General features: G+C 41.9%; 15 protein-coding genes and 2 pseudogenes across 21 annotated transcripts; 7 read left to right on the forward strand and 10 right to left on the reverse strand.

The window, feature by feature from the left end:
• The first annotated feature begins 12,760 nt into the window (after positions 1 to 12,760).
• Positions 12,761 to 18,752, forward strand: LOC4348992 (probable N-acetyl-gamma-glutamyl-phosphate reductase, chloroplastic). The gene is made up of 14 exons (XM_066304573.1): positions 12,761 to 12,856; positions 13,634 to 13,771; positions 13,983 to 14,090; positions 14,319 to 14,405; positions 14,539 to 14,589; positions 14,686 to 14,757; positions 14,951 to 15,070; positions 15,323 to 15,383; positions 15,496 to 15,576; positions 15,788 to 15,867; positions 15,993 to 16,082; positions 16,247 to 16,375; positions 16,472 to 16,591; positions 18,564 to 18,752. The coding sequence occupies exons 1-13, from the start codon at positions 12,761 to 12,763 to the stop codon at positions 16,577 to 16,579; spliced, it is 1,221 nt and encodes a 406-aa protein (XP_066160670.1). The 3' UTR covers positions 16,580 to 16,591; positions 18,564 to 18,752.
• Positions 18,753 to 24,137: 5,385 nt separating this feature from the next.
• Positions 24,138 to 30,017, forward strand: LOC4348993 (ABC transporter G family member 11). Its single transcript, XM_015758089.3, has 10 exons — positions 24,138 to 24,898; positions 26,287 to 26,576; positions 26,969 to 27,140; positions 27,236 to 27,358; positions 27,460 to 27,588; positions 27,689 to 27,883; positions 28,012 to 28,098; positions 28,191 to 28,463; positions 28,675 to 28,782; positions 29,397 to 30,017. Exons 1-10 carry the CDS (start codon positions 24,452 to 24,454, stop codon positions 29,742 to 29,744), a joined length of 2,172 nt encoding a protein of 723 aa, XP_015613575.1. The 5' UTR covers positions 24,138 to 24,451; the 3' UTR covers positions 29,745 to 30,017.
• A 3,920-nt stretch (positions 30,018 to 33,937) lies between these two features.
• LOC4348994 (E3 ubiquitin-protein ligase HAKAI homolog) lies at positions 33,938 to 37,436 on the forward strand. The gene is made up of 3 exons (XM_015758095.3): positions 33,938 to 34,360; positions 35,333 to 35,391; positions 36,199 to 37,436. The coding sequence occupies exons 1-3, from the start codon at positions 33,998 to 34,000 to the stop codon at positions 37,283 to 37,285; spliced, it is 1,509 nt and encodes a 502-aa protein (XP_015613581.1). The 5' UTR covers positions 33,938 to 33,997; the 3' UTR covers positions 37,286 to 37,436.
• Positions 37,437 to 37,695: 259 nt separating this feature from the next.
• LOC4348995 (katanin p80 WD40 repeat-containing subunit B1 homolog KTN80.4) lies at positions 37,696 to 45,071 on the reverse strand. Of its 3 annotated transcripts, none has more exons than XR_010737025.1 (18): positions 44,783 to 45,071; positions 42,738 to 42,868; positions 42,467 to 42,584; positions 42,112 to 42,338; positions 41,862 to 41,964; positions 41,582 to 41,652; positions 40,916 to 40,939; positions 40,708 to 40,782; positions 40,474 to 40,617; positions 40,280 to 40,403; positions 39,225 to 40,163; positions 39,087 to 39,148; positions 38,862 to 38,987; positions 38,706 to 38,769; positions 38,510 to 38,625; positions 38,324 to 38,440; positions 38,147 to 38,215; positions 37,696 to 38,039 (listed from the first exon to the last, which is right to left on the reverse strand). XR_010737025.1 is itself a non-coding variant. In XM_015758090.3 (18 exons), the coding sequence occupies exons 1-18, from the start codon at positions 44,808 to 44,810 to the stop codon at positions 37,961 to 37,963; spliced, it is 2,628 nt and encodes an 875-aa protein (XP_015613576.1). In that variant the 5' UTR covers positions 44,811 to 45,071; the 3' UTR covers positions 37,696 to 37,960. The 3 variants fall into 3 exon arrangements, 2 of the variants coding, with proteins under 2 accessions (XP_015613576.1, XP_066160862.1); XM_015758090.3 differs by having other exon boundaries at positions 38,706 to 38,780; XM_066304765.1 differs by having other exon boundaries at positions 38,706 to 38,780; positions 42,698 to 42,868.
• Positions 45,072 to 46,648: 1,577 nt separating this feature from the next.
• Positions 46,649 to 50,968, forward strand: LOC9268531 (uncharacterized). Of its 3 annotated transcripts, none has more exons than XM_026020989.2 (8): positions 46,649 to 46,805; positions 47,431 to 47,764; positions 47,861 to 47,922; positions 48,696 to 48,876; positions 49,030 to 49,149; positions 49,892 to 50,022; positions 50,248 to 50,466; positions 50,552 to 50,968. In XM_026020989.2, exons 1-5 carry the CDS (start codon positions 46,765 to 46,767, stop codon positions 49,081 to 49,083), a joined length of 672 nt encoding a protein of 223 aa, XP_025876774.1. In that variant the 5' UTR covers positions 46,649 to 46,764; the 3' UTR covers positions 49,084 to 49,149; positions 49,892 to 50,022; positions 50,248 to 50,466; positions 50,552 to 50,968. The 3 variants fall into 3 exon arrangements, with proteins under 3 accessions (XP_025876774.1, XP_025876775.1, XP_025876772.1); XM_026020990.2 differs by having other exon boundaries at positions 48,696 to 48,709; positions 48,945 to 49,149; XM_026020987.2 differs by having other exon boundaries at positions 47,431 to 47,922.
• A 1,705-nt stretch (positions 50,969 to 52,673) lies between these two features.
• Positions 52,674 to 58,648, forward strand: LOC4348996 (KH domain-containing protein At4g18375). Its single transcript, XM_015758101.3, has 8 exons — positions 52,674 to 52,838; positions 54,759 to 55,395; positions 55,812 to 56,234; positions 56,327 to 56,572; positions 56,682 to 57,347; positions 57,786 to 57,841; positions 57,925 to 58,018; positions 58,117 to 58,648. The coding sequence occupies exons 2-8, from the start codon at positions 54,772 to 54,774 to the stop codon at positions 58,294 to 58,296; spliced, it is 2,289 nt and encodes a 762-aa protein (XP_015613587.1). The 5' UTR covers positions 52,674 to 52,838; positions 54,759 to 54,771; the 3' UTR covers positions 58,297 to 58,648.
• A 1,705-nt stretch (positions 58,649 to 60,353) lies between these two features.
• LOC4348997 (protein Rf1, mitochondrial-like) lies at positions 60,354 to 61,088 on the reverse strand (annotated as a pseudogene).
• A 1,505-nt stretch (positions 61,089 to 62,593) lies between these two features.
• LOC112936679 (protein Rf1, mitochondrial) lies at positions 62,594 to 64,251 on the reverse strand. Its single transcript, XM_026020991.2, has one exon. The coding sequence runs from the start codon at positions 64,046 to 64,048 to the stop codon at positions 62,663 to 62,665; it is 1,386 nt and encodes a 461-aa protein (XP_025876776.1). The 5' UTR covers positions 64,049 to 64,251; the 3' UTR covers positions 62,594 to 62,662.
• Positions 64,252 to 71,353: 7,102 nt separating this feature from the next.
• On the reverse strand, positions 71,354 to 75,025 carry LOC4348998 (protein Rf1, mitochondrial-like; annotated as a pseudogene).
• A 1,697-nt stretch (positions 75,026 to 76,722) lies between these two features.
• LOC4348999 (vacuolar-sorting protein BRO1) lies at positions 76,723 to 82,186 on the reverse strand. Its single transcript, XM_015758103.3, has 8 exons — positions 81,391 to 82,186; positions 79,861 to 80,811; positions 79,608 to 79,697; positions 79,449 to 79,517; positions 78,539 to 78,679; positions 78,213 to 78,261; positions 77,657 to 77,760; positions 76,723 to 77,541 (listed from the first exon to the last, which is right to left on the reverse strand). The coding sequence occupies exons 1-8, from the start codon at positions 82,060 to 82,062 to the stop codon at positions 76,966 to 76,968; spliced, it is 2,652 nt and encodes an 883-aa protein (XP_015613589.1). The 5' UTR covers positions 82,063 to 82,186; the 3' UTR covers positions 76,723 to 76,965.
• A 2,085-nt stretch (positions 82,187 to 84,271) lies between these two features.
• Positions 84,272 to 87,553, reverse strand: LOC9266167 (protein Rf1, mitochondrial). 3 transcript variants are annotated; one of them, XR_010736977.1, is made up of 5 exons: positions 86,361 to 87,553; positions 85,812 to 85,840; positions 85,632 to 85,690; positions 85,435 to 85,552; positions 84,272 to 84,629 (listed from the first exon to the last, which is right to left on the reverse strand). XR_010736977.1 is itself a non-coding variant. In XM_066304701.1 (2 exons), exons 1-2 carry the CDS (start codon positions 87,468 to 87,470, stop codon positions 85,808 to 85,810), a joined length of 1,143 nt encoding a protein of 380 aa, XP_066160798.1. In that variant the 5' UTR covers positions 87,471 to 87,553; the 3' UTR covers positions 85,662 to 85,807. The 3 variants fall into 3 exon arrangements, 1 of the variants encoding a protein (XP_066160798.1); XR_010736978.1 differs by lacking the exon at positions 85,812 to 85,840; XM_066304701.1 differs by lacking the exons at positions 84,272 to 84,629; positions 85,435 to 85,552 and having other exon boundaries at positions 85,662 to 85,840.
• Positions 87,554 to 88,241: 688 nt separating this feature from the next.
• LOC112936585 (uncharacterized) lies at positions 88,242 to 90,412 on the forward strand. Its single transcript, XM_066304574.1, has 2 exons — positions 88,242 to 88,392; positions 89,232 to 90,412. Exons 1-2 carry the CDS (start codon positions 88,242 to 88,244, stop codon positions 90,167 to 90,169), a joined length of 1,089 nt encoding a protein of 362 aa, XP_066160671.1. The 3' UTR covers positions 90,170 to 90,412.
• A 677-nt stretch (positions 90,413 to 91,089) lies between these two features.
• On the reverse strand, positions 91,090 to 96,318 carry LOC4349000 (nucleolar complex protein 2 homolog). Its single transcript, NM_001423072.1, has 12 exons — positions 96,200 to 96,318; positions 95,987 to 96,111; positions 94,449 to 94,520; positions 93,843 to 94,352; positions 93,421 to 93,735; positions 93,271 to 93,327; positions 92,769 to 93,095; positions 92,483 to 92,689; positions 92,319 to 92,405; positions 92,139 to 92,233; positions 91,786 to 91,920; positions 91,090 to 91,700 (listed from the first exon to the last, which is right to left on the reverse strand). The coding sequence occupies exons 1-12, from the start codon at positions 96,219 to 96,221 to the stop codon at positions 91,379 to 91,381; spliced, it is 2,274 nt and encodes a 757-aa protein (NP_001410001.1). The 5' UTR covers positions 96,222 to 96,318; the 3' UTR covers positions 91,090 to 91,378.
• Positions 96,319 to 96,765: 447 nt separating this feature from the next.
• LOC9270457 (DNA-directed RNA polymerase I subunit 2) lies at positions 96,766 to 108,489 on the reverse strand. Its single transcript, XM_015758826.2, has 27 exons — positions 108,193 to 108,489; positions 107,734 to 107,807; positions 107,501 to 107,620; positions 106,624 to 106,700; positions 106,295 to 106,358; positions 106,116 to 106,186; positions 105,915 to 105,992; positions 105,779 to 105,824; positions 105,184 to 105,364; positions 105,045 to 105,097; positions 104,886 to 104,959; positions 104,676 to 104,793; positions 103,824 to 103,908; positions 102,496 to 102,608; positions 101,482 to 101,609; positions 101,327 to 101,406; positions 100,996 to 101,237; positions 100,742 to 100,906; positions 100,502 to 100,666; positions 100,305 to 100,379; positions 99,812 to 99,915; positions 99,654 to 99,729; positions 98,908 to 99,030; positions 98,655 to 98,798; positions 98,129 to 98,341; positions 97,724 to 97,957; positions 96,766 to 97,520 (listed from the first exon to the last, which is right to left on the reverse strand). The coding sequence occupies exons 1-27, from the start codon at positions 108,368 to 108,370 to the stop codon at positions 97,077 to 97,079; spliced, it is 3,525 nt and encodes a 1,174-aa protein (XP_015614312.1). The 5' UTR covers positions 108,371 to 108,489; the 3' UTR covers positions 96,766 to 97,076.
• Positions 108,490 to 110,135: 1,646 nt separating this feature from the next.
• Positions 110,136 to 113,179, forward strand: LOC4349002 (uncharacterized). The gene is made up of 3 exons (XM_015758828.3): positions 110,136 to 110,371; positions 110,484 to 110,689; positions 112,764 to 113,179. Exons 1-3 carry the CDS (start codon positions 110,279 to 110,281, stop codon positions 113,014 to 113,016), a joined length of 552 nt encoding a protein of 183 aa, XP_015614314.1. The 5' UTR covers positions 110,136 to 110,278; the 3' UTR covers positions 113,017 to 113,179.
• A 624-nt stretch (positions 113,180 to 113,803) lies between these two features.
• Positions 113,804 to 115,299, reverse strand: LOC4349003 (dof zinc finger protein DOF3.1). The gene is made up of 2 exons (XM_015758829.3): positions 114,813 to 115,299; positions 113,804 to 114,734 (listed from the first exon to the last, which is right to left on the reverse strand). The coding sequence occupies exons 1-2, from the start codon at positions 114,912 to 114,914 to the stop codon at positions 114,093 to 114,095; spliced, it is 744 nt and encodes a 247-aa protein (XP_015614315.1). The 5' UTR covers positions 114,915 to 115,299; the 3' UTR covers positions 113,804 to 114,092.
• Positions 115,300 to 122,122: 6,823 nt separating this feature from the next.
• LOC107275973 (uncharacterized) lies at positions 122,123 to 123,227 on the reverse strand. Its single transcript, XM_026021011.2, has 2 exons — positions 122,983 to 123,227; positions 122,123 to 122,897 (listed from the first exon to the last, which is right to left on the reverse strand). The coding sequence occupies exons 1-2, from the start codon at positions 123,157 to 123,159 to the stop codon at positions 122,289 to 122,291; spliced, it is 786 nt and encodes a 261-aa protein (XP_025876796.1). The 5' UTR covers positions 123,160 to 123,227; the 3' UTR covers positions 122,123 to 122,288.
• Between the last annotated feature and the right edge of the window lie 2,609 nt (positions 123,228 to 125,836).

The raw sequence follows: 125,836 nt of genomic DNA on the forward strand, positions 1-125,836 counted from the left end.
GATACAAGCATAACCGTGCGAATTTAGACAATGTTTTGCTTTTATAGATGACAATGAGAAGATGTGGATTTTAATTAAAACAATAGGACATCCATTTTTGTGCATCTTTAAGATAGTAATTTGTTAATAACCGATTATTCCATTTAACCATTTCATTGCGTGTTCATGAGCATCTATTTTTATTTTATGAAATCTGTACATCATTCTAGCATGAGTTGGCTTTCTTAAATCCAAGTACTTCAGCAAAATCAGGCACAAACTAGATACAACCGTAACCATGTGACATGAGTTGGTCGATGTAAGTTGCCACCTGGCCATGGTCCACATAATTAGCTTGAACATATAAGTTTTGTTACTCTTCATTTAAAGGTCCAAAACTATTAGCTGTCTCAACCATAATTCTGATAGAATTTTTTTTGGTTGGATGGTTTAGGTTGGGGCATGCATGAGTCCCTCAATTAGTTGGCAGTACACTGGCCCTATTCTAAGCTTACCTAGCTGGAACTTGAATCTTGTCCAAAAGAAAGCACAAGAAAGTATTGTCTTGTGGGTAGAATTGGAATTCTTTTTTCTGTGGAAGTCAAGTGGAACCTGGCCCACCCATTAATTTGATCATTCCAACTATGAGAGATGATGTGATATTGGACAAGGGTATCTTCATTGGGGAACACTTGTTTCATTTTCTTTGAGAAAGGCATTTGATCCTGAATTCCTCCTAGCCTACATTTGCAAAGTGTAGCAGAGATGCTGCCATCCACAATAAATATAGTGGTGGTAGTGTATTGTAGCATCTTTGTTTGCATGCTCTGCGTATTTGGTTATTGTTTTCCGCCGTGTTTAGTTCCAAAGTTTTTCTTCAAACTTCTAACTTTTTCATCACATCAAAATTTTTCTACACACACAAACTTTCACCTTTTCCATCACATTGTTCCGATTTCAACCAAACTTTCAATTTTGGTGTGAACTAAACACAGCCTTCATCTCACTGCCTATTTTGTGTGTGCCTTTCTGGCATTCCTTTTCTGTGAGAGCTTGCTTGGAGAATGATTTAAATAGTGTCTGCCATTAGTCCAATATATAGAACAATAATCCAATCACCAATGTGATGTGTGTACTTAGGGTTACACATATAAGCCACTAAAGCAGCATCTTGATAATACTAGCTAGTTTCTAGTTTTGTAGCTGCATATATAGCACGATGGTGCAATAAATATAGTGCATATCCATTTTTATTATGATGGAAAGATATAAACCATAAGGGCATGTTTGGTTCGACGTATCAGCTTGTCGTGGGTCACGCAGTCCAATGACGTCCTAGACGAGGCAATCCACCAAAATCACATCATATGAAGTGATGGAAAAAAAAATTGCGAGGTTTTAGCACGAACAACAGACGATACAAACCCATGACACAAATCAAACATGATTGTTAGGGGATCGAATGAACCTAGCATAGACCGGTTTCATCAAACCAGACAACATCTAAATTTCTTTCTTGTAAAACATGCAAGACATGGATAACCGTAGTTCTCTTTTGTCAAATACCGATGCCTACAATTGATTATTTGTATGGGCTTCATTTTCATATTAATTTTATAAGCTTCATGGATTTATTTATGACATCCCTCTATTCGTCATATGTTAAAAGAGTGTGTTACTGGGTGTGGTGTCACTACTGAAGAACTGATCTTTACTCGGATGCAAAAAAAAAATACATTTATCCTGGTTCGAATAGGAACCAGAACTAAAGATCATTTCTAGCCACGGTTCAATAGTTGTCAAGCCCCAACGATCTTTAGTCCTAATTGGTGTTACCAATCCAGACTAAATATACTTTCACGGTCAGATGTGTGCAGTAGGTGGGATGATAATGCATGTGAGGGCCGAGGTGAGAGATCTTGAGTCCGAATCCCACATCCCACATATTTTTTTACTTGGTATGCATCTTTAGTCCCGATTATTTCAACCGGAAAATCCCTTTCTCCAGTAATGTGTGTGTGTTAGGTACATGTGCATAGGTGTGTAGTGTAGGTCTTCCTCATAACCGAACAAACTAACAGTTCGCAATAATCGGTTTCATCCAACGGTTAATTACTCAATTTTCCAACATATCCTTACATTTCTATTTCAGTTATGTACAAATTAACTCATGCAAATCTGTGGAATTTGCATTTTTTTTCCATTGCAATCCCCTCCCAATTCAGTTTCAAATCTGTGGAATTCACATTGTGCCTAACTCTGCTTCTAGAACTCTTGCTAAGCTCGAGCTTAGCTACCATCCAATTCCAATTACTGTCCAGCATCCACAACAATTGACCTGTCGTTTGAATCATCTTCGAATTCCGTGCCACTTGACAGCGAGCATCCGATGCTAAGCTAGCTTAAAGATAAATTCTACTACTACTCCTCGATAAAAAGAATTAGCTTACACGGCTAATGCACCTCTGGTTAGGCAGCTGATTAAGCTAAGCTCTGAGAGTGACATGTTTTACAGTGACGTGGCACTGAGTGATCCCCATCCTAATCCGGATTATGCGAAGAATAGACCATGGCCGCCCCCCGTGATCCTGTCCATGTCATCACAGCTATGCACTGACAGTGGATCACTAATTATTTGCTTTTTTAAAAAAAAATTGTGGGGATTGGTTTAGTTTAATTTTCCGCCATTCCACAGGGGTTGGTGGAATATTTAAAAAGGATACTTGTTTGTGGGAAATCCGTATGAAGTCGACTTGGATATATGTTTGGTACATAGCTTTAGATCCAAGATTTTTTTAGAGCTATGTTATTTAACTCATGAAATATATGGATCTAGATATATGATTATATTGATAGCATTTCAATGAAATATTTTGTTCATATTTTATAAAAACACAGAATTTTAAACTAATAGTATAATTTAATTTTCTAGTAAGAATATAAAATATGTAGAGTTGTGCCAAATAGGTTTGGGCCAGGCGATTTTGGTTGAGAGAGTGCGCGCTTTGTAATTTTAGTGGATTTGGATTGTTTCCATGTAGTAAGGTTGTGGTTTTTAATGATTGTGTGTTTTCTTTTCGTGTGTGAAATGGTTGGTGTCTTTTTTAAAAAGTGGCGAAAATTTCTAGCGTACATACGAAGAGATGATGGGATTACAAGAGGAGGGGCAATGGAGAGGCCGAAAGTGACCACACTAAGAAATCTGAGAAGAAATGACTAATGAGACTGATGGCTTTAGTCATTTCATTAATGAAACGTAGGTGATAATTATTGATATCTTGGCACGCAATTGACTGCCCCTCATCTTGGTAACTACTGTCTCCGTCCCAAAATAAGTGCAGCTGTGGATATCCGTGCCCAACATTTGACCGTCCGTCTTATTTAAAAATTTTGTAAAAAAATTGAAAATATTTAGTCACACATAAAGTACTATTCATGTTTTATCATCTAATAGCAATAAAAATACTAATCATAAAAAATTTTCAAATAAGACGAACGATCAAACGTTGAACGTGAATAGTGCAAAACTGCACTTATTTTGGGACGGAGGGAGTAGTCCATTTCTTCACAATATCAATTGTTAGAGTTTAGTTCATGAGAATATGAAGTATAATCTTTTTAATTAGATCTAGGTAGTCGTCTAAAATTTTAATTATTCCTCCTTGTTTGTGCTCTGGTTTGATCTCATATTGCTAAATCTTGCATCATATACGACTAACATGAACTGTCACTTACACACAATTAATAACATAGGAATTAAATCGATTGTTAGCAATGGACAAGTAAGGCTGAAAGTAACGTAACATAACCATTTGACACACTCCACGACTCCCATATATAACAGGACATCTCTTCCCTTTTCATCGTCGTGTTTTCTCGTAACTACATTAAATAGAGGATAAGAATTATCGTTGTTGTACACTGTGCCAATATTCAAAACGTACCCAATGGTCGAAAGCTCCGAACTCCAAAACAAATATAGGAATCTTAGTCTTAAAAGAAAAACATAAAGATGCATGGTGCTGAAGTTATAAGTACATAGCTTTCACCCACTAAGAATTAAAATCAAATCCTAGTGCAAACAAATATTACACATATACGAGTATATTTTCAACAAAAATTCAACAAAGTCAATGGTAAATTGTTGCCTTCGCCCCTTTGAGAGTGCATTAGATAACACATGTATTCATGGGATATAAGCGTAATGTGTTTGTGTACCGATGTATAAATCTACGTGTGCGCGTCTTTCGTGTAATAAAAGAATACGACATCGCATGTTTGGAACCGCAACTCGATGCCGTGAGAGCATGCTTCGATCGGTGTTAATATTACAACGTCTTCAGACACGCGTAGCACGGCTGCACATTCGAGCCATATGTATCACCAGTTTAGCCATGCATCCGGCCGGCATCCGAGGCCAATGGAAGCAGAGGAGGAATTGAAGAAAGGGACAGTGGGCAGTGTGCATCGCTACTTCCCTAGCTTTAGCATGCTATGAATTGTGATGTGTGTGGCCATCGTTATCGTTATCAGGATCTAATTAGCTAGCTATTCCCTCTGTCTCGTATTATAAGGGCACCTGTAGTCCTGGTTCGATTAGTATTGTCGAGCAAAATTTTGATTCGTCGGCGGCAATGTGTGACATCGATCGTGGGACCCACGTATAAAAAGAATCTCTAATCACATGCGTCCATCCCTCTCTTATGCAGCCAACCAACGGCTACAGATCATCTTTTCATCGCTGAGTTCGACTCTTCTTCTTTGGTCGATTTTTTGCTCTGAAACATCTAAATCAAGTCACTGTGTAGTGTGTTGTATTCAATTTTTTCAAACATGGTTCGGTTTTACTTATACACGGGAGATGCTCTAAGTCGTTTTGATTTTTTTCCTAGTCAAATTTCTTTAATTTTGACCAAATTTATAGAAAAATAAAGTAGTATTTTCAACACCAAATAAACATATTATCAAAATATATTTAATGTTAGATTTAAGTTTAACTAGGAAAAAATCAAACGACTTATAATATGAAACGGAGGGAGTAGCACACAAGATGACTTCACTGGACTATTTGAAACAGATTATTTGTGTCACGCTCCAAACAATATATATTTTTTACAAACTTTTTCTTAGTAAATTATTTAGACAACTTTTTATGCTATTTATTAAGTTTATTTTCAAAATAATTAATTTATCCATAAGTCAAATACATAACCTACGTACAACAACAGTGCACTCAATAATTTGTTTCAAAGCTATTTGTTAGATGAGGCAGGAACGAAGGTTAGGTTGGTGTCATGTGTGGATTCGGTTAGTGATGACTGATGAGAGGGATAGTATTTAGTGCCATGTCATTAGCTTTGCCAACTTTGCACGTCCCTCGGGGACATGGCAAGGCACAGTAGAAGTGTGATTTCTGTGGATGCATGGATTTCAAGGGGTTGCATAAATTTTCTTGTGTATTTAGTTTTTTTTTCCTCTCGTGGGGAAGACGTGTTTGGTTTGCAGCCAAGGAGTGAAATGCGTTGTCGGTCGATTTTTTTCTATGTTATTAGTTTTGTGGTAGTGGAAAACAATATGATAGACATGTTTTGTTTGAAAAAAATGCAGTGGTCTTTTCTATGATGTGTGGACTAGGTTAGGAAGAATTTGGCACACCGGTGGCAATGAAATATTTTATTAAACAAGTAGAATTTGCTTATGAGAATTACATTAATTGTGGGAGACATTCTTTTAAAAAAATGGAATTGGCCATGAACCCTATGGTAGGCTAAAAGAAGGAAAACAGACACGTCCAAGTCAGTCCTAGGACATCAACCTATGGATGCCAAAGTTAAACAACCTCCCCACTGCTATATGCAGCTTGCCTATTCCCATGTACTCCAAAGTTTTAATATTATTCTCAAGTACTACAAAGTTTGCATATTAAAGTTAACAAAATAAGCTAGTATGCCATCCTTGACCTTTTGGTAGGAACTAAACAAACGCTCCTACAGCTGTTATGCTCCTTATCCCCTATCCTACCCATACAGTCAAAATCAATCTAGATATTTTTAAGAGAAAGCCAAGTACTAGATATCTAGACAAAATTAGTCACCTTTGACCTTTTGAACTTGCCTGATCCACTCAAGCTGCCTAGTTGTTAATTTGGCAATACCCTACCTTTGTCGGTTACAAACATTTCATGTTTACGATCATATTCAGTCAAAAATATAAAATTTAGCACTCAATTTTACATCAAATAAATTTATAAAACCTAATAAGTTTGTGACGTTACTAGTATTTTTCTAAGCATATCTATTTATAGTTTTTTAAACTAAGTGTCTAAAAAATTATTGATTATTAGTACTATAAAATTATATCTGAATCTTATCATAAACGTTAAATATTTTTGACCGAAAAGATTACCACTACCCCTTAATATTGTTAGGCATTCCATGAGATGAGTTTCTATCTTTTAACATGGTTCACTGAAATGTGAATCATTTGGTCGTAGGGTTCATATACTAGCCACCTAAGGGCATGTTCAGATCCCCTATCAAAATTTTACACCCTGTCACATCAAATATTTAGACACATGAGTAAAGTATTAAATACAAACGAAAAAAATAACTAATTATATAGATTGCGTGTAAATTGCGAGATGAATTTTTTAAGCCTAATTGCACCATGATTTGATAATATGGTGCTACAGTAAACATTTGATAATGATGAATTAATTAAGCTTAATAATTTCATATCGCGGTTTACAGTCGGATTCTGTAATTTGTTTCATGATTAGACTATGTTTAATACTTCAAATGTGTGTCCGTATATCTGATGTGACACGCCAAAACTTTACACCCCTAGATCTAAACACAACCTAAAGTTTAGATAGGATCGGTTTCCCGTTCCATGGGCAGTACTGCCCATACTGTGCAGCCGGCCGGCACAGCTAACCTATCCAGCTGCCTGAATCACCTGGTCAAAAATCATCAACTGCTTGTTATTGTTAGCTGGGAGTCTGGGACAGCTTCTGCTTCTCCCTTTCCATGTATCTAGTGTGCCATGCTTGCAAGTAATTGTAAATATGCAAATTGCAATATATGCAGTGTGTGTGTTGATCTTGATCTAGCTGACCTTTTCTTTGTCAAACCCGCAGCAATAGCTAGCTAGCCCATGTGATTGGTCCTGACTAATTAGTCAGCTCACAGTAATTAACACGGTTGGTTGATTGATTAATCGGTTTATTAATTTGTGTTAACACGTTTGCTGACCTGTGTTGTGTGACTGACCTAGCTAAGCCTTGCACATGTGATGTGTTGATCACTTCTAGGCTCTAGCTAGCTACCCATTCCTGTGTTGTAGCACATTGGTTTTTGGTAGTTTATTAGTACTTTGATTAGGTTGGTTGATGAGTTGATTTGGGCTTTGTGATGAAGGATGGGTTATGACTGATTAAGCTGGCTGAATGCTTTTAGGAGTTCAGGTTTAGAACTGTTCAAAGATTGATTTGGGGGTTTCTTTTTTTCTTTTTGTTTAAGAAAAGAGGACTCAAGTTGTTCAAAGATATGAGAGGGCATGTGCAATTGGGGAAGCATTCCTATGGTTTCTATTTTCTTTGAAATTTGGATGTCCTGTAGAGAAGAATTGAAATCTTCTATTGCTTGGAACATTTCTGTTCCATTATCAGGTAAGCACACGGTAATTTTATCACTAGCCATGGTAACCGTGTAAATAAGTAATGAGGTCTGAAAATTGGGAGTGTATCTTTCCTACATTGATGTAGTAATTGTGTACGATTTCCTACACAACAAATGGTTAAGGCACCGTTTGATTCAGCTTATTGACTGAGCTACTTCCTACTCCTACTTGCTAAATTGTCGTAAGCATATTTCTCCGCCTGTTAATTGATTTTGTCCTTTATAAAACTTTATGTATTTAAGTTTCTTAAAAAAAATCAAATAAATCTTTTATGCTAGTGATCTGCCATATTTTCAAGACACCTATCACTCTATCAGCTCAGCCTACCAGCTGAATCCAAATATGCTTAAATCCTTCTGCAAATAGAGGGGTGTATTCTGGTAAAAACACATTTGTGTTCGTTCGTCTTAACAACTTTTAATAGTTCAGATTCATAACTATAACTATAAATGCTTATATCTTATGACAGAGAGAGTGTATATTAGTATATCACTACTTGTTACAAATTATACATGCCATGTGTGTATTAGTCATATTATATTTTTCATAGTACTTCATTATTTGCATATCTGCACATGAAGTTGACTAAAACAAGACATGTTATATATTTATGGGTCCCTATATTTATTTATATATGTAAGATCCCTAGAAGTACTGTGTCGGCACAATGCTGATAACAAGAGACCATCCATGCAGCTTGAGCATGAACATGAGCAATTGACCCATACAGAAATTAGAAATAGAGAAAAGGAAGCGGCAATTATTTAGGAAAATAAAAGGGGAATAATTGAAGGTTTGGAAATTGTGATGCGGGCCTTTCTGGGACTGGCCCATCTCGTGGAGGGAGCTCTCCCTTACATTGTGCATTTGAGCCCAACTATTCTATTCCGGCCCAGAATATTTTCCCACCTCTAAAAAAACGATTTTGGACAAATTTTCTCCTCTAATTGCTAAATGTAAATAGATTATAATTGCATTATAACTTGTATGTAACTATAATATAATTTATGTGTAACTTTTACATAATTTTAAACCATTGGATTTATTTCAAGATTCGTGCAAGTTGGGAAGAAAAAAAATTATAGCGTACGTACAATTAAGGAGATTCGGTCTCACAACCTGCTTCGTGAAAATGGAGTGTTACAGTCGGATTTTTTTTCAAAGTTACATACAAATTTTTTTTCAAAGTTACATACAAATTATATTACCGTTACATGCAAGTTATAATATAATTATACTATATTTATAAGAAATTTTGTCTGTCAAATGTATATAGCTATAAAAAAGGGTGAATTGGATTTGTGTGATTGCAAATGTACATATTCAGATAAATGTCATTACAATTCGTCTATTCGTAGCTAAACCACTGAAATTTTACAAAATTGGGGATCGTGTCACTGCTGTCACATCATCCATCTCCTTCCTTTTTCGTCTTCTTCTTTATCTCTTCATCTTTTTCCTCCTTGTGGGAAAAATGGTGACGGAGCTCGCCATTGTCTGATAATCTCGCCACTGCCATCAGAAAAAACAGGAGGACAAATATGGCGATGGAGCACACCTCCGTCTCCTAGACAGGACGAGATTGTTGTCGCCAGAAAAATCACAAGGAGGAAAACAAATTGACGATGGAGCACTCCGCCGTCTGAGACCTCATCACCGCCACAACGAGCTTGCCATCATCGTCGCCACCTGGGGCCACGGAGGAGGTGGTACACTCTAGGGTGGTGCGGGCTTGCCGGGGGTAGATAGAGGAGGAAGAGGATGAGGACGAGCATCTCGCTGCACCAAGCAAAGAGGAGAGGTGAGGGAAGAAGACGAGAGAGAATGTAGAAAATGGAAAATAAAGGATATGGGTGGAAAATGTGGCGTCACTAGCACAGTTTTGATTTTATAAAATTTCAGTGGCACGACTACAAATATAAACGAATTATTATGACATCTATTTGAATAATCACATTTACAATGGGATCCAATTTACAATGGGGTAGATAGAAAAGGGAAAGTCACTGGCTCGATCTAGGCCGTCGGTTTTGATCGATCGGACGGTGAAGAACTGCGTCTCCTCCGACGCTTCACTCCTCTCCTCGCTTCGCCGGCGGCAGCTTCCCGTGCGCCGTGCCCGCCGGCGCCGCCAGCCACCCTCGCCTCGCCGACGGCGCGATGGGATGTTAGAGACCCACTCAACAATATAATTTCAGAAATAGCAGTGCCAAATCCAACACAGGGAACAACCAAGTCTGTTACAATAGTGGAGTGGTTTTGAGGTGGAAGATGGAAGGATACAAGGGCTAGAAGGTTCTAGTAGCTTCTAGACTAGTAGAGAAGAAGGGAGATAGAGGAGAGATCGACAAAGAGACCAGCCAGCCTCTAGGTCGCCGCCGCCGCTATTCGCCGCCTTGGTCAAATGAATCTGTTCGATCGATCTCCTGTAAGCTGCTGCTGCTCATATATTTTTCAGCTTGGGCTTGCTTGGGCTTCTTGGCAATGGGCTGACCAACCCGTGGTGTAGCCAGCGGCCCATGTGCAGCCCACCCGAGTCCCTGACAATCCCCTCTTCTTGAAATTTGGCTTGTCCCCAAGCCGATGAAGAAAACCTCCTGGATCCCATGGTACCTGTAGCTCTTGTATTTCCTTGGAATTGCTCACCTGTAGCTTGATAACTTGCTCTGTATTTGTCTGTCTTGTACTGAATGTCTCACATTGCAGCAATTGTTCTTTCTTGATATCACCTAGTAACAAGTGGCGTATTGGGCACCCCTCTTTTATGACCACCAATAATTTAACAGACCAATAATCCCTGTTTGCAATTGATGCATATATCATCTCTGAATCTGTCCCGATATCAATGGAAAACCTTGCTGCAGCACTACCATCACTAGGATTGTTCTCACAGAAATCAAAAATGGAATCATAACCACATGTCTTGACCTTCCTGTTCTGATTCTCAGCAGCACCTCTAGCAATAATCCCAGAAATCCTTCTGACCCCAAAATGTATCCCCGCTGGACAGTTAAACAACTGACCATTGTATAATATGTTTGTTGGGTTCTGTAGCCAGCTCTCAACATGATTAAGTGTCATGCGCATGGACTTACAAATTTTGTAAGTTCTTCCCTTAGCTATATCATTTAACCCTTCTTGAGCCTCCAACCAACAAGCTCCATATATATTTTGAGTAGAAGATGGAACTGACAGAAATGTTGTTGTCATTGTAGCAGCAGGAATGATCAAGTAGTTGCAGCTTATTGTACTTAGGCCATATAACATTCCCTCTGTAACTTTTTCCTCACCACCCACATAATGGAACTGTTCCAAGTTAAATATTGCCACCAATGTATCCTTATGAGCTCGATTAGATTTTTCATGATTTAAATCTCCTTTAGGTGCACAATATAGTGCAACAGAAGGTGTTTGGTCTCTTATGCAATTTGCACTGCAAAAATCATATCCCATCAAATGTGCAAAAACTGGTGCAGGCCATGGGACTTGCTCACCCCACATCACGCCTCCGTTATATTGACTTGGTTGTGGGTCAGGCCACGGTTTCAGCTCTACTTCCGTCAACCATGTGTTTACCAACAGCCAAAGTATTATGGTTCCAATTTGATTTGGTGGTGGCCATGGTGGCATGAAATAAAATATTATCCCCAAATAATTGCCCGCAGCCCAGGGCACATACCACTCCTTCCATCTTCTAACCACTCCACCTGAGCAAGGAGGTGGCCATGGGTTTCTCTTGGGATGACTCATCAACAGCTTCTTGTAGCCCTTGGAGCATTTGGTCGAACACCTGTTGAGCGCCACCCATTTTAGGCAGAAATTGGAGTTTAGCTTTTGTGCCATGACTAGTGTGGCCTTTCCCGAGGATGCTATTCCTTCTGGCGCGCCAAGCAATAGTGAGTACGCAACCCCAGCCTGGACAGTACCGGTGTTGACGTTGGGGCCCAACATCAAATGGCTTGGGTGCATCACCTTGGGAAGGTGAGTGGTGTCAGTGCAAGTTGCTTTCTCGTCAACCATCAACTCCATGGACTGACTTGATATCGGAACGACCTTGAACACACCCATCCTACTTTGGAACGCAATCACACCTCTATCAGTGACACCGTTGACATCGGGGCCGAACAACAAACACTTGGTGTGCGTCTCCTTGGAACAAACACGGGGGTCAATGATGGTGGTGCCGGTTGCGCCATCGGTGGCTACCAACTCTTTGGAGTCCACGGCAGTGTTGGAACATGTAACCACCGCAGCCACGGTGAAATCAGGCTCGACGTCGAGGCTTGAGCATTTTGTCAAACACATGATAGGCGTCAACTCGGGAAGGTCCTTGCTAATGATGAAGGGCATGCGATCCTTCCCCTCACCATCCCCAACCTCCAGGATGATCGTCGGAGTAGCCCCCTCGTCGTCGTAGATGGATCTCGCTATTGTGCTCGGGCTGCTGCCATTGGAGCACTCCATCGAACAGGTGGTGGGCGTCACCTTGGACTGCTCATCCTCAACAAAAAACTGAAGGTCTTCAGCTTTCTTCTATTCTTGGGGCATCCACGAGTCTATTGCTGCCTTGAGAGACAGGAAATCTGCTCTCCTTCTTTGGTCTGCCTCCTCCCGCCTTCGCTCGCACTCCTCGAGCATCCTCAAAAAGCATGTCAAACTTGTCCTCACTTCCCATGGCAGCTTGCTTGATGAGCTTCGTGGGGATTGGCTCTGATACCAAATTGTTAGAGACCCACTCAACAATATAATTTCAGAAATAGCAGTGCCAAATCCAACACAGGGAACAACCAAGTCTGTTACAATAGTGGAGTGGTTTTGAGGTGGAAGATGGAAGGATACAAGGGCTAGAAGGTTCTAGTAGCTTCTAGACTAGTAGAGAAGAAGGGAGATAGAGGAGAGATCGACAAAGAGGCCAGCCAGCCTCTAGGTCGCCGCCGCTGCTGTTCGCCGCCTTGGCCAAATGAATCTGTTCGATCGATCTCCTGTAAGCTGCTGCTGCTCATATATCTTTTAGCTTGGGCTTGCTTGGGCTTCTTGGCGATGGGCTGACCAACCCGTGGTGTAGCCAGCGGCCCATGTGCAGCCCACCCGAGTCCCTGACATGGGACAGCGGCCGTTATGTCTCCGCGGCTCACGCCGGACCTGCATGGGGTGGTCGACGGCGCTCGGTGGCGGCGCCGCGGCTCCGGCCCCCAAGGTGGTGGTGACGATGCTCTTTCTTTCTTCTTTCTTGGTTTCTTTGTCCCCGCGAGACCCCTCCATGGGTGTCCCTCGAGATGGTGATCTCATGGTTGTCTATGTGGAGCTTTACCTCTTTCTTCTTCTTCTTTTTTGTTTCCTGTTCGGGGATCGTGGAGCATCTACCTAATTGGCTAACCAGGCTATTAGCGTGTATAATGGGGTTGAGTTGATTCGTTGAATTGATTGCTCTTAGTGCGATTGTGCGAATTTGAAATGTAATATGACAGCTGAAACGAAAAGGAAGAATAGAATCGAGATTTTAGCAATGCTGATTAATTTCTTAGGCAGTGTGTGGTTACAACTTACAAGCAGTGCTGAATTTGCCGAGGTGTGGATTCTTACGAACGTTGGTGTTTGGCATTCTACACGATTAGATTGATGTATCAGTAATTTGGTTTTTACATGTTGCTATATTTTGATATAAACTTGGTTGAACTTGAAGAAGTTTGACTTAGTAATCTGCCACCACCACTGCATCTTGCATCTGGTTGGTCATAAAGAGTCATCCTTGTTCCAACTTATACGTGCCATTTCTTCATTACATATGTTTTAATTATAATCAAATGAGTTTTTTTTCCTGTCATTCTGTAGAAGGGAGTCTGTGGGCTTAATTTGAAGTCATGCAGTGGTTTCATGCTCAAAACGACTCCAAAGGTGATATGTTTTTCATCCCATTTTTCAAAATAATAAGTGTAGTGCCCTGAATACTAATACAAATGGTTCTGCAATGTAGGTCGGATGCCCTTCGCTCCGTGTGAGGGCATCTGTCTCTTCACCACAGAAACTATACTCTTCTAAGACAACACAAGTTAAATCAGGGGAGGAGGTGCAGATTGCGGTTCTAGGGGCCAGTGGTTATACTGGAGCTGAGGTAGTTCCATTTTATCGTGTTATTTCCAATTGCGTTTGTTGTTGTTATCTTATACAAGTGGGTTCCTTTCAACGAATGTACTTGTAATTCTGTTCTTATGTTTCTTCTATCCGGCTCCGCATTTATTTTCTATGACTATATCCTATATGGAGATCTTCGACTTCTTTTTTGTTTCTGTTTGTTAATTATTGAAGTACGCTTGCATTGACAGATTGTTCGGCTTCTGGCAAACCACCCTCAGTTTCATATCAAAGTGATGACCGCAGATAGAAAAGCTAGCGAACAGTTCGGATCTGTATTTCCTCATTTGATAACGCAGGTAAGATTTTTTCTTGATCCATGCTCCTTGGTACCCGAGATTGCCTACACTTGTTTCTTCAAAAAATTAAAAGGAAGAAATGACCTGAGTTTTTTTTATCCTTGGCACATCAAGAATCGGTTGAACCTTTTGGTAGTACATTTATTTTTATTAGAATTTCTGGGCCATATTGTAGTCATTTTGCTGATCAAAATTGTAAGACTCTGCTGGTTATCTTTTGATATGCAGGACCTCCCAAATTTAGTTGCAATAAAAGATGCAGATTTTTCAAATGTTGATGCGGTTTTTTGTTGCTTGCCACATGGAACAACCCAGGTTGTCTATTATTGCCATGCCCTTCTCTGAAATTCTTCCTACCAATTCCTGAATCATTTAGAGGTCACAATTACACTATTCTGCATATTGGAGGAATTTTTAAAGCGATACCTGCTTGCAATATTTTTATCAGGAAATTATTAAAGGTTTACCGAAGCAACTGAAGATTGTTGATCTTTCTGCGGTATGCTTCACAAGGCTAACAGTTTATTTGCATAGATATTGTCTTTCATGCTATCTAATATCCATTCTTACTACGTCTAATTGACCATCTTTACAGGATTTCCGTTTGCGTGATATCAATGAGTACGCTGAGTGGTATGGTCATGCACATAGGGCACCAGAACTTCAGGTTTTCCTGGCTACCTGTCCCTACATACTTGTTTAGTTATTGGTGTTGGTTATGCACTTCTACTATTTATAAGATCTTTAGTTCTCAGCGTTGTTTATGAGCATTTGCTTTTAGTAAGATCTTAAGTTATGTATCATTAAATTATGTTTGTTTATGAACTCATACTCTGTGGCTTGCTTCTCTGTTTATTCAGCAAGAGGCTGTGTATGGTTTAACTGAAGTTCTTCGAGATGAAATAAGAAATGCACGACTTGTTGCAAATCCAGGATGTTATCCCACATCTATTCAGCTTCCTCTTGTTCCTCTGATAAAGGTGATGAGGGAAGATTAACAGAAGTTATTAGTCATATATGGTTCTCTGATTTCTAATGAAACCAACAAAATATAATCACATTGAGTGTACAAAACTAACCAATTTTGGTAGCATATAAAGGATAGTTGCCATAGTGTAAAGTTTGTTGGCCATGCTCCTCTAAACCCTTAACTCTATGCAAAATTTTAAAATGTTATCAGTTGAATTTACATGGCATTGATGTATCTTTTACCATTTGTTTTTACCATGCAGGCAAAACTGATCAAGCTGAGCAACATTATCATTGATGCAAAATCTGGGGTTTGTGGAGCAGGCATGTAACTTGAGATACTGACGTACTGTACTACTATGGCTACAAATTTAGTGGTTGTATATCTGCCATGATTACTAGTCAATCTTTCTCTCTAATGCATGCATTTGTGTAGGACGTGGAGCGAAGGAGGCGAATCTTTACACTGAGATAGCTGAAGGCATCCATGCTTATGGAATAAAAGGCCACCGTCATGGTAACCCTTGTTTTGCCATTTTCCAAAAAGCTGGAATCAACATCAGTGTTGTAGTTACTGTGTTATAGCTCTTTAACGAAATTGTTTATTCTCCCTTGGACAAACAAATAGTCGATAAAGTGGTTACAGAATGTTTACTTATATCTGGCTATCTGCCCTCCAAGTGCTTTTAAACTGGCCCTACTGACACATTGCAATAAAACCGTGTTAGCTCCCGAGATTGAACAAGGACTTTCAGAGGCTGCTAAATCTAAAGTCACTATCAGTTTTACTCCAAATCTGATCTGTATGGTAAGCACTTACTTTCTCATTTTTGTTGACTTAATAACTCCAGGTTCTGCAGTTTTGTACTGTATTGAACGCACCTGGAGTGTGTGCATTAGTTAAATCAAATTCTTCATATTTACGTTGAACAGAAACGTGGAATGCAATCTACCATGTTTGTTGAAATGGCACCTGGAGTGACTGCCGGTGATTTGTACCAGCATCTCAAGTCTACTTATGAGGTTTGTTTGTCTGACCAGTGGCTAAATTATCTGTCTGACTATTTGAATACAGACGTTTTCTACTGAAATGAATTCATCAAAATGTTTTGAGATTATGTAATGTTGTGAGTGAGAGCATCTCCTCTTGTTAGCATCACAATTTTATCTACCTGTATCTTCCCCAGGGCGAAGAGTTTGTCAAGCTTTTACATGGCAGCACTGTTCCTCACACGCGCCATGTCGTGGGATCAAATTACTGCTTCATGAATGTCTTCGAGGACAGGATTCCTGGAAGGGCCATCATCATCTCTGTTGTATGCGTCTTCAACCATCTTTATGCCCATTGTCAAACTAGTTTCTTCAGACTTAAAGATGCGAAATTCTTATTTTCTTGTTCTTCAACTCCACAGATAGATAATCTTGTGAAGGGAGCGTCTGGTCAGGCTGTCCAGAACCTCAATCTGATGATGGGCCTGCCTGAGAACAGAGGGCTGCAATATCAGCCCCTATTTCCATGATCCTTTGCATCGGTACGTTTCCATTTCATATGAAATTCTGTCAAGATGGTGCTTCTGAGTTCATTGAGCCATGTTATCATCGGAGTGTGAAAAAACCAAGCTTGCTCAAATGCATTGCTCAGTTTGTGCTGTTGTTTTTGTAGAGATTAGCTACAGTTGGCAGTTCAGTAGTGAGAGCATTAGCTGAGTGGCTTTCTGCCATGGAAAATCCTAAGGCTATATACCATGTGCTCTCGTGTTGTCATCAGATCAAATAAAATTCAATAAAGCAAGGCCTTTGTTTGTCATTTTTACACCTCAACAAAACTTTCTTTTTTGAAAGTAACCTCAGCAAAATATGCATTTGTACACATAGCCCTTGCTTAATTGGCAAAGCAGAACAACTACATCAATCTCACTTGTACATGGCTCCTACCCAAATATGTCGGCCTGAGCATTTACTTATCAACCATAATCTGACTTAATTTCCTCAGTCTATAAATATATCTTTTTTTAACGAACCGGTACTTAGACCACACCAATTTCATTGAATAAAGTAGGAGAAAACTATAAAAAGGGAGTTTTACAAAGGAAAAGGAAAATTGAGGCAAAGTTTGTCTAAAAATATAAGAGATTTATATTCACACTCTCCAACCATCTCTTGTCTAATAAAGGGTATCATAGTCTTTACTTTTGATCCTTAATTTGTCAAAAAAAAACTATAACCTTTTATATTTGTGGATAGAGAGAGTATATCATACTTGAATCTAGCTTGGTTAATTAATCCAAAATTACATCGAAACATAACACTAACCCTTTTGTCCTAATTACTCCAACATCCAATCGATCTCTTCCTCTGATATGAGTGATATCATCTCATCTGATGTACTATCCGCCCAATGAAATGATCAACGTGTGATCAAGGAGGGAGAGGGACATATAAAAGGCATTACTACGTACCTAGATAGCGAGTGTGGCAGCACATCAAATGTACGGATGAGATCTGAGCCGTTCGATGATGAGAACGGACGGCCGGATGGCGCCTGTCCGCGGTCCACCCCCACACACGCCTCGCCTGCTGGCAGTTGGAGTGGCATCCTTGTGCCATTGCTGTGTTTTTGCATGCATGGTCCTCTGCTCCCTTCTAGGTTCTAGCTACTCAAATTTAATTTGTTTGGTCCCTGATGGTGTCTGTCCATTTTGTGCAACATTGACCATTACCATTTTCCTAGTTAACTATGTTTAGTGAAAAAAAATGTTTGAGAAAATAGTACAAGAGTTTTTTAGATGTTTTGTGATGGACACAATGGTATTCATCACAATTGTGTCCATCACAAAACATCTAAAAAACAATGGTATTATGTTGATGTGATGAGCTTAGTTTCTTTGTCATCATTAGTACCTAAAAGTTCTTCAAGTCCTTATGAGGAATCGATGTCGTAAATTCTAGGTATATACTCTACTCGCTAAAAAAACAGAGACCAACGATTAAATTGGTTATTTTTGCTAACTTTTTTTTTACTTTTTGAGGATAAACCTAAAGCCAAATTATACAATCAGGTTATGTTGGATACAATCCTCATCAAGAAAAAAAACCTAAGAAAAATTGGGAGGCACCGACAATAAGTCGTAACACATTTCTTGGAGCAACACTCCTTTGCTATATATGCCACCATATTCGCTGACCGACGAACGACCTCACTCTTGTGACCTGATTTTGCTAACTTTCTAGCAAGAACACTCACATATGTATAATCGTGATATCAGAATTTGAATCCTGCTAACTATGGCACCACATCAAAGTTTTTCTTTTTTCTTGAGAGAGAGGGCACATATCAAAGTTACTTTCCCTATACATGTGCTTCCCACATTAATTAATACCTTAAGACTAATGTTGACTACTAACAATAATCATCAACATTTCCCGCCATTTTTTCTCATCATCCCTCTCTGTAAAACAACAGTAATTAACTGAGCTCCACTTCTGTGTCCTGTGGTTTTGCAGTACTTGCAGTGTGGCAGCCATGGATACTACCCCTGCAGCATCACAACTACTACTACACCATTGCAGCTACCTGTCAGAACTCATGCATGTGAAATACCTTATGAGAGTTTACTATCTCATCTAGAAGGTTTTTTTTTACTTGTAAACATGCTTGCATTAAATTGGTTTTTTATGAAGAGCACTTAATTACATTAACTTCCAGAGTTAATTGGACACTAGCTACTGTGTAGATCAGAACACAGAAACTGCAGGGTACTTGATGTGCAAATATCTCACTCATACACAATGTAGTAGGGGCCAAAGTAAGGCCCTGTTTAGATGGGACTAAAACTTTTAAGTCCCTATCACATCGGATGTTTGAAAATTAATTATAAATATTAAACGTAGACTATTAATAAAACCCATCCATAATCTTGGACTAATTTGCGAGACGAATCTAATGAGCCTAATTAATCCATGATTAGCCTATGTGATGCTACAGTAAACATTCTCTAATTATAGATTAATTAGGCTTAAAAAATTTGTCTCGTGAATTAGCTTTTATTTATGTAATTAGTTTTGTAAGTAGTCTATATTTAATACTCTAAATTAGTGTCTAAAGACAGGGACTAAAGTTAAGTCCCTGGATGTAAACACCACCTAAGAGTATTACATGATCCAGGTGTAGGGGACACAGTATATATGTAGGCCAGTGCCACAGGGTGTATATATTTATTTACTCCATCTATCCCCAAATGCAAGCATTTCTAAAGTTTTGCACATATATTGAGAAAAATAGATGGCAATGATTGAGAGAAGATTGTAATTGGCCGAGAGGAAAAATATAATAAGAAGGTAAATGAAAAATAGTTATGATTGATTAAGATGTTAGGATAAGTGAAGAAATGGCTTCTTTTAAGATAAATCTTATGCAATAGAAATAGCTTTATCTTGGAACATCAGAATAGAGTGAATAGGTCATGCAGTAACAGTAAACAGTAGTACTTAGTTCAGAATTGCTGGTCACTATTTTGCTGTAATATATTGGCCATTGGGTAGATTTAATTCCCATGTCAGGATAGAGTTGGGTGGGTTTGTTATTACATTGTACTTTTTTGCCGGAATTGTTACAGTGTACTGCAAAAGTGCAAGCTCGAATTAATCTAAGGATCTGTTCAGCAGTCAACCAATCAAGGGAAAATCAATTAATTTACAATGCAATGCAAATGTTTATAGTTGGTTTGTCGTCAGATTTGCTTTGAGATTTGTGTGTATGGCACGGAGTTCAATAAAACATAATAAGAGTATGAGATTATGAGAAGTATAATTGGATCGCTGGTAATTAATCGACTACACTGAAAGAGAAAGTAGAAACAAACATGCTAGATGTTCCCTGGATCAATATCAAGTTAATTAAGAGAAACACTGTTCTGAATCTGGGATCCACACGGGACCTCGAACGCGTGCATATACTCCTTCACAACCACCAGCATTTCTTCCATTAAAGAGATGAAAAATATCTGAAAAAAAATAACATGGAATCCAAGTATATGCAACCTCACCAGCATAATGAAAGGATGGGCTATAAATTATACTGGCGACAATACTACCTGATCTGATACATTCCTCCTACAAACATGTCATTTTCCTAGAAATAATTAAACATATATAACTATCTATATTATATTTTAATTGCTAATTGAATAAATGAGAGTTCAGAAAACTATTATCTTGATGAGAATCCAGAAGACTGGCTAGGTTTCCTACATATATATCCATTAATCCATGCATATATACACATGCACAGTAAACAGCAGTCCCAGCTGCAGCTAGCAGCAGAACAGCACTAAAAAATGAGTAAATGCATGCTGCCTACCAACATCCACCTGCCACAGCTTCAATGCAGTTAAGTTTGAGTGATCAGGGCCCGGGCTTGGGCTGCACTGCATTTTTTTGCATGAGAGATTCATCCTGAATCTGCATGCATCTAGCTATTCCTACTTTCCTAGTGACTACCAATTGCCATGCTATAGCTGTTGCTTCTTCTTCCCAGTGGTAGTAAAGTACTATACCCCCTCCCAAAATATAAGAACGTTAAGATATTTTTGGAGGCTATATAGAAACGTTATACTAGGAAATGTTTTTATATTTTGGAGCGGAGAGAGTAGAAGATTAGATTATCACAAACTCTTGTTTCCTCCTTTGGTTCACACATTACCACAAGAGCACTCTACATGTAGGGTGTGTTTAGGCTGTGTTTAGATCCAAAGTTTGGATCCAAACTTCAGTCTTTTTCCATCACATCAACCTGTCATACACACACAACTTTTTAGTCACATCATCTCCAATTTCAACCAAAATCCAAACTTTGCGCTGAACTAAACACAGCCTTAGTTCACGCTAAAATTGGAAGTTTGGTTAAAATTAGAACGATGTGACGGGAAAATTGGAAGTTTGTGTATGTAGGAAAGTTTTGATGTGATGGAAAAATTGAAAGTTCGAATAAAAAGTTTGGAACTAAACTCGGCCGTTCATACACTCTTTACTTAACTAATTGAAATGTTTTTTTTGTCTTCTTGGATATACATCTTTCTAGTGATTATAAATCCTAAAAGTAAGGTCTAATCTTCAGTCGGTTTAATGCAAATACAATATGTGTTTTGCTTTATTGAATCATATATTTTTATAGAAGAGGAAAACAATATTGTTGAATTTTAATAAAAATCATCTACACGGGGACAATTTGAGACACGGTTTTTTAAGTACAGAAGCTAGGGCCCATATAATAAGAGAGCTTTAGCTACCAATTAATTGTTGGGAGTGCCATCTTGGTATAGAACTTACATGTTAGTACATTGTTAGCAACTGATGCATGCATTTCGTAATTGGAACCAATAATGAGATCAAGGAGTAACACTTTTGTGTGAGGCATGTTTGGCCTTAGCCCAACATGTCACATGTTTAATTAATTCCATGCTACTCTTAATTACTCCCTCTAGTTCTATATTAATTGACGTTTTGGACAAGATTGAGATTAAATTTTTATAACTTTGACCATCAATAACTTTAAAAATATTTAGTTTAAAGAAACTAGAAAAACATATATATATTTGTCTTTCAAAACACTATAATAAAAGTAAACATGCATTTATTTATTGTATATATTATAATAAAAAATAAGAACAAAGGTATATCTTGTAGAGCATGTCATTGTCCAAAACGTCAATTAAAATAAAACCGGAGGGAGTAGAGATTTGCGGGCTAAATTCAACGGATTTAACTTTTACTCCTAGAAGCCAGTTAATGATGTTTTGCATGTCACTTTTACCTTTGGACCAGAGATCATGCAAATTTGGTGCAAGACAAATATGAAATTTGATCATTGATGTGCCAACCAATTCCAATGTTGTGCCACACCAGTTTTCACGTGCGATGGTTAAATCGTTCAAGGAATCTTATAATCAAGGCAAAGTATTCAACTATTCATTATCCAAACAAGGACCCTCTTTGTCCAACAATTTTGGTAAAAGGGAATGTATCAATTAAATTTGTAACCGAACGTCTATGCTTTTGTGTTCTGGAAAGTTATTTTCCTCCCGAGATATCCAACATATCTAACCCAGCGTAGGTTACACACTAGGATTTTAGAGAACACAAGGACTTCACGAGGAAAAAAATTCCTATACTCCGAACACGATATACTCTATCCAGTTAAAAATATTTTATGATTAGAACAAAATTCAGTTAAACTTTTAATGACACTTCAACCATCAATAATTTATTAAAAACAAAATAAATGATATATGTAGATTTTGCCTCGAAAAATTACTACTACTATCATATATATCACAAGCTCACTAGATTTTATAAAGAGAAAATTTCTTATGTGCACATGAGTTTTCACTTAATCCCTTCTATACCTCTGAATTTTATCTCATCCTGTTTTCAAATTTACGATCAAGTAACTATATTATGTTTGTTTTTTTAAAAATAAATCATTTTTTTGTTAAGGGCTGTCTTTTTCAATCAACTTGCACACAAGTACACTAACAGACAAGGGTAATATGGATATTTTTACAAAAATCTAATGGTTTAACTATCGACTCACGGAATAGACATGGAGGGGATCAAAATAAATAAAAACTCAAGGCTATATAGGGGATGAGGCTAAATTTAGGGGCACATAAGGGAATTGGCGAAAATTCGTGGACATAAGGAATTTTATATTTTATAAAACTTATTGTAATATATTATTTTTTTTAGAATTTTAAAAGCTTAACTGAATCTTGACCTAAACATTAAATATTTATCTCATTCTAATCGATGTTAACAATTTCTCAACTTTTGCTATAAAATCTTAATCGCACGTAAATGATAGGCACCATTGCACTAGGTGTAAAATAAAAACCTTATCCTCTACTCCCTCGGCCCCAAAATAAGTTTATTTTCACCCATCTCATATATAATAATAGTAATAATAATAATAATAATAATAATAATAATAATAATAATAATAATAATAATAATAATAATAATATAATACCCCCACCTTATCAAATCTCAATGCAATTATTTCTCTCTTTATCCACCCCCAATGCATTTATCCACTGCTTTCAGAAACTTTGATTTAATGATAGCTAAAAATAAACTTATTTTAGGATAATTAAAAACACGAATATCAGGGAAGGACCTATTATCAAATAATTAGAAGGGGTGAGGCTTCGAACCCAGGTCGTCTAGCCCACACCACCTTGTGGAGCTAGCTGGAAAACCCTGGGCATTTCTCTTATTTTAGGATAACTGAAAATAAACCATAAATGATATTATTCTGAAAGAGGGAATACTCTCTTTTGCAAATGAAAAAAAAAAACTATAACAAGAAACCATGGTCGGGATAGCATTTGTGCAGCAGAAAGAACCTAAACCGTGTGTGGCTGCATTGCATGCATGATAGTGATGAGATACCATATGGCTGTTCACAACCCAACAACTTGCAATCCAGTGCATGCATTACATGGCCAAGAATCCAGCGGTTGAGCCACTGACATGTATATTCCACTTTCGTTATGACCCGCATGTCAGTGGCTCAATTGCACATACAGCTAAGTCAGAGAATTTCCTTCATCTCTACCAATCTATTCTCTCTCTTTGGCCTGGTTTAGTCCCAAAACATCATATCGAATCTTTGAAGACATGCATGTAGCATTAAATATATAATAAAAAAAACTAATTGCATAGTTAGGCGGAAATCACGAGACGAATCTTTTGAGCCTAATAAGTCCATTATTAGCCGTAAGTGCTACAGTAACCCACATACGCTAATGACGGATTAATTAAGCTCAAAAGATTCGTCTTGCGATTTTCAGGCAAGTTATGAAATTAGTTTTTTCATTCGTGTCCGAAAACCCCTACCGATATCCAGTCAAACATCCGATGTGACACCCAAACATTTCTTTTCTTGAATTAAACATGCCCTTTCTCTTGTGCTTGCATTGCATATGCATATGCACAATGCATTGCTTCTAGATCACACCAAACAGCTACTAGCCCCCCCTTATGACATGCCATTCATCTCCATTGCATGCTTGCATATTGCATGCATGCTGCTGCTGCTTCTACTCCTCCAACTCTCTAGAGCTAGCTACCTTGACCCTAGGTCAAACCCCTACACCCCTCATTACTTCTGCACCTGATCTCCTTCTCTCTCTAGCTTCTCTCCCTAGATTTTCTCTCTCTAACCTGCTCCTCCATTACTGGCCTTTATATCCACCACCTCCTCCTCTTCTCCTCCCTCATAGGTGGTGTTTGCTTAGCTAGCTAGCTAGCTCCATCACTAGCTCTCGCATCGCATGCCACGGTGAGCCGGTGTCGCCGGCGTCGTACGGACGTAGCAAGCGAGAGAGGGAGAGATGAAGAAGCAGGGAGGAGGAGGAGGAGTAGCGGCGGCGGCGGTGGCGGCGGCGGGGATGGTGAAGGCGGAGCTGGAGGACGTGGGGATCAAGGCGGCGGGAGGGGCGGTGGCGGCGCTGAGCCCGCTGAGCGAGACGCTGTGGCGGGAGAAGGCGGCGGCGGAGTTCCTCGGCGACGTGTCGGCGCGCCTGGCGTGGCGCGACCTCACCGTCACCGTCGTGCTCGGCGGCGGCGGCGGCGGCGGCGGAGGAGGGACGACGCAGGACGTGCTCCAGGGGCTCACGGGGCACGCCGAGCCGGGCACCATCACGGCGCTCATGGGCCCCTCCGGCTCCGGCAAGTCCACCCTGCTCGACGCCCTCGCCGGCCGCCTCGCCGCCAACGCCTTCCTCGACGGCACCGTCCTCCTCAACGGCCGCAAGGCCAACCTCTCCTTCGGCGCCGCGGTACGCACGCACACCTCGCCGCCGGCGACCCGTCGCCACTGTGCTGAACTGCTGACCGCAACGCTAAGTTAATCAGTTATTAGTAGTAGTACAATAGTACTAAATACTAGTAAATACTAATCAGCTTTGCTTTTATATGGGATTGGATTCTGCTTCAGAAAATGGTTTTCTGGATTAAAAGCTGCACATTAAACTAAAGAAGTACTCCCTCCGTTTCACGATGTAAATCATTCTGTCATTTCGCACATTCATATTGATATTAATGAATCTAAACATATATATTTAGATTCATTAACATCAATATTAATATGGGAAAAGTTAGAATGATTTACATTGTGAAACGGAGGAAGTAGTTCATTTCTTGAAGTATAACTGCACACAGGGAGAATACTTGTAGTACAAAAGAAAAAAAAAACATGGAATATGTGTGTGTTCTTTTTGCAGTACTTCATTTTCTTGAAGAAGATTTATTTTTTTTTGTGTGTGTTTGATTAGAATGTGTATTGTATATTTTTTTTCCTTTCTGTTGCTTTCATTACTTGGGTCTTTATCTGAATCACCTGAACAACCGATTTCAGAATGAGAAAGAAATGGGTCATTTTTTTGTTGTTGCCACGTGCCATTTCTTGGAACCTTGCTGCTTTCTGGCTTCTGCATGTGTTTGGACAGACTGCCTCTCTGCAGATGTAATTTACTGCATTAATAACTCCCTTTCATGGATATAGATCACCCATTTCTGGCCAAGATTAATTGGGGGATCTGGCTCAATCAATTAACTAGTTTCTGCTTGTTAATTTTTAGATAGGAAAAAAAAAAGCTCTTTCAGGTATGTGTTTGGTAATGGAGTTAACACTCATTCAGTCATCTAGCTTGTTGGCAAGGAAAACTAGGAACTTCCCCAGCAGATGGGATGTGGTTTACCAGTTTTTTCAGAAACTATGCTCATCAAAAACTCATGATCTGTTGACAATCCTGATTATTTGTTGTACATGTAGCGTGTGTCACCATGTTGTCCAAAATCATTTCTTTATGACTTAACAGGAGCTTTTTTAAAAGAAAAAACATAGTCCAAAAGAAGGTTGTTGCTGATATTTTTCATGACTTGTGCAGTTGTGCTTCATTTGTTTCTGTCAAAACTGTCAACCTAATATGTAGGAAGTAGTTTAACTTCTGTACCAATCAATAACTATAAAGTATTATCAAGGAAAAAAAGAGCAAAATTTCTGTATGTAAAAAGTTCTACCTTGTCAAAAATGATAAGGTGATACCTGAAGTTATGTGCATATATTATCTTACTTCGTCTGATGCAGTAATAATCTCAAGGTAACAAAAGAAGTTACCTCCAGGCTCCAGCTTACTGAAAGTTTCAGTAAAATATGTAATTTCAGGCCTATGTGACCCAAGATGACAACTTGATCGGCACATTGACGGTGAGGGAGACCATCTCATACTCGGCGCGGCTTCGCCTTCCCGACAAGATGCCCATGGAAGAGAAGCGCGCCCTTGTCGAGGGCACAATCGTCGAGATGGGGCTGCAGGACTGCGCCGACACGGTGGTCGGCAATTGGCACCTGAGGGGAATCAGTGGTGGTGAGAAGAGGAGGGTCAGCATTGCCCTTGAGATACTGATGAGGCCCAGGCTGCTCTTCCTGGATGAACCAACCAGTGGCCTTGACAGGTAGGTACTGCTATTATATTTATGGCAAATCATTTGTTATTACATTAATTAATGGATCATGCAAGCATGCCGGGTCGGCCAAAGGCTGGCCGACCAATTTCATTAAGATTGGGAGAAAATAAAGTAAACATTTAGTTACATCCAGGCCCAGCATGATAGCAATCTAGCTATCTAGCAAGCATGATAGCAATCTAGCTGAACTTGAGATGTGGAGATTTGATTTGCACAGCTCTCTACCTTGCTTTGCTTTCAACCAGTAGTGTTTATCAAACTCATTCCTGGTATAACTATCAGAAGGTTACTATGCCTTGTCATTTGTCAAGTGATTGTAATTGTTACAGTAGCAATTATCTGTCTAAGTAACTGATGTGCAGATGATTAATCTGTTGCAGTGCTTCAGCGTTCTTCGTGACACAGACACTGCGTGGGCTAGCGAGGGATGGCAGGACAGTGATAGCATCGATCCATCAGCCGAGCAGCGAGGTTTTCGAGCTTTTCGACCGCTTGTATCTCCTTTCAGGAGGCAAAACTGTTTACTTTGGGCTGGCCTCTGAAGCTTGTCAGGTATGTCAGTTTTCACAAACTCTATTAAGTTGCTTCTGCAATGCTAATATCTATATGGGTTCCCTGAATCATGTACTGTTCTTTGCATTTTGCAGTTCTTTGCCCAAGCCGGCTTCCCTTGCCCACCGCTGCGCAATCCATCGGATCATTTCCTCAGATGCATAAACGCAGACTTCGACAAGGTGAAGGCCACTCTGAAAGGATCAATGAAGAGAAGAGTAAGTTTCAGGATTCAGTCAGTCTCCTCCTAGTACCTACAACTGGCACTCTTACCTGTGCATGCCTTGACTGAAATTGTGCTCACATTTTGCATACATAGTTTGAAAGATCCGATGACCCACTTGATCGGATTATGACTTCGGAGGCCATCAGAAGGCTGATCACCTACTACAAGAACTCACAGTACTACTTTGCTGCGCAGCAGAAAGTCAATGAGATGGCACGGGTTGTAAGTAACTAGATTACTACAGCAACTTCCCCAAACATTCAACCACAGCTAGACCATTGTAATGCAAGCTAAGAGGACTCACATGGTATTTTTGTTGCAGAAAGGGACAGTGCTGGATGCAGGAGGGAGCCAGGCTAGCTTTTGGATGCAGGCTTTCACACTCACGAAGCGATCGTTCATCAACATGTCGCGGGACTTCGGGTACTACTGGCTGAGGCTTATCATCTACATTGTTGTGACAGTCTGCATCGGGACAATCTACCTCAATGTTGGCACCAGATACAGCTCAATTCTGGTAAAAATTTCCTTCTTCAGTTGTCACTTCTATTTGGATGCAAACTTACACTGAAAAGTATCTAGCTACCCTGAACTGAATACTTGATGTTAAGCTTGGTGATCTGATAAAACTGTGAAAACAATTAGGCAAGAGGTGCATGTGCTTCTTTCGTCTTCGGCTTTGTCACGTTCATGTCGATTGGAGGATTCCCGTCTTTTGTGGAAGACATGAAGGTTTGTGTCACCACTGAATCAACAAATGGGTTAGAAAAGTTCTTCAGATTACAGCAAACCATGCTCACAGAATCTTTTTTATGCTCTTTCAGGTGTTTCAGAGAGAGAGGCTCAATGGGCACTATGGCGTGCTGGCATTCGTGATAAGCAACACGATCTCGGCAATGCCATTCTTGATCTTGATCACCTTCATCTCCGGGACAATGTGCTACTTCATGGTGCGCCTCCACCCGGGCTTCACGCACTACCTCTTCTTCGTCCTCTGCCTCTACGCAAGCGTCACCGTCGTCGAGAGCTTGATGATGGCCATTGCCAGTGTCATCCCCAACTTCCTCATGGGCATCATCATCGGTGCAGGAATTCAGGTGAATTAATTACCATCCATCACAACAACTTGATCCTGTCCATCTTTATCAGGCACTGTTTGGAGTCCTGCAACGCATACAAACTGGGATTAAATTTTGACACTGTACTTGGAACTGCACAACATAATGTTGATGTTTGTTAATATTCTCTCATGATCATGACATGCAACAACATTTATTGAAGAGAAAAATATCTTTTGGAAATGGACAGGGGATATTCATGCTGGTTTCAGGATACTTCAGGCTTCCCCATGACATCCCAAAGCCATTCTGGAGGTATCCCATGTCATACATCAGCTTCCACTACTGGGCATTGCAGGTAAAAATTTCAACTTTTTTTACAGCTCATAAACTGAAGCAACCAGTGAACTCAAATCAGGGTTTAAAACAACAAATCAGGAAAATTTAAACCCAAGACCAAAAAATCAAAATCAAAATTTTGTCCATGTGTTACTGCTGTTACTTCTGTTGTCACAAGTACATGTATAGAACATGACATGAGAAACAACGAATTTGAGAAATTTGAAGCAAAAATGGGCCAATTTCAATCTTGACAGGTTTCGTCGATATTTTCCATAATTTTTGTCAATCTCTTAAACTGGTTATACCTCTGTTGTCAGTTTTCACTAGTATATGTAATACTAGAACATAAAACAACTATTGATAATTATACATGAGGAACAATAAATTCGGAAAAACTACCAGCAAAAAAGCGGTAAATTTGAATTTTGATGGGTTTGATCGATATTTTTCATAATTTTTGTCAATCTCTTAAACTGCTTATTATACATCTGTTATCAGCTTTCACCACCACATGTAATAGAACATAAAACAACTATGGAGAATTACACACGAGTAGCAACAAATTCAAGCAAAAAATGTGCAGATTCGAATGTTTGACTGGTTTTTTTTTTCCATCTGACATTGTTGCAGGGTCAGTACCAGAACGACCTGAAGGGCCTGGTGTTCGACAACCAGGACGACGAGCTCCCCAAGATCCCCGGCGAGTACATCCTGGAGAACGTGTTCCAGATCGACGTGAGCCGATCCAAGTGGCTGGACCTCGCCGTGCTCTTCAGCATGATCTTCATCTACCGCCTCCTCTTCTTCGCCATGATCAAGGTCAGCGAGGACGTCACCCCGTGGGTGCGCGGCTACGTCGCGCGGCGCCGGGTGCAGGGCAAGGGCGCCCGCGGCCGCGGGGCGGACCTCTCCGCCGCGCGCTCGCCGTCGCTCCGCGCCTACGTCGTCGACGCCGCCGACGACCTGCCGCCGGCCTGACCACCCGTGAGACAGACACGGCTTCTGAAAACTCTGAAACTCTGAACTCCTCAACTGAACAAGTGGAGACAGAGGAAGAAAAAGAGAGAGAGGGAGAGGCTAAAACTGAACTAAAAAAAAAAGAACCTGAATATCTGATATGATAATTGTGTGTTATAGTAGTAGCAATGCTTAATTAATCGATCAAGCTGTGTTGTTGTATTGTATTGATAATTACTAATATCAAGGTGTATATCAGCAGCTGAATGCAAGTTTAGCTAGTGCTTAGTTTCAGGTCTCTGTCTTATCTCTGATCTTGCTGCAGTTAGTAGTAACAACTTATTCAAGTTGGAAATTTGATGGTTCCATTTTGTTTGGATGGCATCTTGCAGCAGTGGGTTTGTCCAAAATGGAGCTACAGCTGCTACAGATTGGCAATGATGCATATGGCAGCAAGGTACTGAAGATTTTCACAAGGATCTTGTCAGGACAGTATGCAGTTTGGTTGTGCAAGAGAAAAACATCCAAGAAAGGACATATGATATTTATGAGTATTGAAGAGCAAACTGTTCGCTACTTGCTTGTACCATGATCCATCATTTAATCTAAACACATTGCAAGATGGTGTGGCCTGTTAAAGAAGCAATTTTGCAATGTTGATAAGTAATTAATGACAAGCTGTTTTATCATGTGAGGAGAGTTTATTTGTATGCAGACAAGAGCAACAAACTGTATATATGCTAGTAGTACTTGATATTTCCATGATCCATGATTAGTCTGAACATCACAAGATCCTGTGGCCTGTTAAGAAGCAGTTCACCAATGCTTATCAGTAATGGCAAGCTATTCTATCTTGTCAGGAGAGTATACAGTATGCAGTTTGGAGTTTGGACAAGAACAAACTGTATATATGCTACTTGCGAGTTCCATGACCCATGATTAGTCTGAACATAACAAGATCCTGTGGCCTGTCAAGAAGCGGTTTGGCGATGTTCATCAGTAATGACAAGCTGTTCTATCTTCAGGGCTTTGTTACTGTAACTGTTTGAAAAAGCAAAGATACTGTTGTAACATAAATTGGTGATAATGGGTTGATCCCCATCCATCTTTTCTCTGTGACCTCAATGAAATATTGCAATGGATAGGGCCGGGTTTAGTTCCAAACTTTTTCTTCAATCTTCCAATTTTTCCATCACATCAAAACTTTTCTACACACAAACTTCCAACTTTTCCGTCACATCGTTCCAATTTCAACCAAACTTATAATTTTGACATGAACTAAACACACCCTAGGTGTGGTGGCAGCAGCAGCATGAGCTGAGACGATGCTAGCTGCAGATCACATGTATAGAAGTTAATGCAGTGAGCAGTTGCAATAACAAACACAAATGAAACCATTGTGCAACAGCAGCAACTGGGCACAAGATGTCATACGGTTTGATGAAAGGATAGAAAGCACAGGAACCTGTCATATCTTTGTGAACAGTGGTACAGGAAATATCCTGGCAAAAGTGGATAGTAGTAGTAATCTTGTGCAGGAAATATCTTGGCAAAAGTAGATGGAAATCTTGATGGCATGATGCCACCATGAGCCAGCCCCATGACTGAAGAGATCCAATAAATTAAAAGAGAAACCCAGGATGGTAGTACACCAGTACTCCCTCCTATCATAAATACATTTATTTGTTGAGAACAAAATTTCGTCAAACTTCAAAAATTCCGACCACCAATTCCACATTGAAGCAAGTATATAAAATCTAATACTCCCTCCATCCTAAAATACAGTAACATAGTACTAGATTAGATACCGCCTAACTCCCTGTCCAGATTCGTAGTGTTAGGTGATGTGTGTGTTAGTTTTATAATATTACGATCGTACTTTTCAAGGCAAATAAAGTATACCATTTTATTTGTTTGGAATTTTAAAAGTTTAACTGAGTCTTGTTCTAAACGTCAAATATTTACGACTAGAGCAAGCAGCTGCTTGCGCTTAAATCTTGTGCTTGCTGCATTCAGAGGGGAAGACATGTGAGACAGGTGAGGCTCCCTTCTCAGCACGGCATAGCATGCTGGTTAATCCAATGACATGAAGCGTCTGAAGTTGGTGTGCAATTACAACCCTTTACTGGCACAGTGACTGAATCTTGCCAACTTAGCCAGCTGAAATTCTAGTAGATCATGGGGTTTGTGTGAATTGTCTGGTTATGGGCGAATACATGCGTGGCATAAAGTGGCAATGTGGCATGAGGAATATTTTCTAACTTGCTTTTGGAAGCCTGCTAGTATGTTCAACTAAATTACCAATGTCCTTGCATGTTTTTTCTACAGAGGTTAGGATAGAATTCAGAGATCAGACAGGAATATAATAGAAGATGTGATTGGAAATGAAGTGTTCATCTTTTTTTGAGAACTAATGAAATGGTCATCAGCTCATGTTCTTCTCTTCTTCTCATCTCATCTACAGAGAGAACAGAAGGGGATGTGAGGACTGAAGTACTACTGAACAGGCATCAAATTGTTGGAAACTTGGATGTATTCATTTATTCATTCATTGATTGCACGTCCAAATTCACAACAGAAAATGCCAAATTGCATCATTACTATGAACACGGCAAACTGCAAATTGTTGAAAAAAACTTAATGAGAAAGGACAAGGCATACCCTTACCTAATAGTAGTACTCCATGGCATTCATCAATCAAAGCACTAAATTTGGGGACAAAGTCTGAAATATATCTACAGTAAAAACTCCATCTTGATCTCCTCAATGACAGATAAATATATTTTGAAACGGATATTCCAAGAACATTTACAGATGCTACCATCTAACGACAGGAATCGGATGGGTTTGAATGAATTCAGTTGCAGTGGTTGAAGTTGTAAGGATGCCATCGTGAGTTGTCCGGCCATTGCCGGCAGCAGAGACAGCAGTGCAGGCTTGCAGCAAATTGGGGGATGACCTCTCTACATGATCTCCTAGGGTATAATGTGTACGGCATGAGAAGTGGAAATTTTTACCCTGGAAGTTTTTGACGGGATACCGACAGCCGGGTCGTGCCTGGGCTGCACCCTCGGCACGGTGGGCTGGCCCAGCATGGCCCGATCAAATAAAAAAAATATAGAGATGCAAAATAGACTTAAATAGTCGTCTAAGGCAAGGCCCAAGACAAGAGGTATACAAAATAGACTTATTTTCCAGCCATTTAAACACACCCCACAGAGTTGAGGGACCAAAAATAGACTTTTTCTCTGAGGAAGCACGATGGACCATCGTGCCTTCGGGCCGGCCCGTCACGGCCCGAGTAGTATTGGGCCGTGTATGCCGCCGGTGGGGTGGCACGACACGGCCTAGTGTGTCGGTCGAGCCGTGCCGGCCCGACAAGCCTCAGCCCAGGCATGACCGGGCCTGGGCCATGCCATGCTGGGCAGCCCAGATGGCCATCTATACTCTCATGTCATGGAAAAGAAATGGCTGTCTTTTTTTTATGAAGAGGTTGGTACATGTACTTTCACTGTTAGAAAACTAACCCTGTTAAGTTTCCTATGACAATCCCAAATCTTTTTTTATTAATTTTATATACTCCCTTTATTCCACAATTAGTTCATATTTCCCTCCCATTTGTTCCAAAATAGGTGCATTTTGAGTAATTATTACACCAAAGTTTATGCAATTAGGAATAATTGCATTGGAAATAAATAAAATGAAAAATAATCACATAATATTTGATAAAGTAGGAGTATTCTAATTTTTGTTTTGGTTTGTATTGGTAATGAACTTATTTTAGGACAAATGGATTAGTTCAGGGTAACCAAAGTCCAATGATTTTAGTTCCAAACAAAATAAAATATATACATATTTAAGTCAATTGTGTCCGACACCCCTATTTTCAACTACAATTACGACTCTAACCCTATTTTTTTTATAAAAAAATAGGCATGTTTGGTACGGCTCCAACTCTAGCTTCAACTCTTATGGAGCTAAAGCCCAGCCAAACAGTTTCAACTCCACCTAAAATATGAGTTGAGCTGAGTTTAGATTGCTCAACAACTCCACTATAGATCCAACTTCTAGAGCTAAAGAGTTGGAGCTCTGCCAAACAAGCCCAAAATGGTTAAATTTTGCCGAAAGCCTTTTTTACATTCTAGCAGGCCAAAGTGCAGCCCAAAAGGCCCAAACTCGGCAACGAAAGGCCCCAACGAAAGGAGGAAGCAAGCAAACAAACAAAATCCCCCACCCAACTGGAGAGAAGAGAAGCGGCAAGAAACCCTAGCGACATGCTCCAGATTCGCCTCAGCAAGATCGGCTCGTCGGACTCCGGCGCCGCCGCGTCCGGCGCGGCGGCCGGGGCCGGCGGCGGGGTCGGAGGCGGCGGCGTAGGCGGCGCCGGCGCCGGCGCCGGCGGGGGCCCGCCGAAGTCGGCCTCGGCGGCCGCGGGCGGGGCCCCGGAGTCCGTTACGGTCGCGTGCCCCGACCACCTGGTGATTGCCGACCTCGCCGTGGCAAAGAGCCTCGGCGCCGTCACGACCTCCGCCGTCGCGGCCGCCCGCACCATCGGCCGCCGCTCCCGCCGCCCCCTCGGCGAGCGCGTCCACATCTGCTGCCGCTGCGAGTTCCCCATCGCCCTCTACGGCCGCCTCGTATGCACCTATAGTAAAACCCTAGCTCCTCCTCATTTTTCCTCATTTTCTATGTGCTTGCCTTTTGCTAGCTGTGCTGTGGTTTGAGGGGAAAAAAGTTTTAGTTCATCGCAAGAAGTTTAAAGTATATATATATATATATATATATATATATATATATATATATATATATATATATATATATATATATATATATATATATATATATATATATATATATATATATATATATATAGAGAGAGAGAGAGAAAGAGAGAGAGAGAGAGAGAGAGAGAGAGAGAGAGAGAGGTTTTATTAACCACATGGCGATGCTATCTGATTACCCATTTACCCATCATTCAGGAAGCAGCACTAATTATTGGGTAGAAGACCATTTGGGAGTGGTTCGATACAGTTGGGGCGACATGCAGTCCGGTCAAAGTCATTTTAGATGAATGCTGTGCTTTTTGTTCTGCTACAATACTAATATGGTAGGAGTAGCACTTGGTTAGAGGACTCTACATAGTTTGCATGTCAAATATAGATAATATGCTGAATTCTTGATGCTGTGGGAGTCATTGCTAAATCTAGTTATGACCTTATTTCCATAGTGACAGGGTCTTTCATATTTTTTAATATTCGGAGCTTTTGGATTTATTTGTATTGGCGATTTTGTGCTAACAGTGATACTTTTGAAAGCTTGTCTGATTCTAGCTTTGGCAAGGACATAAGCAAGTGAAACAGACTTATTGTGTGCAAAGTATTTGTATTTGATAACCATCTGTATCTAGGATTGTCATGATAGTTTCAGTGTTATATATTTGTCTCTGTAGGCTTGAAGCTAATATATATGATTTTCCTGTTGCCCGTATTACTAGCCTGCTATAGAGTATAGACATGACCATTAACTTTATATAGTTCTTTTGTTACTATATGTTTGGTGAACCCTACGATAGTGTTATGACATCTCTTTTTTTTTCCTATTTATTTCAGATTCCTTGTGAACATGCTTTCTGTTTAGCCTGTGCTAGAAGTGATTCCAGCTGCTATCTGTAAGCATTCTCCTGAACTTTCTGGAACTTGATCTTGTTAGTTTATTGACTTATTCTCAGTAGGATAACATGCAGTAACAAAGTGATCTTTCTGTATGGAATGAAGTTTCTCGTATGATCTCTGAGAATTCCTGATTGATGTGTTAATTTCCTTCAGTTGTTAAGTTTTCTACCAAAATGAGTTTCAACTGAGTAGATCATAAGATATACTCCCTCCGTTTCAGGTTATAAGATGTTTTGACTTTGCTCAAAGTCAAACTGCTTCAAGTTTAACTAAGTTTGTAGAAAAAATAATAACATTTTCAACCAAGACAAATTTATTATGAAAATATATTCAATTATTGATTTAATGAAACTAATTTAGTATTATAAATATTACTATATTTGTCTATAAATTTAGTCAAATTTAAAGCAGTTTGACTTTGACCAAAGTCAAAACGTCTTATAACCTGAAACGGAGGGAGTATTATAGTATGCATGAATTTCAAATGGTTTGGTACTACTAATAAACTATGGCTTGTTTGCATTCTGTTATTGCTTTCATGGGATGTGTTAATCTTTTACATCAATAGCTATGGACACTGGGTAAGCAGTGATACACTTCATGTTGCTGTCTGCCTTGGAATGCTACTTTTTGTGTCTCTTCGCCAATCAAATGTTGCACATGCTCATAAGATTTTTCAAGAAATATTGCACTAAAAGTGAGAAATCTTACTAGCTAGCATTGTTATCTTCTAGTATTTTGTTACAGATCAACTTGGTTTGGCGCCTGCCACTTTTAAACTTTTGTTAACCTATTTTTTTCAGTTGTGATGAGCGCATTCAGAAGATTCAAACTGTGAAAATGATGGAAGGGATTTTTATCTGTGCTGCACCTATGTGTCTCAAGTCTTTCCTTAAGAGATCTGAATTTGATTCTCATATACCTGAAGTTCATGCCAACCTCCTGCACAATACTCCAGAGAGGGAAGAACGTAATGAGCCAGATGCTCCTAACATTTCCCGTGCTTCTGGGGGTGATCAAAGACAATCTCAGATGCCTGAAATGTCTACTGCACGTGCTCCTCCTCGGACTGGTGTTTCACCCTCTTCAAGTTCTCATGTGCAAGATCGTGATGACCGATCTCGCTACCACCATTCCAGAGACCAGACCCCACAGAGGCCCCCTATGCTATCAAGACCACCATCATTCCATGGTCGTCACTCTTATCCACCAGGGGATACTCCAAGTGAGAACAACCCGCCTCAAGGATTTGATCGGCCCTACAACTGGGCTCATGAAAATGCACCTGGGGCGACTCCAGTCCGCCAAGAATCAGAGCATGGTAGTCAAGACAAACAGCAAATGATGCCTAATGCGCCTTTCATGTTTCCTCCAATGCCTCATCAGCCAAACTTCATGATGCCCATGAATATGAATCAGCCATTAATGTCCAACACATCATTCAATTATCCTCTCCAACAAGATGGAAATCCACAGTTCTTCAGTGCCCCTTTCCAGATGCAACTACCAGATGTTGGACTGGATCAAGGCTCAGCCTCGGGGGTCCAACCTACGCCACCTGGTCCTTTAAGCTTCCCTGAGGGGCTTCAGCGTCCATGGGGCATGGGATTGATGGGCAACCCATTTCAGTCGATGCCACTTGGACAGGGAATGCCTGAAGGTGCAGGTGAACCTCAGGGAGGTGGCGGAATGGTTTTCCTGCAAGGTGGTTTCGGAGTCATGCCTGATGGCTCAATGAATTCAGGCATACCAGGTAGGGATCTTTCTGGCCAAGGTGACCGGGGTGTTCTAGCGCAGATGCCCATGCCGATGCAAATGCAGATGTCACTTCCCCCACCTCCCCCTACACAGCCCCCTTCAGCTGGACAGCAAACTTTTAGCAGAACTTGATGATTATTTATGTACGGTAATTTAATTGTTGCTGTCAAAATTGGATTGTACTTATCGAGAAAACGGTGGTCTCATCATTCTGCGTTGCTGATGAGAAATGTGTTGTGCCATGAACGATCATATCCCTAATGAAATTCCTATTGAGATCGAAGTTTTCATGATGTTTGTGTGATTGTTACTCTGGATGATTTAATGCCATTGTACAGTTGGTGTAATCTTTACATGTTGAAACGTCAGAATTCATTAACCTATTAAAACGTTTTTGGACTTTATCTCATTTCCCATTTCCTGGAGATGCTATAGCAGCAGTGGACTTCTCTCTCTCTCTCTCTCTCTCTCTCTAATAGCTCATTACACTTACAATCAACTAAATAGTGCTCGCAAGGTGGTAAGGAGCAATATCTGACGACTGATGGGAAAAGAAAAACTATATTTGGTACCTGCTTTGTTGCAGTACTGTTGCCCTGTAATTATATAACTCTGAACTTGCAGAGATTTTTGAATTTTTGTTGACTAGTATTTGATTGCAAACCGGATGGTACAAGAATTTGCTGTACATTTGCCAAGGATGACCTGTATGTTTCCTATCTATATCTTTCTCTATAGCTGTCTATCTGTTCCAAGGAAAAAAGATGAGTATTTGGGCGAAATATCGCCGTATGGCTATCATATCATCTATCTGCTTGTCAGCTGAAAGATATCCTGAAGAAAGAGGCTTAGCTCCTGTGCAGATCTTCCAACCTCGCCTTGCCGCCTATAGAACAGGATGCACAAATGAATCGATTTTTAGTTCTTTGAATCGCCAATGAGACTTTCAGAATCTCAAAGCAATGCCTTTTTGAAGCTAAACCAAGAATTTACCGTGTCAGGGCAAAGAGAACGCTGTGAACTTTTATCAGCTCTAGAAAGCACAAATTGCACCGATTGAGCCTAGCAAAGTAGCAACAAATTCACATGTGTGAATTGAACCATTGTAATGTACATGAAGCCTCAGCAATGTATTTAGATGCAATGAAAATGAGAGGCAAGAAAGGTTACCTCTGTTCTGCCTCAATGTCTACACCAACTGGTGGAGTAGATGACACAGCTGAAGATATTGTAGAACCAAAGCTTTTCACAAGCTTAAGGATCATCTCCAAGGCAACTTTCAGGTGCCTGCAATAGGAGATGTCAATGCATACTTACTAAGAGAAATGCTACAAGAATATATTCAAGGAAAAGTACCTGTCATAGCTGCTTTTTTCAAGAACACTGGAGGCAAGAGGTAAGACACAAGTACAAATATCTAGTGTGATAGAATTATCATTCTCCATCAGAACACTAATTATATCGGCGGTAACCTGTAAAAGTGGTAGAACTCATCAGACATTATAATGGATGGAACTTCAACAGAACAGGATGGTAATTAAGAAGTACACACATCAAGATCCTGAATCCTGCGTGTAGCATCAATAGATCCCTTTACATCGTTATTGTGCCAACACCTGTAAACCACCTACACATAACACATTGAGATTACCGTTACTCGAGGTATCTCAAAATAGCAGATGCTATAGATGACCATACTCGTTATAACCTCTAGTTTTGTTAGCCGAGACTTCACTGCATGAATGAATTCTTGATGGTTTTCCATCAGATCAGCAATATCATCTTCATCACCAGCTGATGCACTCTGTTCTCTAGCAACCGAAGAGCGCCTCCTCTGCAGAAACAATAAGGTAGGGCATAACATGGATTTGGTACCAACATAAGAATAAATACATCGTGAATGACATAATCTGGAAATTTGGAGTATGCATACCAAGTTATGTAGTGTTGGTGCATACTGATTTCTCTCATAACTTGCAGACAAATTGGAAGGCCCTGTCCTCCCAACAAAGAGCAAGGTAAGTTGAAGGGAAACAAAGAGAAATAATAACATATCGGTTTGAACACTTACCATGTTCAACAGCGTGTTTTTCACTTGAATCCGTTGAATGTCTCAATCCAAACATTGTTCTTCTGTTGATGTATGAAGTCTCTGGATTCCTTCCAACAGTCAAATTTGGTTTTACAAAAGAAGATGCATTATACCAGTCACCACCTTCATTAGACTTGACACTTTCAGTAATGGCTGACCCAGACAAGTTAATGTCTCCAGCACCTGAAGTTTCTTTAATATATTTACATTTTGAACTAATGGGCTCTGAATGAAATATGTCCTGTTGCATACTTTCAGTTTCAGGAGCCTTTCTTCTGAAGTCACGATCCATATTAACTGTCAAAGCAGTCTCTGGGGTTTCTTTATGTGTAATAATATCACCGGCTTTTCTTCTACGGCCATTTTGTACACCCATATTTGAGCTCCTTGAATCAATCACACACACCAATTTATCATCTTCTCCACAATCCACAGCCAGACCACCTCGTTCTATGTCTTGAGGCTCGACAATTGTTAAATCAGTAGTGAGAACTTTACTGAGATTGGGACCAGAATCCACTTTAGGGATATGCCTAGGGACAACAACAGGGATGAACGACGATCCTTCACTACTATATGCAGATATTTTGGACCTGGATCTATTTGTGGGAGCAACCGATGGTACTGAGTTACGATGGAATGCTCTAGCACCTATAGAGAGATCCACTTTGGAGCGAATTCTTGGAGTTGTTATAGGCACAGCATAATCTGTCTGCCTCTTCTGGTCATCAGAGAACTTTGGGTTCAATCTAACCCTAGGAGAAACAACTGGTAGAGAATCAGATCTTGTGAGCCGAATATTGCTTGTTATAGGTTCTTTTGGTAGTTTCTTTGTCACTGCAGAAGAAGCTGGAACAGGAACTTCTTTTGAAGCAGACATTGAGAGTTTAAGCAAAGTATCGGAAGATGCTTCCTTGGCTGCGGTTTCGAGAAATAGCAAAATATACATAGTTTTAGGGTGAAGAATCATAACTCAAGGATAATGGATGAAGAAAAATTATATTGATGTTATACGCCAAATGATAATTGTTTACCTGGGCTTCTGGAAACTGATAACCTTCCCAACACTGATGATATGCTATTATCAGCCTGTATTGACCTATTTACGCTTTCATTCAAATGTGCTTCAGCAATGCTAACAGCATACGGTTCAATTTTCTGAAATTTGGGATAAGTAACATATCAGAACTGCCCAATTGGTAACAAAGTAAATAGTGTAGAACCATACCATCAAGTCCACGACCCATATTCCAGCACAACTTTGGTTATATGAGCAACCAAGAAGTTTTCCCTCATGAACAATTAGATCCCCTAATGTGGACCAGCCAACATCAACCACATCATGGCATATGATGGGTTCCCAGGAAAGAACCTACAGGTAAAAAAAATAAATAAATAAAATCTGTTGTGAGGTCATTTTCCAAAGCTTCAGAGGATATCGACAGTCCAACAGAGCAGTTACCTTCAAACTTTCATGTAATCCGCAAAAAAGTGATTTACCATCTTTGTTGAATGTCATAGACCGAACTACACTAGCCTGAAAATTAAGAGTACATGCAGATAAGATAAGTATTGATTATTTCATTTACATCGAGAACTTTGTAGACAGAAAGCACTGCCATCCATTTGAGTAGAAAAATATAGATAGAATGGATTAAGGATCAACGTACTGGCACAAAGTATTCCCGGCTATTCTGCAAGAAACAGAATATATTAGTTACATCCACGAAACAAGAAGATAAGGAGCGGAGATTGAAATAACTCATGGTATAGCTCAAGGTACAATCAATCTTTTCTTTAAGGATGGGTATGTATTATCTAACTGACAAAACATTAGGGTCCAAAGGTACAAATTAAGGAACGTGGGTAAAAACTTGAACTGACATATCGTTTTGCATAAATGAATATTAAATTATATAAGCTCTTGAAAGCTATTTGCAGAGAGAGAATTTCAGGTATGATTATATCATTTGGTTTGACATGCTGGATGCCTGAATCACTGGTCAGATTGATATCTTACCATTTAGTGACTCCAAATATGCACAGAAGTACTGCTTAATGTTGACTTGCTGTGTTCTTTTATCCCCTTTTAAAGGACCAGGTTTAGGCAGAATTACCATAAACTTAAATAGATTACTGGAACTTGGTTTTAATTGAATCTCTTTGAAGCCAAGAACATGATGACATGTATCTAACACTTACATGAGACCCTCATATATAGGAGATAGTATGACAGAGCGCTACATAGCGATGGTATTTATAGATCTAAATTGGCTCAAACTCTGAACATTAACTTGAATTGCTTTAAGATATACAACAATTAATATATTCAATACCTCAGGTCCAGAAGAACCAATCAACTCAAAAGTTTCAAGGTCCCAAAACTTAACTGTCTTATCAGCTGAACCTGCAAATATTTTTGAAACAAGAAAGCAATGTATAGGCTGTCAAGTCTAGATGACACAAATAAGCATCAGTCAACAATGATCCATGCCAGAAATAATAATATTCATAATAGCATAATTTTGGAGGAAAACATGTCATCAAACTGCCAGCTAGTACACTACAGTGAATGCATCTACTACAAGTGTTATAATAAAGGATCATCTATCTAACCTGTAGCCAATAAGAACTCATGGGGGTGAAAATCTAAGCAGTTAATTGGGCCTTCATGATTCCTAAAGTCATGCAAGAGCTTTCCAGCTGTCAAATCCCAGATCTAGCAAGATGATCAGAAAACAATTTCAGTGACCCGAGAGATACATATGACAGCTTAATGGTTCGAATAATCAGCATAGCATGTTATTTCTTTTCCAGTGCTGTGATTGTGTTTGCCTTGTATTAATAGACATATTCAGAATTGTACCTTTACAGAGTTATCAGATCCACCAGAGACAATCCACCGGCCATCAGGAGTGAATCTAAGCACATCAATCCGCCGTGTGTGACCTTTATATGTGTGAATGCATCCCTTTTTCCGCATATCCCATATTTTCATGTTAGTGTCTGAAGACCCAGAAGCGAAGAATTCTCCAAAAGGATGGAAATCAAGGGACGCACAACTCGATCTATGTCCAGTAAAAGTACGAACGACTGAGCAAAAAAAAATTAACAAAGTTATAGTTGTGTGATACAACTACAGTTTATACTTCGGTTTAAATGCAGCGAAGTGTTTCTTTAAATGAATAATGCAGCAAATTGTTATCCATATTAGTTCGTACCTTTTGCTTCATCTACATCCCATATCTTTATTGTCCCACTTGATGCTCCAGCACCTATCATAGCTTCAGATGAGTCAAAGCTCACTGACTCAACTGGACTCGTAAGGCCTGACAGGCTCTGCAATTCATAGTGACATTAACTTGTAAGAAGAGATGTAACTTTCAAACTGACTAATAAAGACCCCATAAAACTGAGTAACAAAGACAAGGAAGAAAAAAAAGAAGTATTACACATGAACGATTGACCTTTCAGAGGCCAGTGGAATATTACCAAGATGGAACTGGGTTTCCCTATGGCCCAAAGATTGACCTTTTGGTCCTCCCCACCAGTGATGAGGATTCTTGATGTCTTCCTCCCAAACTTGACACAGTTGACATCGGAAGCATGCGCAACAAACTCCTCTGGCCATTGTCAAGGAAACATGGTTGGCTGTTGTAGATTACCATTTGGCATTTGGGCAATTTTCAGTGTTGCTTCAGAAAATCACTTTTTTGGAAGGGTATTTCAAAATATACATTTCAACAAGGTAACGCAATTTACTGACATAACAATGCTTTTCGGGTTAAACCATGTTCATTTCAGTGAATGTATTATCCATGATATCTCACCATCTAAATTCTTAAAGAAAAGAGCTACACATAATAAATATTTGAAGATTTTGTATTGATTAATTCATCCATCCAATTTTTTCTCATGGTAAGTGTCAGCATCTGACCCTAGTGTGATCCTATTTGCAGCAGAAACTATCCAAGCAGAAGATAATACAGGAGTCAATTTTTGTAAGATGACAACTCAATGCTCTAACTAATATTTATTTTTGAAATAAAACTTCACTAATAATAGTCTTTATTCTCTCGAACTAAAACAAACGAAGACCCCCACCGCGGTCGGAGTTGGCGACGTCGATGTTGGGGCGGTGCGGGGAGGCGGCGGATCCGGAGTCCCCAAGTCCGGATCCGGCCATCCTCGCCTGAATCTCGGCGCGAGGCGGCTAGGGGCGGCGGTGGCGCCTCGGCGGCGCTGTCGCGGCTCGGCGACGGTGGCAGCTCGGCGGCGGTGGCGGCTCCGGTTGCGTGGCGGCGGTGCCGGCCTGGACGCGGATGCGGATGCCGTCGAGGTGCATGGCGGCGGCGTGCGGCCGAACCGTGCGGCGGCGGCGGCGGCGGTTGGGAGCGGCGGCGGAAGCTGGTCAACACCCTGCCGCCTCCCCCGCCCCCGCCTCTGCCTTCGCTGCCGCCGGGCCCTATGGCGTGGCTAGGCCTCGACGGTCGGGCAGCTGGGCTGCCGCGGTGCCCTTAGCGGCCAGTAGCGGCGCGGCACGGCTAGGTGGGGCAAGGAGGCCGGACAAAGGGGGCGCCGGCGGGTGGCACCGGAGCCGGAGCGGCAGCGTTTCTGGCATTGGTGCAGGCCCAGATGGCAATGCAAAGGGAGTTGGCGGCGGTTGGTCGTTTTCCTCGTTGTCGATCGGCACCCTCGCCCTTCCTAGAGCTCCTCCCCTTCTTTGTGGGGAGTTTCTAAGCTGGATTGAGGCGGCAGCTTGTCAGTGGGGGAAGCTCAGGCTGCTGAAGCAATGCCACCTAGTCCCAGGTTCTCCTTCGGCCAGATCTGGCGAGGAGGCCGGTGGGTGGTTGAACGGAGGGGTCCTGGGTCAGCTCTCAGGGATGGTGGTTCGATGAAGTCGGCCGACGGAGGGGCGTCAGTTCGGGTGTGGCGGAAGCCATGTGCCGCCGATGTTCAGATGGTGGATTCGGATTGGGTAACGGACTTCCCTCTCTGTAGCGTGTGTTTAGGCGGTTGGCACATGGTTCGGGGCGTGTGCTCTGGTGCACATCCTTTCTCGACAGCCAACTGTCGATGTAAAACTTTTCTTGTAATCTTTTCTTCCGTCTTAATTACATTGAATGACCTCCTTCGGTCATTCCGGCAAAAAAAAAAAACAGCAAAATTTAGTCTGGCTTTAAGCAGAGAACTACATAATACTTGCACACGCATACAAAAGGAAGATCTGCTAGAGCTGAACAGTAGAGTTCACATGGTCTCAAATCGTCTCATCTCATTGGAATTCGTACCAAATCAATCCCAGCAGCGTACCGCGATAAACCCAATCATCAAACCAAGAACAGCACAAAGAAAATAACATGAGCGCAGATCGAAACCGATCACCACACGCGGACTCCCCCCAACTCGATCAGAAACCTAGATTACATACAACGATAAGCAGGCAGGGCAAGAACAACTCGACCCAAAAAAAGAACTCAAATTTAATCTAAAACTCCCAAACCGAGGATTCAAGCGGCAAGAAGAATCGAGGATACGGAGCTTGTACGCGCGCTTGGTGGCCATCTGCGGCGATGGCTGCAGTCATGAAAAGCTTCGATTTTTTTCCTCTCCCCGCTACGTGTCCACGCAGAGGGATTCGAATTTCTACCAACCTGATGCTAAAAGCCTACCTAATTTTCTACCAAACTAACTAACTAGAGAGAGAAACTAGAGTTAGTACTTAGTACTAATGGAGGGGGAAAGGGAAGAAGAGGGAATGTAGGAGGACGAAGAAGGAAGCCCACTAACAGCTTCTTTGCTTTGCTCGCCTTCCATCCATCCTCTTCTCTTTTCTTTCAGTTTTCACCTTGTATTTCAGCAGTTTTTCATTTTTCTTTTTCTCGTGAAAAAGCAGCCGCTCCCAGATAAGTATAGATGGCCAAATGGTCTGGGGCCGATGATCTGGTCCATGACATGGGGTTTTGGCACCAACGGCCCAGCGTGTAAGTGAGCCCGTGCCGGCCAGATTGATCTTAGGCCTGTATCTAGTCGTGCCTGGACCAGACGGCTCATTTGGCCATCTATACATACAAGATCACCTTTGATTGCTCCCATGTAAAGAAATTCAACTAGGTTATTTATGGTGAAATTTAAACGATATAGATATTAAACAAAACATTGGGTATGACTCTTGTATTGAAATTTATTAAGGGATGAGACTCGAAGCTAGACCCTCGGACCCTCGGACCTTTCTTTAACATGGTATAGATATGAGTACATTTCACAATACTACAAATATTTTGAATAAAATATCATAAAACTATAAATTTAAAGTGTTGTATCATAAAACTACATATTCAGTGTCAAAATTGTCACAAAATTGGAATATTTAAGATATGAAAAGTCACAAAACTATAGGTTAAGTAGCAAATATATGTCAAAACTACAGGTATAGTACCAATTTAATCACAAAACTATAATGTTTGTAACTCTAACATAATGGTAGTGTTAGGGTTTGAACTCTAAAATATATAGTTTTGTAATAACTTTAATATTAAATATGTAGTTGTGTAATATTTGACCTTAAATTTATAGTTTTTTTATAAATTTGATGTTAAATCTGTAGTTTTATGATACAACGCATTAAATCTGTAGTTTTGTGACAATTTGATCAACATATGTGTAGTTTTGTGAATTTTACTCTATAGTTATTTCAACTAAAAATTATAGTGTTGTCAATGATTCTCATCGCCTCCCTTCGCCTCAGGAACCCTCCTTCTACCTTGAGAGAGAATAGATAGAAGAGTCACTGACATGTGAATCCCACCTCACGTCAACAAAAAAAACTGCTTCCCAAACCACTGAAAGGGTTCGATTTGCACCGGTTCTTAAACATGGGGGAGGTGTTACGACTTATAACCCCGATTTTTGGTTGAGTACGAGTACTTGAGTGAGGTGATTCAATCAGAGCAAGAGATGGGGGAGGGCAAATAGACTTATAGCCTGCTCTGTTTCTCTGGTCTCGGCCCACAAACGATTCGGAAAGTCCTGAATTTTTTTCATCTTTAAATTTTTATTTTTTAATATTTATAGAAATATTGTACGGTGAAAATATTTAGGGCGGCAGGGTGAGTTGAGGGCCGGATAATTTGAAAAAAAAAAACTAGAAAAATATATTTTTGGTAAGGCGAAAATTGTATTTACCCTCTTGCAAAATGACCTCAATGCAAAATGCGCACACCTTTATCGCTCTCCACTTGGGTGGAAGGGGCCATTTGTGTAAATATTTTGGATGGTATAATATTTCTGTAAATATTAAAAAATTAAAAATTAAAAATGAAAAAAAATTCGAAAGTCCTCACAAAGAGAAAAGAAAAGCAAATAAAATAAAATAAAAGAACGCTCCTCTCCGTCTTCAACCCAGCCGCCGCACGCAAAACCGGTAAATCCGTCTCCGTCCCGCGCACGAACCAAAAATCCCCCAACATAATCATCGGTCCCGAGTGCGAACCCTCGCCAAACCCTAACCAAGCCGGCGATGGTCCCTCCGCCTCCGCCTTCGCCTTCGCCTTCATCATCGTATGAATCCTCTCGCTTTTCTTTTTTTTTTTTCTGTTTGCGACCGATCCAATTAGGCCTTACAAATTGGTCGATCTAGTATTAGGTTGCGATTGGATGTAGAGGCCGGGATTATCCCATTTTGTAAAAAAGTAGGTTACGAATTGGTCTGATAAACGCTCGGTATTGGTAATTCATTCCTTGGGAGGGAATTGGGATTGGTAGCTCGGCAATATTTGGGTATTCATTCGTTGGAGGTGATGGGGATTGGTACTTGCTATAAAGGCTTGTTTTCTAGTATTAGCAGCAGCAGGAGATAAGGGACATAAAATAAATAAAACTGGGGGATCAGTATGGATTTCTATCGAATTTGTGCTACCAGTTCATTACAGATTTCTTACTCAGCTTAGGGTGTGTTTAGTTAACGCCAAAATTGGAAGTTTGGTTGAAATTGGAACGATGTGACGGAAAAGTTAGAAGTTTGTGTGTGTAGGAAAGTTTTGATGTGATGGAAAAGTTGGAAGTTTGAATAAAAAATTTAGAACTAAACTCGGCCTTACTTAGGCATTGCTCAGTGATCGATTGTTCTTGGATGTGAATTTTTTGTAGGATATACTATGTACTCACTGTGCTTTTCTCCATTCAGATCTGACAAGCTTGTGGCAGGTGCTGCTCAGTCTGCACCTCTAGTACCCTTACAAGAGCCAGATGTTTCATCCTTGGGGGAGTCTTTTGACACCACATCATCACAAGATTTGATTACTGCCAGTCATAACATCATTGATGATGGCTCATCTAGCACTTGCCCATCCAGAATTGACAAGCCTGTGGCAGATGCTACACTGTCCACATCTCTGCAAGATGTGGCCCTTTCGCTCTTGGACGAAATTTTCGATGATAATCCACGAACGGCGCCAGATAACACCACCACTGATGGCTATCTGCAATCAGCTTCCTCATCTGTTGGGTCTAGCATTTTGGTCCGCAGTTTTGTAAATTGCTACCAGCTGTTCTACATTAGAATAGACCCCAGGGGCTCTTGCTGGACTTACCCTGATGTGGGTGGACCGTTTCAGAGAGTAGATGAAGCTGACGATGCTATCAAGTGCTTTCTTGATGAACTGCAGCATGGAGCAAGGTAAAGTTTCTTCTTGAATTTGTTGTAGCTCATTCATTTAATTCTCCACAGTAAGCAACGGTGTTTGGTCAGTGTACTTTAACTTGACTAGGTAGTTTGCATGCATTGTTTCTACTCATGGTGCTCATGTATTACTCTTCATATAAAGGTATTGCTTTACAGTCTTAATTTTGTTTCATCAAATTAGTTAAGAACGCAGCAAATATACTTAACTTTGGAGTAATAGAAAGCCTAAGAGTTGATAAAAAAAAAAACCAGGTTGCATCTATAATATGTGGTCCTATTATGACAATGATGAAGTTAGCGAAACTATCCTCTGTTATTATTTTTGCCAGGGAGTACTAATCGTAACCCATAGGCATGACAGTAAGTCCACAAAGTAAATATATACTATACTATGCTTTGTTTAAGGTATGTTTTAATCTGAATTGTAATGTAAGTTGATTACAAACACACACAGTTCTGTTGTCTGCTGTATCAAATAATTGCGATAACCGTATCAATTAGCCTGATTGATAACTTATAGGCATGGAGATTGTACATGTTCAATTCTCTTATCTTGTTATAATTTCAAGGACACTTTTTTATTACTCAATCAGTGATAACATAGGTACCTGGGAGTTTCATCCTTGCTCAGTAACTTTCTACACAAACTCTTCCTAACCCTACATTGGACCTATAACCATTTAGACAACTTAGTGTCACTTCTATATTCCCCACTTTGAATTCTCCACTGAAGTACTAATAGTGTGGCGTGCTCTGATCTGAATTAGGTGCACACAATCAGGTGAATTTTCTCGTGTGGATAGGATGATACATGATTGTAAACACTATCTTTATGGTCCACCAAAGAGAGATCCCAGTTCTCCGAGTAGCAAGACTACCTATGATGAAAAGCAATACTTGGTTCAAGCTATATTGGACCAGTATAATGATGACAACAAACTTTTTGGGGTATACTCCCCCCCCCTCTCTCTCTCTCTCTCTCTCTGATGCAATTTTTGGTAATGTTATTGTTGTAGAATCATGCATATGAACTTGAAGATCTTGTGAGTAGGCAATTATTTTGTGAGAATTGTATGTGGTATTGTCATTTCAATTTCACAGCAAAACAAAAGGGAGCTGACGATAGCAGTGGCAAACTATTCTTTGCTGAAGTGACACATGTGCAAAGAAGAATGGCCTGGAAGGTCAGCTGTTTCTGCAAGATTGACACTGAAGTTAATGGTATTCATACTTTTCTCTTAAACTATCTTCTAAATTCACATTGTAGTGGTTATTGGTACACTTACAGTTTACCTCAAACATAAATCTGGATTGAGGAATATTTGTTTATCTACTCTGTAGACTATACTGAATTCATATGTTGCATTCTGCCTTTTGCTTAGCACCTATGCTCTATATATTGCATTACACACTGTTGGAACTCAATTCATTAGACCCATTGAATGTATATTTTTACGATAGCATTTGTATATTTGCTGCTGAATGTAGGATATGATTTCCAATTATTTATTAAACTGAAGTCAGTTTATTTGCCGTTATGTTCGAGTACAGTGTCATTCATGACCCTTGCGGTAGTGTAAAAACCTCTAGCAAGTAGCGTACAAATTCCTCGACCTCATCAACCTGAGAACTTTGTGACTATGTGTTAACATCTGTTCTTGCATGGCTGCTGAAGCGCCAACTCTTCTGTTAGATATATTTTCAAAACTTTTTCTGCTGAATATAGAACATCATCCGCAATTCCTATTACACTAATTTGGCAGTTTTGCTTTCCCATTATGTTACGTTACAGTAGTTCATGTCATACATGCTTGTACAATATCTTAAACTGTTTCATGTACAGGCCTCTATATTGGTTGCATATGTCGTTTTTCGTTTCCTTCAATTACTCGGATGTACATCTGCTTGTGCATGGTTGGTGATTTGGCAGTTACTTGACAAATGCATTTTTTTCTCTGTAAAGGGGGTCACTGTTATGGTTGCAGAAACAAGGGGACTCCTCCTATGAAGCACCCCCAAAATACTAATGCATACGCTGGTGGTCACTTGGATGTAGAGCGATATCGTTTGGTACTGACAAGCAGCTCCGAGGATGTACGGACATTCACTTTCAGGACTAGCATTTACTCCATTTTAAAATAATATATGATGCCGCTGACTTGGACATAATGTTTGAGCAATCATCTTATTCAGAATATAAGATGATCGGTCGAACATCATGTATCAAAGCTAACAATGCCATATATCTAAAAACGGAGGTAGTAACACTTTTTGCTGCTTTGTTGCTAATTGCATGAGCTGCTTTCCTCAATTGTATAGGAGGAATCGGAGGATGAATCGGAGGAGGAGTTGGGGTTGTTTGAAGTGGATGATGTGGAATCGGAGGAAGAGGAGGAAGAGGAAGAAGAGGAAGAGGAAGAGGAAGAAGAGGAGGAGGAGACTAACATGTGGCTAAGAAGGGATACATTCGATAAATTCCTAGATACTATGTTGAATGAGTTACAAGCCGAAGGAGATTAGGCGTAGGCCATGATGAAGGTATGAATGACATCTCAACGTTGCAGCCTGATGGGATTTTTCTTACTTGATGATCACTAAGTGAGTTTTTCTGTATTTTATTTAGGATGAGAAATGAGACTAAAAGCCAGGGAAGAATATATATGCAATCGATCATGTTATGGGATCAAGAAAAAGAGGCACACATTGTTTGCTCCGGAGGCTTAAAGTTACCACATTTTTTTGACGCAAGAAGGCTCTACCTTATAGTCATTTCATTGATAGAAATGAGGTTTATAGGTTACAAGTTTAAGGTTAGAGAGAAGAGAGACAGAGAGGGAGGTACATAAAGGAAAGCAGAAAAGAAAGAGTAACGGGAAAAAGAAAGAGAATGTACAGGGGTATAGATATATACATGAAAGTTACCACATTGATCAAGAGAGAAAAATATTGATCGTTAGATCGGTGTGTAGGACTAGATCGTAACTGTTTATATTGATCAATATAGTTCTATAGAAAATATAATTGCATTTATGGAACAAAAGTGAGAGTCTTTATGAAGCTAGAATTAGTTTACGTTTTGGAGTCGTCCGTATATGTGACCGTGCTGAGTCCCAAAGCAAAGAAAAGAATGTTAACCTCAAACGCAATGAGGGGTGGAAATGGTTCAAGGTCTATGGGTCCTTTCACAACCCTATTTAACCCTCAAATATTTTTAGGTTAAAAATGTATAATAATTGAGTCCAACCCATTTTAAATCAAACCCTCAAAATTTTCTAGTGTAAAATATTGGGTCCATTACCGCCTCTATATAGCTCCTTTTGCATATACGGAGTATATATATAAAGTTTCACGGTTTTGCCAGCTCCTTTTGTATATATATAAAGTTTCACGGTTTATAGTTGAACAGTTAAACATATGGAGTATATATTTTAAAACGGTAAAATTTATAATGTCATGGATCTAATTAAACCTATATATAAATGGACCTTACGTGCACTAAACAATCAGCAATAAACTGTGGCGCTTCTAATATTCGGGTGTCAAAGTGTGGCATTGAAAAAAAAAGGCCCTGTATATGCAAGCATCCCAGCGAGCATATTGCCTTATACCCCGTCCGTCAAAAACCGTCCGTAAAAAAAAATCAATATAGAAGAGAATGTGATCCCTTCTAGGACAACGAATCTGAACAATAGGTAGTCCAAATGTATTGTATTAAGAGGGGTCATATTCTTTACTAGGTTGAGTTTTTTTTTTATGGAGGGAGTATATGTGAGCATCCTTAATATTGGACGATGGAAGTATATGCCATTTTCCATAGAAAGTAGAGATCATGGCGATCAATGAAACGTAAAACAGTGTTAACTATTTAGAAAAGCCAAAAATTTCAGGGGAAATCGATAAATCTTAAACTGTGGAAATCTTGGTCTATAATTTCGATGGCTAACCCTATTTAGACTGTGTTCGGCTGGTAAACTAAGTGATAGATTAATGCATGATTAATTAAGTATTACTAATAAAATTTGAAAAATAGATTAATATAATTTTTAAAGCAACTTTTATATAGAAAACTTTTAAAAACACGCCATTTAATAATTTGAAAAGTATGCGCGTGAAAAACGAGGATGCATAAGTTGAGAAAGTAGGGGGAAGAACACACCCTTAGAGCAAGTTTAATACTAGTAAACTATAAGTCAATTATAAAACTTACGTGGTGGTAACAGAATTAGAAAAATAAAAAATATCGACTCACATACCAGAGCTAGCTCTTTACATACTTCAAAATAAAAAAAATACATTAACTGTATAGTAGGTGAGAGAAATAGAGAAGAAAAAAATTAGAGAAAAATCTTACATGCATGGTACAAGGGATGGGAAGAAAAAAAAACAAACCTCATCTTTTTCTTATACTTATACTTATCAGCCAAAATTTGAATTTTCAACTTTAAATTTGAAGTTGATTTTGAGATTTTTCGTCGAAATTTATTTTTCGGCCTTTACTTTTAGATCACTGAAAACACGTATATAAAAGTTTTATTAACAAATAATTTATTGTTTGCAAATATACCGTTTGGCTTATTTGGAGCCGAAAGCTGAGAAAAAAAAAATAGTGAATTCCAAAAGCGGTTCCTCAATTGTAGACGTCAGAGGGAGGCGCGTGTCACTGACGCGTGGGCCCCACACCAACCACGTCAGGGCAGCCGCCTCCTCCTCCCTCATCGGTCTCCTCTCCCCCGTTCCTCCTCTCCACGACTCCACCCCTCCCGACTCCGCCTCCGCCGCCGCTTCCGATCCGCGGCGGCAGCCGGAGCTCGGAGAGAGACAGGCCACCCGCCGCCCCCCCCTCCTCGCCTTCCCTGTGCGGCCTCGTTCGCCGGTGCGACGCGCCATCCCGGTCCGCATCGGGCTCAAAGGTATATTACTCCTTCTTCTCCCTCTTAGATGAGCCAATCCGGGCTTAGGTTTGATCCCCTTCCCCTCCAATTAACCTTAACGAGACAGGTTCATGGATTTATTTGAGTAGCAGCAGCAGCAGCATGTGAAGATTGGAAAGAATTGCGGTTCAATAGAAAGGATGGATGGTTTCTTTTTTTTTCTTCTTCTCCTCCTCCTTTCGTCTAGTGTGTTCGATTAATCTGTTTCAGGTCAAGACTTAATGTGCGCACACTCCCTTTCTGAGTGCGCCTGTGTGGACGATTTTGCCGACTTTTTGGCATATCATTTGTAGGGATGCATGTTGGGTGGTCAAAACTGCAGCTTTTATGTGTTTGATTGTTGATAATGTGAGCATGTTCTGTAATCTCGTGCCGAGAGTGGTTATATATTGGCCTTTGTGTGGTAAAAGAAAACAACTGGAGTGTTCGATCGCTTTATGTTAGGGTTCATAGGGGGTAGACGCCTGCTAAGGATGAGAGAGGGACCTAGGGTTGGAGGAGACTAATTCTGATTCATTGCTTAATCCAAGTGACGATACGATTCATCCAGTGGCGGAGCCAGAAATTTTCTACGCCTAGGGCTTAAGTAGGGCTCACCTAATAGGATATTGGCTTTCTCAAAAAAATCCATGGTGATTTAAAAGGATTTAGGCAAGTTTATGGAGGCAAGCCTAGGGCTTAAGCCCAAGCTGCCCTAGGCTTGCCTCCCCCCCTGGATTCATCCTTATATAGATGGAGGGAAGGACCCAACCTAATCCTATCCAACCAACTGAGCTACCGTAAGACGAGGGAAGGCCTCGACCTCTCGGCCCACTGCCCATGACACTTTATTTGATTACGTATTAGTAGGGCAGCAACAAGGCGGCAAGTGTACAGTCATCAATTTGGCATCTCATGTTCTGCATTCAGTAGCTTATTCAGGAGCTAGTTATTGCCGTTATTGACCAGGCGATGGCCTGATGCCTTGATGGAGTGTAATTATTTTGTCATTTCTTTCCATTTATGGAGTTGCTGCACGTCACGTACGTTAGGATGACTTTTGCTTCTAATGTGATGCTCTATACATGTGACTAATGATTTGTATGCTGACCCTGTTATTATAAATTCAAGTCCTACCTGTCCAGTTGCCTAGCAGCCACCTGTAGATCTCTACGAAAGGATGTTTGGCGCCATTATACATAGTCCTTTTATTTTACTTTCTGTGAAATGCTTTAGTGGAACATCTCCATTAAATTCATTTAATGACAGGATGCCCTTTGTGTCTGTTGCTTGTCATTTTCTTAATCTGTTTACTCCAATAATGTGCAACTGCGCATTAATCTGCCATGGTATTCCTTTTTGGACACGCTGGCCTGATATCAGCATTTTGCCTTTAAAAAACCTACTGTGAGTTTGCACGACTCGAGTACTTTACAAATATTGATACTTGGATCTTGAGCCGTGCGTTATAAAATTCACTACCTTTCTTGGATCAATTAAGATCATGCCACAGTGAGACTAAACTAGATAGTGGTAAATGTTTGTTTGAAGGAATACAATAGGTGGAACTGTGGAAGCACTGTATAGATACATCTTTAGAAAATATGACAAGGTATATATTTAGTTACTGTGGCGTGTGTTCAGTGAGGTGACTTTAAAGTTTAGATGTATAGCCTTTGCCTGTTATTATTGTTCCTGCAAACAGCTACGAGTAATTCCATAGGCCCAAAGTATCCACATAAGCATTTAATGGCAACTTTTTTCCATGTTGAGTTATGCAAAAGTTACAAGGTCATGCATGTTGCCATCATGGAACATTTCTCATACTTCTATCGTGCGCCATGTCCATTATTTGTGTGTTGCCTGTGTCCTACATTATGTCTAATTCTCATTTATGTTGATGGACTTTTCCTTATGCAGGCAAAGGTTACTGATGGATCATGATAGATCTAGAAGGCATAAATCAAATACTTCCAGAAAAAGGCCACATTTCAATTCTGATGACGGAAAGAGGAAACGGCTAAACTCAAGGCACGATGATGGAACCATATCTTCTGAGCCAATAGAAACCATTTACAGGATACTGTGTCCGGTTAAAAAGATTGGCAGTGTCTTGGGAAGAGGCGGTGATATTGTTAAGGCACTAAGAGACACAACTAAAGCAAAGATAAGGGTCGCTGATTCCATTCCTGGTGCAGATGAGAGAGTAATTATTATCTTTAACTACTCAAGTCAGACTGAAGAAGCTGCTCAAAATATTTCTACTGATGGATTTGAGGACATGAAGCCTCATTGTTTTGCCCAAGATGCCCTGTTGAAGATACATGACAAAATTGCAGCAGATGAAGATCTCCATGCTGGAATTGTTCATGAAAAGTCTGAAAATGTTGATGATGTAATTGCTCGAATTTTGGTTCCAGGAAATCAAGTTGGCTGTCTTCTAGGAAAAGGTGGCTCCATTATACAACAGCTACGAAATGACACTGGAGCAGGGATCCGTGTCTTACCATCTGAAAATCTTCCTCAGTGTGCACTTAAAAGTGATGAATTGGTGCAGGTAACTTCAAAAAACTTATTTGTTATCTTTTGTTCCAACTTGTTTTGTATCCGTAGTTTCATTCATACCAATGTCCTTGAGTAATGGTATCAGTTAACTTGGTTTGTGTTCATTCGTTACTCGTGAAAAACAAATCACTCAGTATGGCATATATCAATCCTTGTACTACTATCTGAGTTTCTTGTCAATATGCCCTGTTAAGCTCTTGAATGAACTAAGTAATGGAACTTTTTGATCTGGCATGGAGTTTTTACCTCTCTTAACTTTTTATCAATATGCCTTTTTTTCTTAATGATATGTAATTTCATGTTGCAAAATTGCAATGTAATACCATGATGTGCATCAATGGAAGTATGATTGCTTTGTCAATTTGTTGTTTTTGGAAATCACTGTCACTTGGGCTTATGTTATTTCAGATATCTGGATCTTCTTCCCTTGTAAGAAAAGCTCTCTATGAAATATCTACTCGTCTGCATCAACATCCTCGTAAAGACAATCCACCTCTGGAAGAAATTATAGATGCAAGCACACAAAGGAAGCATCAGGCTCCACCACAATTACCACATGCAAATCCAATGTTGCCACACCTGCATGTGGATCACTCACCACAAATACCCTTGCTTGATCCATATAGAAACAGGCCACTGCAGTATCATTCTGCTGAAGCTGAAGAGTTCTCTATTAAAATTCTGTGTGCTTCTGAACACATTGGTCAAGTTATTGGGAAAAGTGGTGGCAATGTTCGGCAAGTCGAACAGCAGACAGGTGCTTGCGTTCAGGTTAAAGAAGTTGGCAAAAATGCTTCTGAAGAAAGGTTAATTGTTGTTTCATCTCAGGAGGTAATATGCAGATGATTATTCCAATTGGCATTGCCTTACCATTTTTATCATGAGTCTTTACAATATTATATCCTCCTACATTTTCTTTCCAGATTCCAGATGATCCAGTGTCTCCAACAATTGAGGCGCTTATTTTGCTCCATAGTAAAGTAAGTACACTTGCTGAGAATCACCACTTGACGACACGGCTTGTTGTACCATCAAACAAAGTTGGTTGTATTATTGGGGAAGGTGGAAAGGTAATTACTGAAATGAGAAGACGGACTGGGGCTGAAATCCGAGTCTACTCAAAAGCAGATAAACCTAAGTACTTGTCTTTTGATGAGGAGCTTGTGCAGGTAATTTATTTGGCCATACCTACACCAGAGATCCATATATTACCTTTATAACTACAGTTTTTACTTGTTAACATTTCATTGTGCTTTTACATTTGTTCCAAGCTTTCAGGTTGCTGGGCTTCCAGCTATTGCAAGAGGAGCCCTGACAGAGATTGCTTCGAGGCTTAGAACTAGGACACTCAGAGATGGAAGTTCTTCCAATAATCCGACACCTTTTGCCCCTTTTGATGGTCCTCCTGTTGATATCTTGCCTAACAGGGAATTCATGCTATATGGACGATCTGCCAATAGTCCCCCATATGGAGGGCCTCCTAATGATCCACCATATGGAAGACCTGCCATTGATCCACCATATGGAAGACCTGCCATTGATCCACCATATGGAAGACCAGCCATTGATCCACCATATAGAAGACCTGCCAATGATACATCATATGGAGGGTTGAACAATGATGGGCCTCGTGATCCTTACACTGCGTATCCTGTAGAGTACTTCTCTAAAAGAGAGTACCCTAGTGGAAATAGCAAAGTTACACCATCTGCTTCATACGACAGATATGCAGCAACTACTCGCTTGCCTAATAGAGAACTGCCCTCATCTATTAGTCCTGGTGCCGATTATATGTCCCGCCGTTCTTATCTTGACCAAGTACCTACTGATAGGTACTCTAGTAGGGGTACACTACAATTAGGCCTCTCGAGAGCTGGGAATAGTAATGTGCAACAATTAGGAATCACCAGAGCTGGAAATTCCAATGCTTATGATTATACCGAGGTACATTTCCAATGCGTTAGCTTGCCTCTTCTTTGCAAATGGCCCTCGCCTGATATGTTTCCATTAGAAACATGAAACCATATATATGACTGTTGCATTATGTCTATTTTCTTCCATGATGGTTCAGATGTCTGAAAAAAGGACCAAAATATTCTAGAATATGTCATGGTGATCCAAATATATCCTTCTGTCTTGTGCCCACTCTAATATCTATCATTGGTAACACTATTCAATTGTTACGATGTTGTTGCAAACCCTAGATTCAGTTATTCAGCTGTTCTCTGCTGCTGTTGCTTACCAGTTTTCTTAGTTGGGTGTTGATCTTTTCTCATTTTTTATTTCCTTGTTTCCTGGTTCACCTGATGCCTCTCTGATGCATCTGAATGTATATTTTTGTTCTCTTCAGTGCTTAATAGATTTGAATTTCATTCTTTTCAGGCCGCTGAGCAGATCCATGGACGTGAGGATTACCGAAGACTGTCAGGTCTCACTGGGTATGGCTTATGCAAACTGAATTTTTACAGGACACAAACGTGAATTTTGTCCTCATAATCATTGAGTGATGATCTCTTTGCAGGTATCCAGGTGGCTCCGTCGAATTTCGGATTCCAAATAGTTATCTGGAATCTGTCATTGGAGCTGGTGGTGTCAATCTAGCTGAGATCCGTCAGGTATAGCGTATGCGAAACATCACGCACTATGCCCAGTCTTAACCATGCCCCAATGGCCTCCAATAGTTTTCCTCATGAAAATCTCCCCTTGATCCCAGATCTCTGGCGCGAGAGTGAAGTTGCACGAAGCCCATCCCGGTTCTTCCGAGTCCATTGTGGAGATCCAGGGCATTCCGGATCAAGTGAAAGCCGCACAGAGCCTTCTGCAAGGCTTCATCGGCGCAAGCAGCAACAGCAGGCAGGCGCCCCAGTCCTCTCGCATGGCCCATTATTTTTAGTAAGCTGGAGGACATTCGCAACAGGGGGGTCACTGCACAGCTGAGTTTGTTCTTCAGTTCAACTGCAGAAAATTGCGGATCGGTTGCCATAGTTGCTAGAACGGTACATAGATGCCACCTAACTGTAGTGAGCGGCATAACTTTCATATTGTGTTTATCGACTATCTAGTTGATTTTAGCGGCAAAAGCTGTACTGCCCAATGTTGTCTCTCCTTTTGTTCATGGATTCAGACTTGTGACTTGATTACTTGTAGTCCTTCATGGATCAGACTGGAGTAAAAAAAGAAAGAAGACATGGGTTTAACAGGAAGCTCAAAACGGTGACAGTAGTAAAATAAAAAGGGTTTGTTCACTTTATTTCCAACATCAACCTTACCAACATTGGGCAATACCAAATCTTGGTGTTACCCAATGTTGGTGGCATTGAATATGCTAGTTAATTTGGAATCTCTCTGAAATCTGGTAGTGTTTCTGAGAGGAAACTTCCGGAACATCTAAATTTTGGTAGGGTAAAGATGTTGAAAGTACAAATTTAGTTGGAGACCCTATTAAAATTTGGTAAGGTCGAAAGTGGTAACGGAGCGCAGCCCAAAATGCTATTAGCAGTGAAGCGGTGGAACTGGAAGCTTATGCAGTTGGACAGAGGCTGCAAGCCCCCAACTGAGTGATTATGCCATAACAATTACTTAGCATTATCAGGGAAACTCATTTTCCCATCAAACTGAACCTGTATTGATTCTCTGACAACGAGTACGCTAGCAGCTGGTTCAACGCTGAATACTACCCCAGTCCCCAAATATAAGTAAATCACATGCCCCATTTGCGCTGATATTTACATCATCTATAAATAAACACATACATAATATAAATGGTCTAGAACATCAGGAGTACAAGTTAAATAGTGACAACAATCACCAGCAGTAAATTGAAAGAGAAAAGGTCAAGTGCAATGCACCGAATCAATCTGTCATTCCCAGTGCTTTCAGGGAAATCAGTCTTCAAGCCGCTTCAAAGTCTTAAAAAAAAAAAAGAAGTCTTCAGGCCGCTTCTTCTGCTCTGCATCGATGTACAAGGGAGCAGACCAAAACGATGCATCAAATTGAGCTAGAAAACTCAAAACAACTAACATAAGTGTTCTGAAATCATATACATCCAGATCTCGTCGCTGTGGCAAACCTTCCACACGGAAAGAACATGATGCGTCTTCTCAAACCGCGGACATACATAGATCACTTCACACAGGAACTGCAGAAGTTACAGGCAATTCAGAGCTGATTGATTCCTTTCTCCATCAATGCAACAGGTCAACTGGATATCCACTGCATGAAAATTTCAAGCAAAGAAACAGTAGAATAAGAATTTTATCTGTAGATCTAGAACAGTACCAAATAAACATTCCCTTCACTCTCTGCCGAGAGAAATTGTTAGGCATTCTTCAACAGTGCATTTAACACAATTTTTTTAAAAAGAAAGAAATGATCTGTTCTTTGCAGACACAAAATATAACATGGCCAAAGGAGCTTCCACTAGCATTCAACTTCATAGATACAATCAGTTAATCAGAATCATTGCAACAACCCTTCTATATAAGATTTACAGCTATAATCTGTAGGTCAAAGACCATGCACCAAAAAACATTGGCCTATAGAGGCAAACAAAAGATGCTGTCATGTTTTCTGCACATCACATCTACTGAGAAGATAAATGGACAAGCCCTTGTAAACTAATTTAATTGCCAGCAAAATGCAGTAAAAATAATCAGGGTTGCACTTCATCAGGAGATAGTTCCGTGAAAAGGAAGAAAGAGAACTGCCCGCAAGAAGACTAAATTCAAATATAAAAACATGAATATTTTATATTTCCTAGTATGCAGAGTAGGACCATATGTAGAACAATCATAATTTAAAGCATGAGATTTTAAACGTAAACAGAAGTCACCGACATGATTATCAGCAAGATAATACAATACCAAAAAAAGACCCCTAACCTATCATAATATAGGGCTGAGACTTGAAGTAGTGTAAACACACAATATCAACATAATCAATAAAAGACCAATATGATCACTTTAGGATAGGTAAACCCCAGCCCTGCCTACCTGCCCTTTGTGAAGTAGCTTCCTAACTGTAGCATTTATCCATTTTTCCTAGCAACCCCTGTTCTATAACACTTCCATTTACTTGTACATCCAATCATCTGGCACTAAACCATTAGCTGAGAGAGAAGCAAACAAATCCTTGGCTTCATCCTTTCTGCCAACTTCAAGCAACGCACCAATCGTAATGTTAAAGGTCCTAGTTTCAAGCTGCAACTCCAACAAACATAGCTACTGAAACAAGCGAAGTGCATCATCAGTGAGATTGTTTTTGCAAAGTCCTTGACGGATTATGTTGCACGTGCTAAGTTCAGTCTCTATTCCTCTTTTAACAATCCTGACGTAGAGCTCTTTCGCAGCAGCTATTCTCCCTGTCTGAAACAAACCATGCAGAATTGTGTTGTACGTGATAATATCAGGAATAACACCATTGCTCACCATCTCTATGAAAAGAACCAACGCGTCCTCCATCCTACTACCTTTACAATATCCATTAATCAAACTGTGGTAAGTAACACAATTAGGTTCCACCCCAACTGAGACCATGCCAGGGAGTAATTTCATTGCTTCATCCATCTTACCGGCTGTTAACGACAAAATTTGGTAATATCAGTATCGGAAAAGGGGATTAGGTTGAAGTGGAGACGGAGGCGGAGATCGATTCGAGAACCGAGCAAAAATCGGCTGGAGTCCGAATCGGCTACGATCAGGATCAGCTGGGTCCGAGTCAGACTGGGTAAGCCGATACAGCCGATTCCGACAATATGACTTGGTGTACAACATCGGGTTGAGTTGATATGCTTCACGATGATTGCCGTGCATGGATAGAGTCCTGGGAAGGTAATTGTATCTATTAATTAGGATATTTTATATAATTTCCTTAGAGATATGCTTGGGCAAAAGTCTGCCGCAAAGACTTATGGTATCTTAGAGTTTGTTAGGGATAAGAGTCGTGTCCGGTATGGACATATCTTGTAATTCTCGGGTATAAATAGACCCGAACCCTATGTAATCGATAACACACGTTCAATAACAATCTCAGCGCATCGCCACCCTTTTTTGCTTTAGTTTTATTTCGACGAGTTCTTGCTTTCGGGTTGAGCTGCATCGGTTTCGATCTTTAACAAGAGGTAAAACTTGTTATGGCGGCTTGCGTTCTCGGGATTAGTGCTTCCATCTTTATGACACTCTAATCTTGTTTATGTAATTCGTCGAGTTATCATATATCTTACATAATCTTTGGCAATATCGTTATCTAACCTCTAATCGGCTAACGTCTGTTACTAGAAGGCAGCCGATTAGGTTAAATACCGACGTTGACTTAGATTATATAGGATATCCACCACTCTATGACATATCCAACGGCTTGATTGTCTAGATATTATCCTTCTTTTCATACTTATAGCTGCATCAGTTGAGTTTGATCTTATGAGTCGTAATTAGAATCTCAATCTCTAGTCTGTCTTTGGTTGCCGATTAGGGTAGTATCGGGGTTTCAGCCGATCTTACCTGATTTAACTACTTTTATCCTATATGCTCGATTGACATGTTAAATCTGCCCTTTATATTAAGATATTGCTGCATTTAAGTATATTAGGCTTTTGTTTAGTATATTCTACTTGCTTTAATATCTTAATATAGAGTAGTATCGGAGTATCAACCGATACATGCTAGATCCATCTGATCGGCTATGCTATGAACGTATATAATCTCATTATTAATATATATTTCGATCTAAGTGATTCATACTGTCTCGGCATGGAGTCCGATCTATCCCAATCACTTGATTTAAGTATATATCGATATAAGGACTATATATTGTTAATATCTACAGCCGATCGAATAGATTTAGTCCCTTCTTATTTATTAATGACTGCCGATCGATGCACATATGACATCGGCTCAAAGATAAATGATATGTCATCGGCACCTAGCCGATCGTCTATCGTTTATGGATTTAACCGCGGTTTCTTTGTCTTTGTTTCTTGTTGATTGCAGGATCAAATCAATTGGCACGCTAAGCATACCCGAAGGCGAGTTTTGGACCTGCACTGGAGTTAAGCAGATCTCCCAGGCCTCGTGTTTTACGTCAACACCGGCTAGGCAATATCCACTGATGAGTGCATTGTATGTAATGACATCAGGCTTAACACCAGTATGTGCCATCAAGTCAAAGAGTTTTTCAGATTCTATAACTCTCCCTTCTTTGCAAAAATTATAAATTATTCTACTAAAGAAAATGGTGTCTGGACAGATGCCTTGATCCAACATTTAAAAAATTAACTCCTCAGCCTTCTCCCATTTGTCACAGGTACAAAAACCATGAATTAGGGGGGTATATACAATGATGTCAGGGGTTAGTCCTTCATTGATCATCTGCTTTAAGGTAAGCACTGCATCGTATACTCTGCCTAGCTTGCAGAGTACATCTATGACTGTTCTGTAGTTCACTGCATTCGGACTCAATCCTTGCTGCCTCATTTTGCTGAATACAAGCATCGCCTCATCTACTTTTTCTTGTTTAGCGTATGCACATATTAGAATGTTGAATACATGATGATTAGGTTGGATACCGTTCCATACCATCAAATCCAGGAGATCATGCATCTCAACAAGGGCTCCTTTGGTAGCATACCCCTGAAGCAGGGTACAATAGGTAGTAATATCAGGCTTTAGGCCACACTTGGTCATAGAATTGAAAATCTTTCTAGCTTCCGTGCATCTTCTGTTCTTGCAAAGATAATCCATCAGCAAGTTACAAGTAACAACATCTGGTTCGACACCATCACTGCACATCATTTTGAGAAATCCAATAGCCTCTGTCAACTGCCCTGAAGAGCAATATCCGTGCACAATACTATTATATGTCCTGCAATTAGGCATGACACCATTCTTAACCATGGTGTTAAGTACCTCCATGGCCTTGTCCATAGCTTGAGCCTTGCATAAGGCAGCGATAATAGAGCTGTAAGTCACAACATCTGGCAAAATCCCCTGGTCAAACATTTCATGGTATGTAGCGTAAGCTTTGTCCGGATCCCCCTCTTTGAAGAAGCCATTGATGACGGTGTTGTACAACACCACATCAGGTGGGCAGTCACCTCCATCATCAGGCATCATTTGGAGCAGCTCGAGAGCTTCTTGGCTTCTGTTCTCATCACACAGACCCTTGAGAAGAATGGTGCAGGAGAAGACATTTGGTATGCAGCCGAGCTGGGTCATTCTGCAGAGCACTATGTCCATTGCGTCGCTCGTCCTCTTGTCGGCACAGAGGCCCTTGAGCAGAGGAGTGAAGGTGATGGCTTCCACTCTAAATCCCTTCTTAATGACATTGCCCAAGGCCGCGAAACCGAGGTCCAAGCGGCCCGCCCGGCAGCAGCAACCGATGAGAACGCTGTAGGTGTACAAGTTGGGAGTTACCTCGTCGGCGCCGGCTCGGGCCATGCGGTTGTAGCGGGACACGGCGGCCGCGGGGCTGTGACGCGCGACGTCGTCGAGGGCGCGGTTCAAGCCGTAGATCGTGGCGCCCTTGCCACGCCGAAGCAATTCGTCGAACACGTGGCGTGCGTCCTCGGCGCCATTGCCCCCCGCGCGGCCCCCTCGCCCTTGGATCGAGCCCTCCGAGCCAACAGCGCGGGAAGCGGCGCGGCGCGCCATGCCCGCCCTAGCTGACAGGTGCAGCAGCAGCAGCAGCAGCAGCGGCGGCTGCGAGGCCTGACTCCCACACACAGGCACACGTGCCCAGTGCGAAGCTCGCCGATCCGCGCCGTCCTCTGATCTGCGCCGCCCAGATCGAGGCCGCCGCGGGCGCCTGGGGAATCTCAACCCAACCCCAGCCCCAGCAGGAATCTCAACGTGACACCTCCCCCGGTGACGCGGCGAAGCAAATCCTCTTCCTCCTCACTAGGAGTATGCCCGTGCTAACGCTACGGTGACAACTAATATTACAAATGAAACAACCAAATGACAGCGACACAATATATGCTTCATCAATGGTACATAGAACAGATAGTTAGGAAAAGAGCGATAGAGTTATTAGAAAAAAATTAATCAACATGCATCCACAATATCATCTAAGAACAAGCCGTCCCTTGCTATGCTATAATAAAGTACAGGTATTGCTCCTCTCAAATACACAAAATAATAAATATCTAAAATTAGCTTGACTTAAGCCATCCATTTCGCCTCCTTCTGCAGCATCTCTTCGGTCTGAACAAGTAATTCGTTCGCCGCCGATGACATGGCGGCCGCCGGAGGGAAGAGATCGGGGCGGCGGCGTTGGAGTGCTTTGCGGCGAAGGAAAGGAAAGAAAAAAGGAAAAAGTATGAATTACCCCCTGAACTTTTGCGGTCGACCGAATTACACCCCCGAACCCGAAAACCAGACATTTTTCATCCCAAACTTTCAATACCGGACGAATTACCCCCTCGATCCAATCCAGAGCGGTTTTGTCCTACGTGGCGTACACGTAGCAATCCAGTCAGCATTTTCTTTTTTTTTTTAAAAAAAGTGGGACCCACATGTCATACGAAGCCCCTCTTACTCTCTCTCTTCACTCTCTCTCTCTCTCTCAAAGGGCAGTGGCAGGAGGTGGGCGGCGGCGCGAGCAGTGGCCCACCTCCGCCGCCGCCGTCTTCATCATCCCCACCTCCGCCATCGCGACCACCGCCACCCCCACGCCGACGAGCACACCGCCCGCCGCCGCGCCGACTTCCTCGCCGCCAACCGCGCCTGTCGCGCCCGCCGTTGCCGGTCGCGCCGCCGCCCACCTCCTGCCACCGCGCTGTGTGAGAGAGAGAGAGTGAAGAGAGAGAGGATGAGGGAATCCGTATGACATGTGGGTCCCACAATTAAAAAAAAAGAAAATGCTGCTGGATTGCCACGTGTACGCCACGTAGGACAAAATCGTTCTGGATTGGATCGAGGGGGTAATTCGTCCGGTATTAAAAGTTCGGGGTGAACAATGTCTGGTTTTCGGGTTCGCGGGTGTAATTCGATCGACCGCACAAGTTCAGGGGGGTAATTCGTACTTTTTCCAAAAAAAAAGAGGAGAAAAAAATTGGGGGAAGTTGGAAGCCGTCGCGGTAGGAGTAGTCAGTCGTTTGTGTTGTGTGATCTTCTAATCTATCTATCTATCTACCCTATAATTCACCAACTCACTCTTACACCTACGTTACTCATTCATCAAATCCAACGGACCAGAATATCTCCCGATCATCTAACGGTCCAGATCACTCCTCCTCCCCCGCGTGCGTGTTCTCTCCCCAAAACCCGCTCCCCTCGCCGCCTCGCCCGCTCGCTCCCTCCTTCGCCCAACCGGCGTGCCTCCCCCACGTACTCCCCCGAGCAAACCCTAATCATCGCACTGCCTCTCCGGCGCCTCCATCCCCTCCTCCTCGCCGTACTGCCTTCACATCGTCGCCGTCGCTCCTCCTCCCCCTACTGCATTCCTCTTGCGGCCGTCACCAACGCACTCTCCACCAAATCCCTATTGCTCAAAGGACGAACAAAAAGAATTAGAGCGAACAAAAAGAATTAGAGAGATGGGGATTGGAATCAAGAGACAGATCAGTAAGGACCGACAAGCCAGATTCGTCGACAGATCACAACCGATTTTTGGGTTTGATGTCTTCCATTTGATTTTTGGCGCTCCTCCCTCCTTGCTCCGATCTGGCCTAAGTGTTGCCGCCCGATTTTCGCGGTCGATCCCGGCACCAGCCCCTTCCTCCGGCCGTGTGTGAGTCCGACATTCCAAGTCCCCGCGGTCGGATTTCTCAACCCCGGCATCGGCCTCGCACTGCAACAAGGTAAGTTATTATTGGGATGTTTATATCTGAAAATTCAGATAATTTCTTTTGAACTTCATTAATTGCTTGGTCAGCAACATAGCCCAGGAAACCAATTAAATTGATACACATGTTGTGTGCTCTCTTTAGAGATCACCATCCAAATTGACATCCAAATTAAAAAGAAGAATTTAATTATCTAAATCATGATGCCAATATTGAGAGCTTCTTTTACTTTCCGTTGTATACATTATTCTGTGATGTGTACCGAAGGTTATATACCTCAATTCTGGAATTGTGCTCTATTGAACCACTTGTATTCATACTGTAGTTTACCTTGTGTCGTTTAAGTTTGTCTTTGCATATATTAATGAATGGCATGCTTGCACACACACGGAAAGTTCTGATTTGTGCATGCAGTGACAATTTTTCCCTTTAAAAAGTCAAATTTGGTTTACATTTTTATTCATGACACCTAAATATGTAAAATGTCGTGCATTAGTAATGTGCAAGCACTTTCGATGTATTGTCTAAACTCTAAAGGAACAACTTACCAGTTTATTAGTGAATTCCGGTTGCCACAGAGCATGCAAGCCTAGATGAGTACATGGAGAAATGGTTTGGACTGGATCAATACTGGGCATGCAACAAATTACTGCGACAGCACGGGCAAAGGTTAATTAAGCTTGCCTTGCGTTCTTTACTGAATGGTTTATGCATCTGTTTAGGTTTTATGATTACAATTTTGAGTTTGCAAATGTTTCAGTAGTTTTACTCAATGCCCTGTAACCAATCATGTATTTGATCCAATTTAGTAATTTACGCAATTGAGTTTAGAATAGTTTCACAAATCAATTCGGAGTCAAACTATCAATTGTTTTTGGTGTTTCAGGTCTTCAGACTGAAGTTTCAAAGTAGCTTCATCAAATTTTTGAAAGCTTTCAGAGTGATTGTGGAGGTAGCCATCTTTGCCCTCCTTGTTTCAGGATTGAGTATATGAGAGACTGAAGTGAAGGAGGATTTGTGCATGAAAAATATTGCAGAATTACTTAGTATAGAATTACATACATAGTAATAAAATTCTCTAAAAGATAAGAGTAATCTGCTTCTCTCTTTCTTGCAGTAGCCTTTGGAACTAACACTACTATCAAACGATTAGCTCTACTAACTTTCTTCCTTGCAGGAGGCACAATTAGCGGTGCATCTCTCATGCTCTGTGTTACTTCTTTTGATAAGATAAACTACAGTGAGAAATTATTTTCATGATAAAATGTGCAAAATTCCATATGTAGACTGTATTTTGCTTCATACTGTTTTGCATGTTCAAGAATTAATTGTATTGTTATTTACTTCCTCAAGTCATAGAAAAATCCTTATATGAAAAAGGAATATGACAAATTAAAGAAAGCGTGTTATACAAGACCATATTCATGCTTCTATGTTAATCTTGTCAATATTGGAAAGCCTGGAGGTTAGTGCTAACTAATATAATGCCTTTTTCACTCTTACCGAGTTTTGTGCCCTTGCATCTATTATAGATTACCGAGATATACTGAACAATCAGTATTAGAGTTTGACCAGTTCAAAGGGCAGTGATGTTGATATTCAAGGTAGAGTATATGGAATTTTATCTGCTTGCTATCTTTGCTTTCCTGTTTGGCATAAGCATCTTTAAATCATTTTCTGCAGCATGGCCTAATTAATAATTTCTTTCGCTGATCAGACAAGGATTGATTACCTCCACATAAAAACGCAGACAAGTCTAGGCTTTATGTGGAGTGCTCCATGGTTACTGATAACTCCAATGCTAACATATCTTCTGAAGATGTTGATTTTTTGAAATGTAAGGTATATTTCAGTCCCCTTAGCTCTCCGAGATATGTTGTATGGCACAGTGAAAAAGCATCTGATGAACTCACTTCAGATTGTTTATTTTCAAGATAGCTGAACGCCTGAACCTTCAACTAGACTCAAGTATGAGTCTGTAGTAGGTTTCAAAAGTGAAGGTTTTATTATAGACTAGAAAGAGTTACTTCTTATTTTACAGTATTCTGCTTTGATTGGTATATATTTTCCAGTGCAACAGAAAAGTGCCTCAAACCACAATGTGTTTTGTATATATATAGCTGCAGCTTTGATTTGAGACATTGGAGAGTCATGATAGTTTGATCATTAACCACATTTTAAAAATGTAAAATGTATAAAATATACAACATTGTAATTTTACCCCTTGTGACGCGGGTTCCACGTGCACACAAATGGTTTCTCTTTGTTTATTTGCATATTCCACATAAGTCCTCCATATTTAGTGATTCATTGGTTCATAAATTACAATATAAATGCAGAAACTTTAGTCATATATGTGCATATAATTGTAAGTGAAATGACAAGACATGTAATTTTTTGGGCAAAATTTAGCTATATCGGCTGTTTCCCGTTGTTTATTTCTACACATAGATGAAAACACCGATCAACTGACTTTGATTACGAATGTATTAAATGAGCGTCAATTTTAGTTCAGAGGTTCATTCGTTAGTCATCCAAGAGAGTCCACCTTGCTTATCACAGAAGTTTATCTTCAAGTTATGAAATGACCAATATTCTTTTTTGTGTAAATACAAATAACTACAGTGATAATATACATTTTGGTTGTTTTGTAGCCTTGTCCAGATAATCAGGACCACATCAAGCGGAATGGATGGCTTAAGTCAAGCTAATTTTAGATATTTATTATTTTGTGTATTTGAGAGGAGCAATACCTGTACTTTATAGCATAGCAAGGGACGGCTTGTTCCTAGATGGTATTGTGGATACATGCTGATTAATTTTTTTCTAATAACTCTATCGCTCTTTTAGCCTAACTATCTGTTCTATGTACCATTGATGAAGCATATATTGTGTCGCTGTTATTTGGTTGTTTCATTTGCAATATTAGTTGTCACCGTAGCGTTAGCACGGGTATGCTACTAGTGAGGAGGAAGAGGATTTGCTTCGCCGCGTCGGGGCGGGGGGGCGTCGCGTTGAGATTCGTGCTGGGGTTGGGGTTGGGTCGGACAGTCCGTGCACCGCGTCCATGTGTGACCGGTACTGGTACCAGCTCCAAATCATCTGTAGTGTTCGGATGCCCCTTTTCCATCCTCTATACGAAAGTTGCTTAAAAAATCAAATTAATCCATTTTTTTAAAAAAAATTAGCTAATACTTCATATAGACATATATATGAATCTAAACATATATATATATGTATAGATTCATTAACATCTATATGAACGTGGGCAATGCTAGAAGTCTTATAATATGAAATGGAGGGAGTAGTACTTAATTAATCACGTGCTAATGGACCACTCTGTTCTCCGCACGTACTGTTCCTAGTTGGGAACTAGCAACTGCGAACACACCCTCAATTCATACAATAGTTATATGTAAAGGTATATCTTACACTATTAATATCTGGTCACGCCTGTTATACGCACATTGCGTCGTGAAATCTGTGTTGCAGCTGGCTACAAATCTGTAGCCCGCTACTTATCTCTCTCTTCTTTTATCTACTCGATATGTGTTTATAGCTGACTTATAATCTAATATTCTACCTGCTCTAAGGTGGTGTTTGAAACTAATGAAGATGAAGATGAAGATTAAATAGATGTAACGTAAAACGAGAAATTCATTAGCACATAATTGATTAAGTTTAAGTTATTACAAACTTGACAAATTATTAATTGAAAAAAATTCTAACGGAAATCGAGATAAAATCTAAATCTCTTTTGCTACAGCTATGTATCTAGGATTTTTTTATAAGCTGGATATTTCTAGCAACATAAATTCATGATATATATCTATGACTACCTTGATAATATTTAGATAATTTATTTTATACACATTTCAAATAATTTAAATTTTAAATCACATTAATGTATAAACTTTAAATTTACCGTGGATGTGAAATGGGATAACTTTAGACGCACTTTTGGGTCAAATTGACGTCCGTTTTCGGGTCGAAAGTTATAGGATGATTTTTTTTTTTGAGAATTACACAGTACAACGCAGACACTCACAACGCACGCACACTCATCCCTATGAAAGTACGCGTGCAAATCCTACCCCTATGAGCATCTTCGAAGACTGGGCCGGCAAATCATCCTTGAAATTGACGAAGTCTCCACAGACGCCTCGCTGTTGACCGGTATGTCGTCTACCGCTGAAAGTACAATGCCGTTAAATACTGGAAAATTCGCTCCCATGGGGAGTCGAACCTAGGACCTAAGGTCCTACTGAGGCATCCCGCGGTAGCGCGATAACTGGTCGGTTTTGGGCCAAATTTGTGCGACCAGGGTTTACCTTATCGTTTGGGCCGGGGTTACCGTCACCCTGCGGTAGTGCGGTAACCGTCTAAAATCGTACAAAAATCACATCCAAAATTTCGAATTCAGAACTTGGCGGTTTCGGGATTTCACCGTGGTTACCGCACGGTTTACCACGATATTCGCACGGTTATCGCGAGCTGTGTAGCTGAAATCATGTAAATAAAAAATAAATAGGAAAAAAATCGAAAATACGGTTGAATATGTGTAGAAAACTAAAAATTGAGAATAATTGGAAGAATATGTAGGATACTTAAGGCCTAATATTGTCTTCCTTTTTCCAATTTGTAAACTATTTTCAGTTTTGTCCTTAAATTTGAATTTAGCTTACTCTATTTCAAAAAATTTCTTCACCATTAGCAAGTACAAATCAAGAACTATATCCATGATTTTTTTTCCAATTTTTTTTTTCCAGAATTTTGAATTTGGTCAAAATTCATCTAAACCATATCGCCGGTTTCTCCTACCGTACCCCCGCGGTAAGCGCGATAACCGCCGCGCGATAAGTGAAACTGTGCGACACTACCGACCGAATTTGTGCCAGGTTTAGGCAGATTTTGGGACCACTTTGGGCCTAACTCACAGGTGCATTTGGGCTGAAATTACAAACACTGATGGGATGAATTTACTCTCGTTAAATTTGCCGGTAATTAAACTGAGCAACAATCAAGAGCACATATCAGCTATGAGCCTATCTGTTAACAACATATACTATTCAGTTTCTCCGGTGCGGCACCAAATATTAGCTCAACAATCTGTTACCCTAATACTACTAATCTTCAGGCGCAAAGCCATGTTGTCCCCCCAACGCGAAATCAGAGGGAAGCAAACGCGTAATTTCTTCAGAAATTACACCGATTCACTCCTATTACAGGACACTGAACTGCACGCCTCGTATTATAGGACACTCCTCTGGTAGCAAACGTCCAGCCTTGCAAGCACACCACCATCCTCCCATTAATTTCTGATATCAATCTGCCAAAAAACATGCTTGTGATCGAAACTAATGCATCATCAAATTAGTAGTAGTAGGATGTGACTTCGAATATCCAATTGATATCATAAAAGATAAACAATTTATCTACCCGAGATATGGACATCTTGATTAAATGGAAAGTGCAAAGGACTATCAAACATAACTGGCATTCAAACATTTGAAAGCAAAATGCCCAGCGTTTCAGTTACTTCCGTATTGTAGGTTACTGTTTCAGCTTTCAAGCTATTGACCCAGCAATGTCATGCCTGTAGCCTGCCTATAAAACCAAAATAAACTTTTCTGCATGCATTGTTGGCATAATCTAAACAAAATTTCAGACTTTCCGTAGCAATTTTGGATGCAATCAGCCAAAGGATATTTGAAGTCTATACATATTAAAAGTAAGCAGCTTATCCAAACCTGCTTAATTAATTTCAAATTTACAGACAAGTGTCTGCAGAACAAACATAAAAACTAAAAAGGACATTTTGAGCGTTGCCTTCTTCTCTAACAACTAATGGTTAGCTTGGAAGAAAGCTAGTATTGCTAATATATACATGTATACTTCAAGCTAGTATGGAGTTTTATGAATTCAAAAACTGAAAATGGACAGTTTTGCATCGGCAAAAGTAAATTTAATAGCATGCACCTCCTGACTGACAGCTAACCAAATTTGAAAACAGGCACTAAAAACCATTGGCCAAGATTATATAGCAATGCGTGGGAATCAATTTACACCGAGAAACATGCTAACATTTACACCAAAAACCGGTGGAAAACCTCTTGGAAAAGAGAATAAAAAACAGGCACTTAAAAAATATAGCTTGGTGGCGACATTGCTTCTAAGTTCTAACTGCCAAGACGTGTGTATATTTTATAGTCTCTTGGTTAACATGAACTAAAACAGACATGAGGTGATCTGCTTGCTATTTACACAAACAGAGAAAAGATACCTCCTCTAGTACAACTGTAGAGTGTAGTAGAAAAGAATTCCAACTCAGAACTTCAAAGCTGCAAAAAGCTTCGAAGCAGTTCAAAGATTCTATAGAAGCCTCGTATTTTTCAGGGAAAAACCTACGATATTCTTGATATTTGCTCCCAGACGATTGGGGAAGATTCTAACAAGAAGGAAGCAGTGGATGCTTCGAGGGAGAAGTGCTTCTCATCAATCATGAACAGGTAAGTGCCAGCCCTGGTTATATCACCCCTCTGTAACAGTTTCCTAACAATGGAATTTAGCATGCGGGAGTCGGCGGAACAGCCATTCTCCTCCATTGAAAGAAATAGATCATCCAATTCTTCTAGCGACCCCTGCTCTATAAGATTTTCTGCCATTAAACTGTAGGTCCTAACATCTGGCACTAAACCGTTAGCCGAGTGAGCAGCAAACAAATCCTTAGCTTCATCCATTCTTCCACATTTAAGTAAGGCACCAATCATAATGTTAAAAGTCCTAGTCTCCAGCTGTAAATCCGTCAAACATAGGTTCTGAAACATTCGAAGTGCCTCGTCAGTGAGATTGTTTTTGCAAAGTCCATGAAGGATTATGTTGTACGTGCTAAGTTCAAGCTGTGTTCCACTTTTGGTAATACTGACATAGAGTTCTTTTGCAGCAGCAGTTCTTCTGGTATGAAATAAACCTTGCAGAATTATGTTATACGTAATAATATTAGGACTAACACCACTGCTCACCATCTCTTTGAAAAGAGCTAATGCGTCATCCATCCTGCTAACTCTACAGTAGCCATTAATCAAGGTGCCATAGGTAACAATATCAGGTTTCACCCCAACTGAGACCATGCTGGCAAGTAACTTCGTTGCTTCATCCATCTTACCAGCTAAGCAGCATCCATCGATGAGTGTATTGTACGTAATGATATCGGGCTTCACACCAATTCGTACCATCAAGTCAAAGAGTTTTTCAGATTCTATAACCCTCCCTTCTTTGCAATGACTGTCAATTATTGAATTAAAGAAAATAGTGTTCAGACAGATGCCTCGATCCAACATTTCAAGAATTAACTCTTCAGCCTTGTCCCATTTGTCACAGGTGCACAGACCATGAATTAGGGAGGTATACACAATAATGTTAGGGGTTAGTCCTTCATCGATCATCTGCTCAAAATAAAGCATAGCATCATCTACACTGCCTGACTTGCAAAGTACATCTATAACTGTTCCATAGCACACTACATTCGGATTCAATCCATGCTGCCTCATTTTGCTGAATACAAGCATTGCCTGATCTACTTTCTCTTGTTTAGCGTATGCACATATTAGAATGTTGAATACATGATGATCCGGTTGGATACCATTTCGTACCATCAAATCCAAGAGAGCATGCATCTCAACAAGGGCTCCTTTGGTAGCATACCCCTGAAGCAGGGTACGATAGGTAGCAATATCAGGCTCTAGGCCCCTCTTGGTCATAGAATCGAAAATCTTTCTAGCTTCGGTGGATCTTCCATTCTTGCAAAGATAATTCATCAGTGAACTATAAGTAACAACATTTGGTTCGACGCCATCACTGCGCATCTTTTTGAGTGTTCCAATAGCCTCTTTTGGCTGCCCTGAAGAGCAATATCCATGCAGAATACTATTATATGTCATGCAATCAGGCATGACACCATTCTTAACCATGGTGTTAAGTACCTCCATGGCTTTGTCCATAGCTTGAGCCTTGCATAACGCAGCAATAATAGAGCTGTAGGTCACAACATCTGGTAAAATCCCCCGGTCCAGCATTTCATGGTATGTACTGTAAGCTTTGTCTGAATCCCCCTCTTTGAAGAAGCCATTGAGGACAGTGTTATACGACACCACATCAGGTGGGCTACCTCCTCCTCGATCATCAGCCATCATGTGCAGCAGCTCGAGAGCTTCTTGGCTTCTGTTCTCATCACACAGACCCTTGAGAAGATTATTGTAGGAGAAGACATCTGGTATGCAGCCGAGCTCGGTCATTCTGCGGAGCACTATGTCCATTGCGTCGCTCGTCCTCTTGTCGGCACAGAGGCCCTTGAGCAGAGGAGTGAAGGTGATGGCATCCACTCTAAATCCCTTCTTGACGACATTGCCCAAGGCCGCGAAACCGAGGTCCAAGCGGCCCGCACGGCAGCAGCAGCCGATGAGGATGGCATAGGTGTGCACGGTGGGAGTTACCTTGCCGGCGCCGGCTCGGGCCATGCGGTTGTAGCGGGACACGGCGGCCGCGGGGCTGTGACGCGCGACGTCGGCGAGGGCGCGGTTCAAGCCGTAGATCGAGGCGCCCCTGCCACGCCGGAGCAATTCGTCGAACACGTGGCGTGCGTCCTCGGCGCCACTGCCCCCCGCGCGGCCTCCTCGCCCTTGGATCGAGCCCTCCGAGCGTGGGACGCCGCCGCCGCCACCGCCGCGCGGGCGGGTAGGGACGCGGCGCGCCATGCCTGCCCCCGCGGGCGCCAGGCCTGACGGACAGCGGCGAACAGATCAGCGCCGCCGCGGGCGCCAGGGGAAGGGAGGGGTGCCCTCACGTTTGATGCTCGAGTGAGGGCAATGCTTTTATCCCTCACTCCCATGTTACAGTACTAACATTGAGGGGGTGTTTGCATAGCAAGGGTGAGTTCTATTTCTCCAACTCCAACTTCAGCTTCCTCGTTTTCCGTTAGCACGCTCTTCAAACTATTAAATGGTATATTTTTTTAAAAAAAATATCTATATAAAAGTTGTTTTAAAAAAGAAAATAAATCTATTTTTTAAAATTTATAATAGTTAATAATTAATTAATCATGTGCTAATAAGCTTTCTCGTTTTGCGTGCCATAAAAATTTGTCTCTAGTAGTTCACATCAAACGGGGCCTAAATTTTAGTCCTTGTCACTTTGGAAATTTAGGCGCTAATTAAGAGTATTAAACATAGACTAATAATAAAACTAATTGTATAAATGAAAGCTAATTAGCGAGACGAATCTTTTAAATTTAATTAATCCATAATTAGCATATGTTTACTGTAGCATCACCCCCTGACTATATATCCTCCCTCCGTTTCACGTTATATGATGTTTTCCAGGTGGTGTTTAGATCCAGGGACTAAAAATTAGTCCCTGTCACATCGGATGTTTCGACACTAATTAGAAGTATTAAACGTATACTAATGACAAAACCCATTCCATGATCCTGGACTAATTCGTGAGAGGAACCTATTGAGACTAATTAATCCATGATTTGCCTAATCAATGTTATAGTAAACATGTGCTAATTGTGGATTAATTAGGCTTAAAAAATTTGTCTTGTGGATTAGCTCTCATTTATGCAATTAGTTTTATTATTAGTCTATGTTTAATACTCCAAATTAATGTCCAAACATCCGATATGTCAGAGACAAAAAAAATTAGTCCCTCGATCCAAACACATATAGTCTCTCCGTCTCAAAATAAACCAACTTCTAAAGTTTAAAATTTGTTCCAAAATAAACAATTTCTAACTTCTTACCTACCATCCATCTGTAAAATCGAGAAGTTTTATATCTTCAATAACCCCCACCTACCCACCCATCAATATAACTTTGCTATTAATTAGGGGTACTTTGTTCCTTTGTTTATCCTCTTATATCCACATTGGACTTTTTGTGAGACAGAGAGAGTACAATATAAGAGATTTTAAAGGAATGTGACACATTCTAGTACTACGAATTTAAATAGTGTCCAGATTCGTAGTAATGCGATATGTCATATCCTCTAAAATCCCTTGTATTATGTGATAGAGGAAGTGTAAAACATATGCATAAATCCACACGTAAATCTATTCAAAACTCAACACGATTTATAGTGCGAAATAGGGGAAGTAAAAAAGAATACACCAGTATTAACAAACATTTTCATTAAATCTATAATTAAAATAGCTCTTAATAACGTATTTATTTTAGTATTGCAACGTTAAATCAGTTATTAAATCCATAATTAAAATAGGTCATGAGAATGTATTTATTTTGTATTATAAATGTTAATATATTTTTCTATAAACGTGATGTAAAAACCTTGTTATATTTAGAACAGAGGGAGTACCTAGCAAAATCACATATTTTTGTGGATCATTCTCTATTATTTTTGTAAGTATCCTCCTTTCAGTTATTGTGCAGTTTGTAACTTCAATATCCCTATGACATCCTTCGCGGAAAAACGTCAGGATGGTGTTCACTGACAAGTAGTACAAAATTTGGCAAGAGAGAGAAATACTGCTCAACAATGGCACATATTAATGGGGATTGCAGGCGCGTGGCCTGTATATATCATATTCAACATTATTAATACGGACCAAATGATACAGGCTATTGTCTAACCAACCTGACACCAATCGATATTACACCACCTCACTTTGTAAGCAGTACACCATAAAACGTAATTCACATATGCGCAGTCTGAAGAAAAATAAAAAGAGGCACACAAACATGTTCTGCCACATCCCAAAACCATCTCTCATTGAGGCCTGTAGTAGCTGCTCTGGTGAGGAGGGTAAGAACCCTGGGCATTGTACGGTGGCTGAGGATATGGCGGCTGTGGCTGCGGCTGTGGCTGATGTGGATTGTAGTACTGCCCGCGCCATCCTCCAGGATATGCTTGTTGGCCATAGTCATGGTTGGGAGGTTGCTGGTGTGGTGGCTGTTGGTAGTGACCAGGGTGGGGCGCGCCATAAGGTGGCTGTTGCGACGGCGCACCATATGGAGGCTGTTGCGGTGGCGCGCCATAGGGCGGGTATGGCTGTGAGTAAGCAGGTCTTTGCTCGGGCTGAGAGTACCCGGGTCTTGAATCGCCTCCGGGTGGAACACCATATGGGCCCTGAGCATGGGGAGCATGCGACGACGGTGGTGGTGGTGATGGACTGTTCTGATCTGGTGGCACAGAAGTATTCCTCTGCATGCTTGCTTGGCTGGAAGAAGATGAGAAGCTGAAACCTGCTAGCTTCTTCTGCACATCTTCGATCATTTCACGGCATTGAATGTTTCGGGTCATTATGAAGTCACTGCACTGCTGCTTTATTTTGCCAATTGCTTCCTGCACAAAAGGACCATTTCAGGATATAAATACATATACAGTGGTCCTCCTACATACAATGGTAACTGTCATCATATATATCCTAACTACAGTAGAAACAGAGACGCGCATTTACCTGTAATGTCACATAAAAATTGAGGCCTTCATTAATGTTCTTCTTAATATCTCGGTATTTAGCAACAGCCGCAGCAATTTGCTTGTAACATCTCTCACGAGCAACTGAAAACATGCTTCACAAATCAGGCCTACACAGCTCATTGCTTACAAACCAGGATACATACTTAAAAACACTGATTGTGGTACTATTTACATGATAAAATAATTGTAAATTAGAATTAAAGAGACCAAGTTCCAGCATCAATGGTTCTTCATATCTTAAATTGAACTAGAACTAGGAGGAGAAAATGTATTCAACGAAGAAACATAATTGAATGGTTAACAGAGAAAAACACATGCATACAAACAACACAGCATTCTGTTGTTTTAGCTAGCAGACAATTTGATGACTAGGTATGTGTATATATAAGTTCCCAACCTTATTGGTAAGTGTAACAGAAATAATTATCCCACATCCAAATCATTAGTTGCTACCTAAGAATGGGCAAAAATCCAGCTATCAAAGTCACTAAGCGCACAATATAATCCATTGATGAATAAATCAGAAGGGATACCTTTGTAATCCTCTAGGTTGAACACCGCAGCAAACTGTTCATTTTGTGCCTGTGCAGAAATCCAAAATATAAATAGTGTTAGACATAAGGACGAAAGAACATGAAATACAGTATAGTTAACTCTTCAAAATATTTTCTGGTTGTTCTTTCTTTGCTAATACCAACTAAACCATTGATGCTATTAGACGTTTAAAAATTTCAATATAATTACATTTTTTGGGGGATGTCTATCTAGATTTTAGCAGAAAGGTGTTTACATTGAACTTCTAGAATAAGAGAATTGCAAAGGTGGACTATATCAATCTTTATCAGGAATGGTGGCTTACCTGTATTTGTAGCAGCAGTTGTTCTTGCGCCACAATGTTATCAGCTATCTCAGCACAGACAGGATCATACTTTGAAATCTCCTTCTTAAAAAGATCATCGTGTGATCCAACACCGGCCATCAATTTAGGGAGTATGTCATCCTGATAGAAATATTTGTATGTCATAATTCTAAATGAACATGATGGCATCACAGGTTATATGTGTCACTATCAGTCATGAATACAGATATTGAATTCGACCGTTACAAGGTGCCAAGGACAAACAAACTTTGAAAAGAAAATGCAAGACCTCCCTGAAAACTTGTCAAGTGGAAGTTAAACGGAGAGCACATGTATAGCTTTTAATTGGTTCCTAGCAGGTTATCACATACACGTACAAGCATAGGACTCCAAGAACACCACATATCAGGCATGAACATGATCCATCCATAGTGAAGATCAATGGGCAACTGGTTGTAAACTAATTTTATTGCCAGTAAAATGCAGTAAAAAATAATGAGTAACACTTCAGGAGATAGGTCCATACAAAGGAGAGAGGGGGGGGGGGGATGAAGCGATCGCAAGAAGACTAGGTTCAAATGTAAAAAAAAAAAGAGTGATGCTATTTGTGGAAGGGCTTGTGAGCCCTTGGTTGCATGGCTGGTTTTTTTCCTTCTTAATGAAATAAAGCAGCTCTCCTGCATTCTAAAAAAAAAGTAAAAACATGGATATTTCCCTAGTATGCACATACGACCAAATGTAGAAGAATCAGAATATTTGCATGAGCTTTTAAACATAAAACAAAAGTCAACTACATGATTATCAACAAGCTAATACTGAACAAAAGAAATTCCTAATCTGTCATAACATATGTCTGGGACTTATAGTAGTTTATGTACACGATATCAAAATAAGCAATAAAAGATAGTACCTTTCTCTTCATTTCTTTAAGCATGTCTTCAAGACCTGCTCTCTGTGCTCCTAGAGATTCTAGTTGCCTCTGTAAAAGCACATCAAATTGGTTTTTAAGTTTTAAAACAAGTGAAGCTTTACATCAAACTTGCCAGCTAACAAAAACAATGTAGATTACCAAGCTTTGTTTAAGGGCTCCAACAATAGCATCCTCATTCCCATCCAAGGACATAATAGGCCTAGAAATACTCGGTAGTGCAGACTCTATCTGCAATATATAATAGCAATATGTAACAGACCAAATATGAAAAAAAAAAGAGTGTAGGATTGAATAACATCATTGAAATTCATAATGAAGCATATCAAGAAAGACAAGTTGAAGAAAAAAAAAACAAGAACACTATCTAGTATAATGTATTTTTAACTCTCACCGGTCTTCTGTCAAGAATAGATATCAATGGATAGCTCTCCTTCAAACCTCGCTCAATCTGAGAATCACTATCACCAGCTGTCTTAAGATTAGAAGCAAACAGATTCAATCGGTCTTGAATGTTTTTTGTTAGGGTGCTAGATTGAGGTCTAGTCCAACGACTCCCGAATTGCGTCCGAAACTGAGCATCTTCATTCGCCTCCTTCTGCAGCATCTCTTCGGTCTGAACAAGTAATTCCTGATTGACTCTGCTTAAATCCCTAAGCTGCTGCAACTCCGCTTCCAATCCAGCAGGGCCTCCGCTTATCTGAACAGCCTCAACGTCTTCCTTCAAATCTAAAGGTAAGGTGATATTACCTTCTAATGAAAGAATGGAATCGGGCAAGTCCATTTCCTTCAACCTAACTCTAGTGATCTCACTAGCTTGCTGTAATTTCTCCGCTTGAGTCCTGATGATGTTATCTACCATCTCAGTGTACTTGGAAAGTGCTTTCATGCTTCCATCAGGCACAAGTGATGAAAAAAGCCTCTCTTTGCTAGCATCTAGAACTTCAGCCAAAGATGTAGGCTTTACAAGTGATGCTGCAGGGAGCGCGCCAAGAGAACTAGCATCCGGAACCCTCATCAGATAAACACGGTCATTCTCTTTCATAGCCCTCTCCAAGTTGGTCTTCATATTACTCTCCAGCTTATTAACAGAATCAAGAAGTGGGGCAGCAACTCCCCTGGCCACCTTCTTGGCATCTGCCAAAGCGCTAATTCCAATCTTCAGACGTGCAATTTCCTGTGCAATTTCTTCTTTCTCGTGAAGATCCAAAGAACACCTATAGCAAGCATCAGCATAGAACTGAGCTGCCTTCAGCTGGACATGAGAAACCCATGTCTTATCAAAGTGCTGACTGAGAGGAGCTGCGCTAAGAGCTGCATAGGCTTCTTCATAGAATATGCCCACCTGAAAAAGGGACATCCACAAATCAATCCAATAGCACATCTGACACCAATATTACAAAAAGGTGAAGAAATATTTGTATCTTGAATGTTTGTAAAAGCAGTAAACCCTGCAAATTGTACTTTATTTAATCAAATAAACTGCAAGACCTAATCTAGCTTCTATTTACCACCAGGAGAGACACATGAATGCTACCAAATCAATCATATTGTAACCAGTCAGTTTCATTTAAAATATGATCACTCCATGGGATGATGCCACAACTCAAGTTTATCATGCTATCAAGACAGACTTCATGCCCAATGGTTCACCAATCACCATAGCAAAGTCCAATTATTATTATCAACACTAAAGATAGCATCTAAAGGAGCACTTATTTAGACAAATTCCCAAAACTACAAGTTGCTATGTTAAGTCACCTGTGGATGGTAATTACAGACAGTATCCCCATCAAACGACTCCACAAAAAGCATTCCAAAATACTAGCCACATAAATCGAAATAAGCTCCCTCACTACATTATTATCAGCTCATATCATCGAAATAACCTGAACAAGAGGAGGCAGAGCAAGAAGAGGCTCACCTGCCGGGCAACCTTGGAGCACAGCGCGGGCGGCTTCCCACCGGCTATCACCTTCTCGAAGAAGCACTCCTGCGCCTGCGCGAGCATGAGCTTCTCCAGCATGGCGGCGCACTCGGGGGTGACGTCGACGGTGGTGGCCCCGGCCGCGACGGCCTTGGCGGCGACGCCGCTCTCCCTCATCCACGCGAACGCCCCCGCCGCGCTCTGGAACGAGCCGCACGCGGTCCTGATCCCGACGTCGGTGGCCCGGTCCGCGGCGAGCGCGATCTGGGAGTAGACGGCGGCGAGGTTGAAGAGCACGGCGGCCTTCTCGAGGTGGATGGAGGCGACGCTGGCCTTCTTGCCGGTCTTGAAGGCGTCGTGCCAGGTGAAGGCGAGGGAGTGGACGTGGGCGCGGTCGGAGGAGATGGGGAAGCGGGGCTCGACGAGGGACAGGGCGCGCGCGTAGGCGAGGAGCGCGTCCCGCCTTCGCTCGAGGGAGGACGGGTCCGGGAGCGACGGCTGCTCGACGTCGGCGCGCAGGTCGCGCACCGCGGCGAGGTCGTCGTCGGCCGCGGCCGCCTCCCGCTCCGAGTAGGCGGAGGCGATGTAGAGGCGGAGCGGGCGGTAGAGGTCGGTGGGGGTGGTCCTCTTCTCGTGGATCGCCAGCATCACGTTCGCCGCCGACGACATGGCGGCCGCCGGAGGAAGAGATCGGGGGCGGCGGCGGCGGTGGAGTGCTTCGCGGCGAAGGAAAGGAAGAAAAAAAAAAGAGAGAAAAATTGGGGGAAGTTGGAAGCCGTCCACAGGAGTAGTCAGTCGTCTTTGTGTTGTGTGATGAGGAGGAGGAGGATTGCTTGCTTCGCCGCGTCGGGGCGGGCGCCCCCGCCGGGGGGGGGGCGTCGCGTTGAGATTCGTGCTGGGGCTGGGGTTGGGTCGGACGGTCGGCGCACCGCGTCCGCGTGTGACCGGTACTGGTACCAGCTCCAAATCATTTATACTCGGGCTGTGTTCGGATGCCCCTTTTCCCAACCTCTCTTTCTTGTTTTTCACACGTACGCTTTTCAAACTGCTAAACGGTGTGTTTTTAAAAAAGTTTCTACACGAAACGGAAGTTACTTAAAAAATCAAATTAATCCATTTTTTAAAAAAAAAATTAGCTAATACTTCCTCCGTTTTATATTATAAGACTTTCTAGCATTGCCCATATTTATATAGATATTATGTATAGATTCATTAACATCTATATAAATGTGAGCAATGCTAGAAAAACTTATAATATAAAACGGAGGGAGTAGTACTTAATTAATCACGTGCGTACTGTCCCTAGTTGGGAACTAGCAACTGCGAACACACCCTCAATTCATACAATAGTTATATGTAAAGGTATATGTTAGACTGTACGCACATTGCATCGTGAAGTCTGTGCTGCAGCTGGCTATAAATCTGTAGCCCGCTACTTATCTCTCTCTTCTTTTATCTCCTCGATATATGTTTATAGCTGACTTATAATTCAATATTCTACCTGCTCTAAGGTGATGTTTGAAATAGATGTAACGTAAAACAGAAATTCATTAGCACATAATTGATTAGATTTAAATTATTACAAACTTAACAAATTATTAATTGAAAAAATGCTAACGGAAATTGAGATAAAATCTAAATCTCTTTTGCTACAGCCATGTATCTAGGATTTTTTTTATAAGCTGGATATTTCTAGCAACATAAATTCATGATCTATATCTATGACTACCTTGACAATATTTAGATAATTTATTTTATACACATTTCAAATAATTTTAAATTTTAAATCACATTAATGTATAAACTTTAAATTTACCATGGATGTGAAAGGGGATAACTTTAGACGCACTTTTGGGTCGAATTGACGTTCGTTTTCGGGTCGAAAGTTATGGGATGATTATTGTTTTTTTAGAATTATACAGTATAACGCAAACACTCATAACATATGCACACTCACCCTTATGAACGCACGTGCGCAAACCCTACCCCTATAATCTTCGAAGATTGGGCCGACAAATCATCCTTGAAATTGACGAAGTCATCACAGGCGCCTCGTTGTCAACCGGTACGTCGCCTACCGTTGAAAAGCACAATGCCACTAATTCCTAGAAAATTCGCTCCCATGAGGAGTTGAACCCATGACATAAGGTCCTACTGAGGCACCCCGTGGTAGCACGATAACCGGTTGGTTTTTAGGTCAAATTTGTGCGACCAGGGTTTACCTTATCGTTTGGACCGGGGTTACCGCCACCCCGCAGTAGCGCGATAACTATCTAAAATTGTACAAACATCACATCCAAAAATTCGAATTCAAAACTTGGCGGTTTCGCGATTTCACCGTGGTTACCGCATGGTTTACCGCGATAACCGTGACATCGCACGGTCGCGGTTATCGCGGGCTGTATAGCTGAAATCATGTAAATGAAAAATAAATAGGAAAAAAACAAAAATATGGCTAAATATGTGTAGAAAACTAGAAATTGAGAATAATTGGAAGGATATGTAGGATACTTAAGGCCTAATATTGTCTTCCTTTTTCCAATTTGTAAACTATTTTTGGTTTTATCCTCAAATCTGAATTTAACTTACTCTATTTCAAAAAATTTCTTCACCATTGGCAGGTACAATTAAAGAACAACATCCATGATTTTTTTCAATTTTTTTTATTTTTTCTGGAATTTTAAATTTGGTCAAAATTCAACTAAACCATATCACCGGTTTCTCCTACCGTACCCCCGCGGTAAGTGCGATAACCGCCGCGCGATAAGTGAAACTGTGTGACACTACCGACCGAATTTGGGCCAGGTTTAGGCAGATTTTGGGACCACTTTGGGCCTAACTCACAGGTGCATTTGGGCTGAAATTACAAACACTGATGGGATGAATTTACTCTCGTTAAATTTGACAGTAATTAAACTGAGCACACAATCAAGAGCACATATCAGCTATGAGCCTCTCTGTTAACAACATATACTATTCAGTTTCTCCGATGCGGCACCAAATATTAGCTCAACAATCTGTTACCCTAATACTACTAATCTTCAGGCGCAAAGCCATGTTGCCCCCCAACGCGAAATCAGAGGGAAGCAAACGCGTAATTTCTTCAGAAATTACACCGATTCACTCCTATTACAGGACACTGAACTGCATGCCTTGTATTACAGGACACTCCTCTGGTAGCAAACGTCCAGCCTTGCAAGCACACCACCATCCTCCCATTAATTTCTGATATCAATCTGCCAAAAAACATGCTTGTGATCGAAACTAATGCATCATCAAATTAGTAGTAGTAGGATGTGACTTCGAATATCCAATTGATATCATAAAAGATAAACAATTTATCTACCCGAGATATGGACATCTTGATTAAATGCAAAGTGCAAAGGACTGTCAAACATAACTGGCATTCAAAAATTTGAAAGCAAAATGCCCAGCGTTTTAGTTACTTCCATATTGTAGGTTACTGTTTCAGCTTTCAAGCCATTGACCCAGCAATGTCATGCCTGTAGCCTGCCTATAAAACCAAAATAAACTTTTCTGCATGCATTATTGGCATGATCTAAACAAAATTTCAGACTTTCCGTAGCAATTTTGGATGCAATCAGCCAAAGGATATTTGAAGTCTATACATATTAAAAGTAAGCAGCTTATCCAAACCTGCTTAATTAATTTCAAATTTACAGACAAGTGTCTGCAGAACAAACATAAAAACTAAAAAGGACATTTTGAGCGTTGCCTTCTTCTCTAACAACTAATGGTTAGCTTGGAAGAAAGCTAGTATTGCTAATATTCTTCAAGCTAGTATGGAGTTTTATGAATTCAAAAACTGAAAATGGACAGTTTTGCATCGGCAAAAGTAAATTTAATAGCATGCACCTCCTGACTGACAGCTAACCAAATTTGAAAACAGGCACTAAAAACCATTGGCCAAGATTATATAGCAATGCATGGGAATCAATTTACACCTAGAAACATGCTAACATTTACACCAAAAACCGGTGGAAAACCTCTTGGAAAAGAGAATAAAAAACAGGCACAAACCTGATGGATAAGATCTTTGATCTCTCTCCATTGGGCCAAATGCTTAGCCCAACTCATCAACCGCGGAAAAGATGCATGCTTCCTGAAAGGCACGCGTCTTCACTGTTTTCTTATCTACCTGCCAGAAAAAAGTACCTATTAAAAGGTTTTTCAAAGTAGTGCTCCGAAAGGAAGTGTTGTATTACGAGAAAATATACCTGTTTAACACTGAACAGATTCACAGCTTTGCCTACAGCATCTGGTTTCCCTCCAAGTTCTTCCATTTCCAGCATATCAAGCAGCAGGGAAGACACCAGAAAAATGAAAAATAATTAATTAAATAGTTTTGTGTTACATCAAAGTCATCATCGTCAAATCCCAAGAGCTCTTTATCTCACTTCTCCAAATACTTGTAGAACTCAGGATCCTACAAAAGAAATAGCTTTGCAGCCATCATAAGCAGCTGACAGTAATATAGCCGCACAGGTATGACAGAACTAGGGAGGGAAATGATTAGCTCAAGAAGAACTAATTTCCTGGTTGTCGCTGTGTTAACAATGATGCATACAGATAAGAATTTCAGCAATAAATTGAACAATGATAATTATCATCTAAATTTGTAAAAAGCCATCTAATGGTTATAGCCATCACTAACAGGAAACAGAAAGTATAAATTATTTTTAGAATAAGACTGAGGAAACAGAAAGTATAATGTTAGGGGTTAGTCCTTCATCGATCATCTGCTCAAAATAAAGCATAGCATCATCTACACTGCCTGACTTGCAAAGTACATCTATAACTGTTCCATAGCACACTACATTCGGATTCAATCCATGCTGCCTCATTTTGCTGAATACAAGCATTGCCTGATCTACTTTCTCTTGTTTAGCGTATGCACATATTAGAATGTTGAATACATGATGATCCGGTTGGATACCATTTCGTACCATCAAATCCAAGAGAGCATGCATCTCAACAAGGGCTCCTTTGGTAGCATACCCCTGAAGCAGGGTACGATAGGTAGCAATATCAGGCTCTAGGCCCCTCTTGGTCATAGAATCGAAAATCTTTCTAGCTTCGGTGCATCTTCCATTCTTGCAAAGATAATTCATCAGTGATCTATAAGTAACAACATTTGGTTCGACGCCATCACTGCGCATCTTTTTGAGTGTTCCAATAGCCTCTTTTGGCTGCCCTGAAGAGCAATATCCATGCAGAATACTATTATATGTCATGCAATCAGGCATGACACCATTCTTAACCATGGTGTTAAGTACCTCCATGGCTTTGTCCATAGCTTGAGCCTTGCATAACGCAGCAATAATAGAGCTGTAGGTCACAACATTTGGTGAAATCCTCCGATCAAGCATTTCATGGTATGTACTGTAAGCTTTGTCTGAATCCCCCTCTTTGAAGAAGCCATTGATGACAGTGGTATACGACACCACATCAGGTGGGCTACCTCCTCCTCGATCATCAGCCATCATGTGCAGCAGCTCGAGAGCTTCTTGGCTTCTGTTCTCATCACACAGACCCTTGAGAAGAATGGTGCAGGAGAAAACATCTGGCATGCAGCTGAGCTCGGTCATTCTGCGGAGCACTATGTCCATTGCGTCGCTCGTCCTCTTGTCGGCACAGAGGCCCTTGAGCAGAGGAGCGAAGGTGATGGCTTCCACTCTAAATCCCTTCTTAATGACATTGCCCAAGGCCGCGAAACCGAGGTCCAAGCGGCCCGCGCGGCAGCAGCAACCGATGAGAATGCTGTAGGTGCACAAGTCGGGAGTTACCTCGTCGGCGCCGGCTCGGGCCATGCGGTTGAAGAGCGAAACTGCTGCGGCTGGGCTGTCACGCGCGACGTCGGTGAGGGTGCGGTTGAAGCTGTAGATCGAGGCGCCCCAGCCCCGTAGCGGCAATTCGTCGAGCACGTGGCGTGCGCCCTCGGTGCCACTGCCCCCCGCGCGCCCTAGGTCTTGGGTCGTACCACCCTGCGCGCTGGGGACGCCGCCGCCGCGGGCGCGGGTGCGGGCGCGGGTAAGGGTGGTGACACGGCGCGCCATGCCTGCCGCCGCCGCCGCCGCCGCCGGCGGCGGAGCTGAAGAAATGGAGAAGCCAGGGAGCGAACGACGCTACTGAATATTCCGGCTTGTACGGTCACCGACCTGGCAGTACAGTAATACACCCACCGTCCGATTGGCTGGGCGGCGCGGATGGACGGCCCAGATCGGTCTCCGCTCCGGGAGGCTGAGATCGGCCCAATCGGCCCAGATTGGGGTGGGCCGGACGAGCTGCTGCTGCAGCTCGGGCCGCCCGGAGGCACGCCTCGACGCGAAGTAGACCGGCTTTGCCTCCATGTGCGCCGCCCACGGCCGGTAGTCGGCGTGATGCCGTCGCAGCTCGGGGCTCTCCAGCGCGGCGCTCGGGAACACATTCGGCCGCCGACGTCGCCACCTCCCAGCCACCGGAGCACCAGTGCCCCGCTCCTCTGTTCCCTCTGCTCTACCTGGAAAAAAAGAAGGAAAAAACGATAGGGGAGGAATTATGGGGAGAGAAATTTCGAAATGACGGGAATGCCCCCTCTACTTTTTTCTATCTTCTGGATGCAGCTGATATGTGGGCCCGCGTACAGTATCGTCGTCCTCTTCTCGCCATCGTCCAACGCCGACCAACGCCGTTGCATCCCTTCTAAAATCCAATCGATTCCCTCGCATTTTTCCAGAATAGGCTGAGGGGATTTGATGCTCTCACTTTACTCTTCGATTGCCCTCAAGATTCCATTTTGAAATCTCGATCAAAATCGCTCGGATTTGAGTAAAGTTCTGTGGTAAACCATGTCGAGCACGGTGACTATGGAGAGCCCCCACACCACGGCAACCACGGGCCACAGCATGAGCGCCGCGACCTTCCATACGAACATGGTGGTGAGTAGCATGGAGGCTGCCCATACCGCACACGTGAGCCACGCCCTCGCCGGCGCCGCTCGTAGACGCAGAGGCATGCGAACAGCAGAAGGAGGGCGGCATAGGATACGACGACGAAGGCGACCGCTAGCGTCACCACTGAGGCCGGAGCGAGATGAGAAGGCAAAGGACAGGGGCGGTGAGGGTGAAGATGTGAAGGTAGCAGTCGGTTGGGCCATGGATGATAGAGGATTTGGAGTGGAGCGCTGGCAAGAGGAGGAAGGACAACACTGTGCGCGGGCCTACATGTCCGCTGCATCGAGAAGAAAGGAAGGAGTAGTGGGGGGTATTCCCGTCATTACGAAATTTATCTCCTCTCTTTCAGCCCGGAAATTATAAAATAATGCCTCCGGGTGTCCTACAACTAATTACACAACTTTTGTAGTTTTCATCGACAGTTTCACATTTTTGTTGTGTCTTTCAGTCAATTACATGATTTTTGAGTGTCCGGTAGCAATTTCTTTTTTTAAAAAAAAACAAATCCACCTTTTGAGACAGGCCTCCATGAAATGCAACGTGCCAACGTCTCGAAACTCTCGATTCAATGTAACAAATACACTATGAACAGCAATGTCCATTACTTCAGCTACGCGCGCGACGGCGGCTAGCCGCCGGCCGCCGGAGCTCCGCCGTCGCCGTGCGTTCCTTGCTGCAGGATGTTCTCCAATGGGGTGGGCTGGACGAGCCTCTGCTGCAGCCCGGGCAGCTCGGCGAGCTCTCCGTTGGCCGGAACCGCCATGTAGTAGATCATGCCGTTGTCGTGCTCGGCGCCGGCGAGCTCGGCCTCCACCTCCCGCTTCAGCCACTTGGCGGCGGCGTGCACCGGCGCGCCGCCTTCTTGAGAGGCTTCGATCCCTTGAGCGTCGCCGCCGCCTGCCTCAGCCGCGCTATCGCCACGCCGACGTCTCCCTCGGCACGCCGCTCGCGCGCCGCCCGGAGGCACGCCTCGGCGGCGAAGTAGGCCGCCTTCGCCTCCGCGTGCGCCGCCCACTGCCGGTGGTCGGCGTGCTGCCGCCGCAGCTCGGGGGCCTCCAGCGCGGCGCGCACGTCGCCGTAGTCCAGGCTCACCTGCCTCGCCACCATCGAGCACAGCGCCGGCGGCCTCCCTCCGGCGACGGCGAGCTCGAAGTAGCACTCCAGCGCCTACGCCAGCATCAGGCCCTCCAGCGCCGCGACGCGCGCGGGCGACATGCCCGTCGCGGCGCCAGCGTCGGCTCCGCCCGCCGCCTCCCTCAGCGCGCCGGCCGCATCGCAGAGCGCGGCGCACGCCCGCCGGATCCCGTCCGCACCGCGCCTGTCCTCCGCCGCCGCCGCCCGCGCCGACTCCGCCGCGAGCGCGAACATCGCCACCTCCCGCTCGGTCACCAGCGACGTGTGCCACTGGCACGCCGCCGCGCCCGCCGTACTCCACCTGTGCCATCCCCCCGCCGCCGCCGCCGCCGCGTCGTCCTGCCAGGCAATCCCGAGCTGCGACGACGACGGCGGCACCGCCCTGCTCACCGCCGCGTCGAACCGCGGGCCGGCGACCGCCTCGATCTCCGCAGGTACGCGCGGAGGTCGCCGGCGACCCTCTCCGACGACGACACCACGACGAGGCGGCGCGCGCGCATGAACGCCTCCAGGTCGGCGTCCCTCTCCGCCGCCGAGCTGTCCTGAAGCGTGAAGTGCTTCGGCCTCTTGCCCGCGAACGACAGCATCGGCATCGGCGCCGGCGCCGGCGCCGGCGCGCTCGCCGCGCGTCGGAACGGCGACTTCATGGCTCTCGTAATCGATCGAGAGCTGAACGCGACGAAACGTAGTAATAAAACAGACATATTGCAATGGGATGATTAGGAGTTGGATTAAGTTAAGTAAAAAAGGTGGTAATTAAGTACGTGACGGAGAAGGATTAAGCGAGGCTGCTGTTCTGTTTGTAAACTTCGTATCGTGGCGGGGGCGGGAAGAAGGGAAGCGTGTGGAGTGGGGCCCACACGGCCGTGGTTGGACATTGTCAACGGCTGGAATTTCCATCACGCTGCTTATAATCGGTTTAGTTCAATATTTTTTTACATGATACTTAGTATTATATATAAGTCGTTTTAATTTTAAGTTTAATTAAATTTATAAAAAAACTTAGCAATATTTTCAACACAAAACAGACATATTATCATAATATATTTAATGTTGTATTTAATGAAACTAATTTGGTGCTGTAGATGTTAAATTTTTCTACAAACTTGATTGAACCTAAAGTTTGACTAGAAGAAAGTCAAAACAACTAATAATATGAAAAGGAGGTAGCAGTATTGTTTAGTTGAAAATATTATATGGTTTGAAAATATTTTTATGGTTTAGGTTAATTGTACAGAGCTTTGCAAATGCCAAGGGCTAGTGTTAAGACAAATGTCAAGGGCTAGTGTTAAGACAAGGGAGCTCTTAATTAAGTTAGCGTTGATATATAATGGTGTGAATAACTTTGGCAACGGAGCAAATTGAAATAATGAGGCTCGTTGTTCTCCCCTACTGAATTATCAGTGATCTAAAGTCGTGGAGATTTTGTTTTAGAAAAAGGAATTAGTCCTAATTTTTCTCATGGCTTGGTCAAATGTAGCTTCATATGCTAGTACCAGTTTACAATCAGAACTGAAAATCACAGGTCCACCGATTCATGGACAATAATTTAAGCCGTGCAAAGTAGTGGAATATCCCCATGATTCGCACTAGTTAAGACTGATTTCATGTCTTACAAAGGTTGTAGCCTGTTCAATACTATTTTCGCGTTCTCTTTTTTTTCCCCAAGGAAATTATCACTTGTTTAACTCAGCACACAATCTGCCAGAAAGAAAAATGTATGGAGCAAAATCAACAACATCAGCCAAGCTGAACGATTAAGCATACATAAATAAATAATAACGGTGAAGGAACGCAACGAAATGGCAGAGGTCTTTCTCAATTAAAACAAAATTTTCATGATGCGTCTGTTTCTTTCAAAATTGAAAACACATCATCATCGTTTTCATTATCTCTGGCTAATGCTTCGCCTTCTTCTTGGGATGTGGGATTTTCTCTTTTCTTTTTGTTGTTGACGAACCCTTCTTTGAGGGTTGCCGCTTGTTCCGTTTCTTTGATTTCTCTTTCTTCTGTTTCTTCCACTGGCTGTCTGGGTCGACGAAATCGTCATCGCTGTCATCTTCAACAGGCATAGAGCCATCATCCTCATCTGATTCCATATTCTTGTCCTCATCTTCGTCTTCCTCGTCTGAACTCAAGATCAAATCCTCAACAATATCCTCCTCCGTAGCGACATCGTCGTGATTATGGGCTCGCTTCTTGCTCTTCTCCTTTGGAGTTCTGCAAACCCCCGAAAGGAAACATATAACGTCTACCATTCCAATAAAAGAAACAAAAAGAGGCAAAGAGGAAGGTGATAGCGTACTTGGTTTTCTTCTTTTCAGTCAACAAGTTCTTACTGAATGCAATGGTGTCTTCGCCATCATCTTGTTCATCCTGTCGCTTCTGTGCTTCTGACAACCTCCGTGAAAAGGTTGAGGACTCTGCCCCCACAATAACGCTGATAGGGAAAAGAATGATCAGTAATTTTATTAATTATATGTACTCGCAATATGGAGCATCAAGCATAGCTCCACTCACATGTAAAGACTACTAGAAAATGTTGCATGATAAGACGACGAGGTAAAAAAAAATTGGTGCATTTCTGTTTATAAGTGCTACGACTCAACTGGCTGACTCCTAAATTTAGATGAACATCAATGAAACCAAGTAACCAACCTTGTGTCGTCCAGAGAGTCCATCCTGTCCTGACTTCTCTGATGTAGAGTAGCAACATATTTTGATAGAGGACTTGACTTTGCTTCCTTCTCAACCTGAAATGAACATTATATATCTCACAAAATGACACTAAATGAGTATAACAAATATACAGTGCACATCCAACAGGACCAACCATACCTGTAGAAATGAATCCACGGCTGGATCATTAGGAGAGAATCCAATTCCTGCACGCTTTGAGCTTACAAACTCAGCACTAGCCTTTATCTGGAATCACAAAGGATACAAACATCAGCATACATGCATTCAGTTAGGTACAATTCTCTCTTACATGCTTCACAAACCTGATGGATAAGATCTTTGATCTCTCTCCGGAATCTGTCAGCCTTAACGGTTTTGCAAAAGTTTTGAAGCCGGACAAGTGTTAAAAAGGACATCTCAAAGAAGGCAATGGAGTAGCTCCATTGGGCCAAATGCTTAGCCAACTCATCAACCGCGGAAAAGATGCATGCTTCCTGAAAGGCACGTGTCTTCACTGTTTTCTTATCTACCTGCCAGACAAAAGTACCTATTAAAAGTTTTTTCAAAGTAGTCCTCCCAAAGGAAGTGTTGTATTACGAGAAAATATACCTGTTTAACACTGAACAGATTCACTGCTTTGCCTACAGCATCTGGTTTCCCTCCAAGTTCTTTCATTTCCAGCATATCAAGCAGCAGGGAAGACACCGGAATGAAGGTACCAGTAGCTTCAGCAATGCGATTAAGCATCTTCACACATCTCAGGCGTACAGGAAAGTAACGCGCACTTGGTACCAGGCATGCCACACCATGTATTATCTGGGTTAGTGGATAAGCCAAAGGTCGAAGGTCTTCCTCAGAACTACATCCACACACAACACTTGTCCAAAGCTCAAGGCAGAATATGTATTGCCAATCATAAACTTTTTGGTAGGATTTCTACACAAGAACAAGGTCAGCAAATAACAAGTCAGAAAAGAAAGGCTCAGTTAGAGTAATAGAATATAGAATAGAGAGTAAAACTAAACTAACATAAGAAAGAAAGCAATAGTGTTATCCCAAAGTGGACTCTATTCCTCGATAGTACATATGCAACATTGGAATAATGACATACCTCCATCCGTTTCTTCGTTGGTTTGATACTTTCTTTCTGCTTTTTGTCCTTCGATGTCTTGCAAAATGAAATAGGGACCACAAAACTTGTCAGCTGCCAAGTAAATAATTACATTGCAGTATATGATCATCAGAGTTCAACTACACATACCTTTGGTCCTCTTTCAGTAAGAGCTCCCCTTAGGATGACTGCCAGTTGACGGATGAAAACAAAAGCATGCTGATATGCACTTTGTGGGTCCACATTGTACAATTCTCTGACACAATTACCAAGAAATTGAATGTGCTGCAATTTTGATCCACTGATTGATTTGGACAATTTACAGTTCACCAAATAAGCCTTGTAGATACCCTTGAGGGACGTATCAAGGCACTCCGAACCTAGTTGAATGCACAAATCTCGAAGGAACAAAAATGAAACAAGAGGCATAGCACCTCGTCCTCTAGACCAGGTATGCAGCAGAGCCTGTAATCGAATTAGTCAAGTGAAAATAAAAGAAATTACAAACTCTGCAGAGACATCAGATGACACGAAAGGTTACTAAAGATGGATGAGGAGCCAAAGCTACAAACCTTTACATACTTCCTGAGGAGTGCAGGGAAGGCCGCCAGAAAAACAGCAGAAGCTCTGACACGATGTACAGTAAATGCTACCATTTGCTCATCAGTCAACTCTGTTATCATGTGGAGTGCATTTACAAGGTATAACCTCATTAATCTCCCATGCCTCTTCCATTGCTTAGTAATCATCAGCTCACTAACTGTCTCTTTCTTCCCCCCAAAGCTAGGTGCATCAAGTAATTCACGAAGGATTCTATCCATGTTTTTCAAAACAAAGTGCATGACTTTGTCAAGTACACTGCCAGACATGACACTAAATTTCGGTGCAGAATTATTTCCACTTTCTTCACCATAATGGCAGGCTTTCCGGAATGCTTCGAGAATAGACCGGATAGAACCTATCTTCCCATCTTCTGCTCCTTGGCACCAGGAATCAACCATTTGCATTGTAATAGGCTTTACAATTTCTTTCGGTTCTTCTTTAGGAACAGAACTATGTTTCTCAGCACTTCCTTCATTATCCTAAACAAAATATGCAGCAAACATACAATGTATATAGTTCTCTCAAGCAAGAAGAAAAAAAAATGCAAAATAAATGAATAAATAGTTTTGTGTTACATCAAAGTCATCATCGTCGAATTCCAGAAGCTCTTTATCACACTCTTCCAAATACTTGTAGAACTCAGGATCCTACAAATAAGAGTTTTGCAGCCATCGTAAGCAGCTGACAGAATACAGCAGCACAGATATGACAAGAACTAGGGATGGAAGAAATGATTAGCTCAAGAAAAACTTCCTGGTTGTTGCAGTGTTAACAATGATGCATACAGATAAGAATTTCAGCAATAAATTGAACAATGATAATTATCATCTAAATTTGTAAAAAGCCGTCTAATGGTCACTACCAGGAAACAAAAAGTATCAATTATTTTTAGAATAAGACTGTCCAAAAGTCGAGTCAATAACATGTTCTTTATTCCAAAAAAGAGGGCTAGTTCAAAGTGCAAGCAACTAATCTGAAAGTACTTAAACTGGAATCTGGATGTGCTTAACACATATGATTTCTTCAGTTTCATCTGTCCCAATTGCAATGCCAGGGCCGCTAAACCAGAGCCATAGGTTATTCCACACTAAAAGTGCAAGTAGAACTGTAGAACTACCTTTATGTATAAACAGCTATAAATCCAACGTAAGCAGAAAAAAATCATAACAGTACTGAGCTACGTAATTCTAGATATCAAAAGTACTCTTTACATACCAGCAATCCCTATGACATTACAACTAGCTTCCTGAGGGCAAGTTTTATAGTGGAGGTGAGTGCCACATCTAATTTAAACCATGTCATCTTCTCATTACTTAAGAGGTAACAAATACAACATGTCACATCTAGTACACAAACCCCAATATTAGTTTACTCTCACGTCATCTTACATTTTTCTTGGAGATTGTGTGGAGGTTGCCCCTTGCATGAGGGATGGCTCATTCTCTCTCTCCTAACTTCTCTCCTCCAACTCATCATCTAATCCTATGTGGCAAATTTATGGGCAATAAATAGGGGCTTATAGTACTTGCCCTGATTACCAAATGCACAATCAGAACTTGAGATTTAGTTTACCATCACCTTCTTCAAAATGATCAGAATGGCTAAAATATATCATTATATTTGTTAAGGAACTTGTATGCCTTGCTTATAGTACTTATTTGCAGCAACCACGTCACTATTCAGTACTCTGCACAAACTTCCGCGTGTAAAACTCGGAAGATTGCAGTCCATTTCCAAAATCAATAAAATCAATCAACAAGGGCCAACCAGACAAGTTTACCAAATGCATACGAGAGCGAGCCAATATCCACCTATTAAGCATGCAATATACCTTCTAACATTCACTGCCTTGCGTGCTCAGTCCTAGTATAAATATAAGAATAAAAAACACATACCAGAATAACACATACCAGAATAAAAAACACATACCAGAATCCCCAATCCTAGTATAAACAGCCCAAAGCTAAATCAACATAGGCATTACATATGGAATGGAGCCGAGCAATTCAGATGCTACTTTTGATGCTTACTAGTAACAAGTAATAATAGTAAGCAATATAAGCTTGGGAGAAGGGTGCGCGAATCGTAGGAGACGGCGAGGACGGAGACGAACCTTCTCCTGGAGCCTCTTGAGCTGCTTCGCGTGAACCTTGGCCTTCTTACGAGAGCCCACCTTCTCCTCGTCCTCCTCCGACTCCCCATCCTCCCACTCCTCCTCATCCGACACGGGCAAGTCGACTAAACCCAGCAAAGCCAAACGTTGTCAAAACTAACACAAACAGTGCATAGAGGAGAGGACGAGGAGAAGAAGCGGCGGGGAACGCACCGTACTCGTCGGAGTCCGACATGGCTGACGGCGGCGGCGGCGGCGGCGGCGGCGTGCCCTAGTGGAGGCGGCGGCGGCGGCGGCGTGCCCTAGTGGAGGCGGCGGCGGCGGGTTGGGGAACTGAAGAGAGATGGCGGGTGGAGGAGGAAGGGGAGTTTTAAGCCCGGCCCATTATACTGATACAGCAAGAACTGTGGGCCTAAGCCCACTCATGAGTGGGCCCAGTTTAATCTCGAGGGGTCATTCCGATATACTCCCTCCGTCTACTGTGTTCTACGTTTCTTTTTCAAAATTAGGTTTTGGGCATCACGTATCGATCATTACTTTATACGAAAGTATTTTTCATTATAAATTTACGATCGTCATTTTCAGAGACCAAATATTACTCCCTCCATTCAAAAAATAATCAATCTAGGAGAGGATGTGACTCCTCCTAGAACAAATATATCTAGACAGTCATATGTCTAGATATATGGTTATCCCCTCCTAAGTTGATTTTTTTTTAGGTCCGAGGGAGTAATCTTTTTTTCACAACACATATATCACTTCAGAAGAGGGAACCGGTGTTGCCAAATCTCTCGAATAAAGCTTCGTATTTCACTATTTCAGATGTGTCATTGCAATGCACACAAGTTCAGTTACGTCTAATGTTATAAAATTGGTATAATCATTGATGTTTTGATACAACAGACTCTGCCTTTTCATGAAACAAAACAGCAGTGACACACAACAAAACTGGAGACATCCTCTAAGCAAAACTTCTCAGTATCCCCCAGGACACTGCCGCGGATGGCATGACTGCACACTTGTGCCCTGCCAGCTCCAGATGAACCAGTGATTATAATATCTTCAGAGTAGATCTACCAAGACAAATCATTCAGGATTCTTCGCTGGTAGTAGTAGGATGCTCTGTTCTATTGCTGAGCCGAAGCTCCAACTTTATGTTCATGGCCGCCAACTCGGAGGCCAGGTATCTGAAGACGTAAGGCATGGCGACGGTCTCCATCCCTTTGCTTGTTTTGCAGGCCTGGCAGGCAAAGTTCTTGGGAGGTTTTACGGTGGGGAGCCCGAGCATGTCGCGCTTGGCTTTCTTCTGGCTTTCGGATTTGATCACCGTCGCCGTCAGCAAGCTCCCGCAGATGGAGCACACGTCCGCGATATGGTAGTCGGAGCAGGAATGGAGCCTGTCATGTAGGAGGTAAGAGGCACCATGAGCGAGAAGCGCGTCTCGCTCCATCTCACCGAACCGAATCCCTCCACCGTATTTCCTTCCTCCTATTGGCTGTCTTGTGATCTGATCTATTCGCCCTGTGGTACGAACCTGCGAAACCCAACACATCCATGAGAATCTACAAGCAATAGTGTGGAAACATTGGTGACTAGATAAATAGAGCAATGAATACTTTTGATGCATAGCATTGTAGAGATCTTCAATCCGATATCGAATAGAAAAGGAGGAAAAATAAGCCAGATAACGACTTTAACTATACATAATAAGATGGTACACAAATAATGATTGCCCACCTGAAATTTGTCTGAGACCATATGACGAAGGCGTTGATAGTATACAGGTCCAAGGAAAATCTCACATTTCATCTCAGTGCCAAAAACTCCACTATATAGAATTTCTGTTCCATGGTAATTAAATCCATAAGAAGCAAGCATGGGTCCCAGTTCATCCACAATGGAATTTGATCTCTCTTTAACTGAGCTTGCAAAAGGCGTTGCATCAATGAACTTCCCTTTCAGACTTCCGGCCTGTGAAGACAAGACTTCAGTGAGTAAAGAAAGTACCAAGACGCTATCATACTTAAATGAGAAGAATTGGAAACAAGGAATCTCTGTCTCTCTCTCGCAACAATCATGATATTTCTTTCAAAATGAAGAAAAAAATGCAAGCTTCTCTCAACCTATGAAAGAAGTTTGTACCTTTGCTGCTATCGACTCTAAGAGCATTGCTATAGTCATTCGTGAAGGAAATGCATGGGGATTAATGATGAGATCTGGCCTCATCCCAGTATTAGCAGAGAATGGCATATCAATATCAGGCCACAACTGCGAACAAACTCCCTTTTGACCATGTCTGCTGCTGAACTTGTCACCAATTATAGGATTTCTCACGCGACGCAGACGAATATTAGCCTGACAAAAACATGCAGTAGTGAAAAGCATGCCAAGATGACAAAAAACAAATTAGAACACACTTTCACAAACAATAATCCTACTAACATTCAAGAAATGCATTGTGTAACATACTAAAGTTCATTGGTTCCAAAAGAGGCTGGGTTTTTTTGTAGTTTAAAGAAACTGAAGGTATTTCACTTTTTTCTTGCATTTAAACAAACACAGGCACTTAGTCTGCCCTTTTTTAACAAGGTGAATAGGGATATCCACACATTATTGCCGAAGATAAATTTCATCCAGCACAGGATACTGGAGGTGGCCATGGCCTCACCTTTTGTAGACGATCCTTAAAATTTGTCCCATTGACAGCAACATAATCAATAGCTGCAGGTTCTGAGCCCTTCAGTTTGATAGGCCTTACTGTACCAGTGAGATTGTTACAGACGCTGTAGTACTGCTCATTTGGAAATATGTTCTGTTTCATACACATACATTTGAGTACGGGGAATATCGTCAAGAAGAAATTACACTGCTACCACTTCTCCACATGGTAAAAAATTAACTTAGTACGAGCACATAACTACCTCTCCAATCCGAGGAAGGCCATCTGATTCGATTGCAGCGGTAGTGTCCCTCGAAAGATTACTCTTGCAAAAGAACTCCGTAACATTATCTCTACTTTTTGCTGATAAATCAATGCACTCAGTCTGCAGAAAGAGTACAAAGGATAAAAGAAACTAATTTTAGGTTTTGTCAAACTTAAGGTTCAATCTATACCAAGTTAGATCATCCAATCAAGATTTTTCCAAAGGTACTCTCTGTTGGTGGATACTAAACGTGCATACTGAGATGGCATTCCGAATTGAAGAATCCAAATCTAATGCTCAGGATTATTCAAATATAAAATATAGATAGGTAAACTAATTTTGATATTTGGATGCCTAGGCACCAACATCCACGTCAAGAACTGTCTGATACATCTTTACAATCAATAGCAACTTTTGAAGAAAGAAAACTTATTGAACTACTTTCAAATTAATGCAACTGCAGTTTCACAAAAATAAATCAAATATGGATTCAATATTTTGCAGAACTGAAATGTCGCATATATTTGTGTAAAAGATACCCAGGTTAAAGCCACAAATCTCAAAATAGATCAATGGGTAATGATTCAGATGCCCAGAAAAAGGCATCCCATCAAAATTTGGGATGGAGAGTACATTAAAGATGTGCGTATGCCATTCGATACACATTTTGACATTAAATTCTTATTAGTGTTAATGAGATATCTTCAAGAGTCACCAAAAAAGGGGAAAAAACATTTACTTACCTGGAAAATATGCCCACGGAACATCCCACGATCAACAGCGGATTTATTCAAAATCATGGCATCCTCCATATCATACCTAGATTGCAATACCAGTTCTATGATTTTATCATGTTAAAGTTCAAACAAATGATCATTACACAACATAATGAAATGCTCACCCTGTGTATGATAGCACCGCAACAATAGCATTTGTTCCGGATGGGAACTCATCCATGCAATACTTGCTATATGTAGCTGTCCGGACAATTGGTGTCTGAGGGGTCTGAAAAAATATTTATATGAGCCACCTGACTGGTTATAAAAAAGGATTTTCAATGCAATCATTTCTGCATGATATGTTGTCACATAATTAAGTACTTAGAAACAGACAATTTCATTGATTTTGGGACAATTTCAAAAGGCACAAAATTAGCAAACCTGCCAAGAGCAGGATGACATACATCTGCCACCAATAAATGAAAATAGTACCAATTAAAACACTTGATACAACAGAACCACAAATTATCTTTACATGGCACAAACCATTTGCTCCTAAGGTTGTCAACATGTTATTGGGCAGGTACATATTCAACAGAAATAGAGCAACTTCTAACAACCAAAGAAGTGTAGCTAATGATAGTTGGTTAGTAATTATTGCACAGGAAAACAAACCTGTAGATGAAATGCTTTTACATCAGTACGGAATTTTAGAGCTTGGCCACAGAATCCCATGGTTTGCTTTGCCATCTGTGAACAAGCAAGCAGGTTAGCAGGTCTAGAAAAAAAAGGTCTCAGCATTCATTATGCGTGAGCAATTTTCATTATGCATGAGAAATTGATTTACAGTAAGGGAAGATCTGGCTACTGACCTGACATTGGTACATGTTCCGAGGACTTTGATTGTGATCAGACCAAGGTGTCAAATTTGCAACTACACTAAGAATGGCTGTAGGGTGGATTTCTTCATGAGTTGCAGGAAATAATTTGTTTCTTCCACCATCCCCACCATCAGGGCATCGTATTTCCATGAATGCCTAATGTAGAATGAAAAATTAGTCATCTTGTAATAATAAACTAATATAGGACCATTGAAGTGGATAAAAGGGAACCTGTTCAAATGGTCCAATCAGCTCAATATTTGGCCCTCCATTGGATAGACCTAAGAGACTTCTGACCGGACGAAGAAATCTAGCTGGATTGGTGAAAAGGTATAGTCCAGGATAAGCCCCACCATGGCTTAAGGGTACATAACCCACTTCCAAATCCTCTGGAATCTAAACAGAATTAAAAGCACTGATATGAGATAGAACTTGAGGAAAAATAAACTATCTAGGAAAAATAACAGCAGTATTAGAGAGCAGACCCCTGAATGTGGAAGCAATTTTAAACTTCTAAGATGATTTACTACTTCTTCAATCTTAGCAGAAGCGATGGAACCAACAATGCATCCATCCACATGGACATGTAGGACTTCTGGAGGACCAGTTCGCTCTATCCTCGGCAACAGTTGGGCCATTCCAGCGCCAACCAAACGAGCAATAAGTGACATCTTTATTTTCTGAAAATCTTTAGTTGCCCCTTCTGAGTTGTAAAAGGATGAAATACCTGTACATTCCAAATTTAACTGATGACACTCTCCCCCAAAATGAAAATCACACACACACACAACAGCATTTAGTGTAGCAGTTTCTTACGGCATGTGGAAGTCATATGGTTCAGTAAACCACAAGGCTCTCCATCAGGTGTATGAACAGGACAGAGGAAACCCCATGACCTACATGATAATTTTCAGTACAAGCAATATCGGAGCAAGACAAGAACAATAAATTGGTAAGGTAGTTTAACATACTCTGGAAGCAACTTCCTCACAGATGTCGTACGCATTTTAGCAAAACTAGAACCCCTATGCACAGACCGGAAATGCGAAATATAACGATGAAAGTTGAGCCGTTCAGCATGAATGGTCATCCCATCTCGCTGCAAATTTAAAAGGTGCTTATCACATATAAAAATGATCTGAGAGGACTGTGAACACAAACAACATTGAACTTAACTGAAAATGAACGTTCTTGCCAAGAGATTTTACTACGAACATATATCATAATCTGTGACTCGTGTCAAGCATCTCTTAATCAGAAGAGAAGGAATCAGTTACCAACAAATTACTTGGGATATATTGTCTGAAAAACTAAAATGTAAATTGTGGGTAAGTGATGCCTTCATTATTTCAAAACAGCCTATAGCCAGCATTGAAGCGGTGGGTTAGTGGCCGGTACCCCATGGCCATCTCCAGCACTGTGCTGCCGCAGCATGATACCTTCTGCTGTAACTCAATATAATGTGTAGTGAGCAGTGATACTTTTGAACAGATCGTTTTCAGTTTTTGACGTAATTCATTTTGCATATTGTTATCTTTCATCTTGAAAACTTACTTGAAGGGTTGACATATACACAGCATTACGTAATTTTTAATATTCCCTCAGAAATTAATAGGTGTAATTGAGTGTGAAAAAGAATTAAGGTCGAAAAATAGGAGGGTGGACATGATATCCCTGCTCAAATACCTTTGAAAGAAGAGATAATAGTTACTAGGGAAGTTACTTAGACATGCAAGGGAGAGTGTGATGCAATAAACCAGAGCAAACAAGGAAAACCATCGACAAATTCACTCACGAGAAAAAATATATACCTCACGAAAAGGTGAGTAAACTATAAATCACTTCACTGCAAATTGATTTAGTTCTTTGTTGTTTTTACAATTAGTGCATCACGATGTGTTTTTATGCTATATGACTTTGCCAGTATATTATCGCCAAATGTTATTTAAAATACCAGATGCAGTAAGCATTTGTAAGAGATGCACCTGTGGCAGATCTAGCCCTGATTGTGAATTTACTTTTCCGACCTTTATCATACTCTGAATAGCTTTGCCAACATATGCTGAAGTTTTACTGAGAAATTTCCTGACCTCCTGTGCTGCACAAAAGAAAAATAGTCGTAACTGTTATAAAAGTTGTAGCTGGTATTTTTATGGGATCTGCTGTTAGGATTAATCTTGTGGTCTGTAGTTTCTGATCCGTCATGTTAATGATTACTAGTTCAAGAGTTTAGCATACTTGTACAACTACCAATACTAGCCATAAATGCAGAGAATGCAGTGTTCATGCAACACGATTTATTAGACAAAAGCCTGTTTAGGGGTCCAAGGTCTAGGCGTGATGACTGCAGCAACAAGTTAGTAGTTTATAAGTGATTAGTTTCATTGCAAATAAGATTAGATTGGTCAGTACCAGCAATTTCTATAATGTTAAAATGTAATCTGTTCAGATAGAAAGTTAGAGATTTGGTTTGTTAGGATGGTAGAAATTATATTCTTAAGGATCAAGCCAGGCTTCCTAAAAACAGGACACTACGCACCCATTATAGTTCAGCCAAGAGAATCAAAAGTTGAAGACTCAAAACAGCAGTTAGATGACCTACACCCAGTCCTCGCTATGAGAACCCTACCCCCAATCCTCATCAGCCAGCAAGGCTTTCCACTAGATGTCTCAATAACTCTTGATGTCCCTTTAACTTGACCCTCCAGAATAAAATCTCTAACTTCCAAACAAATCAAATATTTAACTTGCTATCTAAACCAAAAAATTCTATAAAATATAGGATACTAATTAACATATATACTACTCCCTCCATCCAAAAATATAGCAGCCTAGTATTGGATTAGACACCACCTAGCACTACGAATATGGACAGAGCCCTCTGTCCAACCCCTCTCTGTCCAGATTCATAATACTAGGTGGTGACTAATCCAGTACTAGGTTGCTATATTTTGGGACAAAGGGAGTAACTAATATTATGGAAATAGGTGATACTAACCAAACTGATCTTATTCCTATGGAAATTAGTCCCAACAAGCATGTCTAGACCTTGGTTCCTAAGACAATAACAACAGTGGTGATAGTAGGCTACCCCTCGTCCACTCCTATAAAGAGTACACCAGATGTTGGAACCCATAAACAACTCTGGGTCTCTGGCCATATGAAGACTTGTTGGATCATATGAATGCAAAGATCACTAGCATTCACTCGCTGATGGATCATTAGTGGATTCTAGTATCGATGTAGTATACTTCAGAAACACAGGTCAACTAAAAAGGGTTCCTGTATAAAAACATGGATAGAGTAAACATACAGTCATTGAGATCAAAGCTTTTATTTTTTGTAGCCTCTTCAACAATTAACCGTTTGGACTTTCTCAACCAATCTTGAAGTCTATCCTGGAGATGATAGGAAAGAAAAACAAGAGTTAGGAAAACAGAACTGGATGTCAGAAAAGAAATCAAAAGCAACACCAACAAAATCTCAGCCATAAAATAGGACATCAAAGAACCAGCGTCAAGCGATGCTCACAGGGAACAAAGATGAAACAAATAGAATAAAAAAATAAGCTCAAAGGCACAGCAAAAGTGCGAAGCAAAATATGACTTAACTCACTACCTTAGCAAAATTGGGTGAAAAACATCTTCGTACTACCTGTAACCACTACCATGCCTACACTGTTAATAACCTAGATCTTCTGTACCATACTAGGAGCGTGAAATAAGTACTACCTCCGTTCCAAAGTATAAGGGATTCCAAAATCCCTTATATTTTGGGACGGAGGTAGTAGTCAATATGAACGCAAAGGACTACTAGCTCAAGCTATCAACATAGTATGTGCTGGATGACCTGTTCTACCTTAGCACCTATGCTTGAAGGAACACATCAGCACCAGCTCCAAGCAGTTTAAAAACATCCATCTTGTAACTAACACTGGTCAATTGGTCATGGTCCAGCAGTCCATGCAAATATGTAACAGAGAAGGTAGAGGCAGAGAATTGAACAAGGGTAGAAAGGTTAAGACAAAAAACTTATGCTATTTTATGTTATAGTATTGTTTTTACTAAGCACATAACATTGAATGCCATTTTTGTAGTACTATGGAGTTGATTTTCAAAAAGGAAAAAAAAAAGGTCATGAGCTTGACGGCAGAGGGTTTAGTGACCTTTAGAAAAACTGTTATCAGGTGGCCAGGCAAGAGAACTTCCTGGTACTGTAGAGCATCAGCTTTATCAGGTGACGCAGTTTGATCTACAATCGCATAAAGTTTCTGCAGCATAAATCTAAGAAGTGAAAAGTAATAAGAGATACACATCATTAAAGAGGTTCAAAAGGATAGAAATTCACAGAAAAGAGCAATAAAACTTCAACTTACATCAATAAATTAAATTTGTCATGGTTGTTTTGCAGGTGAACAAAAATATAGTCCTTAAGAACTGCCTCAGCAACCTACACAATGTGGAATGACCAAAGTGAAGCGATCCAAATTTCAACAACATGCAAAGACAAATGCAGATTAAACATCCAATATTACAGTTTCAAAATCATCTTTCTCAAATCCTTCCATCACAGATCGGAAGTACTTTCCTGCATTTCAAAGATAATTATCGATGTCAGTGACTAAGAAGGATTCAAAAATTTGTGCAAATAGAACAAATTAAACTCTCAGATACCAAGATGCAACAAGCATTCTGTGCGAGTAAAAAGAGACAGGTCTCTGACTTCGTCAAGAATTATTTGTGCCCTTTCACCAATAAGTTGAGTGCTGACAACTCCCTTTCCTCTTTCATAATGATCACTGTAGCAGCATGTCAAGCTTGTAAATATTTCCCGGTCACTAGTATCAATTAGGGCCTATCATTTGTAAATTCACAATCAGGTCAATGTACTGTTAAAGTTACATTAAGAATACTGCCAACCTACACTAAATATCAAAGAATAGAAGCACAATCAAAATATTACTTTTTAAATAAAATAGTGAGAGTATAAATCAAATTATCTGGTAAGGTAACAGAATAAACTACAGAAAGAGGAAAGATTAATGAAACGCTTAGAACAAAAAAAAAGTTTGTAAAATACAGCTTAATTACTCAATAAATGAAAAATATGGAATATTTCAAGAAAGGGCTTGAGGTCGTCACTGTAGATTGCATCATCATCCAACAATATATAGTAGCAATGATTTGTAAAACTTGATCATGCACAAAGAAAGCTTATTAACTCAATTTCCAGTTAGAAAACAATAAGCCCCATGAAGGAAATATATACCTTGAGAACAATCCCAACAGGAAGGAGAAATTCTCTGCCTCCCAACCTGAATTTTGCACAAATTCAAGAATCAAGTTCCAAAAACTAAAAAGAAACTCAAGCATTTCCACTCACAATTTGCCAGTGCAGAACTTACCAGAACCCAAGCCTTGCACTGCCATTTAGGAGGTAATACAGCTTTATTGTCACACTGGACTGATCATCTTGGACACATCTGTCAAAAAAAACTAGATATGGATTATAACATAAAAAAGGTACAACTAGATACACAGACAAGTATACTTGCAACAGCAAAAAAACTCAGTAACATAAGCAGCTATAGACAAGTATATGGCACCTTATGATCACTGCTTTGTCAGTGTACCCAGCACCACGATTAACGAAAGAGCCACGGATCAGGCCCATAGGCTGAAAAAATTCACACCAAACCATTCATTGCCATAATGTTCTCTGGGTTTTTTTTTTCTAATATTAGCCTTGCAACATAAATCTAAAAGAAAAGCTGAGTAATCTTACATAGTTACGTTTTTGTAAAATAAGAATCCGTACAAGTCTCTCCATCCCACCACATATGAAGTACCTGAAAGAAAATTTTACAAAATGCATCAGAATGAATACACTAACATAGGAAACAGTGTCAAAAAATTTGTTCAGTAACAGTAGAAGAATCAAGAGTGAATGTGATATAATCATAACACAATGAATCGATCAATAAGATCCACAGGTAGTCTTAACAAGTTGAATGACTAGACTAAATGATCGGTGTACTAAGAAATGATAGAAAGGGAAGAAGATGACATAATTAAGAGAATGTAAACAAATAAACAAGTTCATAACATACTCACCCGCCCATTTCTGTTGCCTCTTCACCATGGAAAATCAATTTTTCAGAATCTGCACCTCTTAGATGGCAAAGCTTTGACTGGAATTGCATGAGCATAAAATCATAAACAAGAATAGAATACAATTCACACTAATTAAATCAAAACCATCGGTCAAATAAGAACAAATAAGGTGGTGTAGAGAGAAGTGGAACGTGAAATGAATCCTGCATAGCTTCCAGAAGGAAGAAACAATAATAGTTGTCTATGGCTACCACCAAAATGTGATGTATCTGCACTTTTTTTAATATCGATGCTTTGGGTGTTCCTAACTCTACAGAATTGCAGCATAGTATGATGCATGCAGAATTGCAGATCAGCTTTCACGAACAACTGATTATAAATTATTCAAAGCAGCTATTATTTATCATTTTAGTGTCAGAATTGTAAAGCAGCACTGAACCGCAAAAACTGCATAATCATGCTTATTAATTTAGATTTTTGGCCTATTATAAAGCTATAAACTGACAAAACATCATGACACTAATAAAGTGCATAATGTTTGATTCTTTCCACCCAACTGATAGAGAAAAGTCTCTTTTTTTTCCAGGTAACTATATCATATTAGATAGCTTAGTTTTCATTTTTTGACTTGAAGAAGCAGAAGTAGCTTTTGTACCAAAGAGACAGGTGAACTTAACCAAGACTTATTGGGGTGCCAGACTAATGTAAAATTGTAGAAACACAAGCTAGATCCTAAAAGCAGATAACAAGCTGCACTCATATGTGGATGCTACTACTCAACTAAGCTGTCAGCCGCTCATTCAAGTTCCAAAATCCACCTAGAGAAGTTCTTACGAAAAAAATGTGATAAGAAGTACAACAAAGAAGGGGTAACAACCATTAACATAATAGGCAAGTAACCAAAATTGAAGGTTTGCCTGACAGCTGGTCCGTCATTACATTGGATGAAAGTATCCACTTTAAATTCCCCATGATACGTCGTCCGTGCCTGCCTGCACTGCTCATCCAAACAGGAAAGAACGTCCAAAGTTTTCAATAGATTAAACAAATGTCTTGTGTTTAAAATGAAAATGATATGTAAAGGGATTTGATAAGTCCATATAGCAAAACCTGCTGGGGGTAGAGCGGTGCATCCAACCGACCATCCCTCTTTGGTGGGAACAGATGACCTTTCTCCAAGGATAGTATAGACGACGGTTAAGGGAAAATGAGATGATAACCAAGTTACTTCCATAGTTCATTCCGTACACAAACAATTAGCATCCACAAATATAGCAGTCCTTCCAAACCTCATCTATTGGTGTCCTCGTAAGAGAGTGAAAACGAATTCAAACCTGCGCCTTAGTAACTCTATGTTGGAACTACTGGGTGTTGGCTTTATTAACAACTTGTCAGCTAAGTTCGGAAAGCACGAGAGCTGTCTTAAGGTAAATTCGTAGCACATAAGAATTGAATTTTGGATGCTGGGTGGGGAAAAACTGGTAAATTCGTACTAGCACACAAAAAACTGGTCCACTGAACTGTAAGCGACGAGCAAAAGGTAAAAAAAAAAAAAAGCAGGAAGGATATTTCTGAGGGTGGTGGGGGAGTTGGGGACGGTGATCTCCACGGGGCGGATGGACTGAAGCATCTTGTCGAGCCCCTCGTCGATGAAGTAGTCGAACGAGTCGATGTGCGGCCGGTACAGCTCCCGCAGCGCCGCGTACTGGTCCTCCTTGGAGGCCGACGAGCTCTTCCCGGCCGCCATGGCCGCGCGTGCGGGGGGGAGAGGGGGAGGGAGGGAGAGCGCCGCCGACGGCGACGGCGGCGGCGAGCGGCGGTGGCGGCGTCGCGTTTCGGCGGGAAGGTGGGGGGTAAAACCCTAGTGAGGAGGAGGGGAGAGGGAGGAGGAGAGGCGAGGGGTTTAAGGCCTTCGAGAGGAAATGGGCTTTTTGGTCCATGGGCCGATGGTGGGCCAACAAGTGGGGAGAGAGGGGGGGTAGATCGGACCGTTCATTGAGGTTCTTTCGAATCCAACGTACAGAATAGCACAGGTGGTTCAATGGTTTTTGCTCGGAGAAAAACCATTCAACTTTTACCCAAGCGTCTAATATTTGCGCTTGTCCCGCGAGATTTCGAGTTATCTTCATGAGGCTTTATACTGTGTTAATTATAGAGTTATTGCTAATCTGGGATCAAAATTATTTCATTTTAAAAAAAGACATGAAAGTTATTGTCAAAAAAAACTATGTGAAAATATGAAAATAGAGGAGAACAATAGGAGAGAGATGTGACTTAGCTATATATAGACAGCAAACTATTTTACGTGTAGATAAAATGTAAGTGTTAAGTCTAAAATGATATTGCGTGCTGTTCTAAACGTTAAGTTGAATGGCAATGGTTAGACATGTCGCGGCCTTTTACAGATAAAAAATAGTTCATTCGTTATATTTATGGTGTATCATTCTTTACATATTTATATATTTTTTATGGTTAAGTACAGTACCTAAGTGCCACCATTTTGCTGAACAGTTTTTTTTTTTTGTATATATCATATGTTATTGATTTTAAGAATTTTCGTAATACAAAATGACCCAAAGGCCGAAATGAATAAGCGATGAATGGATCGAAAGCAGGTCTGCTTGGATGATGAAGTACTAATGCACGTTACTAAGGTTCCGTTCTTATGAGCTGTTTAGGTGAGCTTTATACTAAACTGATATACAAATACGTTTCGTACAAGGAATTTTTATGTGAATATTTCTTAAAAAATCAAACCGGTGAACAGTATACGAGCAACTTGCCATGAGCAGAATGTTTGACTTGACGATACTCCGCTAGCTCGTCAAACTTCCAATTCAAACTCTTATCAAATTATCATCAAATCGTCGCTATTCCATCAACAGCACTAGCGCGAATCTTCAGACATCGGCATGTATTGCTATTCCATCAACAGCACTAGTGCGAATCTTGAGACATCGGCATGTATTTTTCACGAACGTCAGCAGTGCTTGTACTAAGGTGGTATTAGGATCAGGGACTAAAATTTTAGTTAACGTCACATTAAATATTTGGACACTAATTAAAAATATTAAACATAAACTAATAACAAAATACATTTCATAATTCTGGACTAATTCACGAGATGAATCTATTGAGCCATTAGCCTATGTAATGCCAATAAACATATGCTAATTATGGATTAATTAGGTTTAAAAAACTTTTCTCGCAAATTAGTTTCCATTTACGTAATTAGTTTTATTACTCCCTCCGTTTAACAATGTAAGTCGTTTCTATATTTATATTGATGTTAGAATGACTTACATCAATATGAATATGGGAAATGCTAGAACGACTTAGTGTTAAACAGGGTTTATTTTAGTTTCTAAATCCAAACACCACATAAATAGTTGCGTCGATTTTTTAAATTTGAAGTGGAATATCGTCAAATTCCAAACTTCTTTTTTAAGCTTTGCGTCTTCGAAACAAGCACGCGGAGTGTATAAAAAAAGCGACCCGAACAGTTCAACCTCGCTTTGTTTTAAAAACGGCAGGCAGTACAATACGAAACGGCGGCCAATTCATTCGAGCCCGCGGCGAGAGCGAGACGACGACGAGGTGATCTGAGATCTCCGGCCGCCGCCGCCGGTTTCGGGTTTCGCGGCGCGCCCCCATCATGGCCGACTCCACCAGGGTGCTGGCCGTCATCCTGGTCGTCGACGTCGTCGCCTTCGGCCTCGCCATCGCCGCCGAGCAGAGCCGCCCATCGGTGCGCGCCCCCCTCTCTCCCCCTCCTCCGACGAACTGACTTTCTGTGCTGATGCTAATGCTGATGCTGATGATGCTCCTGTGCTCTCTCTCTCTCTCTCTCCGGCGGCAAGGCGAGGGTGGAGACGGACGCGAGGCAGGAGTGGACCTACTGCGTGTACCGCCCCGACGCGGCGACCGGGCTGGGCGCCGCCGCGCTGGCGCTGCTGCTCATCGGCCAGGCGGTGGCCGCCGTCTCCAGCCGCTGCTTCTGCTGCGGCGCCGCGCTCCGCCCCGGCGGCGCGCGCGCCTGCGCTCTCATCCTCTTCCTCTCCTCCTGGTACCAACTCCGATCCCCCCTTCCCCTTCCCCATCCTCTCCACGATTCGGCTCTCGCCGCCGCCGCCGCATTGACCTCCCCGCGTGAGGCTGACGCGCGGGCCCCGCGAGTCGTGCGCTTCGTTTCTCGCGTTGTTTAATCAAGCAAAGCAGCGCGAATTCAGGGATTATTAGCTTGGGAATCTCTAGCTGTCCATGTTTGGGGTTGCCGAAAAGTCAGAAAGAAACTAGAGATCGGTGCAGGGGAAAGCGCGTTGGATCAACGACTCAGCCAAACTTGGGGATTGGGAAAATTGGGGTGTTGATTGGTGAGGGTAAAATTTACACGAAATCCCTGCGGATTGATGCGATTCGTGCTGAAATATACAAATTAGTTGTTCTATATCCGTGAATCATCAATCATCTAGCTCTAAGATTTTCTCAAGAAGAGGAAATATGCAAATTATTTGATATTTTCCCTAGAATGTCATGTAATTTGTTAAATTTTGCTTGCGCATTCGGATTATTGGATTGCTGATATTGTATGCTAATTTATTTAGGGGTGCACACGGGGCAAAATTGTAGGAATGTTAGCATATAGCAGGCTATGGTAGAATACAAACTATGATGTTGATGGTTTTTAAGAATAAATAAATTGACTGGTTGGGAGTTTGGTCTTGAATTTTGTACAGTTAGCAATTAGCTTTGGTCATCTTGGAGTTCTTATGCTGAATTGGTCAAAATGTAAAGGTTGCCATTTGCTTGCTATGTCCTTCACAGTGTTAACTGATCAAGGCTCAACCGTTGAGTTTAGTGCTTTAGTGGTTGTAGAAATTGTTGGACGGCCGGCTGGACCAAGTCCCACATTGATTAAGGGCAAGCTTCATCAACTAATCAACGAGTAGCTTTCAGTTAATACTAGTACTAAACTGTTCTGATTTGTTGGGTTTGGAGTCGGTACTTTCTATTGGTAATCTGTGAGTCCAGTGATACAGTCTAGTTATATGACCATTTTCCCCCAAACTTCTTGCACAACACATTGTAAACAATTATGACAGTGGTATATGTATGAGCTCTGAAATTCAGACTACCTGTATGAATTGTTTATGAACCATTTGTTTCTACACTGACTAGCTAAAGGCCCCATGCGTTGCAACGGATATTATAAGAGATAAAAGCAAAAGAAAAACTTAAATTTAGCATAGTTAGTTGATTAGGCATAAAATGCCATATATAAAGCAAAAACATTCATGTGTATGGATCTTATGGCCCCACATGTTAGCTTGTGACGTTGGAGGCAGACGCTGACACCACCACTAGCATCATTTAAAGTAATAATATAGATAATTGCTTAATTGCTGCAGAATTAAGTTTAAACATTTTACCGAACTAACAAGTCAGGCATGCGTTTTCTCATGACTGCACCCGAACAACCATAGTCAATTTGTTTTACTTATCAAAATAAAATATTTTTGTTTTGTCTCCAGGCAGTTACTCAGTTTGTTGTAGAACTAGGCGTGTTCATGGGTTATCACTTATCTTATTTCCAGAAATATTATGCAAATTTTCTATTTTGGAAGACCTGGCCCTAACTTTGATAATTCCCCTGGCACACAATCTTTACCGAACGCCCCCTTTAACTGTCCTTTTTATCTAGAGAAAACAGGGGTTTATCTATGATTCCTCAGATACGATTGGCATTGATATGTTTCTACTTGTGTTCTTTCATACACCTGCTGGTGACATGGGTACTGTGTTACCTGTTCATTGTAGCACCTAGTATGTATTACAGCATCTGAAAAATACTTTTACTGCCATGATTCTGTACTAATTAGACTGCTATATGAACGCATGAATTTATTGAATTCTCACTTTTGCCCCCAAAACAAAAGCATAAAAATTGCAAGCAGCATAAGGCATAAGAATCATAGCATGACATCTTCAAATGCTTCAATTTATTCATCCAATGATCTCTATATATCAAACAGTTGAATTACCCAGTTAAGCAGCCAGCGAATCTATACAAATTTCATCCAAACCATCCAGTTTTTGCACACTGGGGTACTGAACATTCTGCCTGATGTTCTTCTACTCAGGTTGACATTCCTCATCGCGGAGTCGTGCCTGCTGGCCGGGCTGGTGCAGTCCGCCTACCACACCCGCTACCGCAAGGTCTTCTTCGAGAACCCGCCGGACTGCGAGACGGTGCGGCGGGGCACGTTCGGCGCCGGCGCCGCCTTCTCCCTGATCACCTGCGTGCTCACCGGAGCCTACTACTTCTACTTCTCCAAGTCGCGGGTCTCCTACGCCCGCCGGGAAGCCACCATCGGCATGAGCCCGTACAGCTGAAACCCTGAACCATCACTTCACTTGATCTTGTCTCTGCTATTTGTGCTTAATTAGTCTGTTATTACAATGCATATTCAGAGAGAGAGAAATCACTGTGTAATACTGTGACAGTTTTGGTAACCATGTGATTTAAATTTATTTTGTTAGGTCTTTTGCACACAAAGTGTTGTTGGTCTGTTGGTGCAGAGGATTTTTGCCAGTTGTTCTGCTTGCCTGTGGGTTCCCTGCTACCGGTGCTTCTGCTCTCGTGTCTCGTTGCTCATTTTCAGAGCTATATACTGTAGATGATTATAGCAAAGTGCTATGAAATCGCTTCACAAATTGATGGGGTTAATATCAGAGCATCTAGCAGAATGGAATATACCCACTGGCTTGAGACTTATCAAGATATGATCCTTGACTTACATTGAACCATAACTAGTGCTTTTATGTATGTAAGCAAGCACATAGCAGTCTTTCACTTTTGTTTTTCTGTCTGACAATTTGCTTTGTACTCCCTCCCTTTCATATTATAAGTCATTTTAGTTTTTTCTCTAGTTAAAATTATTTAAGTTTAATCAAGTTTATAAAAAATATAGTTATATTTTCAACGCAAAACAAACACATTATCAAAATATATTTAATATTAGATCTAATGAAACTAATTTAGTGTTTTGGATGTCATTAAATTCTTTTATAAACTTAGTTAACAAAGTTTAACTAAGTTTATACGGAGTAATATTTAACGGTGGGAGTAGTACTTAAAAAAGGGAAAAAAAAAGCATAACACATAGATGCACGTACAAACTAGAAATGGGCAGAGTCGCACAAATACACAAATTTAACTACAGTAGGTCAACATATACCCACGAGTTAATAACCTGAATCCAAACTACACTAGTACAGTCATAGGCTCTTGTTACGCTAATTTAGTATGCGCATACGACATACGTATATACTTTCATAGCGCATGTGTATGCATGTATGCATACATAGGCTATACATGCATATACACACACATATATATACGTATACGTATTCGGTATATATATCCGTAGCTCCGTATACGTATACGTATCAATACAAGCACGGGTTACTTAACATGAACCATCTAGACCGGGCATGTCATCTTGCAGCCACCCGTTCCAGTACTGCACGCCGCCGCCGCCGCAGTTCGCGTCCGGCGCCGCCGTCGACGCCGCTCCGACCGCGCCGCCGACATCGCCGGTGGCGGCCTGAGGTGGAGCCGCGAACGCCGCCATTTGCTGCCACGCGGTCAGGTCGATGCTGTAGCCGCCTCCGCCACCGGCGGTAGCCGGCGCCATCAGCATCTGCCTCAGGAGATCGGGGAACGACGACGACGTCGGCGGCGCCGCCGCCGGCGCGACGACATGGGCAGAAGCCGCCGTCGAGGCTGTGGCGCCGGCCTTGCCTCCGCCGGCGGCGCGCTTGCTGTTCTTGCGGCCGCCGCCGACGGGGACGTCGCGGAGCGTGCCGCCCTCCGTCCAGTGGCGGCGGCACGCCTTGCAGAGGTACCGCGGCTGCGTGCGGCTGTAGTTGTTGTAGTAGCAGAACTTGGTGTTCGCCGAGCCGCACCGCGGGCACTGCCTCGGCGGCGGCCTCGGCAGCGGCGGGTGCCCGGCGTGCCTGCCACCCTGCCTCGGCGCCGCCGCCGCGTTCACCGCCTCGACGCCGCCGCCGCCAATTCCGCCATTGGCAGCAGCGGCGTATCCCTGCCCCTGCACGCCAAGATCGTCGTCGAACACCATCAGCTCATCGTCAAGATCAGTCAACCATCGAGCTAATCCGTGACGTACCATGAGAAGGGGAGGAGGAGGAGGAGGAGGCCTAGGCGGGGTCAGGTAAGAGAGGGGCGACGAAGCGGAAGAGGAAGAAGAGCCCAGGAACGGCGACGACATGGCTCCCGCGACGCCGCGGCGAGGGCCAGGGTAGCTTCTTGCCGGCGGCGGAGACGACGACGACGAGCTGCGCCTGCGCGCGCTTGCTCCGCGCCGGGGACGACGACGACGACGACGACGAGGAGTAGTAGTAGTCGTACCACGGTGAACCCCTGCGCATGTCGGACCGGTGAGCCGCCGCCGCCGCCGATCGAACACTCTCCTTCTTCTTCCTCCCCCCAACCAGCTGCTGCTGCTGCAGCTGCTTAGCAATATCAATTAGTACAGATTAATGAATAATCTAGCTAAATCTTACTTCTAGTAGCTGTGTGGTGACTGTGACAGTGTGAGCTAGTAGCTAGAGGGCAAGGAGGAGGAGGAAGCGAAGGTGGAAAGCCATGGAGGTGTTTCAGTGAAGGTGTCGGGGTTGATTATATAGCTAGGCGAGAGGGGAGGTATACTCCCTCCATTGCTCGTAAAGGAAGTTGTTTAGGACAATGTTTAAGAGGGTGTTTGGAAATTAGAGACTAAAAGTTTAGCCCCACTTTAGTCCCTCCAACCAAACACCACCTAAGTCAAACCTTGGGAATATAAATCATGAATAATTCTCAAGTTGTTAAGTTTGAAAACGTAAAAAATATATAAATAGATTTGTCTTGAAAAATAATTTTATAAAAGTATACATATATATCACTTTCTTAATAAATATTTTTATAGAAATAAAAAGGTTAAAGTTATATTTTAAAGAACGTGTCGCTGTACAAAACAACTTCCTTTACAATTACCGAGGGAGCACTGAGGTTAGGTGTGTGTGGAAGAAGAGGGGGCTTAATTTCTTTTGCTTAATGACTAAGGTCATAGTGGAGACGAGGGCGGCGATCGATGATCAGCTCGCGCGACGGAAAAGCGAACCGAAGCAAACGTGGACTGAACAATGTATGCGTGCATGCAGCCACCCGACCCTCCTGCTGCGGTGTGTGCTGCAGCAGCGGTGCAGGTGTGGAAAGTGGAGGACCACACTTTTTGGTCCATCACATTACACGTGTCTAAGTAGGGAGATATACAAAATCACTACTAGAAAAATCATTTTTCGAGACGTGGGCGTTATTTTCTTTTCAAGCGGGTAGGTCTCTCGAAACTAAATTGCCGCCTACGAAAATAAAAACCGTGAGACGAGATAGTTGTCCATCTACGAAAATAAGCATCTTTAAAAACCTCTCTCCCCTCTTCCCTCGCAGCCAAAGTTTTCTAAGTCCCCTCCCACCTCTTCTCTCCTCTCCCCTCCCCTCCCACCTCTCCTCCCCTCTCCCCTCCCACCGGTGGCAGTGGTGGCGCACCCTGGCGCGGTGGCCGGAGGGAGGGGGGAGGGCAGTGGCGGTGGCGGCTGCTGCTCCTGGCTATGGCTCCCCTCCCTCCCTCCCAGATCTGGCCCGAGGAGGAAGGGGGGAGGGCGGTGGCCAGCGGCGCTCTCCTCCCTCCCTTCTAGATCCAGCCGGAAGAGGGGAACCGGCCGGCGGCGGCAGTAGCAGTGGAGGCGGCATGAGGGCGAAGGTGGCGGCCACCAGAGGCACGGCGGCGCACGACAACTAGGAGGAGAGTCGGCGGCACCGCTCCCCTTCCTCCGTCCCTCCCTCCCAAATCCGGCCAGATGAGGGGAGCCGGCCATCAGCGACGGAGGCAACGCTCCCTCCTTCCTCCTCCCATATCTGACTGGGGGAGGGGGAGGAGAGTTGGCGGCCGAAGGGAGGGGCCGACGGGGGAGGGCGGGGGTGGTGGATGCGGCGGTGACGGAGGAGGAACCAACGGCGGCCGCCCCTCGGGCAGCGCCGGCGGATGGAGGAGGAGCCGTCTCCCGAATGGGGAGAAGCCGAAGGGGGAGGCCACCAGTGGCATTTTTTTTATTTTCGCTAAAAATATTTTTACAAGCGGGTGGATCAACCGCCTACGAAAATGATTTTTGTAGGTGCCGTTGGGCGTTCGCAAGCCTTTACGTACATGCGCTCCTTTCCCCCGCCTGGAAAAACTACTTTTGCCCGCCTAGAAAAATGTTTTTTCTAGTAATGAATGGTTTTCCGACATATTTTCTCCGTAAAAAAAAAACCCAAATCTGAACAGAGGAGGTTATATTCCATTCCCACCTAGGTTAGCTTTTATAGACCAAAGAGAAGTAAGAGCTAACCACGATAGATCAGTGGCAGATCAAAAAAAATAGCAGTGGGGTCTGAGCAAACTAGATAGAGTTACAATCCCCCTCCCATCTATATATGGTAAAAAATTTTAGTAGGGTCTTCGTGGGGGCTTTCATAGTCATCACGCCAGTAGTGGGGGCTCAGAGAGCCCGCCGCTCTCATGTTAGATCCGTCCCTACGACAGGTAGTATAGCGAGGATAGAGGAACAGGCAAGAACTTAAACGGCGGCAAAAGCCAAGTATCTAACAGAGATGTTACTTTAGGCTGCTAGCTAGTTCCTTGTACAATCTAACTATTTTCTTAGTTTTTATCTCTTATATATATATATATATATATATATATATATATATATATATATATATATATATATATATATATATATATATATATATATATATATATATATATATATATATATATATATATATGAATAATGCCCTTTTCTTCCTATATTCTTTTAAATTGACACTTCTATATCTTCTCGTTTAAAAAAAAGTTACACATGCCTGGTGATCGGCGGGTAGCTACTACTAGTACTGTATTGCATTAATCAAACAGGTGTAGAATAGCATCAAGACAAGTTCCCAAGTTTGGTACCAGTGATGGACGGTGCAAAAACCCTGAGCTGTAGAGCGAGCACACAAGGATTGGTTCACCTTTTCGGTTGAGCAACAGATACGGACTTCTGATGGTAATATGACGGTTTTCGCCATTTTAATCAAATTTTGATAAGATTTTGGTCAAGTTTTCACAATATTTGAATTATCAGAAACCATTCAAATTTCACTCGAAAATCTGCTCTCATCCCGTGTCAAAACACCTATACATTTCGTGGTTTCTGGTTGGTTTTCGTTCAAAACGTGAAACTTACATATAAAACCAATTTGTGTTAACGATATCATCGGACCGAACTATCGAGAATCAAAATTCAGACATATGAGGAAGAGAAGACTTCTGCATGCATGACATGTGTATAATCGACATGATTTGCACTTTGGAAAGAAGAAAAAAAGTGTGATTTATTATTTGAACAATTTGCAACACGGACTGATAAGATAACTTAAAATCTGTGAGGAGATAGCGCAATTAAGATATATACCACTGAGTGCTGCACTCTCTTGATCGCCGTAGACGGGTCAAAAGTTGGTTAGCCAGTGATATAGCAGTAGTAGTTGCATTTTCTTGAACAAAATTGCACTCTTGATTTCTTAAAAAAAAAAGAAAGCACTCTCGAGAAAATATACTACTATCTCCTTTTACAACTATAACAATATTTAAGTACTTTATCCGTTTCAACAACATAAAACTTTATAGCATTACCCAAATTCATATAGATGTTAATAGATCTAGACACATATACAAAACATACATACATACATACATATATATATATATATATATATATATATATATATATATATATATATATATATATATATATATATATATATATATATATATATATATATATATATATATATATATATATATATATATATATATATATATATATATATATATATATATATATATATATATATATATATGATCAATGGATGAATCGATGTAAATCCAAAAAGTGTTACAATGGGTGTGTTCCGCTGCAGGCAAGGGCTGCAGCGCTAGCTACTGTAGCCTATACGAACAGTGAATCAAGAAAAAAAAAAGTCCAGCGGCTGGCTGCAGCAGTTGCAGTACAAATTTAGACATACTCGTTAAGGTTTATAACTAAAATTTGTTATAATTCTGGGACAAAAGAAATACTACATTAATTTTCTCTTATATAATTAAAAAGTAAAAAAAAATGTTCCTGTGCTTCAATAGTTGAGCAACCACTGTTGACCACCCGCTAACCGCCAATTATCAATTCCAGCGGTTCCTGAACAACGGTCGCCGCCGCTACCGTGATCAGAGCCGGAGACACACAGCGGCGGAGTTATAGCTCCCCGGCATGTCGGGCAGCCTAAAACGATATGTCTGTCTCCATTATCGTTAACCGTCCACACGTATAAAAATTAGTCGGTCATCGGAAAACGTTACTATTCACCTCCGCTTCTAATATATTGACGTGCGATCTTCTTATGCGTTGCGGCAGTACTGGCTCCGCCACTACGGACAGATACAAGTGCAGAGTTTTCTTGCGCTGGAAGACTAGCAAAGCTAGCCCGATTGGTCGGCCCCCACCACGTAGGTATATGGGCGTGGTGTATATTGGTAGTTTAGTCGCGTGGTGGCCGGCGACGGCGACAGGAACCGGCGAGGAGGACATGGTCGGCGCGCAAAAGGCACTCTCCCGGCCCCTTTTTTCTCTCTCTCGATCAGTTCCGTGCTCTGCTCCACGAGTGATCGCCCGCCGAGTGAGTAGGACTGAAAACAACAAGCGTTTTTGTCGCCTCCCGCCGCCGCCGTCGCCGTCTCAAGTCTTCCACTATATACCTACAGTGAAGTCACCACGCGTCCGTCTTGATCGGCGCATGCAGAAACAGGAGATGCATATGCCTTTTGATCGATCGATTCTGGCATGGAAAAGAGAAGAGAAACGTAGCCACCCAGAGCTTAATTTCGGACCAGCTTCGCAAAATGGTTCGGAAATGGGCCAGGAGATCATATGCTTGACCTGCAGTCTCAATTCCTGGGAGACAAATCTAATTTTTGAGAGTATCTAAAAAACTGTCACAAATAAATTTTTTGGGTCAAAAACATTCAGATATAACTATACCATAACTGAAGTGTAATTGCACTGTAACTGCACTATAACTTTTATATATAACTTATTAAAACTTGCATTCAACAATGGTTTGATTAGATAACACTAGGATCTTATGCATGACATGTATAAAAATTTCTTTCTAGCATTTTTTTCTCTTCATGCTCAAATCTCGAGGCGATCCGATGGTCACAAATATAAAAGTTTTGGGGGCAAAAAGTGTTAGGAAACGATAGGCAAACAAATGATAAAGAATAATAGATCAATCACAGAAGACACGAGATTTTAACGTGGAAAACCCTCCCAAAGTAGGAGAGAAAAAACCACGGGCGCCAGCCAGCAAAATATCTTCACTATATCTAGGGTGGGGTTACAACGCCGCACAACGGCTTACAAGAGGTATATATATGGTGGAACCCTAAAAAGGATGACGATCCGGCCCAAGCCTCCCGGCGACAGGCCTCCGCTCCACTACGGCAGAAGCTGGCCTTTATTAAGTGCAAATGAATTTGTATCACAACTCAAAAAAAAACTTGTAAATCCGCTAATTTAATCGTTAGATTCAAGTGTCGATTGTTTTATTGCTGGTATCTTTGGTGTATAATTGTTGACGACTAAATTGGTAGATCATGTACCAAATTAGAAGTTAATATTGATCTTCGGGATCGATTGACGTGCTGCACAAGTATTGCCGCAATTGGGATGAGCCCACAGAGGGGCAGTTGTATCTTATTAATTAGGAGCCACATTGATCGGCTTTATTCTTCATTACCGATCTAATGCTAATACATCAGCTTAGTGATTAACGATATGTCATCGGCCCTTAGCCGATCGGCTATCGTTTACGGATTTAACCTTATTTTCTTGTTTTCCTTTCTTGTTGATTGCAGGATCAAATCAACTGGCATGCATTTAAGCTCGAAAGCAAGATTTAGGATCTGCATTGGAGTTAAGCAGATATCCCAAGTCCTCGAAAGCAAGATTTAGGATCTGCATTGGAGTTAAGCAGATCTCCCAAGTCAGTATGTATTTTTTTCATCAACACGCTTTTAATAATGTACTCTTTCCATATTTTTAATAGATTTTACATAATATCTGACCATTTATTATATTATAAAAAAAATATAAATATCATTTATTTTCTTGCGGCATGTTTTATTATTAAAGAAAATTTAAGTATAATCGACTTGTATTTTATCATATTTACACTAACCTTTTGAAAATCTACGAATGGTCGGCACTGATACACGTATTAATTTTTTCTTACTAAATTTTTACTAACAACCATCTCAACTGTTTGATTTAGGTAGATGGAAGTTATAAAAAATATCTAAATGTACTTATAGCATATCAATGTTAGTAATATTTTAATAATAAAAAGTTAGTACGTATAGCATTTTACTTTAAAATTTAACGCCGCCATCTATTAAAAAAAACAGAGATAGGATATAGAAATAACAAAACAGACATATAGTTATATAAGCTGTTCAATTAATTTGGTTCACTCGGCCGTATGCAAAACAATGTCTACACTGGCATGCATCAAAGCATTCCACAAGGACAAGTTAGGACCATGGACTTTATAATTTTTCCCTTTTGCTAAATGGAGGTTATTTCCCCCAAATTATTACTCTAAACATTTAATTTGGAGACTGGAATTTGTAGACAAACTGCTTTAAGATTAAAGCATACTCCATGGAGCAAAACTAGAGTAGAAACTTCCATCACAAAAAAAAAAGAAAGAAAGAAAAGAAAGAGGGGCAGTCACCTGACAGGCTGACACCAGGCAACATCTGCAAAGTTAATTATCGTCAATTGACGTGCAGTCAACACTCTTGCACTACGAGGAGATACCAATGCTCAAGTACCCCGATCTTGCTCTCTTACATTTGCCGTGCTCCAAAATTACCAGTCATATGTTAGCCAATCAAAAGATCACATACATACTCTGAAGAAAAGGTTTGGAAAGCATTTGAAGCCATGAACAGTTGAACACATACTTTTTTATGACACCAGACAATGTCAGCAGAAAAGAGACATGAGATTGGCAGAAAATTCGGAATTCCTTAATAATAGAAAAAAGAACAGGATTAATATTTGGAGACAAAGAAGTTCCTCCAAACATTCATTTGAGAAAGAATTATGAGCGTGGTTTCAACACATACCCTTACCACTACACTATCAATTGCATCTTCAAATTCCAAAATAGATTACTAGTTTACTACTGATTGGCCCACGAAAACAGAAATAAATTGTATTAGGAGTTCAGGACACCATGTCGCAATGTATGCATTTTCTAGAAAAAGGCTACAGTAATCCACATATGCTAATGACGGAATAATTATGCTTAATAAATTCGTCTCGCGGTTTTCCATACGAGTTATAAAATTAGTTTTTTTATTCGTGTTCAAAAACCCCCGAATCCGGTCAAATATCCGATGTGACACCCAAAAATTTTCTTTTCGCGAACTAAACAAACGCAAAGTTTGCAAAGTATGCTACTTACAAAACGCTACGAGTTCTATTGTGCCAATGCTGCTTATGATTCTATAGCTGAAATTAATCACTCTCCCATTGAAAGACGTACATAGGGTACCAAGGCCTATTACTGGAAGCAGAACGTGAAAGAGGTCACCATGGCGCAGGGCGTGTCGCCGGCGGCGTAGTAGGGATCGGCGGCGGCGCACCGTTCGAACCGCCGCTCGAACGACCTCCACCACGAGGTGCTCTTCGCGGCGCCGCGGTCGAGCAGGAACGCGATCCAGAGCTCCCGGTTGGCCTCCGCCTCCGACGCCGCGTGCCTGCCGGCGCCGCGGTCGAGGTAGAACCGCTGCCACGCGTCCGGCCGGCCCTTCTCCCTCCACCCCTTGTTCGGCGGCCGCGGCGTCGGCATCGCCATGGCCGCCTCCCGCCCGAGGAAGAACCGGGCACGGCATCCACCCCCTCGGCCTCTCCTCCGGCGGCGGCACGGACGGGCGCCGGGACGGGTGCAGTCTCCCCCCGCCATAGACGATGGCGGAGAGACTCTCGCCGCCGCCGTCGACGTCGTCATCAGACTCCTCCATGTCGTCGCCGCCGTTGGGATCCCCCGAGTCGTAGAGGAGAACCTGCAGGGTGTGGAATTGAAGCAGATGAGCAAATCAAAGGCCAAAATCAATCGATCGATCGAGTTTTGATCGGCGGACGGCGTACGTGGGGAGGGAACTGGTCGCCGTAGAGCTCCTCGAACACCTCGAGGAAGGCGTAGATGGGGTCCGGTGGCTGCTCGTCGGGGTCGGGGAGGCGGACGCCGCCGGGCATGAGATCCTCCATCGGGTGGACGGGGTGGAACGTCTGCCACGACGCCCATTGGCGGCGGTGGTTGGCCATCTCCGGTGCCCTCGACGGTGGCGAAGTCGAAGTCCAGGCGAGGCGAGGCGAGGCAAGGCGACACGACGCGGCTCGGATCGATCACCGACAGGTTTTAGCTGCCAAAAGTCGGTTTGGAAAAGGCCCAGTGATGGGCCACACGCCCACGGCCCACGCTAGGATAATATTGTGAAAAATTGGAAAAAGTACACCGAAGGTCCCTCAACTTCTCATCGAGTTACAAAATCGTCCCTCAACCACAAAACCGGATACAACGCATCCCTTAACTTACAAAACCAGTACAAACTAGATCCCTCGGCGGTTTTGACTCCAATTTTGTCCGACGTGGCAGCTGACTCAGCGTGGGACCCACGTGGGCCCCACACGTCAACACCTACTCACCTTTCCCCTCTTCTCTTTCGTTTCTCTCCTTCCTCTCGCTCTCTCTTTGCTCTCACACGGGGACGGCCCTAGGGCTGCCACCCACAGCGGCGCGCGCGAGTTCGCCGGCCTCCCCGCTCACCTCGTGCGGGCCGGCCGGCAGGGCGAGGTAGGAAACAGGCGGCGGGGTGGCGTGGCGACGCTGCGGCGGCGGGCCGGGCGCAGGCCGGCGCCGCGGGGATGGGCGCAAAGGTGGAAGCATGCGCGTGCGGCGGACGGCGGTGGGAGGAGCCGCGTGCGGGCGGATTCACGAACTTCATCACCCTGCCATTGAGCGAGCCGGGGGCGGCGTTGGTAGGGAACGGGTAGGGCGCCGAGTTGAGCAACTCGATCTCGGCCGTCGGCGACTAGGAGAAGTCGATGATGACGTCAAAGATCTCGGCCAGGGAGAGGAGGTTGGTGACGGTGTCCAGGGCCGAGAGGTACGACGCGTCGGAGCCGAAGACGTGGATGGGGAAGCTGTTAGAGAGGGAGACGTTGAAGTAGCGGGCGTTGATGGCGTTTAGGATGCGGAGGCGGTAGCGGCGGCGGTAGACGATGAGGAACGGCCAGGCCTTGCCGTTGACGGTGATACCCTCGCCGAAGAACTCTGGCTGCCATGGCGCTGGAACGGGGGAGGACGGCCGGAGCGGCGGCTTGTTGGGGACGGCCTCGCGGATGAGCAACGGCCGGAAGGACAACGGCGGCGGCGGCGGCGACAACGCGTCGGCCGGCCAACTCCCTCCTCGCCGCCTCCATCCCCACTTCCCTCCCGCTGTCGCCGTCTCCGTCTTCCGCTCCTCCCTCGCCCTGAATGGGAGTTTCGTCGGAGCGGCATCCTCCTCCTCCACCTCGCCACCACCGTTCCCCTCCAGCTCCCCCTTCGCTCTACCCCTGTGGTCCCACCACCGACGCTCCTCCCCGCTCGCGTGCGCCGACCTCGTCGACCGGGGTGACTTCAACGGGGCACGCCGCGACGCGACACCATGCTCGCCGCCGCCGACCTCGTCGAGCGGGGTGACTTTGACGGGGACAAGAGAGGCCATGGCGACGCCCGACCGTGGCGTGCTCCTCTGCACCGGTGACCGCGCCCGCCGAACCGTCCTGTCGCGCCGCCCTGGCTGCTCTTCGCCGGCCACCGCCCATGGAGAGGGAAGGAGAGAGGAAGTGAGTTGATGGGGAGGGTAAGAAGTGGTGACGTGGTCAATCTAACACGCGGGTCCCATGCGGACTCAGCTGCCACGTCGGACAATACCGGGATCAAAATCACCGAAGGACCTAAATTGAACGGTTTTGTAACTTGAGAGATGTCATATATCTGGTTTTGTGGTTGGGGGACGATTTTGTAACTCGATGACAAGTTGAGGGACCTTCGGTGCACTTTTTATGTGAAAAAATTGTCCATTGCCAGGCCTCCTAGTCCTGATGGTTTTAATGGCCTTTTTGTCAAGAAGTGTTGGCCCATAATTTGTCAGGACTATTTATAGGCTAGCTGCTGAGTTTCATTCGGGGCATCTTGCAGCGAGAGGTCGAAGTGGGCCTGGGCACGGTGTAGACTTCGAAGTCGTCGTCGACGAAGGCCACCATCTTCGTGAGGGTGGCGCCGATGGGCATGTCGCCGGCCAGAGGACGTCATCGAGGCCGTCGGGCGCCCGCCCTCCCCCCCCGCAGCCGCCCAGCTCCTCCCCTACCGGCTGCCGCCCGCGCCCAGCTCCGCCCCGCCAGCCGAGCCCCGCTCCGCCCCCGACGGCCGCACCCAGCTCCTCCCCCGGCTCCCCTGGCTAGGAGGGCGGGCGCAGGAGGCCGTGCGGCGCTGCTGCCGCCTCGTCGCCCATCGCCCGTTGCCGGTCTCCCGCGCTCCCCCACCGGCCGGCTGCCCTGCATGGGGAGGGGAAGAAGGAGAGAGGAAGAGAGGGAGGGGAAGAAGGGGCTGGCATATGGGACCCACGTGGGTCCCATGCTGAGTCAGCTGCCACGTTGGATAAAACCGGAGTCAAAACCGCCTAGGAGTCTAATTTGCACCGGTTTTATAAGTTGTATCCGGTTTTACGGTTGGAGGACGATTTTGCAATTCGATGACAAGTTGAGGGACCTTGGGTATACTTTTTCCAATCAGATTCGCTCACTAGCTAATGGAGTCGAAGTGGATTTATTCCAAATCAAAATCTCTTCCAGACCAAATAACATGGGCACATCTAAGTCAGAGTCCCGTTCCGGCCCGACAGATATGGGCCCCTTGAATCACGGCCGTACTGACCAACGGACTGGATCCTTCCGA

Source organism: Oryza sativa, chromosome 10 (genome assembly GCF_034140825.1).
Source record: "Oryza sativa Japonica Group chromosome 10, ASM3414082v1".
Taxonomy (NCBI): domain Eukaryota; kingdom Viridiplantae; phylum Streptophyta; class Magnoliopsida; order Poales; family Poaceae; genus Oryza; species Oryza sativa.

Coding starts and splice junctions, on each gene's coding strand:
- LOC9266167 (XM_066304701.1), bottom strand. CDS start 87,470: ATGGCGCGCCGTGTCACCACCCTTACCCGCGCCCGCACCCGCGCCCGC. Junction 85,841..86,360: donor ATGCTCTCTTGGATTTGATG/GTACGAAATGGT, acceptor TTTCTTTTGTAG/GATCCTGAGTTCTACAAGTA.
- LOC4349003 (XM_015758829.3), bottom strand. CDS start 114,914: ATGTCGTCGCCGTTCCTGGGCTCTTCTTCCTCTTCCGCTTCGTCGCCC. Junction 114,735..114,812: donor CTCCTCCTCCCCTTCTCATG/GTACGTCACGGA, acceptor CTTGGCGTGCAG/GGGCAGGGATACGCCGCTGC.
- LOC107275973 (XM_026021011.2), bottom strand. CDS start 123,159: ATGGCCAACCACCGCCGCCAATGGGCGTCGTGGCAGACGTTCCACCCC. Junction 122,898..122,982: donor GCGACCAGTTCCCTCCCCAC/GTACGCCGTCCG, acceptor CACACCCTGCAG/GTTCTCCTCTACGACTCGGG.
- LOC4348992 (XM_066304573.1), top strand. CDS start 12,761: ATGGGACAGCGGCCGTTATGTCTCCGCGGCTCACGCCGGACCTGCATG. Junction 14,590..14,685: donor AGATTGTTGATCTTTCTGCG/GTATGCTTCACA, acceptor CCATCTTTACAG/GATTTCCGTTTGCGTGATAT. Junction 15,071..15,322: donor CTCTTGTTCCTCTGATAAAG/GTGATGAGGGAA, acceptor TTTACCATGCAG/GCAAAACTGATCAAGCTGAG.
- LOC112936679 (XM_026020991.2), bottom strand. CDS start 64,048: ATGGCGCGCCGCGCCGCTTCCCGCGCTGTTGGCTCGGAGGGCTCGATC.
- LOC4348995 (XM_015758090.3), bottom strand. CDS start 44,810: ATGGCCACCAAGCGCGCGTACAAGCTCC. Junction 42,339..42,466: donor GGATGTAGATGAAGCAAAAG/GTACGAACTAAT, acceptor TTTTTTGCTCAG/TCGTTCGTACTTTTACTGGA. Junction 40,783..40,915: donor GCCGGGAATACTTTGTGCCA/GTACGTTGATCC, acceptor CTTAATTTTCAG/GCTAGTGTAGTTCGGTCTAT.
- LOC9270457 (XM_015758826.2), bottom strand. CDS start 108,370: ATGGCGGCCGGGAAGAGCTCGTCGGCCTCCAAGGAGGACCAGTACGCG. Junction 101,610..102,495: donor CAGGGCTAGATCTGCCACAG/GTGCATCTCTTA, acceptor TTAAATTTGCAG/CGAGATGGGATGACCATTCA. Junction 97,521..97,723: donor TGGTCTCAGACAAATTTCAG/GTGGGCAATCAT, acceptor TGGGTTTCGCAG/GTTCGTACCACAGGGCGAAT.
- LOC9268531 (XM_026020987.2), top strand. CDS start 46,765: ATGGTCCCTCCGCCTCCGCCTTCGCCTTCGCCTTCATCATC. Junction 47,923..48,695: donor GAACTGCAGCATGGAGCAAG/GTAAAGTTTCTT, acceptor GATCTGAATTAG/GTGCACACAATCAGGTGAAT. Junction 48,877..49,029: donor ATGACAACAAACTTTTTGGG/GTATACTCCCCC, acceptor TCAATTTCACAG/CAAAACAAAAGGGAGCTGAC.
- LOC4348999 (XM_015758103.3), bottom strand. CDS start 82,062: ATGTCGTCGGCGGCGAACGTGATGCTGGCGATCCACGAGAAGAGGACC. Junction 79,698..79,860: donor CTATTCTTGACAGAAGACCG/GTGAGAGTTAAA, acceptor TATATATTGCAG/ATAGAGTCTGCACTACCGAG. Junction 79,518..79,607: donor GAGCCCTTAAACAAAGCTTG/GTAATCTACATT, acceptor GTGCTTTTACAG/AGGCAACTAGAATCTCTAGG.
- LOC112936585 (XM_066304574.1), top strand. CDS start 88,242: ATGTCGAGCACGGTGACTATGGAGAGCCCCCACACCACGGCAACCACG. Junction 88,393..89,231: donor CGCCCTCGCCGGCGCCGCTC/GTAGACGCAGAG, acceptor CGATCCCTTGAG/CGTCGCCGCCGCCTGCCTCA.
- LOC4348994 (XM_015758095.3), top strand. CDS start 33,998: ATGCTCCAGATTCGCCTCAGCAAGATCGGCTCGTCGGACTCCGGCGCC. Junction 34,361..35,332: donor TCGCCCTCTACGGCCGCCTC/GTATGCACCTAT, acceptor TATTTATTTCAG/ATTCCTTGTGAACATGCTTT. Junction 35,392..36,198: donor AGTGATTCCAGCTGCTATCT/GTAAGCATTCTC, acceptor TATTTTTTTCAG/TTGTGATGAGCGCATTCAGA.
- LOC4349000 (NM_001423072.1), bottom strand. CDS start 96,221: ATGTCGGACTCCGACGAGTACG. Junction 96,112..96,199: donor GTCGGACTCCGACGAGTACG/GTGCGTTCCCCG, acceptor TGCTGGGTTTAG/TCGACTTGCCCGTGTCGGAT. Junction 94,521..95,986: donor TCAAGAGGCTCCAGGAGAAG/GTTCGTCTCCGT, acceptor TCTTATTTGTAG/GATCCTGAGTTCTACAAGTA.
- LOC4348996 (XM_015758101.3), top strand. CDS start 54,772: ATGGATCATGATAGATCTAGAAGGCATAAATCAAATACTTCCAGAAAA. Junction 56,235..56,326: donor TTGTTGTTTCATCTCAGGAG/GTAATATGCAGA, acceptor TTTTCTTTCCAG/ATTCCAGATGATCCAGTGTC. Junction 58,019..58,116: donor ATCTAGCTGAGATCCGTCAG/GTATAGCGTATG, acceptor CCTTGATCCCAG/ATCTCTGGCGCGAGAGTGAA.
- LOC4349002 (XM_015758828.3), top strand. CDS start 110,279: ATGGCCGACTCCACCAGGGTGCTGGCCGTCATCCTGGTCGTCGACGTC. Junction 110,372..110,483: donor CCGAGCAGAGCCGCCCATCG/GTGCGCGCCCCC, acceptor TCCGGCGGCAAG/GCGAGGGTGGAGACGGACGC. Junction 110,690..112,763: donor ATCCTCTTCCTCTCCTCCTG/GTACCAACTCCG, acceptor TCTTCTACTCAG/GTTGACATTCCTCATCGCGG.
- LOC4348993 (XM_015758089.3), top strand. CDS start 24,452: ATGAAGAAGCAGGGAGGAGGAGGAGGAGTAGCGGCGGCGGCGGTGGCG. Junction 26,577..26,968: donor CCAACCAGTGGCCTTGACAG/GTAGGTACTGCT, acceptor AATCTGTTGCAG/TGCTTCAGCGTTCTTCGTGA. Junction 27,589..27,688: donor TCAATGAGATGGCACGGGTT/GTAAGTAACTAG, acceptor TTTTTGTTGCAG/AAAGGGACAGTGCTGGATGC.